Genomic DNA, 144,179 nt, shown 5'->3' with positions numbered 1-144,179 from the left:
TTTAAATGCTGTTGTCAAAACTCTTGAGAAGGCTGCTAATGATTTGTTTTTTATTGAACTAACTGTAAAAATATAGATGAATAGTGATTTTTAATATTCATAGTATTTTGCCACTGTTATTTCTAAGGCTATGTTATTTTTTTTATCATTACAGGGCAACTGATCAATGACGAAGGTAATCCAAATTTTGTTCCACCTGTCTACATGGGGTATCACGAGAATAAAATAAAAGGTGATGTCAGATATGCTACCAGCGTTATTATATTTATTAAATTAAATACAGAAAACTTACCACCACAGGGTATGGTTCAATATCCTAAATCTATACTTTAAAATATACTGGCTTAAATGTTGCCTGTGTTAGCCTAATTAAACGTTCTACTCCATATAATGTTAGGAATAACTGAATCTCAAATTAAAATGTTCATTGGTCTTTAAAAATCAAATCAATTTTATATATAATTGAGTTATGTTATAAATAATTAGGGGGTTGGATGGCTGAATGGTTAGCGTGCGCGCGCTGTATCATAAAGTCTGTCATTGAGTCGACTGGCGTGGTTTCGAATCCCCGGTTATACGTGACAAGGAGTAGGGTCGCCTGTCCAACCTCGTGGGTTTTCCCCGGGTCCTCCGGCTTCCTCCCACTACTAAAGACCCATACGCGCAAGCGAATTATTGAAATAAAATTAAACCATGTTAGTCCCGAAATGACCTAGTTTGTGTCGAGTGGACGTTAAACCCCATTTCTCTCTCTCTCTATAAATAATTAGTGAATATTGAACTTTAATTCTACTGATTTAAGCTTAACTTTTGTTTCAATATAGATGAGTCAATTATTGATCCACATTACCAATGTACCAAGATGATTGCTTCCCTTAGATTTGAAAATTAACAGCTGTATAAAGAATTGAGTAGACTGTAATTCTAGTTTAAAATACAAGAACTTTGAGCAACAATTGATACACAGTGAGAAGAAAATTTTGTTTCACATCGGTATTCCATCAAAGGCTATATTATTTGGTAACTGTCATTTTGTTCTTGTGCATTCCTTGAATGTAAAGTGATGTCTCTAACATCTGTATTGATGTGTATCCTGATGAAGCTGATGCTAAATCTTCAACATAAGGACTTAGCTTACATATTTAATATTTCTCACATATTTAATATTTCTCTTACGACATATTAAATCAAGGCTTACCCAAGTTGGCAGGAAAGGTTACTCGTTTGATTCAATGGCCACACAAAGACAGTCTTATAAAACACGAGCCCTCAGATTTTATTTAAAAAAAACATTGGCAGTTGTAATTCGATATAACAGTGGGCCGCAGTGCCGTTGTCGGAGCACAATTTTAGAGGTGCCTCGCGGATCTCAAAGTGTTGCTCATTAGCCCAGCTTTAGTAGGACGTTAACCCCCATTTCATTGCAGTTATTATTAAAACACTGATTGGGTATCTGCTGGTTGCCCTATGTTTATAGTGACTGCTTGTCCGTTGCTGAAAATTAAGTGGCTTTTTGAAATATAAGAGATCTTGTGTTCTACTAACATCACCATAATCGCATTCATGGTGGAATAAGGTAGCAAGAGATGCATAGAAGGTATCTCACGTAATATACTATTCAAAAAAAGTAGGGGATATTTGATTTTGGGGGCATAATACTAAAATATGCAAATGACTACGAAAAAAGTCACTATAGAACCTAACAGAAGAAACATTTCCAGTTACATGTGACGCCCAAACGCACCAATAGCTACCGCATGGAATGCAGGTGATGCTTGGGATCATCATGGGGGTCCAACCCAAGATTTGCACGACTCTGACTTTGAATGTTACAGTCATTGTGGCATTGAATTCCAGGGTGGAAACATCAGTTTAATTGTTTTAGTGACCAGAAAACAAATTTTGATATGCGTCGGCTTACCCAAAATGAAAGGTTACGTGCCCTTGGCATGCTACAGATCGGCACAACACAGGCGGTTGTGGCGCGGACGATGAATGTTTCTCAGTCTGTCATAAGCAGGCTATGGTCCAGATACCGTGATAAACAATCTGTACAGGACAGACCACGCTCAGGTCGACCAAGGGCGACAACTCAAGCCCAGGATCGATTTATCCGTACCTTGGCCTTGAGAAATCGTGTCATCACAGCAAATCAGATCAGCGCTCGTCTTCAAACAGACACTGGTGTGAGAGTGAGTGGCCAGACGATTCGGAATCGACTGCATAGGGGTCACCTTCGCGCCCGACGTCCTCGCGTGATCCCTTGTTTGAGAGATCATCACATTCAGGCAAGACGTCGTTGGTGTAGGGATCGTCAACACTGGGATAATCGACGCTGGAGCAATGTGATGTTTTCAGATGAGTCAAGGTTCACTGTTGATTTTTTGGACAGACGTAGGAGGGTGTGGCGTCGTCGAAACGAGCGCTTCCAAGACGTTAACGTCATCAGACATGATCGATTTGGGGGTGGTTCTGTTATGGTGTGGGGAGGCATCACTGTTGCTGAAAGAACGGCTTTACATGTTGTTGCAGGGCGTGTTACAGGCCAGTACTACCGGGACAACATCTTGGCAGTCCATGTTGTGCCGTTCGCACGACGTCATGGCCGCCGTTTCATCTTCCAGGATGACAACGCAAGATGTCACAGGGCCAGGATCGTTACAGGTTACCTCCAACAACAGAACATCACCACATTACCTTGGCCAGCACTGAGTCCCGACCTCTCCCCCATCGAGCATGTCTGGGACATGCTTGGACAGAGGTTACGTCAACGTCAACAACGTCCTGCCAATGTCCAAGAACTTGCTGCTGCGTTGCAACATGAATGGGACAATCTGGACCAAAATGACCTTAGACGTCTCATTAGGAGTATGCCACGTCGGATCAATGCTTGTTTGGCAAACAGAGGAGGATTTACCCGTTACTGACTTGGTTGTGATGCTGTGGTAACTTTGCTGTTTGACCCCGGGTATCATTTTACCCTTATAATGGTCAGTCTGTGCCTTACTTAGTCTAACGATCATTTGGAATAAATCGATGAATGTGAACTTCATTTCATTTTGTCATTTGTTTCTTCGTCAGTTTCATTAGGTGACTTTAATAACACTTAAAAATCAAATATCTCCTACTTTTTTTGAATAGTATAGAATTACGTACTGAAATATAGCTTACACCCCCCACTATTTATGGATCAATGGATTTATAACAAAAGCAAATGTCTTTGAATCATATGAAAATGACACACCTAGCAATATGTTTATAACACGATTTTAATATAAGTAATTCAATTCATAAATCCTTTGTGGTAAATTGTCTCTTCAAAAGAAATATTTCAAAGGTTTGGTTTGGGTATTGTTTATTATTGCAATCCGCCCGTATGACTGTTCATCAAAGGGTGACAAAACTCTTTAGACATTAAAGTCTTTATTAGTCTGATCTCACTATTCTTAGTAGTAAGCATACACCAAGGTATTTCGGTGAATCAGAAAATCCCCGAGAATACATAGGATAGTATCCTGAGCCAACTATTTCTTTGAATCGGAAAATCCCAGGGAATTACCATGTTTACTAATGCATCCTTGTCAATTAATGATTTGATTTCTTGCAAAGTGATTATATAAAAATTATCATAACAGTTTGTATAGTATCTTGAAAAATATCAGAGAAGACTATGGTGGCATTTTTATTCTGATATATGAAAGGTCACACATTGCTTGTGGAGTAGCGTACTACTTGCTGTCACGTGTCCCCGTAGAGTTAAACAGATTGAATTTATAATCCTTATAAGACATATAGAAATAGATTTCACTAAAAATAAAACACACTTATATGGATATACTACTTCTGAATTTATTAACATGCTACGTTTCGATACACATACAGATATCGTTTTCAAGCAAATAATGATAATCAACAATAAATGTAGTACAATATATAGGTAACAAGTGGAAACCATTTAACAGAATAATCAATACTATCAACAACGCATTATCAAGATCAAAGAAGTTATATAAATTAACATGATGAAAGAATAACACTAATAATACAAAAGGAAGAGATTAGAGGATAATTGACTACTAATAATACAAAAGGAAGAGATTAGAGGATAATTGACTACATGAAACCGTAACATCAAGACGCTAATTAACTATATGAAACCATAACTATAAGATGAGATGAAAGTCAGAGATAGAAACAATCATCACAAGTGAAACCTTAACTACAAGATGAAATAAAGGGGGGGGGGGTCATACACTTATGACCACAGACACTTCTCATCACTAACACACACTGATTAAGAATTAAATAAATCAACCCAAAGATTTGGGAGGAAATGTAATGAGTCTCTGTTTAATTTTGGCTTATGTTTTTGAATTTCCAAAGCCTCGCGAAGAACTCTGCTTTTCCGTGTTGATAGGTTTCTAGCTAGTATTTCTGTACTTTCCCATTTGATTTGGTGCTGTGGGTTTTGGTGGATATGTTCTGCTAGCGCTGATTTGTTTTGTTCTTGTTTTTTAACTGCTGTCTGGTGCTCTTTAGTTCTGATTGAAATTGGACGGGATGTTTCGCCCACATAGGCCACATTACACTCACAATTTATTTTTTATATGACTCCCTTTGGGTCCTCTTTTGGTTTTAGTATTCTACCATCAGCTTTTAACATAGTTTTAAGTGTGGTTCCGCTACTGAACACTACCTCTGCACCGATTTGCTCTGTTAAAATTCTTTTTATTTGGTGGCTAGCTGGTCCTATAAATGGGATGGAGATAAAAAGCGGGCTAGTTCTTCTGATTGCAGTGGGTGGTTTGCAGGTATGAGTCAGTGTTTTCTTCATGGTGGCATTAACTGTATTAGCAGGGTAGTTATTGAATTCTGTAAGGACATGGTTGATATGCTGTAATTCATTATCGAGGAGGTCTTCATCACATATTAATTTTGCGCGTCTCGTTAAGGTACTAATAATTCCTGTTTTTACTTTGGTTGGGTGATTTGAACTATTATGTATGTATTGGTCAGTGTGGGTTGGCTTGCGGTAAACAGTGGTTTTTAGGTAATCTGCGGAGTTGTTTACTAATACGTCAAGGAATGGTAATTGGTTGTCTTTTTCTAATTCTACTGTAAATTTCATTCGAGGGTGGATACTGTTGAGGTGTTCAAGAAGGTGTTGTGGATTCTGACCTAGTTCCAAAATGGCAAATACATCATCAACTTTTCTAATCCATGTTTTAGGTAGGATGGGTGAAGTCTTTAAGGCAGCTTCTTCGAAATGGGTCATATATACTTCTGTTATGAGAGGGCTTATGGGAGATCCCATGGGTAGTCCATGAACCTGTTCATAAATTTCTGATTGCCATGAGAAATATGAGGAATTGATACATTGCTCTGTAAGTTGAATGATACTGTCTATTTTGAGGTTTGTGGATAGTTCTTGGTAAATAGATTCTATTTTCTGCCTTAGCACTTGTATTGCTTCATCCCGTGGTATATTCGTAAACAAATCAACAACATCATAACTAACTAACTGACCATTCACATTATTTTGTTTAAGTCTATGACAGAATTCTGATGAATCTTTGATGTAGGAACTAGCACTAGTAGCAATTGGTGATAACAGTTTAGAAATATACTGTGCTGTATTATAGTACACTGATCCACGAGAACATGTTAACAGTCTAATTTTGATAGGGTCTTTGTGGATTTTAACTTGTACTCTAGCATAAGGTGGCGTTGGATGGGATATATTTAATTTCTCATAAAGTTGTTTATCTATTTCATTGTTGTCGCGAAGGGTTTTTAATGTAGATTTAAGATGTCTGTCTAGTTTGGCCGTAGGGTCCTTTTTTAGATGTTTGTAGGTTGAGCTGTCTGACAAGGTGTTGTTAACTAATTCATTCAGGTTACTGGTGTCTATTAGTACTGTGGCTGTACCTTTGTCAGCTGCTACTATCGATATGTCTTTATTTTCCTTTAATTCTTTGATTGCCCGGGTTTCCTCTTTGGTTAGGTTAGGTTTGGTTATAGCTGGTTTCTCTAGAATCTTTTTGATTTGGTGTCTGATGTAATTTATTTTACCATTCGGGGCTAGCTGCTGAAGACCTTTTTCTATATTCACGATGAACGTTTCTGTTGGTGGTTTGCTACTGGATGGTATAAATTTAAGTCCTTTCGATAGGAGGTGTATCGGATCATCTGTAAGGGTGTGGGATGAGAGGTTGATAACTGTTTTCTTTAGGTATTCTTTCTTGCTTTTATCTGAGGTTTTGGATTTACCCGCTTTACTGTCTTCTACTTGAAGATGGTTGAACTTCTTTGTTTGTCTCTGTTTAGTTTCTAATCTAATTTTTTCCGTTGCTTTCTGATTTAAATTTGTAAAATTAGTGTAATCCGATGGTTTTAAAGTATTTAATATAGTGTTTAACAATCTAGTCTCTGTAATTTTCAGTGAATGTTTTACTTTTCTATCGCTGACTTGCACATTTGAGTATCTGGTTGGCTTTAGAGGAATTAATTGGCGATTTAAGACGAAAAACCTTCGGTATTATGTTTTTATCACGACAGCGTAACAAAAAGATTAAACTAGACGATGATTTACACAATTTAGATTGCACACATTTAAGTTGGTTAATCACTTTTAACGTCTCATCTCCATAATGATGTTTAACATAATCCTTATAAGACATATATAAATAGATTTCACTAAAAATAAAACACACTTATATGGATATACTACTTCTGAATTTATTAACATGCTACGTTTCGATACACATACAGATATCGTTTTCAAGCAAATAATGATAATCAACAATAAATGTAGTACAATATATAGGTAACAAGTGGAAACCATTTAACAGAATAATCAATACTATCAACAACGCATTATCAAGATCAAAGAAGTTATATAAATTAACATGATGAAAGAATAACACTAATAATACAAAAGGAAGAGATTAGAGGATAATTGACTACTAATAATACAAAAGGAAGAGATTAGAGGATAATTGACTACATGAAACCGTAACATCAAGACGCTAATTAACTATATGAAACCATAACTATAAGATGAGATGAAAGTCAGAGATAGAAACAATCATCACAAGTGAAACCTTAACTACAAGATGAAATAAAGGGGGGGGGGTCATACACTTATGACCACAGACACTTCTCATCACTAACACACACTGATTAAGAATTAAATAAATCAACCCAAAGATTTGGGAGGAAATGTCCTGAGTCTCTGTTTAATTTTGGCTTATGTTTTTGAATTTCCAAAGCCTCGCGAAGAACTCTGCTTTTCCATGTTGATAGGTTTCTAGCTAGTATTTCTGTACTTTCCCATTTGATTTGGTGCTGTGGGTTTTGGTGGATATGTTCTGTAGCGCTGATTTGTTTTGTTCTTGTTTTTTAACTGCTGTCTGATGCTCTTTAGTTCTGATTGAAATTGGACGGGATGTTTCGCCCACATAGGCCACATTACACTCACAATTTATTTTGTATATGACTCCCTTTGGGTCCTCTTTTGGTTTTAGTATTCTACCATCAGCTTTTAACATAGTTTTAAGTGTGGTTCCGCTACTGAACACTACCTCTGCACCGATTTGCTCTGTTAAAATTCTTTTTATTTGGTGGCTAGCTGGTCCTATAAATGGGATGGAGATAAGAAGCGGGCTAGTTCTTCTGATTGCAGTGGGTGGTTTGCAGGTATGAGTCAGTGTTTTCTTCATGGTGGCATTAACTGTATTAGCAGGGTAGTTATTGAATTCTGTAAGGACATGGTTGATATGCTGTAATTCATTATCGAGGAGGTCTTCATCACATATTAATTTTGCGCGTCTCGTTAAGGTACTAATAATTCCTGTTTTTACTTTCGTTGGGTGATTTGAACTATTATGTATGTATTGGTCAGTGTGGGTTGGCTTGCGGTAAACAGTGGTTTTTAGGTAATCTGCGGAGTTGTTTACTAATACGTCCAGGTTTAACCGCTATGTGTCCTAATCACCAAACAAAATGAATGCCACGCAATTCTCGGACAGGCTGTAATCTGAAAAGTGTCTATCCTTCCCAAGAGCTATCCATCTCGTTGGAAGGGTTACAAATCTACTTGTTTCTGAGCTTACTTTCATTCCAGGGTCAAATATAATCACTTGAACCATAATAATATTCAACATATTCCATCAAATTCCGAGTGCCTCACACAGGTTTTTTTTCTGGATTACTTTTAGAGCTTTTTTCCCAACTTGTTGACCAGTTTTCCTTGAGAAAACCCCAACTTTCTCCCAATTGTCCATGAGAAAACTACATATTTTATCTTACTGCATTGACGGGAAGTGTTAAGCTGGACGTCTTTGAAAAGGGTTGATCGATAAATTTTCAAGGAAGCAATTGTTGTTTTTGTTTGTGAAATAGAGGACTCTAGCCGATGAGGCTACTTCCCCCCACCGAGAACCTCAGGCAACCAATTTGTTTGATGTACTACTATCGTAATAAAACATTACTATGTTAACCACATCCTGGTAGCTGAAGACTTACACCGGAAAGAAAAATGTCCCCGAGAAAATGTTTTTTCCGACAATCGATATTCGAGATGTCTTCTGATGCACAAATTATGCTGCACTGTATAAGAACTTGCATCCTTTGATCTGAATATTGTAGATGGAAAAGTATCATTTGCACTATTTCAAAGTAAACATGCATTTTCGTATATCATCCCGTAATTTGTGATTAATGACAATCACTTTGAAAATAATATGGGTTGAGGAACGGAAGATCTATGTTCGTCACGTGACTGGACAATTCCACCCCCGTCCCACCCTGACGATGATCCCTCCCGGAGCGGCGCGGCGCGGCGCGCTCTCTAAAAAAATCTCGGGCACAGTTTACTCTTCTATGTTTTCCGGTAGCTATTTAGTAACCCGGAGTTTGGTCCTCGTGTATGGTTTTGGACCAGGTGAGCGCTGATGAAATAAGTTCATTAACATGCAAGCGAGCGATCGCCTACGGTCAAAGAAAAATTTCTTTTCAGATTTTTTTAAACAATTTCTTCCAAATTTTTTTTTTTTTTCCAGTATTTTTCTATTTAAAATTATTTTCTACGGAATGTTTTTTTGTAAAACCAATTTCTCGGACCAGGCTTCGGGTTACCTATTTAGGGTTTTTTCCGGTATTTAGGGTGTTTTCCGGTATTTAGTGTTTTTCCGGTGTTTTCCGGTATTCAGTATAAAATGGTGTTTTCCGGTATATAGTATTGCCGCTGCTTTTTGAAATTTAGTGACTTTGTCTCCTACACATCTGCTTCCCACATGCAGAGTTCTGTTACATGCAAATCAGGCCCAACGCTTGAAGATAACAAGGGTCCAATCGGACCCCTAACTTAAACAACTCAACGTAGGGATTTTGCTAATGTATTTGCTGCCTAATACCATATTGCGTATGCCAGAGTATTCTCTCTTTTAGCAGCTGCATGTTACAAATACCAAAAATTAAATGATATCCAATGGTTTTTGTATCAAGCGTGAATTGCCATTTTAACCTCTTTATCACATAGTACACAAAGTAGCAATTTTGTGAGAATTATTAAATCTTTTCCAAATGTCAGTAAAATGTCAGTAAATCGTTTCCAAATGTCAGTAAAATGTTTTTGTAAAATAATTTAGTTGTTTTTCAGTTGTCAAACATGAAGGCAAATAAAAACTAAACCGCTGCCTTTTAATTCAAATATATCTGTACGTAAAAACTTTGAATTATAACTTGGGTCCATATGGACCCCTGATACCTGCTATGTGATTCTCATAACGTGAACCCACAAGGGTTAAGACAAAGTTTACTATTGCATTCGCGTCAGACGTCAATTAATGATAACGATTATCACAACCGCCTGTACCGTAATTATACATATAGATAAACATTATGTGACCCTCTAGATAAATAGATTGGTATACACTTTGGGTACGAGGAAATGTCTGCATTTTCTCGTCTCGTCAAATGGGAGCAAACCATAATAAGCAGTTGATTCGCATCTACTGGAGTGGTTAACAACAAGAAGAAGGAAACGTGTCAATACCCCCTTTCATGGAGCTGAACAACTGCGTTTGAACAAATCTGAATAAGCACTACCCATGCGACATACATACATCGTGTCTCAAATGTTCCGGTTTGGCTGCACATGTTCTGTCCCCATTCGTAGAAATATAAGTAATAACCGCCTAGGCTAGGTATTGACCTAATTTGATTTTGGAAGAAATGGCAAGTGTCTAAACGTGTATTTATACATTATGGAAATTCGAAAAATGTGATCAAAGTATTAGGAAAAATAAAAAACTCTATAGATCTTATAAATACTGGTAAGTAAATATACATCGTATGCAATATAACAAAATGCTGTTTTCCATACGATGGTTAATAAATCAAAATAAAAAATAAACGTGATAATAATTATGAATGCTTATATGTATACGATTACTTAACGTCGTTTTGAATAAATTGAAAATTAAATGAATGCCGATTCCCAACGCAGTAAATAGAAAGCGCCATATAAGCTACGCATATATCACGCCATGTCACATCAACAATTAATATACACTATGTACAGTTATAATAATCTTTGTAGGAAAACTGTATACAACTGCTAAATAATATTATGAAAGGAAACCTTTCAATCCAATACAATGGCGTTAAAATTCCCTTGAAAAGAACAGACGTTTTGGACCTGAAAAGGCGTTTACTAATCCTTAGTGACCAGACCGTTTCTAGTAAATAATAAAAGTGTTCTTGGAAAACCAATATTATTTTTCAAGTTACATATGAAAAAAGGGTGAATTTATCTGGTCTTCGTTATTCAGTAAGTTAGTTAGCTTATTTTGTTACGAAAAATATTTATTTTGTTTTATAGTTGATTATGGAATATATACCAATATAGTGATGACATATTTTCACAATTTTAGATCTTGTTTATAGATACAAGGGCATGCCTAACTACTTCACTGTTAATAATTTATACTTGTTTGTCGTTGAGGGGAGGGGGGAGCCCTTGAAAAAAATTTCTACCATCTTCAGTACCAATTAAGAGAGAGAGAGAGAAAAATGGGTTTAACATCCACTCGACACAAACTAGGTCATTTCGGCACTAACGTATGGGTTTAATTTTATTGCAATCATTCGCTTGCGCGTAGTGGTCTATAGCAGTGGGAGGAAACCGGAGGACCCGGAGAAAAACCACGAGGTTGGACAGGCGACCGTATTCCTTGTCACGTACAACCGGGAAATTGAAACCACGCCAGTTTACTCAATGACACACTTTTATGATACAGCACGCAAACGCTAACCATTCAGCCACCCCCAGTACCAAATGGGACTTAGAAGAAAGTCTTGACTTTACGACGGTGAGAGAAAAAGAGAAATGTGTTTTAAAGTCCACTTGACACAAACTAGGTCATTTCGGGACTAACAAATCTTTTTCAATAATTCGCTTGTGTATAGGGTTCTTTAGCAGTGAGAGGACACATTAAGACCAGGAGAAAATCGGCGAGGTTGGACTAGCAAGCAGACATTCGAAACCACGCAATTCAGGCTTATGATTTAATGCGCACTCGTCACACCATTAGACCATCCAACCTCAGGGAATAACCGTATGGTTTCATGTTGCCATCTTTGGCCCACATCTGGCATGGCATGATGTTCGTGTGTGGGACATATTTGGGCCAGGCAATTGTGCCACCTCTGGCCCACATGTAGCATGCCATATCTTTGCCAAAACCTGCCAACTGTTGGGCAGATCTGGGCCAAACAAGGCGAGTGTCTGCATTAGCGGCTGTGGGTCCTATCTGGCCCACGTCCGGCTGAGATATGCCAGTTTTGGTCAAATTGTGGTATGCCATATCCGGTCCAAACATTTTGCCAGATGTTGACATAAATACACCGAAATCGGTGCTGTATAATGGTCATGGCTATTCAATGGTGCTTACTATCTGAGTATTTACCGAAACTTGCAGCGACACAGGGGATACGCGATGGTAGCGGCATGGCCTGTTAGGCTGGGTCACTGTGGCGTCATCCTATGCATAACCTACATCAGGGTAACGTGTGCCCGTGTGAGATAGACCTAAGACTTGTTATCTATGCAACTCGAGAGGTTCGATCCGGGGTGTGGAAGCTACGTGGTATACACCAATGTGCTTTACTGCAATTTTTCACTAGGAAAAATGTATTTTGTTTAATGGTAATAACTGGACAATAGTAAGATTGATTAAGGATCAGCGGATTATCCAACTTGGCCAGTAGACCTATTATGACAGACGAGTATATGTCATTATTATGTTATACACATTAGACACTACATTAGATCAATAACAAGGGTGTAACTAAGTTAACATTGTTAATGTACATGTTATCTAAAGGATCTTGGTTACAACACAAAGAAACCAGTTTTACCGCTTTAAAGACCGACGAATAAGAATGCGTTATAACTAGACAAACAAAAAGTATACCTCTGGCGTGCACAACAACAAAATGGTTGTGAAATACTTAATCCACCCAGTTTAAAAGTCAGACTGGTAACCGGTTTATTTCATTTGGTGAAGAGTAAAACCCAAGAAAAAAAATGTCAACGCATTATAAGTGAGAAATGCTTCTATTATCGAGTGCATAAATTCCATCTGCTCTGTTAATTTTCTCTGAATAATTTGAAGTGTATAGCGCTAATTGGCACCATATAGACATTGTGTTAATCTTAGATAACAACACGCACAAAAATACAATTAATACAGATACTTGGATTAATGGATTATGTAAGATTTAATGATCAGCCACAGAGAGTAAGACGCTAACTTACATACTACTATTCAAGTTGTCGATCATGGTTTCTCCCTGAGGCCACGCATTCATACCAAAAACCATAAGTCGCGAACCTTTACAAAGGATCAAACAACGCATCTCATCGACGTACTTTTCAATTTTCACATGGACGTATTATGTCGTGGCCCCTATCTGTTCGGTCATATTTGTTTGTGGACACTCTACACGTCACACTCCATATCCGATTTTCATGAAACTTGTGTCAATATCTCTGCTTCCTTCGATAGTGGCGCATATGGGACTGTACGAGCAATCACGTTATTAGCTTGACAGTCTAGAAAACGCAGTTTTAAAACCATTTTAGATGGTTCAAATATATCACCGTAACATTATAATCATAGTTGAGTTCGAATTTCTATTTCGTGAGAATGAGAACGACACTTTCTATAAAACAGTCGCTCTCATGTACGCAGATAGTGGACAAGTATGTGATACGTATAACAAAGTTGTCGACACTGTATGGTCACAGTTTGTCTGACTCATATGACGCTTAACATACATACTGCTTTTTCAAGTACAAATGTGAAAGCTGCAATAGTTTAAGCAACCACAGTTTATTCAGAACGCCGCAAATCATCCCAGAAGCAAGGGTATATTTCTATACACGAACTGTGTTATGTGAGAAAGAATGAAGTTTCAAGATTATGTGCACAATATTGAAACGGATTCGCCCCCAATAAATGTATATAACTGTATACTTGTAACATCACAATGCTCGTGTATGTCCATACGCCCATATTTAAGTGTGTGCGTATTATATCGTCACCCATATCTGTCGGTTCATCTGTGAATAATTGGGTTTTTTTATAGAGCCACCCCCTGTATGAGTAAAGACGCACAAATGGTGTGCCATCTATTAAATAGTCTAATAAATGGTAGCTATCGGTGTAACGGACAACACAATTTCATCAAGAACAAAGTAATTTTCTTGAAAACTGTTTCTGGTTTCCTATTCCATTTCTTTCTTGAGAGACAAGTTGGCAATTGATATAACTATAATAGTTGTAATTCTAGCATGTATTTGTATTTTGTGAAATATATCAATACCTATTACATTGACTCGAGGTTAAATGTGTGATTTGACAGATATTTATGGGACCTCGCCATTTTATTCCGGCATATAAATTTGGCTGGATAGTGTCTGTTAATGACATACAACTTGATAAACTATGTACTGAAACCAATTTTGGCAAGACGGGTGTGTGTGTGTGTGTGCTTCCAACGATTATCGGTCAGTTTCAGGCAATGAAATTCCGTATCAGAAAAACTGCCAAGCCAAGCAATAATTCCACCAAATTATTTTGTTAAATAATGCAATGGTACTTTTCTGCGAAATCTATTTTCAGGTAATACGTATGTAGTATGAAACCATACACACTCCTATTCTTCCTGCTGTATTCAGGTGAGTTTTTATAGGATTGACAGTCCAGTTATAAAGATACACAATGGAAACCAATTTTAACAATAGTTTATATTTGAAAAGATATAGTTCCCTCCTTTGTCAAATTTGGGGTTGGATGGCTGAATGGTTAGCGGTGTGCGCGATATATCATAAAGTCTGTCATTGAGTCAATTGGCGTGGTTTCGAATCCCTGGTTGTACGTGACAAGGAGTAGGGTCGCCTGTTCAACCTCGTGGGTTTCTCCCACTGCTAAAGAATCCTACAGGCAAGCGAATTATTGAAATAAAATTAAACCATATGTTAGTCCCGAAATGACCTAGTTTGCGTCTAGTGGACGTTAAACCCCATTTCTCTCCTCTCTCCCCCTTTGTCAAATATTCTAGTTGGTAATACAATGAAACAAGATATATACTAGTTAATTAGAGAGAAACAAGCCATGTGTCACATTATGGATGGACGTCCCATATTGATTTTCAGTGACCTTCCGTTCCGGAGTTGTCGAAATGACTTCGATCATCGATTTGCTGGAAGTGACAAATTCCTGAGCTGATTGTGCTTTCTTGATTTTATGACAACAAAACAAAATTATTGTTACATCTGACAAAATAGTCGGTGATATTATGTAATCATTTATTGTACTTTTATATCTTATAGATTATGGAGGACAAGGATTTGAATGGTTTAAACCTGGTAATAACGAATATACCAGTTTGAGTGGTTGTAACATTGAACTGATATGGAATTTACTGATAAAAGACCACACAACTACAATAACTAAGGTAAAGCAGCGTAATACGAATAACGCTGCTTGTCCATTAATAATGTATTTAATAGCCATACGCATTTTAACATATTCAGTATTGTTGTATATACCAGGGTGGAATTTCACGACGAAATACAGTATATTTTCTTTTGTTTTGTTTGTAGGGTTTACTTGACAGCCGAGCCAGAGCATACCATTTATACTCTCGTATCCTAGTGGGTTAGCTGCTAAGTGACGTATCTTAATGCACATGAATGGGATGTATTAAACATTCAAATCAATCAATGATTCAGTCAAAATGTTTATGAAACACGTATTCACTTAATCTAGGATGTCATTATATTTATTCCAGGTTGAAAAACCAGGATATGGGTTAAATGATGACAAGAGATACGTAATAAACACTAAAGAAACCGAACAAGGACAAGATCTATCTATGATCATCCCGCATGTCACAGTACCGGACTCTGGTGTATATAGGTGTACGGTTGATAATATACCGAGGCATAAAGATATAAACGTTACTGTTACGGGTAAGCATACTTCTATTACTCTTATCGGAAAGTCGTGACAGTTATCAGCTACTATGAGAATTTACTTTGTTTATTATTTAACAGATTTCAAATGGAATTCTGATAAAAAGTCCATAGAAGTTCAAGAAGGGGAGGATATTAACCTAGAATGGAAGTATGTAACCCAGGCTATATTCAAACATATTTTAGTATATAGAATACCGTTTGAAGAAAATTCCAGAAAAGTAAGTACAATGTAATCAGTTTATTTTAAAACCTATTCTGGAAACATCATACACATGTTTACTTCCAAATCAAATGTTTCAAACTGTTTTGGATTATGAAATTTAATCACACCATCGCACTAGTCCAGATATAAACAGTGATAGCAACGACAGTAGTTGGCGACATGTAATAATGAACTTGTTTAATTTATAGTTCTGTTTTTCGTGTTCATTAAGTATATAATTCTCAAATAAATATCAAATTGTGGTCAAGGGATATTACCTTTTTATTTGATATTGTGTAATAGGGTCAAGTCTACATTTACATGTGTTGTAGTCGATATTAGTGACAGTGGTATTTAAATATTCTGTATCTTGTTTATTCAGCAATGTATTGGGAATTTGACAGCAGATCATATCGACAACCAAGGGGAGAGACATGTTGGCAGGACATACGTAACGTTAAATAAAATTAAAGATGGCTACAGTGCGATATTAACACTTCTTAACGTAACTGAAGACGATGTAAAATATAATTACTTTATAGAGTTGGTATACAGTGATACTTGTTCGATGATAAGAGGACCAACTTTGTTGAATAAGGGTAATTTGGTTATTATTTAATTCACAGGCAAACATTTAAAGGAAATAACTAAAGGATACTGTTCGGTGTCGGTCTGTTGGGGGTCTTGAGTGGCAGACATCATTAACGTTGGCACTAAAGTTTTATTGTATACATGTGTAGCCTACATTGCAGACCGTTGGTAACACACGACCGAATTATTTTTTTTTACATTATAATATGTTGATGCTCATTCCATATGGCGATAATCGATATATTAAAAATATATTTTCATTTATATTATAGCTTCCAAAGTATACAGTGAAACACCAGTTATCAAAGTTCGACGTCATGAAGATATCAATTTTGTATGGAATTACGAGTATATATCTCCTGTGGTTAAAGTATTATTCACCCGTAGAACTCACGAAAATAAGGTATGATTTTTAATATTAGCAATGGTGTTCAAAAGATTAGCAGAGCTATTTAAAGTTAGATCACGATTAATGAATTTGTAGTTGGCAACGAATGTTATTTTTCCTTACGATTTCCATTGTTTTAATGGAACAAGCTTTTTACATGAGAGATAGAGAGAGTTTACCCCCACTCGACACAAACTATGTCATTTCGGGACTAATATATGGTTCAATTGTATTTCAATAATTCGCTTGCGCGTAGGAGTCTTTAGCAGTGGGGGGAAATCGGAGAAAACCCACGAGGTTGGACAGTCGACCCTACTCCTTGTCACGTACAACCGTGGAATCGAAACCAAGCCAGTTGACTCAATGACAGACCTTATGATACAGCGCGCACGTGCTAACCATTCGGCCATCCATCCCCGCTTTTTTACATAAGAAGTTTTACATTGTGGTATTTTCAAATTATGATATCTAAGACTGCTATTTGTTTCGGGTTGTATTTTCATCAGAATATCGGACAAATACAGGAGACTATATTACGATTTTATAAAATTAGACGAGTTTTTGTCTTTGACAGTGGTTCTCGTAAACACATTAACCCACATCAGCACCAACCGGGATAAATTACAAAATTTTATTATTTGTTTGTTTGGCAGGCTTATGGCTTTGGTTTCTCTGTCGAAATTTGACGCGGATGCAATTGTTCATAAAAGGTTTATCATTGGGTCTAATTGTTTCATTAGTAGGGTAGTCCACAACCTGAAATATGTGTGCTAATGAATCTGAAACTATTTGTCAGCATGGTGCATCTCTAATGACAAATACGCGAATGAAAACAAGACACTTGCTAAGCAGCACGGAGAAAATATTCGCTCAAAATAGATATTCATGTGGCAATATTCACATATTCATTCGCCTATTTATGAATGAAGTCACGAAACAAATATATTCTTTACGCGTGGTGAGTTCAGCAGTTTGGGACAGAACATTAACTGAATGAAGTATATTTTGCGTAGTCTTGGCTATAAGTCTTGGAAGGGCAGGCCTGGACCAAGGTTAAGGGGGTAAAGGCGCCAGCTTCAACCAGGTGTATGGGGGGCTTCCCCATAATTATTAGAAAAACAGACTACCGGAAATGTTGTCCTGGCAGTATTTCAGGCACTGATCCTCGGGATGAATATATCTCGACGAGCCCCCCCCCCACCCTAAAGCGCCAAAGCAGCGAGCCTGTACGGAGGGTATGGGTGTACCTCGCCCAGAAAATTTTGAAAACTAAGAATTCAGGCACCATTTGTCGAGATAAATAGAGCTGACCAGATACCTGTCGCCTGATCACTAGTTTAACTAAGCCAGAAGGGGGAGAGGGACCAGCACGACTTTTAGGGCAAATCCCCCCCCCCTCCTTGCCGGGTATACAGTTTAAGTTCACATCGTAAGTGCAGACATTGATGGTACTTTAGCGGCAAATTTGTTGAAAATCATAACATATTATTATTGTTCCTTTACAATTTTCTATTATGTGATTTTTGCTCCTAATCCTCTATTCTCTTTAGCGAACCAAGTAATAACATTACCAGAACGTTACCCTAAAAAAATACTTCGAAATCGCCATATTCAAGTTTGTAAATCAAGTTACCAAACGCCGCGCAAAAACAATATGCTTAAATGAACACCATCTTATTGTCCGAGTCTCTCAACATGTCTGCTTCACTCTATGGAAAGATATTACTACTAGTAATGACTTATGTCCGATTCAACAACATCTGAAGCGAACACATGATTATATACTATTCAAAAAAAGTAGGGGATATTTGATTTTTAAGTGTTATTAAAGTCACCTAATGAAACTGACGAAGAAACAAATGACAAAATGAAATGAAGTTCACATTCATCGATTTATTCCAAATGATCGTTAGACTAAGTAAGGCACAGACTGACCATTATAAGGGTAAAATGATACCCGGGGTCAAACAGCAAAGTTACCACAGCATCACAACCAAGTCAGTAACGGGTAAATCCTCCTCTGTTTGCCAAACAAGCATTGATCCGACGTGGCATACTCCTAATGAGACGTCTAAGGTCATTTTGGTCCAGATTGTCCCATTCCTGTTGCAACGCAGCAGCAAGTTCTTGGACATTGGCAGGACGTTGTTGACGTTGACGTAACCTATGTCCAAGCATGTCCCAGACATGCTCGATGGGGGAGAGGTCGGGACTCAGTGCTGGCCAAGGTTATGTTCTGTTGTTGGAGGTAACCTGTAACGATCCTGGCCCTGTGACATCTTGCGTTGTCATCCTGGAAGATGAAACGGCGGCCATGACGTCGTGCGAACTGCACAACATGGACTGCCAAGATGTTGTCCCGGTAGTACTGGCCTGTAACACGCCCTGCAACAACATGTAAAGCCGTTCTTTCAGCAACAGTGATGCCTCCCCACACCATAACAGAACCACCCCCAAATCGATCATGTCTGATGACGTTAACGTCTTGGAAGCGCTCGTTTCGACGACGCCAAACCCTCCTACGTCTGTCCAAAAAATCAACAGTGAACCTTGACTCATCTGAAAACATCACATTGCTCCAGCGTCGATTATCCCAGTGTTGACGATCCCTACACCAACGACGTCTTGCCTGAATGTGATGATCTCTCAAACAAGGGATCACGCGAGGACGTCGGGCGCGAAGGTGACCCCTATGCAGTCGATTCCGAATCGTCTGGCCACTCACTCTCACACCAGTGTCTGTTTGAAGACGAGCGCTGATCTGATTTGCTGTGATGACACGATTTCTCAAGGCCAAGGTACGGATAAATCGATCCTGGGCTTGAGTTGTCGCCCTTGGTCGACCTGAGCGTGGTCTGTCCTGTACAGATTGTGTATCACGGTATCTGGACCATAGCCTGCTTATGCCAGACTGAGAAACAGTCATCGTCCGCGCCACAACCGCCTGTGTTGTGCCGATCTGTAGCATGCCAAGGGCACGTAACCTTTCATTTTGGTTAAGCCGACGCATAACAAAATTTGTTTTCTGGTCACTAAAACAATTAAACTGATGTTTCCACCCTGGAATTCAATGCCACAATGACTGTAACATTCAAAGTCAGAGTCGTGCAAATCTTGGGTTGGACCCCCATGATGATCCCAAGCATCACCTGCATTCCATGCGGTAGCTATTGGTGCGTTTGGGCGTCACATGTAACTGGAAATGTTTCTTCTGTTAGGTTCTATAGTGACTTTTTTCGTAGTCATTTGCATATTTTAGTATTATGCCCCCAAAATCAAATATCCCCTACTTTTTTTGAATAGTATATTTGGCATCAATGCCATCACCATAACAAGTCGTAACGCTATGAGGTATTCCATTGTATTACTTACAAAATATTTCTTTGGAGATTTGGGGTTCGTTTTATGGTTTTGCCGGCCAAGTAAGGCGCATGAAATTTGTGGTTCCCAGCATTCTGAATAGTTGCATTGTTTATATGTTACAGATTGATAAGATAGGATATTGGCACGAAGGCGAGTTTGAATCAACTATGGCAGATGGTGAAAGTAGACTGATATTTAACAAAACGGAACGAAATATTACCAATGGTTCTGGAGGACAGATTACTTTAACGTTACGTGATGCAGCAAGGGAAGACTTTAATTATTTCTATATATGTCGTATTATCTTTCATGATAAAGAAGAAAGTTCTTGGAATATCCTACTGGAAGGTAATTCACACTTTTTGAGATATATCGTATACACTGCTACTACAAATGGATGTGGTTCAATTAGCAGGAACAACATATACCATTAAGAAATGAGTTCGTAAAGTTTCCATTTGCAACATGAACAGTCTTATACAATATTATATTTCATGCACCCGTGATTTAGACGAAAGACGACTTCGGTAACAATTTGTATTAGTACAATGATCAAATATTAAAAATTATATATGTCTATTTTTTTATTAGTTTCAAAATTTACAAATATTGTAAAATCATATATTGATTTGATAAAAATTGTTTTTAATTGACAAATATTTTAATGTCTGTCTCTCTATATAACTATTTTGAAATTGTTTAAATGTTACAAGATGAGTCTCTTGACTTAGTTCGATAAAAAACATTTTCTTTATAAACTCAGAAATTAGCACCATCCCTCCAAATAATTTAAAAAAACTAATATTTGTGATAAAATTATGTTTCGGTAATCAATACCTTCAGAGGTGATTAAATCCCTCATTCCCACACAGTCATAGACTTGCATATTGTAGAGCCCGGCTGATTTCTAACCAAACCCATAGTGCTATAAACCTACTATAAAGAAAAAGAAATGCTTTTTTATGACCCTCAAAGTTTTGGGGTATGGGTTCAACGCGTCGAGAATATTCAATTTGATTCACTCGCTCTTAAAAATATAATAAATACAATTACCGATAAGCGTTTACACAGCTTGACTGTACTGAGTTTCCATAAGGAAAGGGCAATGAAGTAAGTTTGACCTGTAAAATGTGGTCGAACGCTTCGTTAAAATATACCCAAATTCAGGAATGGTCCTAATTTTAATTCGGGAATGAATTATCCAAACTATTGTTGATAAGATCCATCTATCATTACTATATTATTGAATTATTGTATTTCTGCCCGCAGTTGGTTTGTTTCGTTAATTTTCAGTGTTTTAAGTAAAACACCGTTCTATTCATCTCGACGACCAAGTCTGAAATACTGCCTGACAGCTTGTCTTTGAGGTAGAATGTACAAACTTTTTCATGATGGCCATGTGCTGACCGGTTTAAAAAAAATATTTCATCCACCAAATAAAATTGAAAACCAAAAGATTTCACCATAACTAATTTTAAAAGTTAATTTTGAAATATAGGAAAAATTAGGGAAATATTCTCTTCAAAAAAATAAATGTATAGCCAATTTTTCATCAATTTTTAATTTAAACAGGATCGTTGTTTCTATAAATCTTACTTGTTGTTAATGTCATTACGTAATGATGTAAGAAATTCATTATTGATTTGTAATGTAGGGTCATGATCACTAATTACGACTGGTCATACTTTTTGCCGAAATTTATTTTCGCTTGATTGCGCCAAGGCACAGTCATGAGTTTAACAACTTCGCAAGCTTTTCGCATGAAATCCAAATCTATCTAAGCCTTTAAAACGCCTACGTGAAACCAGATTAGAGCTGCTGTTTTGAAATACGCCGAAACCGTCAAATCCGACTTCAATGGGTTAATACACACCATGTATGGCCACGTCAATTCTGGAGAAAAGCTTGGTTCAGCGACGAGTGGCGGATCCTTTTGCAATGAGGTGATGGCAGAGCAAGGGTGTATCGACGACGAAATGTCACCATGCGTTTCATTTTTGAAGTGTATATTTTATATAAGGCAGGGACTTTATACCGGGTCTGTTAGTCACATTTGCGGGAAATAAGTCTGCTTCTAATTGTGTTATATTCTTTAAACTTGGTTGAGTACAATGATGCCCATTTTCTGCTTAGACTAAGCAAGGCTATGCAGAAATAGCGATCGAATTGATCAATGGTTTGTTTAGGACACGATCAATAGCTGAGAGTTATCGGTATAATAGTTTAAAATAGGTATTGAAAAGCGGATATATTAAATATTTCAGTCAAGTTACTTCATTCTGAACGTTTGAAAAATAGTGTAGTCTCGATTATCCATTTGTAAATTAAATTATTAAATGGCCACCATGTTGCATTGCGTTTAAAATCACAGCCATCCGATATCCCAGAGAGTTGATTATGGACTTTCAGGTGAATAAATGTCTAATTCATATATAACTTGAAATCAAAATATAGAACTGTAATGGACAGGTTTAGCTCATAATGAATTATCCAGGGGAAGTTGTGGAACTTTTTAGTTTAATTATATCACTACCTTGACTAATTTCAAAATCAATTTATTTCGTCCAGAATTTGGAGCTCCAATTGGATGTGAATTTAACTTGGCTGTTAGTTCCATTAGATCGGTACCCTGAGTAACTTTGATGCTGAGCAATGTCTGCTGAGACTAAGTAGAGAGAGAGAGAAATGGGGTTTAACGTTCCACTCGACACAAACTAGGTCATTTCGGGACTAACATATGGTTTAACTTTATTTACATAATTCGCTTGCGCGTAGGGGTCTTTAGCAGTGGGAGGAAACCGGAGGCCCCGGAGAAAACCCACGAGACTAGGTAGAGACGTTAACTTGATTGAAGGTGGGGTAGAATGACCAAAATTAGTGTAGGTGTTTAGGCCTTGAGATAGTACATTTTCTAGTAAAGCCGGTGGAGCACAATGACCCTGCTTTTAATTGAGGTAGAATGTACAATCTTTGTGTATATGTTCATTATGTGAATGTTTTAAATGATTAATACTTACCGTGATAAGCACATTGACAACTCGACGTTTTGGGGCGCGATAACTTTAACTTTATTTCAAAGAGAGTAATGACATGTGGGGTATAGTTTAGCTACACTATTTTATCGTTGATTAATAGTTTGGATGTTCGATGGTTTAAATTATGCAATTGATTAATGTATTATTAGGACCGCTGTTTTTTAATTTATTTATATTGGGTCTTTTTATGCTTTGTATATATTATCATTACTATTTATTGCTAACATTTAGTCTTGGTGGTGGTGTCGTGTCATTTGATTAGTGGAAACATGACGTTACATTTAAAAACGAAAGGAGAATCTGCAGTAGTACCATACGGCTCTATTAGAAACCTTGACCGAAGTACATAATGTTACCACTTTATGTCATATTGAAGCAGGACAAATAAATGCGACAAATCAGTGTTATTTTTTCCATTTCAGAACAAGAGGATGCTTCATTGTCCACCGGGGAAGTTGCTGCTATAGCTGTGACTGTTGTAGTAGCAGTAGTAATACTGGTAATAACAATAGTAATAGTATTGTCCAGACGAAATGGTGAGCTTTTTGTATATTATTCGGCATTACAGAAGTCGGGTTTTATTAATATAGAAAAAAAACAATAGTTCATATAGTATGCAGTTCGTATCTAGCTGGTTGCTAATACAAATAACTTTAATGGAAGTTGTATGTTTAGGTCTACTTGCCACTATCACAAATTACGTTTAATAATGTGTCACGATGTATTGAGAGCTAGCATACATAAATACAGCATTCTAAAATCTAAGAATATATAAACAATTCAGCTGGTCGTTTAGAAAATGTTTAGATTGAGTAGTATTTGGAGTTATGACATTCCTCTATTTAAATTGTATCTTTTCGTTATCATTTATGTAATTCCATTGAAGGTAATTATAAAAGTTTGAACTGTAGTCATTATAATACGTAGAGTGGAGCACCTCACATATTGTATTTTATTATATCAATAAATCGCTTTAGCAGAGCAAATAAACCGGAAAACACGGAGAAAGGCCAAAGGTTGGATAGGTGATCCTACACCTTGTAAAGTACAGGCGGGAAATAGAAAACAAGGCCACGATCCACTCGATGCTAGGCAGAACAAGAATTCAGCTGTTCTGTAATACTAAGCCAAAAGATGCCGCTCCTAAACGTATGGTCAATAATATAGAAAACTAGACAGAAAAAAAACGAAATTAATTTTTTTAATGTTATTGATGTGTAGACAGTGTCACGCGTGATGACTTTGGTCTGTCTTTCACGTAGACTATACATGTTACGAAGAGTTGCGAATCGAAATCCGTGGTGATTTGGCAAAGAAATCATAAAGATCGTAAAGTTTACGATAATTTGGGTGTGAAAAATATGCCGGATGTCACGGTATAGGGTTCTACGAAATGAATGAATCATCTATACGAATTAAAACGATTCAATTACGAATGAGTTAGGAATAGGTCGAATTGCTTACAAATATGCAAAATTCAGTTGCGAATACACTATGCTCTCGAAGCATGATGCCGATAAAGCTATGAAAAGTTTACCATATTTGGCACTATTCATCAAAGAATCGAATAGGAAGTTGTTACGGACGATAAGAAGGAGCTACGCCTGGTTTCGAAACCGTGGCCAAACTACTAGGAACTGTACGAATGTGTAGGAACTAAATACGAATCACTCAAGAACTCCAAGAACTGTCTACGATATATCTACGAATCGGATAAAGTTTCGATTCCGGGCGATTCATGACATTCGTAGCCCATGTGAAAGGGGGGCATATGATAAGCTGACAATGTACTTGTCGAGGCGTGTAATCAACTTTTGACAGAGCCAACTCTTGTTGAAACCCCTGCCTTTAGAATAACTAAATGTCAGTCTCAAAATATAGAGGCACATGATATTTTAACCTCTATTGTTTTTATACTCGTCGAGTTAAATATCTTTGATAATATATTTTGTAAGGGGATGGGGCAGCTCTCTGGGCTTCTTGGTATGATTGTTGAGATTTCTTTTTTTACAAATTTTAAGAACAGAATATTGCATCCTAATTTATTACAAATATTGTCTTAAATTTTCAGAATTGGTCAGACGAAAAATACAAACTTTCACAGGGGGAAACACTCATAAGACAAATCAGGTAATAAATCTAGTAGCTCCTTTAAGATTCTGGTTAGTATGGTAATAGATATGTTGTATTTTCAGCAGGCTCGACACTATTCATCCATAATCTCATTCCACATTCATAGCCCGGTAGATCGTCATAAAGATGGATTGAAAAAGTGTTCATGGAGCTAATTTTAGTTGAAATCAAAAAACGTGAAAATTCTAAATCTTTTATGTCGATTAGTCAAAGACATATTAAACGTTTGCTTTTACTGAACAATAAAACGGATTTCAATTCCGTATATTCCCATTGAAAATTATATCATAGCGAGTATTCAGGTTCAAAAGGCAAATGGCAGAATTATGGTAATCGCACTACCCCAGTCTTTAAAACATACATACCCCAAGGATTGTTTTGGCAATTCGTCACCACCAACCAATAACTATTGCTCTGTAGTAATTAATCTGCCAAACATATTTCCTTTTACTTTATTCGCGTTATAAACCATTTGGTTTGCTATATATATTTCAAAATGCACGCTATGATACGTGATATTTTTTTTAAAATAGATGATTGTGTACGAAATACAGACGATAACGAAACCGCAGTGGACTGTTTATGTCTTACAATTTTTCACCGCCCAAATTTTAGTTGTTCAATTGTGCTTTATAATAATATACAGATCATATGAATGTTTCCTTGGCGTATTTGGAATCGTTGTATTATCATTGGCTGTTGATAAAACAGAAATCTGTAAAATATAAAACAGGGAAGCTCAACCGAGAGAAAATGGATTACAAACATTTCTGATATCAATCTTGTGCAGTTTAGCAACTATTTAAACGCGCCCACAGTGAGCTGTCGGTGTGTGAGGTGATCACCAGACCAAAGTTAAAGAAATTGTTGTTTGCAACCTAATTATTTTCACGTCATATATTTTAACTACAGTGGTATATAATAATATATGTGTTGGAATATTTACAGGCGGAGTCGATTCTACTTCAAGAAAATAACAGAAGATCCGAATATGAAGCTACAGTAGACGGAGTACAGCAACGGTTACCATAAAGTTAAATGCTTCAAAAAGTTCAGATGAATAGTTTAATGTTTATTATTTATATGTTTTTAATTTTATTTACTAATATGTGATATATTAATCCCATTTCGTTTCTTTTTATGTATTATTACCTAATGTAGGGCGACCCATGATCAGAAAAGTATGTTCTTTTACGATATGCCGACGCACATGTAAAATGCATGTTTAACTGATTATGAAAAGATCGACGTCCATGAATTGTTGGACGATTAGCCTAATAGTGGTTTCATTTCTTTATATCCGCAGACAGGTCTGTTTATATGGGAGAGAGAAAGAGTTCTAATAATTTAATACCCTTAATTTTAGTCACACAGATACATAAAATTTAGAACATTTTAGAACAAGTTTAGCTTGATACTTCAAGTAATTTTGAAATTATTGTAACATAATCAGATCATCTAATAACTGTGGATTGGACTTCTTTAATTCAGCAAGACGGTAACAAACATTACACTACACTACATGTATAACAACCAATACACATTATAATATTGTAATCTTTACGGCCATCGTCTTAATTCACGTCTGCCTCCATGGTTCTGTGTTGAGCTACTCAACTCAACTAACTAAACTGACTTCATCAGAAACCTATACCAATTTATAGGTGAGGTATGAAGTTACATATTATTAATATGGAATAAAAATAATTATGATGACAGCTGAATACTAATAAATAAATAAATGAAAGGTCGGCGGGTTCTCCGACATGACCATTTCAATATGGCAGTAGCTTATCTTAACAATAATCATATCGATGTTAGAAACAGCGGTTAGGTCAAAAGGACAGCAGAGATTTCACCCTTTGTTACATTATTGACATTTTTTTTTTCATTTTTCTGGGCGCACCGGTTTAGACCAATCCACCTCGGAAAAATGTCTACAAAATCTTTCTTTAATAGTCGGAATTTTTGGAAAATATTTTGGATCGAGAGGTTTCATAAGGCAACACTTCCATGAAAAAAACTTAAGAGCCAAATAATCGTAGCGCGAATCGTGATAGTGAGAACCTAGAATATTAGCGTTAATCAAGTCGTTATGAATAATAAAACAAATAAAAGTCCGTACATATTTACAATATTTTTAAAAAAAAAAATAAACTTACATGAATCTTAATTTGAATTGAAACCTCCGGAGATGTTTAGAAACCTATGGCTATTAATAATGTCAAGATTGACAAGAATTTATTGCCATGTATTTCTATATAGTTCGGGGATATTTCTATCCCCATTTTAGCATTTTCTGTAAAAAAAACCTTTCACATTTATGTTTATGCAGTGTTTCGTTTCGTAACTTGGTTAAAATAAGTTCAAATAATTACAAGATGTTTGATTTAGATTGATCATTATATAACTGTGATCGAAGATAGTATTAAAATGAGGATATGCCCATAGTGTGTTAATTTCCTTTTTTGAATAATTTATTAATTGTTAATAAAATCCTGTTTACATATTTGTATCTTTTTTTCCGATAAATTATTTGTGTTTTTTATATGTTCATTAGAGTATTGAATAAAATCAAATCCGAACTACTTTTTGTTTTTCGATTTCCTATTTCTACTTTTAATTTTTTATTTTGAAAAATAATTTTTAATTTTGTAGAATAATTTTTAATTTTGTAGAATAATTTTAATTTTTAATTTTGTAGAATAATTTTTAATTTTGTAGAATAATTTTTAGTTTTGTAAATTAATTTGTAATTTTAAACTTTTATAATTTTGAACTTATAATTAATTTTATATTTTGTATTTTAATTTCCATTTTGTAAAATAATTTATAATTTTGTTTTTTGATTCCTTGATCATCATCGTGTCATGTTGCTCGCCTGTGCGACGTAGCCTTGAGATGCCTCTCCGCTATACGCCCGAGATTTAGGGACGGTTTTTAAACTTTCATGATAAAAATAATTTTTAATTTTGTAGAATAATTTTTAATTTTGTAGAATAATTTTTAGTTTTGTAAATTAATTTGTAATTTTAAACTTTTATAATTTTGAACTTATAATTAATTTTATATTTTGTATTTTAATTTCCATTTTGTAAAATAATTTATAATTTTGTTTCTTGATTCCTTGATCATCATCGTGTCATGTTGCTCGCCTGTGTGACGTAGCCTTGATATGCCTCTCCGCTATACGCCCGAGATTTAGGGACGGTTTTTAAACTTTCATGATAAAAATAAAAGCAATAGATAAATTATTTGTCTTTGTTTATATAATCATTAAAGTATTATTAAAATTAAATCCGTATGATGGTTTATTAAAACAAAATCTGTATGATGATTAAATTATAATTTTTAAACTTTCATGATAAAAATAAAAGCAATAGAGTTGAGGGAATGGTGGATTTGGATTGCCCTTGAACCTTGGTAAACATGTTTGTATGTCTCCCGCAACTGCTCGAGAATGAATGGGTAAACTGCATGTTGTACAAATTATTTGTATCTTTTTTTTTCCGATAAATTATTTGTCTTTGTTTATATAATCATTAAAGTATTATTAAAATCAAATCCGTATGATGATTTATTAAAACAAAATCTGTATGATGATTAAATTATAATTTTTATACTTTCATGATAAAAATAAAACCAATAGAGTTGAGGGAATGGTGGATTTGGATTCCCCTTGAACCTTGGTAAACATGTTTGTAGGTCTCTCGAAACTGCTCGACCATGTGTGGGTAGACTGAATGTTGTAAAAATTATCCTTAGTCGGAGTACATAACAAAATATACAACTGACTAAAGGGTTTTTAGTGGGGTAAGGGTTACTTCGGTCTGGACAGGGTTACACGCCAATAAAGAGTGTGACAATTAGCATGATGGTTAACTACACAACAGTATCCCCTGTATATCAAAGACCGCTTTTACACTCAAGTACACCACATGATATAATTGGTTGAATGATTTCACAAAGTAAACCGATGCTCGGTGCTGCTAAAACTGTGGGTATAGACCACGGGTTATCTTTACGGCCTAATGTTTGGGTTAGCCACCAAGGCAGGAATACCACCAAGTTTTATGATGCAATCATCGATGTGCAAGTGCCACTGATTCCTGTTACCCCTATAGTTGCGCACACCAACCAAATGGATATTGAACTTAATGAGGAATCAGAATAAAAATGATCCTCGCGGTGACTTATTCCCCCTTATAAATCCGGAGTTTGACTGTATGGCATGTTTTACTGCCCCTTTAATAAGCTTTGAAATAAACTAAATGACATGCACGGTATAAAGCTATTTGTGTTTCCATTGACTATGTTTTGGGAGCGAAATGCGAGGCTCTTCTTCAAGAGATAACACAGCTGTCAAATTCGTAGAATCCGTCTGTCGGACATTGAGCGAACATATGGTGTCGGTGAAAGGTGCCCGAACATCAACGAATACTCACTATGTGTTAAAGGTAATCATAAGGATATGATATGATCAGCCAGTAAGGGGAATGATCAGATCCCTTTGTCTCAATAAACTCACCATAATGGATTGAAATGTGTAATCCACATTTTACAAAGACAGAAGGAGAACAGGAGAAATCAATATGATTAATCCCCACATTGGCCCAATGCTACACGTCGAATTAGAAAATAATCTGTTGGAAATTGATTCAAGATTGACCATTTCAAAAGTGATCACCGCTATTACTGTCCATATTGTGAATTATGATAAAGTATACATTATTTAATATGCTCAAGTATACTGTGTATAACGCCCTGTGAATACACATACCATAACTCTCGTGTTGTAACATAATTTTTCAATAGCGTTCAGTTTAAAAATTAATACGAATCTGTAATTCCTAAATAATTAAATGTGAATTAACAACAAGCTATCAAAATCGAACCCATTCAAGATCTTGTAATCCTCAAATTTCATCTGAATCGGAAGGGTCTCTGAGGGGTCTATAAACTTTGTATATATTTCATATTTTGCGTAAAAGTAAGAAGTGGGGGGTCATATCTTAGTACCAACATATAATTACTGAGTAGACCCATCGAAATACAAATTGCATTCTGAATGGTTTGGTTGAAACAATTTAGTTATATAGATCGGCAAGTTGAGTTCTTTCTCGAACGCAGAGAGAGAGAGGTGGGGAGAGAGAGTCTGGATGTACCATACATTGTCAAATATCTTGTGTTAAAAACATCACAGACCGAAATCCTGTGGCATGTAGTACCACACAGGGCCTACGGGGATCTGGGAGGAATTTTTTTAATTTCATTTTTACAATAATTCGTTTATTTTTCGATGTAAATTATCTTGTAGAACCTTTGTGGTTAAATCAACACAGAATAAAATATCTTGTAGACTATACTGCCCCCTTTCCCCACATCTTAGAAGATGACAGGATAAACTATTACTGTTTAAGGAAAATACAGAGAAAACTCACCCAACTTTAAATAAAAATAAAAGATTCCAATACTAAAGGAATCCAATGACAGATAGGTGATATCCTTCCAGATTCCTGATGACGATAAATCTAACCGATTTGGACTGAGGCTATCAATAAGCTGAGAGTCATTAACGATCTCAATACAGATTGTCTAGAAAAAGTAAGCATACATCTCCTTGTGTATGAATTATTAGGTAGTTTTGATCTGGTTTCTAGAAACATGTGCTGAGTTATGTGTATTCAAATTTATAATTTGTTCCCACATTTTATAGAGAGGTAAAAAGAAACATTTATACGGTCTCAAAAACCATTTCATTTTAGCCACTAGCATCCTCTGACGGGGCGCTATTGTCTCCAACAAATAAATACGCAATTTGAGCTATGTAAAAGGAAATGAGGAATAAAATGGTTTGGATTATTACGTAATTAATTTAAGCTGGTTGGTGACATTCTAGACAGTGCGCCCTAGGCTAATATATCTGTATTGAATACAAATGTGCTAGCCTATATCACACTGGTGTCAATTATCTAGATATAAATATTGTTCTCGAGACTCGACAAAGCTGTTATTGGACGGGTAATTCCCCCCCCCCCCCAAAAAAAAAAAAAAATAAAAAATCAAGTTTATCATTTACATGGAAAACATGTTGTTTTGAAAAATATTATTGTTTATAATGTATTCATGAAAGATTCAAAGTGTTGTTTCTATTCTTTTACAATTTTTTAATCCCTTTATTGATGATTTTCGGTTAATCTAATCGGTCAAAAAGCTCAAAGGGTTATATAGGTAACCTACATTAAAATTATTAGAACATGAGACTGATAAACAAAGGTTTGTCATTTTGTTTGACAATTATCATTTTAAGGTTTCCGGTTTCCACTTCAGTTTGCAACGATCCCAACAATAGCTTTAAACAACGGGCTTTTCTAGGGACTGATAGCATGTCGTACAGTACTAAGCCCAAAAACAATAACACTTTCACAATTTCAATCTTCCAGGTACCACAGAAAATATTCTAAAAGAGAGCATCAAACTGGGGTTTGGCACCAATGAAAGATACCATCATAGCTATAGTGAAGGCCCCTGGGCCCAGCTACCAATTAGATCCATAAACCCGTGCACGTTCGCCATCTTACGGTTTCCCACACAAAATCCATTTTAGTACCCAGAGCAACTCCTTTGGGTGAAATGTTATCTTGAACGCTACCCTGCAAAAATCAATGTGTCTTTATTTAAGGAAACAGAATCGAATAGGTCTACTATATATTGATCTCATTCTCCTACCCAGGCTGGACCAAGCTTGCTATGTGGCTTCTGTGACAAGTTTCTCGGGAAACACTTATCTGCAATATCAGTCTAGGTGGAAACGGGCGTTAACCTTACCCCCATCGGAGGGTAAAGGTACAGCAAGAAGGAAAGACCACTGGATGTGGATGTCCCCGAAATATTGCAGGGTACATTGCCTAAACTAACTTCCGAAATAGCAAAGAATATTTGTTTTTTCATAATAGTCGTCTTTGATTAAAACCAGTATATCGTCCATTGAAGTCCAGAAACGATGTCCGTATCTTCGGGACACAAGAGGAGGGAACTGCGACTCTATTTCCTGTACCAAGATGTCGGTGTCGCCACGGCACATACTGCCTGTAAGCCGCTTGTCGTTATCTGCGATTAACACCTTCGTCCATACCTATTGCTAAGACATTGGATCGGTACACATTGACAAGATCCAAAACTCTTTACTCTAAGCAATATTGTTCAAACTACTGAAAACATTAAATTAACTATTATTAAAATCTATTTGCAGTAAACCAGCTAATTTAAAAAGGAGTGAGATAAGTGGTTTATATTGTTTGTTTTTACCAGGTCTATGACATTAGTCTTCCTTGATGAAACCTTTGGAAGGATATTATGACATAATGAAATACAATTCTCTAGTCTGTTACCGCAACATAACTTTTCAGTATCTGTAGGCGTGTCTCCACATCTGTCACAGGAACACTAATCTGGCACGGTTGAGGTTGGATTTAGTGATTGATATAACTGTTGATTCGCTAGTTCTTCCGAAATATCAAAGAAAATTGCGGGCACTTTTCCAGCAACGAACAGCATGTCCCCTACATCCATTTACTTCTAGCTCATTTATCATTATCTAAAGCATGCAAATTGTTATTGCAATTATCCCCAAGCTCATATACTGTAAATATTTTATATAATTATTACCAGAAATGATAATATATATTTATTTTATTTCTTATCCAATAAATTATAAGATAATGAATTTTGTTATCAGGCGAAGCGAGTGGTAATCAATTTGCTCGAGACGAAGTTGCCTAGGCTAAGGTACCGGTAAGATTAACAATGACGACGGATATTCCAATAATTTACTGCGCAATTCGTCCCCGATTTTGAAGCTATGAGAGTATATGTAAATCATTGTAATGAATATAAACTTACCGGGAAAAATGGAATCATTGTGTGGGATGAATCGTAGCAGTTTATTCCTTCTAAAACTGTCAGTCATCTATCATAGCGGGAAGAGAGATGTCAGCCGTGTAGGTGACGTTTTACGCATGCGCTACAACTGGATTATTCCTTTTCCGGTTTGTAGAATGTTTTACCAGTTTCATTATTAGTGAAATTTGTGAGAACGCCACTGGCCTACCTGAATGTTTCCAATGTTTTTTGGGTTTTTTTTTAAATAGGCTTGTTAAGGTGATATATATAGTACCAATAAATTGGAGTATTTTATAATAGTATAATTTGTTGATCAGATTTGAGCATTTAATTTATTTACAGAAAGATTCGGTCTACCCTTTAACCTTTTCTAGAATTGTGACATGTTGAGGAAAGGCTTATTTTCGACCATTGTTTTTAAAACATTCACGCTTGGCATCCATCCTAGCTGGAAACGGCACCTCACGATCAGTGTTGTTGCTCCTAAATTTTGGAAGGATTTATCTCTGAAAATTAGAAACTGTGAAACTTTGATTACTTTCAAATCACAGCGAAAGACTTGGGAATCCTATCAGAATAATACTTCTGTTCCCTCTGTTTTTATTGCGCTTTTAGCATGCTTTTGGGTGGATTTGGCGGTCTAGAAACGTACACTATTATTATCATATAAATTTTATATTCTATTTTCATTTCGTGATTCATTAATATATTTATAACCGTCATTGTAGACGTCGTAAACACGTGAATGGAATGTTTTTACAAACATAACAATACAGTCATTCTGACATTCACACACGTGATAATTGTATTCAATAGTGCATAGTGGCTATTTATATTATGTTTATTTACATTGATCATAGAGGAAGCTATTTAATATGGACGATTTCCCGTGACAGTAAAACATATCATCAAATAATATTTGCGTATTAATTTTAATGAAATGGTACACAGTTTATTGTAAGGGATATAGAAGGGCAACGCAGTGAGTTTTTGGGTTTTGTTTTTTAATAATTGGCTGTCGTTGTTCAGCCTCAGTTGATAATATAATATTATGTCAATAATTGCACGGGGAGTTGGGTTGGGTGGACATATGCATCATAAACATAAAGTAAGTCATTGAGTCAAGTGACGTGGTTTTGATTAATCGCTTGTATGTGACGAGTAGTTTTGCCTGTCCAACCTTGTTGGTGTTATCCGAGCCCAACTGCTACGCGCAAGCGAATAATTGAAATAAAATTGAACCATGGTATTCCCGAAATGACATAGTGGGTGTCGAGTTGACGTTAAACTATGTCACGGTGGCTAAGTGGGTGAGACGCGGTATCGCTAGCTTTTGGGTCGGGTGTTCGAAGCCTACATTTTCCGACGTGGTTTCCCGTTGTCAGTGTTGGAGGATGGAGGGTCTGAAAAGGACAGCTTTCTAGTCGTTCAGATGGGACGAATAAACCGAGATCCCGTGTATACATTGGCATGTACGTAAAAGATTCATTGGCAGTTTGAATTCGATATAAGAGAAGCAATAGTGCCGCAACCCGTTCAAATTTCCCTCATAGCACACTATATGGCGTATACCCGTCTTCATTATCCCAGTCCTAGCAGAACAGTAGGACGTTAAACCCCAATTTATTTCATTTCTATTCTGCTGTGTTATTATAAAAAGCTTTCAGTGTGTTAATCTATATGCCCAATTTTACACAGCGCCCACCAGTCCCCTGTCCTGCACCACTGACAAGGGGAAACCACGGTGAAATATCCCGATGAACTTTCTCGGACGACACCGGGAGGGAACACGAATGAAATGGTGTTTCATGGCTGGTGAACACGGACCACGCCATACTAGACAAAATGTGAACGACGATCAATGCGAGAGGGACATAAACAATTTCACCCATTATATTGTGCTGTAGTTTGTTTGTGTCGGCATGATCCCACCGGTCAAATCATAAACGTGTATGAGGAGAATTTTATAAAATTTCCAAGTAAACCCCAAGACCTCACGGCAAACCCAACTTTATCTTGCCCGAGGACCCTACCCTGCTAACATTCCTTCTTTGTAACCATCCGTATAATAGAAGCATACTCACAAATTTTAGATCATGACTCAGATAATAGTGCCTGGAAAACGATGCGACTATAATATCGTTCTTTTTGTTTTAATCTTTGGGAGAAATATGGCCCAAGATGATGGATATTCCCAACATTGTCAACCTCAGACAAAAAAAGGTGTATGCGGAAAATGTCCGATGAAATAACCGCTAGTGATGTATGAAAAATTATTAGGCAAGGATGTAATTGCAGCATACTGCATATGCGCCTCGACATATAAAGTGTCCACTAGATATAATAATAATAATAATGTACATTTATATAGCGCTTAATCCATCCATGAGCATGCTCTAAGCGCTGTAAGTTAAGAGCTTCTGTGGATAATACATCGTGAACATATGCGTCTTAAGTCTAGATCGAAATTGAGCAACTGTTTCTGAACACTTTATTTTGTCAGGTAAGTCATTCCATAGTCGTGGACCATATACACTGAAGGCTTTATCACCAAAAGATTTTAATTTAGTTGAAGGTACAACAAGTGATAGATTATTCTGTGAACGGAGTGGTCGGTTTGGTACATAAGACTGCATAAGATCTGTGATATAGGATGGAGCTGAATATGCTGAGACTTGTAGTCCAGTGTTAAGATTTTAAAGATATGTACATAAGATATGTACAACATGTTCATAAACTTGATTATGTATGATGTATCAATAATCGAGTTTTGTTATAATCTTTGCTGAACAGTACCTTATGGCCTCTGGAGCCTTGTTAGTGTTTGATACGACTGTATATTATATGAAACTGAACAATTATGTTTCAACTGCAATTGGAAAAAGACTGCTTCGATAATTGAAATCCATTCCGAGTTGCAAATCGGTCACTTGTATTATAAATTTATTTTTTAATTGCGATGTTATTTCGACATGACAACTAAGATAATATAACCAACCAATCACTATTATATACATGTAAAGGGCAGATCCAAAGTGGAGGTGGGGGGGGGGGTACCGAAGAGCACCTATGATATACGACGGACGTTCCCCTTAGACGAATGTCTGCATTCATTTTGTAAGTAATGCCTGTCCAAGCTCGTGGATTTTCGTCGGCCCCCGCTTTCCACCCGCTGCTAAAGACACCTACGCACAGTTTACTTGTTAAAATAAGATTGAACCATATGTTAGTCCCGAAATGATAGGGACATACCCTTCGTGCGTCCTGAGTGTCGTATAAAGTCGACTAAATTGATTCCTGTAATAATGAATTGTGCGATGCGTTGCTACCCACGAGAGGGAAATCGTAGTATTTGTGAGTCTCTGCAACGCATTACTCCAGCGACTGGGTCTCCCGGGTCAGACCAATCTGACCAATCGGTGTTAGGCGTTTTAGTTCTAAAGAATGTAGGTTTACCCAATGCCATTACTTCACTGTTTGTTTCATTTTCACACAGGGCGACGGCTTGGGCCATTCAGGTTAGACTAGTATTTTTACCCCTCGTCGAGCCCTGTGATAGCCCCTCCCCCCCCCCTAGTCCACCGGGCAGTAACCAGGGGGATGACTAGGGATGGATCATAAAACATATTTCCAGACACAAACTTCATCACATTTCCTGATAAATTGTTTTAAAAGAGACACAATTATATAGAGAATTGTAATTGTATATGTCATCTTTATATAACCCGGTTGCAGCGGACTTGTCATAAAACTCCCATTTCATTCATTCATTTGTTCTTATGTTCAGCCCCGTCCCAAAGTTATAGATCAACCCCTGTAATGGTTACATATATATCAATTTCATATATATGCATGTCTAATAGGACATAAAAGAGAATTCATTTGAAACGGATATAATTCATTGTATAGCATAATGCCATGACCCGAAATCACATTCACTAATAAAAACCAACAAAGAAACCGAAACATTACTCACACAATTTGACATAAATCGGTAATGAAATCTCCGGGAATGTGTTTTGCTATCAATACTTTTGAGGTATAGTATTAAAATCGACGTCCCCGGGAATTTGTAAATTACATGTCACAACATGAAGTATTGAAAGTAAATGAATAGCTGTTGGCACACATCCAATAAATGAACACATTAAACATCAAAGATTGGAAAACCGGACTTCACAATGTAACTTTTGAAATTCATTCAAATTGTTTGTACTAAGATATTTGCTGACATTTATTGTATAAATTTTATTTATGTTGTTATTAGCAGTTGCAAAACAAGGTTTACCACACAAGCGATTAACAGAAGGGTTAAAATATAGCATTATTATTAAATTATGATATACACACCCGCGCACCAACACATTTGTTGCGGGCGATAGGGGGTTATATCAGTAAAACCGTAAAGCTCGACTACTTTGATTCAACGCTCAACGCTGGTTTAATAACATTTTAACGTATTAAAGTGCTTTCGGTCGTTTTGGTGAGATGCTCACAAATAATTCTTTTGTATAGGGATGGACATAGTACAACAATTTATACGGTACATGTTTACATAGTAACATTGCGGTTTTAATTGTTTATAGTCACAATAGTACAGAGGTAACTAAACGAAAACATGTATACACGTGTGTAAATCTGTTGTATATGGGTATAATTTAGGAGCAATGAGTGGGAAATAATCTCGGGATAGATAAAGATAATTAATCGGCCACTTTTACTTATTGACTATTAAGTCTAGGAACATATTTTTAATAAAATGGTTTTCCATTATTTTTCTTTCTGTTAATATGCCATCGACTTTCATTTTATAAAACGGGACAATTTTGAAAGTTATTTGTAGGTGTAGTGCACATTTAAATGTGTGTCTATTTACAAAAAAAGGCCAATTTACAATGTTACCATATAAACAGGACAATCGATCTGAAAAGTTTGTGTGATTTAAATTTGATGATGGCTGAATGAACTCAGTTTTAAATATAGAGGCGGCAGATGAAGGCCCATATAATTGGTCTTCAATGGCGTGAAAATTGCCGAGGCTACCCGGTCACCATCTTTAGAACGGTATGTGTAAATATGAGCATAATTTGCATATTGAGGCCATGATTTGTGACAAACTGCTTAATGTTCTATTTTATAAAATACGAACTATTATTTAGATTCTGTGAACTTTTTGACCCAGCTGGTTTTGATAATATATGATATTGACGTTTCAACTCTGTATATACTTCTGTTAAGGCACGAACTGGCTAGGATCTAATTAAACATGTAATTCGTCACATATATCATTTACAAACTATGTACAAGCTCCACATGACTTCACAGGAATGCGCACTGGTCAGTAAGCATGCCATGATGTGATAAATTGAAAATTGCATGTATGATCATGAGTCATATCTATTTTCCCTGTTGTCGGAGTCTATATAACCAGGAGTTTGGAGACAGAGAGGCGAGGACTAGAGACGGTGTATGGACTCATCCGAATTCAGCCGCTGTCGTGGCAGGATGACGGAATGCTTGTCTTAATGTACCATGTTAATGTTATCGTTTATATTCCCCATGTAGTTTAGTTCCTGTTGTATTTATATAGCTGTTTTATATACGTGATGTAAATAAATGATATATTTACTAAACTTATATCTGTTATCACTAAAATAGTGTTACATATTCTCTAAAGAAAGACTAGGACACGTGAAACGGGAATCTTTCTTTTCATTTTGTGCAACATAGAAATCGATCTTGGGGGTAGATATGACCAACGGCGTTGTCCTAAAAAAAGGACTGCCATCTATATAAAGGATACATTCAGCAATATCAACCAAATGGCGTAAAGACACATACATCTGGAAAAAACGCATTGGTACTTCAGAGTCCCGGGACCCATATAGGTGTACAAACTGCCTGACGGGACTGATACATCCCACCGAAATCAATATTTGCAAATATTACCCAACTTCTATATAAACTGTATTAAAGGTTTTCGATTTGGATCAAGTTTTGTGAAAAGAATTCACAATAATTTTACTTACTTTGAACTTTATCTGTTTCTTCAAACATGCAAAGATTTCCTTACAAAAACATTACGTGTTTGACAATAAAATGCCACTCTACAAATATCTTTACAATATGACTACACTTCTTCAACCTGACCTTAGACCTACCTAAAACTGACATATAATAAAATACTGACCATAACACACATATGCATTGCAACATTGTATTCACTATATCATGGGACATGAGAGTCACTTCGGACCTGAAAATCTTTAAAATCCCAAAATTTCGGAATTCTAAAAATATCTACATTTCCTTATTTATTCAGTATTTATACTCCAACACACAAATATGTTTTTGTCCGTTATAAATGTGCATCTTGATAAACATATTCTCTATATAATATAATAATGCAGTTATGTTGCGTGGAACTACTGTCTGTCCCAGGTAATACTAAGACTCAAAAATTGCTTGCTATTTCTTTAAATTTTAATTAAAATGGCCAAAACTTCGTGAAATACCTTGAATGGTCACCCCATTAATTTCTTTCTTGAGAACTAAGTTCAGGTCAAGTTGTATAGCCTTTCTGCTTTGTAAAATCGAAGTTTGTTGACATCTTACTACTGGAAACAGCCATGTTTGACCTAGTTATTTAAACGAGCCTAAGTGGACAAGGGGGGGGGGGCTGGGATTGCTTTAAGTCGTTTTACCCTACTTGGTGGTTGTTTTGGTCCAGTAGAATATAACTCTTTTCAAAGAGTTATTTACTGAATCCCAGACCACGGTTGTTTGTCCCACTAACTTGAATATTTAATTGCCCTCCGTCCGAAGGTTGTAATTTTGTTGATATCGATATAAGCTACATGCTAATTTTAACCCGCTACCGTACTGACATGTGATGGAATTGTGGAAGGAGCCTGCAAGACATGCTCAAACGTAACTCGGTCTGCAATGTACATTGGTTATGGCGGTTTGCATTATTCAGTGGCTTAAAATTTGCCTTTAGAACTGTTGGAAATTTTAAACTTGAGCTAAGACTGGCATGACGGTGATCAACTAATTTTCTATATAGCGCAATTCCTAATGAAACCGTCAACAAAAATAATACTACTATTATAAAAGATCATTTAGACAGTTATTAAATCAATAACATGACATATGTGACTGTTATCTAAATATTAAGATAAAGAGCTCATAGTTTAAATATTATAGTTTAAAAATAGATAATGATAAAGGAATATATTGACACTTCAGTCAAATTACATAATTCTGAGCGAAGCAATAAATGTTGGGAGTTTTGATAAGAAAAACGCAGTCTCGATTTCCAATGCTACCATTTTTACGATAATAAATATATTTTCGATTATCCATTTCACTCCATTAAAAATCACGACCATCCGATGCTTTATAGAGTTGATTATATAGGCCTACTGGTCATGAGAATAAATGTCTAATTAATAATTTAAATAACATTTAGGGCCTAAAGGAAGAGATGCAATAGGCAAATGTGCCTCTTACATAATTCATCTTTAAAAGAAATTCACTTACATACGAGCCATTACTGTGTAGATTGTGGATGGTCGCTAACTGGTCAGGTCAAATGTATCTAATTTTAGTAAACAGTTTTTAACCGTCCTTAATTTGCGAACCGGCTTTGTAGAGCCCCGTACAGAGAATTTACGTGTATATTTTTTCTTAAACTGTTCATTGGTTTATAATTCACTGTAGTATGTTTCTCAAATAACTACAGTAATATAATTGCTTGACACATTCCTTGACATATCGCGTATTTTTTATCTTGAAATTGTGCATAACAATATTCCATTAGTTTGTTTTTGTTATCTTTTCTACAATAAATCGGAAACAAATCTGTTGTGCCTCAATCTAAAAGTCTATATTTAAAGGAATACCGGTATGTGAAACTATCGTAAATCCAAAATTTTTTAAGATATTTTACAAATATTTTACACTTTATCCCAAAGGTTACTATTCCAATCCGATTAAAATACAGATCTATATTTCGTTTCGGTTTTTATACTTTCGATGGCCTACACTACTTGAGGATCTGACAAGCTATAGTGGAAGTTCACGTCGGGGGTCAACAGCGCGACTTTTGATATTATGACATCAGACATTGATTAATCAATCAGCGTTAACGTTTCTAGTGGATTACCCACAGTTCCGTGCATTAAAAGCCCAACAACTCGCCGTAACGACCGTTTCCATGGCTAATCCCTCACATCATCCAGAACACATCAATAATAACAACTCTGTGAGATTCTAGAGTAGTAAAGACAATTAAAACGAAATTTTGAACTATAAAAACGAAACAAAATAGATTCAGTCTTGCTCTGCTTATTTACAACAGCAGCTAAATTTTAACCCCTGAAAGTGTTCCGAAAAGGTAAAAAAAAAATGATCGTTTCTCTCAATCAGAGCTATAAAGTCTCAGAAAACAAAATTCGAAATCATTTTACCCGACATATTTATTAAAATTTAAATAAGGGCTAATAATAAAATAAAATAAAACCAAGTACGAACAATCCTAACCTATTCTTTTAATGACGGTTTAACTATTCATAACAAAACACAACACAAGGTATATCTGGATAAAATAAAATAATACCAAGTACGAACAATCCAAACCATAAGACAGAATTCGAAGTCCTAAAAACGTTATAGACAAAATAGTGTATTCAAGCAAAATAGTGTATTTAATAACGACGGTTCGTAACACATACAGGTCACGTTTTCAAGTTAATGATAAATATCCGTTCGTTCGTTCGTTTCTAGAGTTTCACGTCCACTTCCACCTAAGGTGATATCGTAGACAAGATAAATATCCACCTAGTCAGCCTATTTATACATATTTTAGCTTACACCAACTTAATTTATAATCAGACGAAACCATTAAAATAATTAGAAGCCCTACAATAACAATAACTAATACAAACACTAATATTGACTGACCCTTTAGTAAGATAATCACAGATAATCAGTGCTAAAGATCAAAGATCAGCCTTAATAGGGTTTCACCATATAACATCTTAATCAGATCAAGGACGAACCTTTTACACCAATTTACTTTATTTCTGAGAGTTCGCATGGTTCTGACATTTGCCGACTTTTCAAAATAGCTTTAATCTTTAAGTCACTCAAAATTATCCAATGAGAATTTTTGTGCGAAATAAGCAAGGTGGAAACAGAAAAAAAAACCATATCAATCTGAACAAAAACAATATTGTTCCAAACAAGCTTCAAAGTGTGAAAACCTAATAAGTATTATTGTCGCGAAACAAACGGGCGAATTCTCCTTCACTAGACATGTCTAACCGAATGCACCAAATTTGTTGAAGTACCTGTCTACCATAATGCGAAATGCAAGTGCCCCATTTAACGCACGCGTAGTCGAAATGTTTATGTTCTGGGAAAGTGACAATGTCGAAATATATGAAATTTACAAGAGAATACTGGATTTTATCGGACTTCTAGTCATTTATTCTAAGGGAAGAAATCAAAGGGATGACAATCCCAGGTATGTCACAAAGTTTTCGAGTCTGAGTATCACCTGGAACAGTCAGTAAGAACATATTCATATATTTTGTACTAAGGGTCCGGTTAACCTTATGAAACGTATAGCATGTCATGTAGGAGTATACATACGTTTTCACAGCTTCGATACCCATTTGGAGAATTATAATACAGAATTATAATATCCTCTTTTGAAGCTTCTTGGTTGTTGTGGTGAGGTGGAAATTAGTTGCTTCTGACTGTCGATCATTATATCGTGAAAAATATTAATCAACTAGTATATTACTGAACTAGTAAAATAATGTTTGTGTCAGATAATTTCATAACTAACGGGTAACAGAAATGAAATGAGATGAAAAGGGATTATCATACTACAGTGACAATAAAGATGACCATCTGTCAAGCAGTGTGCCGTGAGTATGAACCGCGGCGTTGATCTTCGTTAAATTACACTGTTACAGTTGGCAAGGGTTATTTGATGTGCACGCCGATTGTAAGATATTTCGGAATATGCAATTTGATTGCACATTTTAATAGTTATTATTTTTTTATTTTTAAGTTACATGGTCTTTTTTGTTTTTCATTTGAATAGCATCTCTGGTATCATGAAAAGTGACAGTGGTTGTTATCTTATGCTGTTTTGCCTAATTGTACTAAAGGGTAATTAATTTCATCAAGCAATACATAATTCTACCTTCTGTGTAAAATCATAATTAACCAACAGATCTAAATATATATTTCACACATCATTAACAATAGATTTTATATATATTTCACACAGATAAGTTTTTAATTTTATATTATATATCGGGCATAGCGCCAAGTTTAGAATAGGTGCCACTAATTTATTTGTTTACTTTATGTGCAGATTCTGTGTCACAGAAGATTATCCCAGAACATCCTGGCCAAGCTGTAGTAGTGGGCTGTAATGCTAGGTTGGTCTGGAATTTAAACGGACATAATTATAAAACATCAATTTTCAAGGTTAGTTCCTTCTCATAGTAGTTACAGCAAATAGAGAGAGAGAGAAACGGGGTTTAACGTCCACACGACACAAACCAGGTCATTTCTCCTTGTCACGTACAAGTTACAGCAAATAAACAAATCAAATGTCATTTACTGGAAGATCGATGTATGACCTTTCTTATTTTCAAACTAATCTTCAAACCAATCTGTCAGGATTAACTAATCGAAAGTGTTTTACAGATAGAACAAAAAATAGCCTCGGGTTGTCCATATCTCGCCTATTTCTAGGCCGAACTTCCTCCGGTTTCGATTTTTGGATTCTTTTAACAAATAACATGAGGGTCCTGGCTGAGGGTTTTCGAAGACAAATTAAGGATTTTTGCTACATTGGGGGATTTGGTGGAAATTTATTTTACCGAAACAAGTATACAAGTATGTACTTCCTTGTGTTCTATATATAATTTGTGTCATTTAATATGGAATGGAATGTATTTTAATTGTTTACAGAAATCACAACAGTTATACAATGACAGAAAATACTACATCGACAGAAGCCAGGATGATAAAGTGATATTAATTATAAAAAATGTAACTTTGGACGATGGAGGTATTTATAGATGTCAAATAGATTCAACAGATGATGACGAAAATATTCATCTTACTATTACAGGTATGGATTAAGCTTTAGCAAAAACGCATACTTGTCTGGTAAATTACCTATTTAATGCGCATTAACATATTTCAGAATATCATGAACATGAAATACATTGTCCTGCAAAAATACATCTTTAAAAACGTTTCCTAACCTTCCTTATTACGCAACGAGTAGTTTTGTTTATAAATAATATGCCCTTTACAGTACATAGGACACAGATTCAGAAAATAGGGTCGATACTTCTCTCTATGATAGTTTAAAAATAGATAATTATTCTGCGCACAGAATAGTGTAGTCATCGGATGTCATTGCTACCATTGATGCGATAATATACAAAGTCTCGATAGTCTGTTATTAAATTAATTTATTAAATGGTGATCGTGTTTCAATCCATTAAACATCATGACTTTCTGATGATCTAGATTATGGACTTGTCATATAAATTATTAATAAAACGTTTGAGACAAAAGTAAAAATCAGGTTCAAGTTCACAAAGCATTCTCAGACTTAAGTTAATAGTAAGTGCAGGGGAACTGCACCACACAAAATTTACACAAAAACAAATACACGGACAAGACATCATACTTCGGAAAACACAGACAAACAATTAAAAAAAGTGAATGGATCACTGTTTATGAGAAATTTCTTTGATCCAGAAACCCAAACATTCGCTCATAGTTTTCTTATTGGTGTATTTGATACATTAACCAGTTCGACGCGGATGACGAGATATCTCGCAGAAAATTACGTTGCCGACACGCGGTAACGAGATAACTCGCGAAATTAACATATGAAAACACGCCCCTGAAAACATTTCATTCTGATTGGCCCGAATAACTTGATTGACTTTAGCGTGTTCCCACTTTGTCTAGTGTTGTTATTACGGGGTTATGGAGTGCATAGATGGCGATAATTGTCGTTTATTGTGGGTTATTTTTAGCAGTCAGCTGACCGCTCGGAATAAACAATAGCGGCGCCCAGAAGAAAACGAGCCCTTACGGAAAACGAAATACAATACATGTTTGCAACGTCAGGTTCCTCTTCTTCTGATTCCGACGACAGTATTGATGACAATGTGGATGATAATTCGAGTGGAAGTGAGTTTAAATTGGGTGAAATTGGCGACAGTTCAAGTACCGATAGTGATTTTGACATTCACAACACTGACGTGCCTGAAAATAACAATTCGTTGAATTTGAATGCTGTGAATGGAAGGTCTAAAGCAAAACGGAATCGAAATTATGTCAATTATGCTTTCTACAATTAGTGGTGCTTTTTATTTGAATACAATACCATAAATAGCCAAATTTTGACAATTAATGTAAAAGGGGCAATTTTTCCAAAAATAATCCCGCGTGGGGTGTCTGGGCATGACAAAACAAAAAAATCCAGCGTCGAACTTGTTAAAACAACAAAAGTTGTATAAAGGGCTATATTTTAATTAAAATAGGGCGAGCAATTTCGAGTAAATTATTAACTTAAGTCTGAGAATGACTTGTGAACTCAGGGCCTGCAATAGGCAGATCCAGCACATACTTTCTGAAAGGATGGAAATCTACTCAAAATTCTATACAAAATGGCAGAGGACAGCATAATCTCTCAGTTAAAACAACTTTTTTTTTGCAAAACCAAAATAGATTTCCAGTGGCAAAATGGTATTCAAACCAAGCCTGTCGATGTTGGTGATACTGTAACTATTATATGGAAATATGCTAGTAAAATTAAAGCTCACAATATTTCCATATATAGGCAAAACGGCATAAAGGTAGGTAATCTTATTATTTTCACTTTAAATATCGACATCTTTCTGAAAACATTTTAAAGCCCTGATTCAAGTCTTAAATGTTAACCATTCAGAACTGCTATACACGGGATGATATGACTTAATTATTGTGTCCGCTTGCAATCCAATAAGATTATGGTTTTACAGCAAGAGCTTGTTGTTGGGGAACCAAACACGACAGACACAAAAGGCAAGAGAATAACGGTTTACCAAACCAATGATATCGATGGGACCCATACAGTAAATTTTACTGTTCAAGATATAACAATTGGTGATCTGAAGTACATGTACATCATCAAGTTACAATTCGTCCATGCCTGCTTTAAATATGAAGATTCCGTAAAACTAAAGGAAAGTAAGTTGAACTTCATAAGTATTGTTGTCGTTGTCTTTAACATCACATGACTACCACACCTGCGGTTGTCATCCAGATTGTTGCCATGGTATCTAACATTCCATTCTTCTCGGAACTTTTATGTTAATACATTGTAAACTGAACATGATTGCAAACACAATTTAATTTAACAAATAATTGTAATGTTGAATGTTGTTTGAGATAATGAAGTGTCTCTCCTAGCAACTAAATGTGGATCCCAATTGTATTACAAGATATTTAGAGAGGGGCGTACATTACATTAATGCTGCATACACGTTTTATGTCGCAGAACAAGAAGTAAACATATACAGTCCAACAAAAATTATTGAAGCTCTTCCCCAGGATGATGTTCATATTGTATGGTATTATGAGTATATGTATCCTGTAATAAAAATAGTATTCACCCGGCATAAAACAACAAATCGGGTAGGTCTATAACTGTTCCTATTTTCTCGTACGTCAAAAGCAATTTGTCTGCCGATTTGAACATATTCTGGTGTGTGAATTTGTATCCGGTAGAGTTCGATCGAGGTTGGGTTTAAATGAGATTCTTCGATTGTTAGCTAGGTTATTACCCTTGATTTAGTAAACATGCGTCAAAATGAACCCTGCCATGCATCATTATTTTCATAACCCGTAAATGATTTCTAAATGTAAGATGCAAAACATGCCCCTCTTGATTTCATCATTTCGTTTATGTTCAGCTACTTTTGTTTTTACCTTTTACGCGGATTGAGGTTTTACTGTTTAATTTCAATATGCCCTGTACACGTGTGATCGATACTATGTTTCTGTTTAACAGATTGACACAGTGGGATATTGGGCTGATGGAAAGTTTGAGCCTAAAATATCGCATACTAAACTTAAACTAACATTTAATAAAACAGAAGTAAATATTACCGATGGTGTGCAAGGGAAGGTTACTCTAACTATACTTAATGCAACAACAGATGAGTTCGGTTATGCCTATGTGTGTCAAATGACATTTCCTGATAAACGACGAAGCTCGTGGAATATATTCCTTAAAGGTAAGTGACGCCTTATATTTGCGAATTCAATATAACAGAAAGACCTGCTTGATATTTCATTGGCTATTTAGTTTTGTTAAGATTAACCATGGATCTTGTAATGCATGTATTTAGGTTCATGGATAGGCTAACACCGACATTGTGTTTGATAAAACTGAAAACATTCACCGAAGATGACGGTGTATTGGGATCTGTCAGCAAATCAAGCAGGTCGATTGTCCAGTATTGACATCATGAAAAATGAAATATCACACATAACAAAAGTGTGCATAATACTCAAAACGTTTTACAGGTTAGGCGTATGTAATTATTGAGTTTTCAGAAGTAGAAAAATAAGAAAACTAGTGGAAAACATCAATATTACTCTTTAGTGTATTAATGTAACGCAGTTACGGAAGTTTTGGCGATTGGCGGTAAGATAAAACATACAAAGACAAATGAGCAAAACAATGTACCCGTCTTAGTAAAGAACGTGTCGTAGCGGAAAAATGCAACCTTTATAAAAAATGCTGCTTGATTCACTTCATAATTATAGAAACAAATAACCCATACCCGCCGAATAGTTGTAGTTCGGTCCACTGTCCTTTACGCAAATATATATATGTACAAAGTCTGTGACCCCTCCGTCAGATGTAGATGAAACTTAACATTAAACTTACATTATGGGAGATTCGATAACGAGTTGGCAGTTCTTACTATAATAGTTAATGTAAAGGCAATTTGCTGAAAATTTCATTCAAATTGATCCACTGTGAACCGAGCACAAAGCGATCGAATTTCCGCCTAGCCTTAATCATCATTACTAAAGTCAGTACGATAAACAGCATAGTCTAGATTATCCATTTAATCGTTAAATCGCGAAGGAACGTTATGCAGTAAATCGGCTCACAATCCACTAAAGATCGCAGGCTAGCGATGTCATCTGGAGTTGATTATGGTCTGGATAGGTTAATTAATGTCTAATTAATAATTTAGATAACATTTCAGGCCTAAAGAAAGACCTGGAATAGACAGATTTAGCTCTTGCATAATGTATGTTTAATATTTCGGCATCAAAAGACGTTGTTACGCTGCACATCGGACCTCACCTTCCGGAGTCACGCCCCTGCCTACTTTGTGTTAAGCATCAACAGATCTTGGATGAGTCCGATTTTGGTGCTCACCCGAATATCGTGGAGTTATGCTCCCTGCAAAATGTGAAATATGCACGTGTGCATCTGAACTTATTTTCTGGAGTTATGCCCCCTTTCGGAAAGCCTATATTTTTCTATGGTGAGTTCTTTGGTTATGATACATGCCTTTTACAGAAAGTGTGAAATATTTACAAACTTTGTGAATCCTCTTGAACTCACAATTTGTATCCGATTTAGATGAATTGAAGGAGATAAATATTTCGGATGAATGTGGTGTGCATCGGGCCTTCTGTTCCCCATGTATGGCCCCTTTTCGCAAAACAAAGACTATTTTTAACTTTTATTTTTTAAATTTGGTTTGGTGCATTGGGTCGACCATGAGCGGACGAACCCTATCGATAATTAATCAGCTATCCGTATCAACTTTGCGTAAGACATAGAGGCAACTGCTTTTAACATATATTTTCAAATCTGAAGAATTGGGTTCATAAGAGGGCCCCATCGATTTTCAACGTTCCGTAACCTTACGTTCCGGGTTTATTCCCCTTTGCAGAAAATATTCTATATGCGATAGTGACTACCGACTATCGATATTTATAGATCCGAAGTTGCCCCCTTTAACTGAAACCTTTTAAATGCGATATTTGTTTCAGTTTTTAACATATTTTGTTCGAATTGTCCCTGTTCTCTGTTGATATATTGCAATATGTTGGCATGACAACCGCGTGTAAAATTTTACAAAAAAAAGGCATATCATGATTATACTTCTCTCAAAAAATGATGGATATCACTTGACAGAATTAATATTTAAACCTGTGTAAATAAAATACTTTAATAGTTCCGAAGACAAATCCTACATATTTAAAACACAATACAGATAAACACGTTCCTGGTTTAAATTCATCGGTGTTTATTGTCCATTTCACCATTCTTGAATTATCAACCAGAAAAACTAAACAAGATAATATTTATTTTAAAAAAAAAAATAAATCACCTCGACAGTAAAATTTCTACATTTAATAATTCAAACGTTTATTTCTGTATAGTCTGAACGATTAACATTATCACCCCAAATACCCCAAAATGCCTGTCTTTGCTTAGTGAACAGTTGCATTTTCTAGAATACCTTCATCCATATCATTGCTGAAGTACATCAACAAGTTATTATTATTATAATGGTAATAACCAAACTGTTCTGAGAGATATCAATTATGGATTCATCTTGGAATACTGATACAATAACCACGAAGTAGTATAATCTTCAATATAATCTGATATAGCATGAGTTGTCTGGGGTTTATCCCCGATTGAGTCAAAGGTGCGTACGTGTCGAAATGTCACTAGGTTCAGATAATCAACAGGTTTATAAATCCGAATCAACACGTGTACTCTTTAAATTAGATTTAATTGATTAGAGTAATTATTTTTTCAGTATGTTGTACGTTGAGGCGTGTATTGCTTCTTGATTCCATTTCAGAAAAGTCAAATGTTTCATTAGATCCTGCTGTAGTGGCTGGTATAACTGTTGCTGTTTTATTTATTGCAGTATTAGTGATAGGAGTAATACTACTAATATTGGTCAAAAGTAAGCATTTTCGTTTAATTCTCTGAACTTAAGGGACCGATTTAAGAGAAACATCTCTACACAACTGCTTTAGAATGACCTTTTATTGCGTTTAATCACATGACGTAACATGTTAAACGTACACTGTCAGTAGAATTTATTAAAACAGAGCAAATATTAATACCTCGCTTTTTAATTTCAGAAATAATTATTAAATAAAAATGAAATGAAATGGGGTTTAACGTCCTACTGTTCTGCTCCTATACAGGGCTAATGAAGACGGGCATACGCCATACAGTGTGCTATGAGGGAAATTTTGCCCGGGCAGCGGCACTATCGCCTACTCTTATATCGAATTCCAACTGCCAAGGGATATTTTACGTGCATTCCAGTGTATACACGGGACCTCGGTTTTTCGTCTCATCCGAAAGACTAGACAGCTGTCCTTGTCAGGCCCTCCGTCCTGCATCACTGACAAGGGGAAACCACGCCGGAAAATCTGGATGAGCTTTCTCGGCCAATGCAGGGATCGAACACCCGACGTCCAGGCTAGCGAGCCAGCGTCTTACCCACTTAGCCACGTGATCCCCTTATTAAATAACAAAATCTGGACTTTACTAAATAGCCTACTAAAAAAGTCCGAAAAAAAAATAATTGAAAAATACCCAAAAACATTTTTAATTCTAAAATCCGAAAACAGGTTTTCCTAATAACCACTGGATACCGAAAAAATAACACTAATTACCCTAAAAAACCTAGGCCACACATTAAAATTGTTCGGTGGGTCATGGCTGCGGCTAGGCCATGTATAACAATTGTTGGAAACTCTTTGACTCGCATGAAAATGATGGACAGTCTAGGTGGGTAATGGGTCACGTTAGGCCACCCCTAAATATTGTTGGACACTTTAGGCTGGTCATGAATCACACTGTAGGTGAGTCATTGGGATCACTCTAGGTGGGTCATTTTTTTCAGGCGACAATTTCTCCCGTTTATACAATTGATCACAGTAAGCGTTCTTAGGTGGCATTTGGTCGTTTAGTATTTGGTTTTCAGCTATCAATATGCCACGTTTCAAGTAACAAAGGAAGGGAGATGAAAGTATGAGCAGACTGAGGGTGTGTGCCCCAGTCCACCACTGATGGTCTGTGTGGGCCATTGTGTCATATTCCACTACTGATAGCCTATTGCAGAGGTGGGCAAATGTTTTAGGTGAGGGCCAAACACAAAGTTTTGAAACAATTGTTTTAGGTGAAGGTCAAAACACAAAGTTTTGAAACAAATCGAACAATATTCGTAAAATGAAAGTAGGCCCAAGTCAAGTGACGTCATTAGGGTTGGGTCAATAATGACATTTTATTCGAATTTTTTTAAAATACAGGGTGTTTTCTATGGCCAAATAGACTGTTTCACTGGTTCGGATGTCTGTCAATGGTCGGATTGGAATTTTATTAGTAATATTATGGGCATAGGATGTTAAGTCAGATTCATATTTATGTGTCAATTTTGTGAGTAATCGCCGCCATCTTGGATTTCTTCCACAGTGGCTGCTCGAAAATACATTTCCTCTCTAGATTTGAACTCGGTGATCAAGGAAACATGAGATTAGACATATTTAGCTGATAGATTGTATATCGTATTAATATCTCCAAGTTTTATTCAAATTTTTGTATATTGATCGTCATTTTGGAAGAAAATGGCCACCATCTTGGATTATCAGATCTAACTTTTCTCAGTAAATTTGAACTTTGCGAATCCTAAAACATATGAAATGATATTTTAGGCGATTTCCTACCAAATATATACAACCTTCCAAGAAAATCGGGATTTTGGCGTCGTTTTGGCGGTCATTTTAGAAAATGTGACTTTTCAACACAAATATCACAGATTCGTTTATTTCAGTCTATTTTGCGATAGAAAACACCCAGTGTTTTAACAATTAGAAAAAAGTCATTATTGCCCTACGTCATTGAGTAAACTATAAATAGACCTACAAAGATTATTGATCCTACAGACAGTAACGTCTGTTTATTGTTTGGGCCAACAAAAAGCAATTTCGATTTTTTATTTCATTTAAAGAGAGGGTCTGGACGGACGACAAGGTCTCGCGGGCCGTAGTTTACCCACCACTGATGGCCTGTGTGTCCCAGTCCACCAATAATTTGCCAGTGTGTCGTCGCTTCCAGGCAAAATTAGACAATAACTAATTTGATGTAAGTCCTGAGGCCAAAGTTGATAGGGTAACTTTTAAAGTCCATATTTCCACAACTGGCTCCTATATCAACGCGGAAACGGCTATATATTATTCCCTTTGTTTTTACTGCTCTATAAGATTTTGACACTTTCATGATCTCTAATACTAGGTTTCCCCTATCACGATTCGTGCCGCGATTGAAATTGTGGTTTTAATCGCGGAGTAATCGTGGTGGTCCTATCAGATCTTATCATATATTGAGATCAGTATTAGCAATCGGGTTTATCGCATCAACTTTCACTCGGGGATTACCAGAGTTAAAGTTGCAACTAACACTAGTAGTAATCTACACACCTAAGTAATAGCGAACCGATGTTGAAAGTAAAGACATTACTAATAAAGGCACACGAAAGGAAATCTGCCATTCCCCAGACTGGAAGTAGGTCTTTAATATGTGCACGTTTGGATGAAACCAAAGTTTGTGTTTATTACAGTGAATATGCAGTCCTGGCCCATTGTTTGTTTTTGTTCTGCATGGCCTTTTACCAGGAGGAGACTGAAAAATATTTGATGAACTTTAAGGCTGCTCCTACTTTCGTCCCCTCTTCTTTGTTACTTTTGAACGTGGCATATCGACGATTGGTTGATTCCTGAACACCGTACTTAAAAATCAAAAGCCGACGAAGAATGCTGACTGTTTGCATTATAAGAAAGTGCTATGCGGAATGATGTAAACGGGATAAATTGTCGTTCGACCTAGAGTGCCCAAAGATTTTTGTAAGTAGCCTACTCATGACCCACCTACATTACCCCACAAGTCTTATGCGGGATCGATTGTGATCCATGACCAACCTAGGGCGTCCTAATATATTATGCGTGGCCTAGCGAGACCTAACCCACTTTGGAGTGTCCACAATTTCCATGCGTGACCTAGAGCTGCCCACAATGGTTATGCGTGGCCCAGTCCGAGTCATGACTCACCTAACAAGTTGTATATGTGGCCTATGGTAAGTAGTGTTGTTTTTCCGGTATTTAGGGTTTTCGAGATTTTTCGGTAATTGGAATCAAAAAGTTATTTCGGAGTTTTGTTCATTAATTATTTTCGGAGTTTTTCTGTATGTAGTACGGCTGCAAAAATTCCATCCTGTTTTAAGACAATTCGAAATTTCAAACTACTGAGTCTGTATAATATATTTGTGTTTACTTACAGCAAAAACTAGCCCACGTCATCCGTGTGGTACAAGGAGAGACCCCCCAGGTAGGCTGATAATAACTGATAAAATCTTACAGGTCAGATACTCATGTATATTGTAGAGCTTGATCAGTTGACATGGTTCTAATGAATGAATTCAAGAAAACAGCTTCACAATGAAATGTTATGTTGGAGAATGAACATAGTGAAGCAAAATTTAAAAATTCTAAAACTTTTAAATGTACACTAATTTGTTCCTTAGGTGCTGATCGCTCTATTTATCATTTATTAAAATATGTGCATACAAAGTCAGTTGTGTTTGAAACGCATTGCAACAATATACGAATTGTGAGTGGTTGAAAATATAACAAAAACATATTAACTTTAAAGGCATTGTTATTTTAGGAATGAATAAGTGAAACTTTTATTAAATATTTTACCCATTGCATTTAATAAGGGGAGAGAGAGAGAAATGGGGTTTAACGTCCACTCGACACAAACTAGGTCATTTCGGGACTAACATATGGTTTTTAAATTTTATTTCAATAATTCGCCTGCGCGTAGGGGTCTTTAGCAGTGGGAGCATTTAATAAGGAGATGTTTCTATATTTACATGAGTTGGTAGCACAACCTATCTTATAAATAGGATCAATTACAGCGTTGCTCCAGCTCTCTAGAAATAGACTACTAATTAACCCCTGGGTGCCAGCTCTCTAGAAAACGACTATCAATTAACCCTTGTGTGGACACGTCGCACTAAAAACCTTGCCGGCAACAAGGGGTAATCTAGACCCCAGACATACATGGGTTTTTGGATGCATAGTGTTATTCATATACGACCAAACTACAGCTTCATACTGAATAATAATTAATCAGAGTAAAAATAAATATTTGGGGTATTGACAGTGAAGATATGAATTATAGGGTATTTTTGAAACCATGAAAATCTACAAATAACCTAATCGTCTTTTGACGGGGTTGATAGAGTACTTAGGTTTCCTTTCAGATCTAGATTACAAGAATGATCAAGACAATATCATCAGTAAGAAAGATTCCAAATGCAAAGCTCGCACCGAGCGCAGAACAGATTAGGCACTTAATTGTAACCAGTAACATGTTTAATGTTATACCCTTCGTTTCTTGTTAAATGCCGAATGTTGCCACGGCCTAACTTCCGTTCTATTTGCAGCATTATACTCGACGTTAAGTAGCTGATTATGTTTAAAATCCTTGCCACACAATTTTGAACCAGTTCCCCCGAAACACCCCTTGTATCCGCCCAAGGGTTATATAAAATACATAACTATGAAAGACAGTCTTACGACGTCTTGGTATACATTATATAAACTCTATAATGGTATTAAAAGTTATTAGTTGGTATCAACTACTATTACATACATTTTAAAATTAGTTAAACAGAGATTGCTACGGTTTATCAGCATCCTGTCAATGCTATCGATAACCATTTGATATTTTTTCTTGCTTCGGTTCATCTATTTTGTCTACCCCCTTTCTTACTTTCTTCTACATAAGCAGCGAATATACTTAGTTAACTTAAGTATATTCATATGATGTACGCAGACATCAAAACTAATACAAGGTAGTACACGATTAATCCGTTTGGCACAACAGAACGTTGGGATATCCCATCTAAAAGACATATGAACAGAAATATGTTAGCGCTGAAATGATAAATTTCCAGCATACAATACGTCAATGGGGTACCCGGAACATATAATTGCAATATCCTGGAATGCTTAAAACAAGCCTTTCATTTTCCGTTTACACGACAGAACTTTCGCATCGCTCATTAAGCGAGTGAAATCAAATATTTAAGTTTTATATGCTATTCATTCTATTCAGCGCTGAAATGATAAATTTCCAGCATACAATACGTCAATGGGGTACCCGGAACATATAATTGCAATATCCTGGAATGCTTAAAACAAGCTTTTCATTTTCCGTTTACACGACAGAACTTTCGCGTCGCTCATTAAGCGAGTGGAATCAAATATTTAAGTTTTATATGCTATTCATTCTTTTCAGAAATTGGTCGAGAGTATGAACGATTTCAGTATGACGATATTGCGGACTTTGAAGGTACAGTAAATATTAACCGTTATAGTAAATATTCACAAAGGCGAGTGTTGATAACCGTTATCAATACAAATCAAAGTATAACACAATTATGTCAAGTACATGCCATGCGATATCGGGGTTTTCCAGAATAAATAAGCATACCCTTCCGTACACATACCTCTGGACACGTGAATAGGATGTCATAGGTTGAAGCTGCTTGATAAAAGCTAACATACAGGTAATGGCCACCCATAAAATGACAAGCAAAATTGTTAAAAACAAGAGGTACATGTGAATAATATGAATTGCCCATCTAATCCTAGACCCATTGATAAATATAATCGTAAAGGTAGCATTAACTCCATAATTTATCTCTAAAATTAACCCATATTCAACTATGAAACATTTACCGTGAGGCAAAAGCTTATTCACCGGATGTTGCTAATTAAAGCCTGGTCTATTATAACCTTTAGTCTTTCCTTTCTTGGCAGATATGGATCTACTATATGAACATGTACAATTTAATGAAATTAAAGAAATTGAAGGTAACGTCATTAATGAATATTATATAAAACATGAATGGTTTGACAATATGATATATAAGTTGAACGTTACTTCTTTAATTAATATTTTATAAATCATTGAATTGTTTACAAGTTTTGATCTAAAATATTGTAATATTATCAGTGTACAACACACACCATATATGACATAGCCAAAACAACAGAGATGAAACCTTAATTCCATGACAATTAGTCTGTCCGTAGACGAGGGGTTCAAAAGTCCCATATAAATAGTGATCACACGCCTAAACAAGATTCGACTGTGAAATGTGAATGTTCTTTTGAATACTGAACATAATGAAAATTTCAAGTGAAAGATTTTAGTGTTTTAGTAATTATTCAATTAAACGTGAAAACAATATATTAACCAAAACGACACCTTTTTAAAAGTACTAAACGTGTTTGAGATTAAAATAAGAAAATTATATAGATTGTCATCAATGCTCATATGTTTTGCTTTGGGTCGATAATTTGAAAAGGAATCAATTTAATTCTAATGAATGGATATTATATGAATTTGCATTCTTGTATATCTAACTATAGTGGCCCTAGCGCATAACTTGTTAGATTATTGCAATGTAATTGGCTGGCAATTTTGTGAAACACAATAATTGGTTAACAATGAATGTATCTCAATGTATTGGCGGTTCTCTCTTTTACAAAATTGTGTTAATATTAAATTGGTCAGTCATATTTACAACCACTTGTTAAGAAAACCTGCATTCCAGACCGCATTTCTGCTTATCGACAAAGACAAGAACCACAACATGTCTTGGTTGGTATAGTAAAGGTCTGAGATACATCTGATCAAAGGACACCCTTAAATTAACCATGTCTAGTCTGTTATTTAAAAGTAATGAATACATTCTCTAGATTGAGACAAATTAGTATTCATGCAAATGTCGTACTATATAGTTAAGATTAGCACCCCTTTTGATATCTATTTGTTACAGAACAAAACGTCAAATACTAGTAACTGTACATAATGAAGCCAATGGAGGTATAGTAATATTTGTTGATAAACTTTCGTGGGTCAGTGTACACAACATTAATTCTGACACAGAGACATTATGATATAATGTGTTGAAAGTGTGACCAAAACTTGATTAATCAAAATGCTTATTGCTACTTAACCTAAGCGGACAATTGTCATCATCTCACTTAATTAGAACTAAAGTTATCATGTTCCAAAGCATCAACCGATCAAATTGCTTATCTCTACTTACCATAAGCAGAAAATGCTCATCTTCGCACGGCATTGACCTCATAAACACCTACACCAAGTTTGGACTTTTTAGCTCTATTAGGAGAGTTATTGTGTTTGAACATTTTAGCTCAATTAGAAGGAGAGTTATTGTGTTCCAAAGTCTCGGCCAATCAAATTGCTTATCGCTCAGCTTACCCTGAGCAGAAAATGTTCATTATCGCACTTAGTCAAGGTATTGATGTAATGAAACTATACACCGAGTGTCATCACTCTCACTTAATTAGAACTAAAGTTATCGTGTCCAAAAGCATCAACCAATAAAATTGCTTATCTCTGCTTACCCTAGGCAGAAAATGCTCATCTTCTAACTCCATCCAGGCATTGGCCTAATAAACACCTCCACCAAGTTTGAACATTCTAGGTCAATTAGCAGGAGAGTTATTGTGTCCCAAAAAGTGTGACGGACAGACAGACAGACGGACGAACCCATTTTAATAGTCACCTGCTTTCTTCGAAAGGCGGGGGACAAATATTACGTAATGCAAATCACTTAATCAATTTGTATAGTTGTACAATGTGTTTGCGTGGCCAAATATTTAACCCGTACCTTCTAGATTATACGATCTTTCATTGGTTTCTGACGAAAACATGTGTACACTACCTCTCTTTGCTAAAGAACCATAATCGAAATATTTAAATAAAATTGTACCATATTATGTTCGTCCCGAAATGATCTATGCGCTATGTTTGGATGCGAGGCGAAGTGACTGAACTAAAACTCCATCTGATTTGGCAGGCACCACCACAAGTAATACCAAAGCCATTAACGGCATCACCGGAGATTCTAGTAGGTCGATCAAAGATAATATTAATACTCATGTAAACACATTAACACAGATAAAAGCCATGTTGCATGCCATGTGTTGCTCATATTATGGAAGATGAAAGGGTGGTGAAGAAAAGTCGTCTTGGTATTCCTCACGAATTGGTTATTAGTTTTATGGTTTTCATTCTTTACAGAATGCAGCAGTTTACTAAATTATGATGAAGAGACCGAAGAAACAGCAGGTAGGGTTATAGTAGATCAGTCACTGGTTTATATAATATACAGAGGTAGAAAGAAACAATGTAAGACTGTAATTATTCATATTTTAACAGTTGAGTCTTTTATTCTACTTATTCATAATACATATGTATTTCAGGTGTGGCACGCTCTAACATTAAGCATGATCAGAAAATTGAGCTATGTAAATGGAATATAGATTATCTTAAAGTAATCATCCGAGAAAATCTGTCAATATTGATAGAACATCTTTACGAAGTAGCTGTTATAAACGAGGTAGACATGGAAGATATTGACGTTGCCGTAATGGGAAGCAAACAGAATGGCGCAGAAAAACTGATAGCAATTTTACAACAACGTGGCCAAAACAGTTTACCACAAATAATATCAGTATTAGAAACATGCAATCTCCCTTATGATGTTGAAAAACTAAATAAAGGTATATTTTTCTAAATTTTTCCTAAATTCGAGGGAATGAAGACAGGAAACTTTGGACTTCGGAAAGATCGTGGAGTTCAGGAAAAAATATTATTCTTGCGCCAACTAGGGGACATCTGTAAAATTCGTGTTGCTATTTATAATTATAAGGTGCGATCGTTTTGCACACCCTCGTTCATATTGAGAACCAACTAAACGAACCTGGTTATGTTTTAATTACTCTAATTAGTAGTATCAGTTATACATATACTTAATGTATAATATATTTATTTGTTTTCAGGCAACATCACAAGATCGACTGAGACAACATCACGAGATTACGCATCCTATAAACAAAAAGATATAATAATTGATCAGTAAGTTGTTTGTTCAACCTCTTTTAGGTGACGTAACACTAAAAAGTTAATTGGTGAATTGGAGTAAACCTTTCTGAAAAAAGAACAAAACTGTCCATTCTTGTGCGAAATATAAATAACATTAGTTATAAAATAAAAAAAAATGAATGTACTAAATTTTAGATAAACAGCCACTTGTTGAAACAATACATGTACTTCAGTTACTGAAATAGTCTGTAATATCTCCTACTAGAACACCAGATTTCTTATTTTAGGTTTTCACAAACGCCACACTTTTCTATTGTGCTTTATTTGATCATGAATTAAATAATTGGCATTTCGGGGAACAATATTTTACATTTCTTATTGATCTTAATTATAATGATTATATTCGACCTAGGTTTCAATGTAATTTAATAACGTTGCTGATATTTATATGTTAACTTCCTTTGTTTTTCCTTCAACAACGGGGAAATTACTCCAGATTGAAGCTGACAAATACAGCCCAAGTGAAATTCAACTATTTCTCCTTCACATTCTATGTGTTGTGCAAATCAGACGAAACAAAGAAGCGACGTTAAATTAGGTTGTGGTTCGTTATTCGCGAATAACGAACAACGACCTCATTAGCTATATAATAACGATGCTTGTAAAGGGAATACGCCAGGTGCGGGTTTTTATGAGCCTAATGGATTAATAACACAAAGGTCTTAGGGAAATAGATTCTAAAAATAACGAACAGCGAACTAGTTTGTTGTTCGTTTATTAGGAGATAAACGCCTCCTCTTTCACATTTAGAGGGGTGTTATTGTCCAATATACAACTGGCGGTAGTTTTTACTTTGATGTCCATAGCAGTTATATCTCATAACAACCTGTCATGACATCATCACATCAACCGCTGATGACGTCATGACAGGTTGATATTTCATATCAACCGCTAATGACGTCATCTCAGGTCAATATATTCGCCTCATATCAACCGCGGATGACGTAGATGATCGAAATAATACAAAAAAAACCCACAGAAATAATTTTTTATTCTTTTGACAATTAAAATTTGTTATGGTATGTTATCTATTCCATCGTCAATATGTTGGCTAAAAAGGATTGATTATTCGTCTGACTTCGTATTACTATCCATTTTGTTTTTGCTTTCAATTCAAAATGGCGATGTATCGAACAATTATCCAATCGTTGTTGCCTTTTAATGGAAGAGCCCATTAAATTTAAGGGTGAAATGGCGTTGTATATGTCGGATATAAACCTACTCTCCCTCGGATTGATATGGTAGAGAACGCTTGCTTTCAATTCAAAATGGCGATGTATAAACAAAAACATGCACTTAATTACACGTGATTACATCGGTAATTTTCGCTATTTGGCGGAAACTATCGAACAATTATCCAATCGTTGTTGCCTTTTAATGGAAGAGCCCATTAAATTTAAGGGTGAAATGACGTTGTATATGTCGGATATAAACCTACTCTCCCTCGGATTGATATGGTAGAGAACGCTTGGGCTTCGCCCGCGCGTTCTCTACCATATCAACCTCGGATAGGTTAATATCCTTTACATCCCACTTCTACTCGTTGCCACTGCCAACCTTTGATAAAACTGTCCTGTTTAATTGCAATACATGCTTAAAAGTATCCGTGTATCAGAAATGTACAGAAAGAGTACTGATCATTTCTGATACACGGATACTTTTATACCGTTTTAGATATCTATCAAGCAACAAGTAGCGGACGTTTGGTCCGACCCAGATCGCAATTGATAACGAGGCTCTAACCAATGTACATGAAACAACTAGTCAAATTCATAGTAACAAAACAAAATGGGGGGAACTACATGGCAGTTCAAAAACATATACAATGACATTAAATTAACATAACAACATATTACAAAAATCAATTATTATACATACCAATTGGCATCTATTTCATAATTTGGTTTGATTTATATTAATATGCAAAATATATAAATTAGAATATTGAATAATTATTTTAATTAATTGTGATGATAGAAGGCGCAGTTCTCTTGCTGGACACTTCACAGGCATTGGAAATAAGCAGGATGAAAAAAAAAGCCTAGAAAGTCATAAACTTTATTACAAATAAATTTCAACGGAAGAACCATCCGCCGATGCATACTTTCACCAGGAATGACCCACGTTTCGCATTTCCTTTACACTACATTTAATAATATCGCAGTCCTCTACGCCATAGATATTGTTTTAACGATCTGGTCTAAACAAACACGTGATTGTATCATAGCAAGACGCACGTGTAAATACTACTCAGGTCGTCTCTCAACTGCGAAATCATTCTACCATGAAATGTAACGTGAGGCTCAGAAAGGGATAAATAATGAAAGAACAGAAAGTATTTGTCACTTTTCGGTTGAAACGACTCGATAATAAATACTATTTTTCACATTTTGCTTCACAATACTCGATAGAAATGTGATGTAAGTAACTTATTAGCACCTTTCTACGGTGTATCGGTGTATATCAGGACAGTTTTGGTCGGGAGCCGCCTCGGCTCCGCCTCGGCTGGGCCCCTCGACCAAAACTGTCCTGATATTCACCGATACACCTCGGAAAGTGTGCTAATAACTACTACATACATAGACATGTCCTGCGATCATTAGGAACCAAGACGCGTTAGCGTCGCGGGTTCCAATGCAAAATCTCAGGACATGTCTATTGGACAATAACACCCCTCTAAATGCGAAACAGGAGGTGTTTATCGACATTGTAACATGCTATTTTTTAGAAGTTTAAAAGAACTCATTTTATTGTGTAAGCTTCAAAATTCGTCTCACTGCAAATCGGTTTTAGTGACGTAAAAACCAAAGAAATCAATTTTGACGTAATGAAAACGTCATGACGTAGCGGGGTGCCTGGCTGCTCATGTTAGATTTGGCTCGCTTATCGTCTAGTAGCCGTATGAGTATAGACACACAAAAAAACCCTAAAATTTTCACTTCATTTTTTTAGAAGTAATTTTTTGAAACAAAATTTATGTTTTTGTAATAGAACTTTGAATATTTTGTTGTTTGTAGTTGTTACCTGACAAGGGGGGTGGCGTTTCAAGTTCATCTTCGGACATATCTCCAAATATTTCATCTAATGTACCGAGATCAAAATTGAGTGTCTCCATTGTGGTTATCTCCATTAAAGTAGTACGCATAATATTAATACGCAGTGATTTTGCTAATTTAGAGGGTTGTTATTGTCCAATAGACAGTGTCTAATCGACCAATCAAAACGAAAGATTCACCCTTAAGTATGTTACAATCACTATTTGTTGAATTAGTAATATAATAAAGGTGCTTTTATAGGGGGTACGCCGGGAGTGGTGTTTTTATGAGCCTAATTGGTTTATAACACATCAGATTCTTGGGAAATAGATTTTAACAAGCTGTCTTTCTACTTAAATAACGAGCTGTTTAATATTGTTGAATAACAAACAATGAGCTATGTTGTTGTTCGTTATTCTCCCGATGTGGAATCTGGTGAACAACGAACCGCAAACTGGCTCGTTGTTTGTTTTTCGCTGATAACGAACAAAGAACCACAAGCTAATTTCACGTCAGTAAACAAAACTCGGTGCCTATTGGATTGTTTTGATACCCTAGGCTGTTGTTTACAGCGAAATGCAGAACGTTAAAGATAGGCCTATATTTTTCCGCTCAACATAATAAAACGATATAGGCCTCAGAGATTTGATGACACTACTATAGGCTTTAGAGGTTTAAAGCGAGAATTTCATATTTTCTAAGAAAATCAAAACATAATTATTTCTATGTCTTTTGCTCAAAAGGTTGTCAACTCACTATTATACGATCATAGATATCATTCTCACACTTAAAAAGCATTCACCCCAGAAATAATAAAACAATTACCTCCCTTGTTTTTTCTATCCCCCCCCAATGGAAATAGCTATCTTCAAACGTTTGAATTTGAAGTTGAAAATGATATCTTTTCCAATTTCTCAACTGGCAAAAGTGAATTATAGGATTAATAGGATTGTTCTTTAACAAGGTAGTACTGTTTATAGATACCATCTATTTAAGGCTTTATTTTAATACATTTTAAAAATGTAACTTAAAAGTATGAAAGCTTTAAGTCTGAAACGAAGCAGCTGCTATTGTAATGCATTGGATACCTGGCGGCCAACATTGATTTGAATATCGGGTAAATTGTTTCAAACGTTTGTATTTTAATAGAGATCCTCACTAAAAAACCGAAACCATTTTACCCTAGAAGTGCATTTGGGATTAACGTCGGTTAAACTATTCAATATCGATGCCTCGAGATCGTAATCTCACCACAAACAATAAAAAGACATACCACAATCATGTGATAAATAAACATGTAAACTGACTACCAAAATATGTATAACTTATAACGAATACACAAGTAACAAACTCGACAATCTTAAAATGGAAGATAGCATGTCTTGTTATTTCCATGAATTTCATACTCGACAGTCAATTTTCATTGCATTAGCTATGATACGCTCGTGTGCAATTATGAGACAAAGATTCATCTCCTAGCGCCCATGTCAGATCGATACAATGTTGCTACCGAATGTATAAAACATTCACTATTTGTTCTAAGTATATTAATTTCTTACTCATCTTAATCCACCTAGCATGAAGGCAAAAGAAAGAGGCCCAATGACTGGTGAGGATCGGACACGGATGGAGAAAGTTAAATTGAAACTCATTGACGGGATCAGTGATCCCCAGCCTATATGTGACTACCTGGCCGATGAAGGTATACTTTTACCTGAAGATAAGCATATGGTCGACATGGTAGACTCGCCAATAAAGAAAACCATCAAGCTGTTAAACCTCCTAATTAAAGAATATAAAGGCAGTTTTCCAGTCTTTGTGAAAGGTTTGAAAGAAACACATCATTCTGGTTTGGCCAAACTTTTAGAAGGTAGGTTTTATTTATTATTAAGTGTTGACTAAATTTAATAAGTCATACATTCAAATGTATGCGAGGCTTTAGTACATCGAGTTGAATTCCGATACGACTCGACTGGAGCCGTGTTCATTTGTTGATATATAGTTAGTCGATTTGTTATTGTTATCATTAGGTAGAGTGGTCCAAGCTCAACAGATTTTACAACAATAGACAATAATGCGGGCTTATTTTAGCATTATATAAGACTTACCATAAAAACGTCATTCCTCAACAATCGAAGTCTGGCCACATTTGATTTTAAGATATAGAACCATTTTGGCTCGTTTGAAAATTTGGTTGAAAATAGGTTCAGAGCACACTTTCAAGGCAGTTAACTCTTTGTGACAAAACGAGTTATGGATCGTGGTCCCGATAAATTTAGAATTACGTCCCTGGAATGAAAATTTCTTAATCACAGTCGGGAAACATCGTTTATTTCCTTGCCGCGAAGTAAAGGAATACACCCTATGAGACGATTGAATTTTCAACATCTGTACGCATGCACAAACGCTTATGGGTTTGTTTCACGATATGCCGACGTCTTCAAATGTCTTAATATTAACTACTTATAATGCTACAGTTGCAATTAAAATACACGTTTAGATGGATATCAAAAGACGAAGTTTGACATGACTTGTTTAATGATAGCCTAATATTCAAATGAAGGGTGGTTTCATCTCTGTAAACCCACCGACATCGGTCTGTCTATAATGGCATGTTAGAGACAAAGAGAGAGAGAGAGAGAGAGAGAGAGAGAGAGAGGGAGGTCTATAAATCGAATAATTCAACACTTTAATGTTAGTCCCATAGATACTTATATTGTGCAGTATGATGTTTGTTATGAAAAAAGAACAACTCGTCAGATAAAGTAGAGGAAAACATAATGACATGTAATACGGAGAGAGAGGGATAAAGACATGTGAGAGTATTAGTTCTTTAATCAAGTTCAGATGACAAGACTAGTTTCAGCTTCTATTAATACTTTTATTCTGCTTCTAACATATTACATGTGTGTACAAACATCGTAATGTTAAAGACACCCAGAACTAAACTACATTAGTTGGCCGTTGTCCGGTCTTAACTCCAGAGTTAACTATCAGACGTCGCCTAGCCTCCGACTGCTCTCATGTCCTGCCTGGACCTCTCTCCCCTATGCCGTTTCATTCCGGGGTTTTAAACCTTTCTATACACAAAGGAATCTCAATAGACCTCTGGCTATAATGTATCATGTTTCATATCAGTTAACGTTCAGTATAGTTTATCAGATAAAGAAGTAAGATAAGACATGCCATCAACAAGTTAAAATTACAAAATGACATAAGAAATTCTACCAAGATCTACAGGGGTCGGCAGGTGGATTTGATATTCAAATTACTTTCACATGTCAACTGGCAGGGAGCATAACGTGTCATTTTGTAAAATACCTTCCCTTTTTTTTCAATATAGTTATGAATTATATGAAATAACTTATTTTAAGACGGTTACGAAATTAAATATAAATGGAGTCGATAATAACTACCCTAATTAAAATATAAACAAAAATACGAAAAATGTAAATGGCAAAAGAATAAAACACTGGTTGAAACGTAATAAGATACTGGTTGAAAAGTTCATACATATATACTACAGTGTTCATACACGCGAGACATTGACATCACATAATTATGTCGCAGATAAATTTACTGTTCACACACACGAGTTCCTGGAATCGCATATAAAATGAAAAATATTTGAATTTGCACACACGCGAGTTATTTGAATCAATAATAATTATAACAAAAAAAAAACCACTGTAAAACTATAATGTTCTAATGTTCGCACACAATCACTAATAATCGCGAAATACAATCCTTGAAGCCAACTGTAGGGAGATACAAATTGCACACACGCGAGTTATTTGAATCAATAATAATTATAACAAAAAAAAAACACTGTAAAACTATAATGTTCTAATGTTCGCACACAATCTCTAATAATCGCGAAATACAATCCTTGAAGCCAACTGTAGGGAGATACAAATTCATTTTTTTTTCTTCTTCCTTCATTCCGTCGTCTTCTTGTATAAGTTTCCCGTAATGGCAAGGAGTCAGTGTCTTCTTGTAATCTTATCTTTTCCATACCGCCTGGCCGGAACGGTGCGTTATGACATGTGCTATGAGGAGTATTATAACTGTCACCCGCCCAAGTTTTATCATCTGTTTATCATATCATGGAGTGCACTTAATTAATAGTTAATCAAATTAGCAAGTGGAACAGACTTAAATTAGCTATCTAACGATATTTACATTATTATTTACATGGATAGAATTGAAATTAGGATGTCATATTGTTTTGTTTTTTTTTTCTGAGCACATTTTACCAATCTTCAATAAGATATTTTGAAAGAACTTATCAAAATTAATTACGGTTTATCTCTAAAATTTTTAAACACAACACAAAACAAGACAATACGTTCGCTCTGAATTCTGAGCACGACCCTCTCCTGGGGTTAAACCAATCCCACCTGACTGGGGTTTCACATAAAAACTTTTCCCGTAATATAGCGGGACATTCCAATTTCATAGTATTGAGGTATCACAAAATAAAAAAATCTCTCCCGTACATATCGGGTCCTCCCATTAATATCTGGGCTATCACAACTAAAAATCTCCCGTAAATATCGGGGCATCCCATTAACATTTGGGGTAATATAAACGTATGGACAAAACAAAAAAACCAAAAAACTTTAGAGATAAACGCGTTAATACTTTGTGAATGTTATTGGGTTAAATTTCAAATTACGATACTGTTAACCCAATTCTAGTTAAACAATCACAGAACATTTTACTTTTCGATATTAACCTATTACTACTACTTTTAAATACCAAAATATGTGTTCAAAAACAAACAATTATAATTCATAATCTTTTAAAAACAACATGACTCATTGTAAAACAAACAATATGTATACAATTTTGTTTTAGTCATTTTCCTACAAATAGTTAAGGACTGTTCCACTACTAGCATGAACGGCAATATATTAAATCTAGTAACTACACCATGATATTTAATAAAGCGTGATGATAAACTGCTGATTTCCCAGTTAAATTATAATACATTATAGCACAATGTCATTATTAACCGGCCATGGTAGGATTAGAAAAAGACTTACCCGTGTAGACTAATATCTGTCTGGAGTTAACTACCAGACGTCGCCTAGCCTCCGACTGCTCCCATGTCCTGCATGGACCTCGCTCCCCTATGCCGTTTCATTCCGGGGTTTTAAACCTTTCTACACACAAAGGAATCTCAATAGGCATCTGGCTATAATGTATCATGTTTCATATCAGTTAACGTTCAGTATAGTTTATCAGACAAAGACGTAAGATAAGACATGCCATCAACAAGTTAAAATTACAAAATGACATAAGAAATTCTACCAAGATCTACAGGGGTCGGCAGGTGGATTTGATATTCAACTTACTTTCACATGTCAACTGGCAGGGAGCATAACGTGTCATTTTGTAACAGACATCTATAAATTTAATAATTTAACACTTTGTTTTTTGTCCCGTTTTTTTTACCTGCCAAATGTTTTTGTTTATTTTCATTATTAGCCTTCATACGAATCATTTCTTTTCTAGTCTTCCTAAGTCGATTTTTTTAACTGGGCGATTGATTTTCTTTTTACGCTTTGACAATCGCCGCCAATACCTATTTTCCTACATAAGTCATTCAAGGTCGCATCGGTTGTATAACCACTAAATAAAAGTAAATCTCAAAGTATTGTAATCAGTTTGTCTTGCCACGCTCATTAGTTTGAAAGTTAGAAAAGAAACGAAGCTATTACAGCTAGCTCTGTACAAAAATCGCCAAAATCAATAATTAACTCAACGAGTGCAATCGAAATTTTGTTCACGTTCGCTGTAAAATAACCACGAAAGTCGAAGAGCGTAATAGGTGTATTTTTTACTGGGTTTTATATACTAATACATGTTTGTTTAAAAGCTATGTGTGCTGTATATTTGCTGCGATCTCCCCCGTACGCTGGATTAACCTTTGCTCACTCCAGAAAATGTCCTCGATGGTGCAGTCAGACTGTTTACCGTGTAAGTTGTTATAAGAACAAATCATTGAGCCGTTAACTACTCTACATTAGGTCCATCGAGGTCTACTTTGATTGGCATTAAAATTTAGTAATTGAACATATTAACACAAGGTACAATTTTATGGATACACAATTACCGTGTTTAATACTAATCGACGTTTCGAGGAGGATACTCTCGTCTTTATCAAGTTGGCAATTATGCCACAAAATAGCACTAAAGCTACTAGTTTTTGAAAGTTGCGAAGAAATATAATGCAAATAACAATGGCGCAAATACAAAAACGAATTTTTAAAAAATGAACTGAGAAAAATATATTTTGCTTCTATGTAGGAACATTCGTCTAGATTTATTTGATTTGTAAAAATTGATATTTTTGCTTTTCAAAAGGCCTCCCTTCACCTTTAAAAGTAATTTTGACAAAATTGGGTATTTCTCGACAACGAATGATGTTAGAAATCATTTTTGACATCACTATGATCGTATTGATTCAATCTATATGTCCATCGGAATTAAATACCATGATTTTAAGCGAATAATAAATATAACTCACTACAACAAAATACTTGTTTTGGAGGCTAAAAAAACAATTTTTGCCAAAATGACACTCTTCTCGGCAACTGCTCATATATTACATATATACTAATTATGACATACATTTGCTTCGTATGGATTAATGTTACAGGCATATTTTAAAATACGAAAAGCGTGAATGGGTTGTAAACAGTCCATTTTTACACCTTTTTTCACCTTTAAATCGAAATGGCGTAAATGCAAAACCGAAATAAAAAAAAGAGTCGGAAATTGGTTGCGCCTGTAATAGGGGCATTCATCTTGATCCCTCAGATTTGTAAAAAAAAAATAATATTTGCTTGCGAAACGACGTTCCGAACTGTCAAAATCGTAGTTTTTTGACAAAATTACATCACTTCCGGTGCAGATAGAAAAATTTATAGACAACAAAAAAAATAATAAATTTGGGTTCACCAAGCATATGAACTGTGTTTTATACAAATCAAACAATAAATAATTAATCGAGGACCGAAAAACTGAATTAGCCAATGGTGGCTAGCGCATTTTTTGCTGAAGTCCGAAGACCTTTTAATCCTGTGCAAAATACCACCAAGCAATATTCAGAAATAAAAAGTTTTTTTGTAAAAATTTTAACTTTTCAAAAATTTGACACCTAATAATATCTGCGAAGATTCGTCGCAAATCAAAAATCAAAAGTCGTTTCCAGCTATGTCAAAATGCATCACATGTTAAAATCGGATGACTATAGTTAATATTACGGCAATATTTCAAAAAACGACAATTAGTTTCTGAGATACAATCAAATTGGAAAAGAATTAATAATAAGAATAACCCGAACAAAACCAATAGTGTTTCACACAAGCGACGCAGTGTGAAGCCCTAATAATCACAAACACAATCAATATATGACCCATCGGGGTCATGGAGAGTGCGAACCTTATTGTGTCTCACCTGGGTCCCATTCTAAGTGGTTGTGAAACATTATGACTTATGACTTATGGATTGTTCGTACTTGGTTTTATTTTATTTGAACGGTTTTTAAAATCGAATAAAAATTGTGACCTCTAGAGGGTAAAAAATATTATTTGTAACCCTAGTCTTTGGGATATAAACATACATTTCAAGTTTCATCAAAATTGGATAAAAATTATGACCCCTAGAGGGTCAACAACCTTGGTATTACATACTTATACAGTTATTTGCAAACAAGGACCGGCCATTATTATGTCGAGCAGCTTCGGTCCAATTTTCACGCAATTCGATCTCAACAATTATTAGGGTGTATCGGTGATATAGCGAAAAGTTTTTAACATCGGATAGCAATTGTGACTATCGGTCTAAACCAAAATCTACTCTCAAAACTTCAAGCTGCCAGAATCACACATTAAACCCATATTGAAGGAACTACACTGGTTACCAATTCACTCCCGAATTGATTACAAACTTCTTTGTATTGTTTATAGATGTCTTCATGGTTCCAGTCCTGCATATCTATCAGAGCTAATAAACCATTACGTACCATCCCGTAACTTAAGATCACAAGATATGTGCTTATTACGCATTCCAAAGTACAATCTACAAACTTTCGGTTCTAGAACATTCCAGTACAGTGCACCCTTTTTGTGGAATTCCTTACCTCATCATCTTAAAACAGCTCCATCACTTGAATCTTTTAAAACAAAATTAAAAACACATCTATTTACCACTGCGTTATAGTTGGAGTGGATCAGGATTTGTGTGTAAATAGTGTCCATAGAGTATATATTACGCGCCTAGAGCATGCATTTGTGGATGAATTGGCGCTTTACAAATATACATTATTATTATTATTATCTACAAGCTTAAAACGCGATTTTATCCTACAATTAGAGGCTATAGTCCTTGATGCCAAACATCGAAAGGAACCGCGATCGTTGGGATATAAAGAGAGGAGAGAGAAATGGGGTTTAACGTCCACTCGACACAAACTAGGTCATTTCGGGACTAACATATGGTTTAATTTTATTTCAATAATTCGCTTGCGCGTAGGGGTCTTTAGCAGTGGGAGGAAACCGGAGGACCCGGAGAAAACCCACGAGGTTGGACAGGCGACCCCACTCCTTGTCACGTACAACCGGGGATTCGAAACCACGCCAGTCTGTTGGGATATAAACCTATATTTTAAGTTTCATTACAATCATATAAACCTTCTGAAATCTGACCAAAACTGACAGACTAAATGGCCGCCCCTTGTACTCAAATAGCGTAAAAATATGGTATATCAATGTTGTGGACCCTATAGAGGTCGTAATTTTCTTTTGATTTTGATGAAACTTGAAATGTAAATTTATAACCCAAAGATCTTGGTTCCTTTCGATATTCGCGCATGTTTGAAGGTAACTTCCTGAATTATGACCCCTGATTGTACGCAACATCGCGTTTTTACCTTGAGGTACCTCTAGATGTCACAATTATTACCCGATTTAAAAAAAACCGTATATCAATGTTGTGGACCCTAAAGAGGTCGTAATTTCCTTCTGATTTTGATGAAACTTGAAATGTAAGTTTATAACCCAAAGATCTTGGTTCCTTTCGATATTCGCGCATATCGGATCGTAACTTCCTGAATTATGGCTCTTGATTGAACAAAAAATCACGTTTTTAGATTGTGGTCCCTGTAGAGGTCACAATTTTTATCTGATTTAAAAACAAATGTGGGAATATATCTCCATTGCACACTAAGATCTTGGATTATTTTGATAATCGCGGATACCCGAACTTAACTTCCTGAATTATGGCCCCTGATTGTTCGAAAAATGGCATTTTTAGCTTGCGGATTCTCTAGAACTCACAATTATTTTTTTTCCGATTTTATAAACCGTTTAAACATTTCACCATAATAAAGGTTGAATTCGAATTTCGGGAAAATCGAAATGAAACTGCCCAACAAAATGGCCGCTCTTTGTGCGCAAATTGTGTAAAAATACGAAGGTTGTCGACCCCCTAGAGGTCACAATATTTATCCGATTTTGATGAAACTTAAAATCATATCTTTATATCCCAAAGATCTCAGTCCCTTTTGATATTTGCGCATTTCAGACCATAACTTTATGGATTATTGCCCCCGATTGTACAAAAAATCCCGTTTGTTTTTAGCTTGTTCTCTACCCATCTCTTGCAAAATGTGGGCGTATCCTGCATGACAGCTGCTGGTTACAATATTTGCGTGCAAGGAGGGCCAATTTGTCAGCCAGTTTTGGTCAGATTTTCACCGAATTGGAATTCGACCGTCCTTAGATTATTAAGCTATTATAATTGAACGGTTTTTGAAATCAGATAAAAATTGTGACTTCTAGAGGGACCATAAGCTAAAAACATGATTTTGCGTACTTCATAATTCAGTTGCGGCCCGATTTACGCGAATATCACAAGATATAGGCGATCTTTGGAATTTAAACAAACATCAAAATCGGATAACACTTCTATAAACGTAATTTATCGTACAGACAGGGGTCATAATGCATCGAAAGGAACCGAAATAGATAAACCTGTATTTCAAGATGTAATAAAAGGCTAAATGCCAATGTTTTATTCCCCCTTAAATGAATTAGTAACACACCCCGACTACCATCCATGTAAAAATACAATGGTAGTGAAGATATGATATCCAATAAGAAACACTTAAAATAAAATCCCACACCCCACGATAAAAATAAAATATTTAAAATACACTGTCCAGTTCATAAGGAGAAACAAAAGGTCGTTCAAATAACGAAAAGGCAATGGGATAACTCTTGAATTTACACGATCAGACTGTTTACCGATTCATAAACGAATTTGATGGCTTTAATTTTTTGTCTTTGGTAAAAATGATTTACTGAAAACTACTTCATCGAAATTTGAGTTGTAACAATGGATGAAAGAATCTAATCATAATGGTGGCTGTGGATTTGAATACAATATATCAAAGGGTGGATAAGAACGACATCGACATTCGTTTACCTGCTAAAACTGTAGAATTTCCCTTTAATCATAAACTTGAACCAGTCTTCCCCGTTAAAGAAAAACAAACCCCGATCCTGACTAGTTACCGTTGCAGTAATCTCATGATTAGACGTTTTATCTTGTTTCGGTTGAAGTAAGGGTTCACGATCAGCATGTTCAACAACCCTGAACATAGATAAAATTCCAGGGTCTGCAATACCAACATCAGGCTCCGGACCAATATCATCATTTTCCTCTTTCAGACTTTTAACAATAAATGCTTCTAAAGCCCTATTTGCCTTTTCTGTTCTGGGTAGATGCGTTAATAGGTGTCTTCTCCAATTATATTCATTAGAAAGTACATCAACACAATCCCCGATAGAACACTTATAAGCCATCTCACGTTTAAAGGGAACTCCTCTACCTGTAGAAGAATGAAACGTGGTTTCATGCAGCCTTAAATCTCTCCCATAACTGAACGATGGGCTACATTCACTACATGTATAATTAGGAACAGGCTGCGGTCTATACTTTTCCTGTCTTCTAGGGCTAAACTTCCTTTTTCTGTCCATCTTCCGCTGCAATATGAGTAATGATAATTAATATAGAAACCGACAAATAGATTAAATCTTAAAACGAGCAGGAGGGTGAATAACCCTTGTCCTTGTTCGCTTTACAGCTTCATCAGCATTATACATATTGGGATTCCCAGTTTTGTCACCTTCATCTTCAAAAGACTCAACTTCAATATGCTCTCTAGAATTAACCAATTTCAATTTGTCATGGTGAATAACGTAACGCACCCCCGTAGAATCAATGACAACCTCATACAACATATCAGCAATCCTTGTTAACACAGTGCAGGGACCGTTCCAAAACTTCATTAGTTTAGGAGAGAGCCCTGGCACTTTTCGAGGAATATATAACCAAACTTTATCTCCTATTGAGAACTGATTTTGTGTACAGTGCTGATCATATCGTTTCTTAGAACATAAAGCGGATTTCATCAAATTTTTCCTGGCATATTCATAAACAATATCAAATTTACGAATTCAACAGGTGTAAACAAATCACCAGGGGGTCTTCCGGCTATAATATTTAGAGGCAAGCTAACCTCCCGTCCTAGCATCAATTTATTTGTTGTGTAACGAGTGTTGTCATGTGCTGTATACAGAATATGCCACAAAATAGCAATCAAATACAATTAAAACTTGTGGGCATTTACAACTACATCTACACTAAACCTAATGGTGTTAATATATTGATTGTTATAATACCCCCACCCCTTTGTTTAATCCCCACAAGAGTTTCCACAGTATAGGTTTAGTTGCAAATGGTCCCCTAATCAAAGGCGTTAAGTTTTAATTGTATTTGATTGCTATTTTGTGGCATATTCTGTATATATTTGCCTACTATTCACATACCCGTATCATTTGCTTGATAAAGAGTATTCTCGTCGAAACGTCGCTTAGTATTAGGTGCGAGGTTGTTTTATTTAAACTTTGTATTTGTTTTAGATGGTCTAGAAAATGAAAACCTTGTACAAACTATAAAGGAAGATATCAACCAATCAGAGTTAATCACTGAAGAAAAAATGATAACTTTTAAATCTGTTGAAGTTAAACTTGTAGATCAAAGTGAGTACAGATATAACTATTACTGGGAAGTAGTGATGGTGGGTTTCACCGGCGCCACGTTACTATTGATCTGACGTTACTACCCAAAAACAATGAAAACGTTAAACAGATTTCCACATTTGCATTGCCCACGTGTTTTAAAATGGACGCAGAATTAGCCAATAAATTCAGCAGTATCAGTTCCATTTATACAACGAAGTCTCTACATGATGAAACCACTTCCGTTATCAACAACATATATTTAAATTGGATTACAGAAATAATCACTTCGATTGTCGTTTGCATAACAGAAAATTGATTAACATTTGAACATAATTAACCTTTTATAAATCCTTATTAAAATGCGAAAAACCTTAAAAAGTGATACTGACAAAATTGTTTATTACTCGTATTGATTCATACTATTTGTCCATTGGAATAAAATATCATAATTTTATACGAATAATGAGTATATCTTTTTGAGGCTAAAAATAGTTTTATGAAATCGTAAATGACATTAGACATTACATGGTGAAAATTTTATGAAAATCGAATAAAAATTGACACTTTTATGGAACAAGAACATTATAAAAACGACTTTGTACATCATTCTATTTGTTGATTGGAATCAGATACTTTAATTATAAACAAATAACAAATACGACTGAGTTGAATAAAATAAATGTCTTGAAACCTAAAAATACAGCTTTTGTCCAAATGACGCCATTTCCGGTGACAGTAAATCTTTTAAATTAGTTTGACCTAGTCATAATTGTCATTAGGCATGAAATAGTGGGGAAAATCCGTCAATAATTGACTATTTTACGAGCAAAATAACGTGAAGAGTGACTCGTGCAAAATTGCCTATTTCTCAGCAACTGCTCATATTACAACCAATTTGGACTCACATTGTCATCGTATGCACTAAAGCTACTAGTTTTTGAAAGTTGCGAAGAAATATAATGCATTGTAAACAGCTGATTTTTACAGCTGTTTTCACCTTTAAATAACAATGGCGCAAATACAAAAACGAATTTTTAAAAAATGAACTGAGAAAAATATATTTTGCTTCTATGTAGGAACATTCGTCTAGATTTATTTGATTTGTAAAAATTGATATTTTTGCTTTTCAAAAGGCCTTCCTTCACTTCCAATGCCGACAGAAATCTTTATTGGCAGAAAAAGTTGAGAATTTGCACCACCGAGCATATGAGCTTTTTTTAAAATACAAATCAGACAATAAATAATTAACGTAGAACCCATAAACTGAAATTAAAATGCGAAAAACCTTTAAAAGTAATTTTGACAAAATTGGGTATTTCTCGACAACGAATGATGTTAGAAATCATTTTTGACATCACTATGATCGTTTTGATTCAATCTATATGTCCATCGGAATTAAATACCATGATTTTAAGCGAATAATAAATATAACTCACTACAACAAAATACTTGTTTTGGAGGCTAAAAAAACAATTTTTGCCAAAATGACACTCTTCTCGGCAACTGCTCATATATTACATATATACTAATTATGACATACATTTGCTTCGTATGGATTAATGTTACAGACATATTTTAAAATACGAAAAGCGTGAATGGGTTGTAAACAGTCCATTTTTACACCTTTTTTCACCTTTAAATCGAAATGGCGTAAATGCAAAACCGAAATAAAAAAAAAGAGTCGGAAATTGGTTGCGCCTGTAATAGGGGCATTCATCTTGATCCCTCAGATTTGTAAAAAAAAATAATATTTGCTTGCGAAACGATGTTCCGAACTGCCAAAATCGTAGTTTTTTGACAAAATTACATCACTTCCGGTGCAGACAGAAAAATTTATAGACAACAAAAAAAATAATAAATTTGGGTTCACCAAGCATATGAATTGTGTTTTATACAAATCAAACAATAAATAATTAATCGAGGACCGAAAAACTGAATTAGCCAATGGTGGCTAGCGCATTTTTTGCTGAAGTCCGAAGACCCTTTAATCCTGTGCAAAATACCACCAAGCAATATTCAGAAATAAAAAGTTTTTTTGTAAAAATTTTAACTTTTCAAAAATTTGACACCTAATAATATCTGCGAAGATTCGTCGCAAATCAAAAATCAAAAGTCGTTTCCAGCTATGTCAAAATGCATCACATGTTAAAATCGGACGACTATAGTTAATATTACGGCAATATTTCAAAAAACGACAACTTCGGTGATTTAGGACATTTCGCATTGTCGCAGAACGCCCGAAATAGCTTTACTCTCTAAGTCACACCACTTTGCCAGTGAAACCGAAGACATCGTATCGATCCGACAATTAGTTTCTGAGATACAATCAAATTGGAAAAGAATTAATAATAAGAATAACCCGAACAAAACCAATAGTGTTTCACACAAGCGACGCAGTGTGAAGCCCTAATAATCACAAACACAATCAATATATGTCTCACCTGGGTCCCATTCTAAGTGGGTGTGAAACATTATGACTTATGACTTATGGATTGTTCGTACTTGGTTTTATTTTATTTGAACGGTTTTTAAAATCGAATAAAAATTGTGACCTCTAGAGGGTAAAAAATATTATTTGTAACCCTAGTCTTTGGGATATAAACATACATTTCAAGTTTCATCAAAATTGGATAAAAATTATGACCCCTAGAGGGTCAACAACCTTGGTATTACATACTTATACAGTTATTTGCAAACAAGGACCGGCCATTATTATGTCGAGCAGCTTCGGTCCAATTTTCACGCAATTCGATCTCAACAATTATTAGGGTGTATCGGTGATATAGCGAAAAGTTTTTAACATCGGATAGCAATTGTGACTATCGGTCTAAACCAAAATCTACTCTCAAAACTTCAAGCTGCCAGAATCACACATTAAACCCATATTGAAGGAACTACACTGGTTACCAATTCACTCCCGAATTGATTACAAACTTCTTTGTATTGTTTATAGATGTCTTCATGGTTCCATTCCTGCATATCTATCAGAGCTAATAAACCATTACGTACCATCCCGTAACTTAAGATCACAAGATATGTGCTTATTACGCATTCCAAAGTACAATCTACAAACTATTTACCACTGCGTTATAGTTGGAGTGGATCAGGATTTGTGTGTAAATAGTGTCCATAGAGTATATATTACGCGCCTAGAGCATGCATTTGTGGATGAATTGGCGCTTTACAAATATACATTATTATTATTATTATCTACAAGCTTAAAACGCGATTTTATCCTACAATTAGGGGCTATAGTCCATGATGCCAAACATCGAAAGGAACCGCGATCGTTGAGATATAAAGAGAGGAGAGAGAAATGGGGTTTAACGTCCACTCGACACAAACTAGGTCATTTCGGGACTAACATATGGTTTAATTTTATTTCAATAATTCGCTTGCGCGTAGGGGTCTTTAGCAGTGGGAGGAAACCGGAGGACCCGGAGAAAACCCACGAGGTTGGACAGGCGACCCCACTCCTTGTCACGTACAACCGGGGATTCGAAACCACGCCAGTCTGTTGGGATATAAACCTATATTTTAAGTTTCATTACAATCATATAAACCTTCTGAAATCTGACCAAAACTGACAGACTAAATGGCCGCCCCTTGTACTCAAATAGCGTAAAAATATGGTATATCAATGTTGTGGACCCTATAGAGGTCGTAATTTTCTTTTGATTTTGATGAAACTTGAAATGTAAATTTATAACCCAAAGATCTTGGTTCCTTTCGATATTCGCGCATGTTTGAAGGTAACTTCCTGAATTATGACCCCTGATTGTACGCAACATCGCGTTTTTACCTTGAGATACCTCTAGATGTCACAATTATTACCCGATTTAAAAAAAAAACGTATATCAATGTTGTGGACCCTATAGAGGTCGTAATTTTCTTCTGATTTTGATGAAACTTGAAATGTAAGTTTATAACCCAAAGATCTTGGTTTCTTTCGATATTCGCGCATATCGGATCGTAACTTCCTGAATTATGGCTCTTGATTGAACCAAAAATCACGTTTTTAGATAGTGGTCCCTGTAGAGGTCACAATTTTTATCTGATTTAAAAACAAATGTGGGAATATATCACCATTGCACACTAAGATCTTGGATTATTTTGATAATCGCGGATACCCGAACTTAACTTCCTGGATTATGGCCCCTGATTGTTCGAAAAATGGCATTTTTAGCTTGCGGATTCTCTAGAACTCACAATTATTTTTTTTCCGATTTTATAAACCGTTTAAACATTTCACCATTCCACCATAATAAAGGTTGAATTCGAATTTCGGGAAAATCGAAATGAAACTGCCCAACAAAATGGCCGCTCTTTGTACGCAAATTGTGTAAAAATACGAAGGTTGTCGACCCCCTAGAGGTCACAATATTTATCCGATTCTGATGAAACTTAAAATCATATCTTTATATCCCAAAGATCTCAGTCCCTTTTGATATTTGCGCATTTCAGACCATAACTTTATGGATTATTGCCCTCGATTGTACAAAAAATCCCGTTTGTTTTTAGCTTGTTCTCTATCCATCTCTTGCAAAATGTGGGCGTATCCTGCATGGCAGCTGCTGGTTACAATATTTGCGTGCAAGGAGGGCCAATTTGTCAGCCAGTTTTGGTCAGATTTTCACCGAATTGGAATTCGACCGTCCTTAGATTATTACGCTATTATAATTGAACGGTTTTTGAAATCAGATAAAAATTGTGACTTCTAGAGGGACCATAAGCTAAAAACATGATTTTGCGTACTTCATAATTCAGTTGCGGTCCGATATATGCGAATATCACAAGATATACGCGATCTTTGGATTTTAAACAACATCAAAATCGGATAACACTTCTATAAACGTAATTTATCGTACAGCCAGGGGTCATAATGCATCGAAAGGAACCGAAATAGATAAACCTGTATTTCAAGATGTAATAAAAGGCTAAATGCCAATGTTTTATTCCCCCTTAAATGAATTAGTAACACATCCCGACTACCATCCATGTAAAAATACAATGGTAGTGAAGATATGATATCCAATAAGAAACACTTAAAATAAAATCCCACACCCCACGATAAAAATAAAATATTTAAAATACACTGTCCAGTTCATAAGGAGAAACAAAAGGTCGTTCAAATAACGAAAAGGCAATGGGATAACTCTTGAATTTCCACGATCAGACTGTTTACCGATTCATAAACGAATTTGATGGCTTTAAATTTTTGTCTTTGGTAAAAATGATTTACTGAAAACTACTTCATCGAAATTTGAGTTGTAACAATGGATGAAAGAATCTAATCATAATGGTGGCTGTGGATTTGAATGTCATTAAATCTATAATTCTAACAACCAATACAACGGACAATAACATGACATTGTTACCCGCAAACACTGAAGAAAAGACAATTTTTATACTCTTCCAATAACTTTACTCCGAGCGGTCATGAATAAAATATATCAAAGGGTGGATAAGAACGACATCGACATTTGTTTACCTGCTAAAACTGTAGAATTTCCCTTTAATCATAAACTTGAACCAGTCTTCCCCGTTAAAGAAAAACAACCCCCGATCCTGATGATGGGTTAGTTGTATTTTACGTCCGCTTCCACCGAGGTGATATCGCAGACTAACTAAACTTGCTTTATATATGTGTTACTGTGACAAAAAATGTTAATGGTAATTATCAATGTGAAACACCCTGATAATAATTAAAAGAATGTCAACTGTTACAAATTACATTATGTAACCTAAACAACATGCATGTGGGGCTATTTTGATATACAAATAATACAGATATTATTTAAATTAAACTTTGATTTACACAAATTAGATAGTTTGAAAGTAAATTACCTCCCCTGATACTTAACGCTTAAATTAAAGAAAATCTTACAGCAGTCATAGAAATACTCAGTAAAATAAAGGCACGGACAGTTTAACATAAAGGCAAGGTATGCACGTTAAAGAATAATAGTTGCCCTATAAATAAATATAACAGGCATGTGTTAAAGTTATTTGGCCTTTAAGTAAATGTAACAAAATCAATGCCCCCTCCCACCATTCATTGAATTAGCAGTAAGAAATAAATGTTAAGAGCAATGTAAGATTTGTCACACTACCCACCCGTTCGAAAGGCGATCGTTCTCGATCGAGCTTTAATCACAATAATAAAACGAACTATTAATGTACAAAACATTCGAACATTCTCATTACAAAAACATCTTATAACTTTCAAAGTCAAGTTAAAATGTTCAAAATCCCTCATTTAATCACATAAACTCAAACATATAAAACACATAATAAACTTAAATGTATGCATCACTGGCAAGATGTCCCCGAGCACTGAACACTTGTCTAAACAAATGGTCCGCCAACACGATACTCGATATTTTGTTCCATAGGCGAAGTGTTCCCGAGCACCGAACACTTATAACAAAATGAACTACTAATATAACACATAACATTATATGAATGTTTTCTTCACACGTCTTAATAAACAAAATAAACCGCGAAGTTAATTCAAAATACGATTACTAGAGTTACGAATCGTTCTTCCTCAATCTAAGTTCTTCATCTTCTTCTATAGGTGATGGTTCAGGTTTGTCTTTTGGCCAATAGAGAGAATGGAGAGTTGTGGTGTAACTCGTAACTTTACCTCCTTTGTCAAAATGTGCAACCTCTTTACCCCATCGAGGAATCAATTTATAAACTCTTTCGCCTTCCGATGAAGCTAAACTAGTTACCGTTGCAGTAATCTCATGATTAGACGTTTTATCTTGTTTCGGTTGAAGTAAGGGTTCACGATCAGCATGTTCAACAACCCTTAACATAGATAACATTCCAGGGTCTGCAATACCAACATCAGGCTCCGGACCAATATCATCATTTTCCTCTTTCAGACTTTTAACAATAAATGCTTCTAAAGCCCTGTTTGCCTTTTCTGTTCTGGGTAGATGCGTTAATAGGTGTCTTCTCCAATTATATTCATTAGAAAGTACATCAACACAATCCCCGATAGAACACTTATAAGCCATCTCACGTTTAAAGGGAACTCCTCTACCTGTAGAAGAATGAAACGTGGTTTCATGCAGCCTTAAATCTCTCCCATAACTGAACGATGCGCTACATTCACTACATGTATAATTAGGAACAGGCTGCGGTCTATACTTTTCCTGTCTTCTATGGCTAAACTTCCTTTTTCTGTCCATCTTCCGCTGCAATATGAGTAATGATAATTAATATAGAAACCGACAAATAGATTAAATCTTAAAACGAGCAGGAGGGTGAATAACCCTTGTCCTTGTTCGCTTTACAGCTTCATCAGCATTATACATATTGGGATTCCCAGTTTTGTCACCTTCATCTTCAAAAGACTCAACTTCAATATGCTCTCTAGAATTAACCAATTTCAATTTGTCATGGTGAATAACGTAACGCACCCCCGTAGAATCAATGACAACCTCATACAACATATCAGCAATCCTTGTTAACACAGTGCAGGGACCGTTCCAAAACTTCATTAGTTTAGGAGAGAGCCCTGGCACTTTTCGAGGAATATATAACCAAACTTTATCTCCTATTGAGAACTGATTTTGTGTACAGAACATAAAGCGGATTTCATCAAATTTTTCCTGGCATATTCATAAACAATATCAAATTTACGAATAATATTGTTTACGAATTCAACAGGTGTAAACAAATCACCAGGGGGTCTTCCGGCTATAATATTTAGAGGCAAGCTAACCTCTCGTCCTAGCATCAATTTATTTGGTGTGTAACGAGTGTTGTCATGTGCTGTAGCACGATAGGCAAATCATACCACGTCTAAATACGAATCCCAGTCCGTGTGATTAGTATTAACATAATGACTCAACATATTTTGTATAGTGCGATTGTACCGTTCGATCTGTCCATCCGAAGCTGGATGGTACGGTGTAGTTCTCGTTTAAGTGACACCTAATAAAGCACACAAATGACGAAATAATTCCGATTCAAACTGTGCGCCTTGGTCGGAATGAATACTTCCCGGAACCCCAAATCGCCAGATCATAGTAAGCAAAGCATTTGCTACAGTTTCAGCTCGCATATCAGAAATGCCTATGGCTTCAACCCACTTTGTAAAATAATCTTGTGTTACAACAATATATCTATTTCCAAAATCAGTTTCAGGAAGTGGACCCTTTATATCTACAGCTATACGTTCCATTGGGAAACCACTAACAGATGGTTTTAACGGGGCTTTACCACGTATTACAGAATTCTTTCTTCGAGCACAAGACTCGTAAGAACGAACCCACTGTCGAACACTATCTCTCATGCCTGGCCAATAAAATAATTGACTTAGTTTAGAGTATGTTTTCTCTTTCCCAAGATGTCCATCAGAAGGAATATCATGGACAAGATGCATTAATTCATCCGTTTTATTAATGGGCACAATAACTTTGTATAGTTCCTCGTCCCCTAACGATACCCATTTTCTTGTCAAAATACCATCCTTAATAACCAGTAACCGCCACTGTGACCATAGAGCCTTTAAATGAGGGTGTTCACCAGAGATTTCATTCCACGATGGTCTCTCATGATTGATCCACCCTATTATCTTACTTAAAACAGGATCCTCTCTCTGCGAATTGCCCATATGATTCATATCTGGAATAATATGAAGGAAATAAACATATTTCTCATTATCACTTATACCATTGTTATCAAAACAATGACAAGTTTGACAATGCTTTCTTGACAGAGAATCAGCATTCTGGTGTAATTTACCAGGACGATGAATAACATTAAAATCGTATGTAGCTAGAACTTCAAGCCAACGAGTAAGTTGCCCACTTGGATTCTTAAAATTCATAATCCACCGAAGGCTGGAGTGATCTGTCCTTACAATAAAATGACGACCATACAGATAAGGTCTAAAATATTGCAAGAAATACACTACCGCGAACAACTCTTTTCTTGTTGTACAATAATTCCGTTGAGAACGGTTCAAAACTTTACTGGCATAAGCAATAACCTTTTATTTCCCATCATCATCTATCTGACTTAATACACTACCAATCCCAGTTTCACTTGCATCGGTATCCAATAAGAATTCCTTTTCCATGTCTGGATGAACCAGAACGGGTGCAGCTGTCAAAGAATCCTTCAAAGCATTAAAAGCCTTTTCGCATTCATCAGTCCATGGAAACTTAGCCCTCTTATCAGTCAGTCTATACAATGGTTCGGAGATTTTCGCAAAATCCTGGACAAATCTCCGATAGTAACTGCATAGACCCAAAAAGCTCCTATCCTCTGTAACACAGGACGGCGTCCTCCAATCTTTGACACAGGAAGCCTTATTTGGATCAGTTTTCAATCCATCACAGCCAACAACATATCCCAAATAAGCTACTTCCTTAGCAAACAATTGACATTTTTTAGGTTTTAGTTTTAACCCAGCACCTATTAACCGTTGTACAATTTCCTCCAATCTTAACAAATGTTCCTCAAAATTTGAGGCGATTACGATTATATCATCTAAGTAGATGAGACAAGTCCTCCAATGAAGACCAGAGAGAACACGCTCCATCAGTCGCTCAAAGGTGGCGGGACTATTACTAAGTCCCATTGGCATGACTTTGAACTGATATACTCCTCACGGTGTTGTATAAGCCGTTTTAGCTTTATCTTTTGGGTCAAGTTTGACTTGCCAGAATCCGCTCTGCAGATCAAGACAAGAAAACCACTTAGCACCATTTAAACAATCTAAAGTCTCATCTATCCGTGGTAATGGATAGGCATCCTTAATTGTTATTGCATTTATCTTCCTGAAGGCAATACAGAATCTAGTTGTACCATCTTTTTTCCCAACAAGCACAACTGGAGAAGCCCAAGGCCCATAACTCTCTTCAATTAAATCACGTCTGGACATCTCAACTAAATGTTTTCTGATTTCCTCTCTGGAGGAAAACGGCAATCTCCTCAAAGGTTGACGGACTGGTCTTGCTGAACCAGTGTCAATTGAATGATGAATTAAATCTGTTCGACCTAAATCATCATCTGATTTTGAAAATACATCCTTATTTCGTATCAATACTCTAAGCGCTTCCTCATACTGTTCCACTGATAGATCCTTGCAGGTTTGTAGAAGGTCTCTAATCTGATCATTATTACCATCTTTACACGAGACTGTTGTATCCTCATGAATCTGAGATGCAGTTTCAATAAGGCCAATAGTGTCATGCTTCTTCATTAATTTTTCTTCAGAATATGGGTTTACGACTCTAACGAACACAGTACCATCTTCGGTTGGTCTCACCAAAGTTCTCCCAACAATAGGATTATCAAAGTGTGACTTCAGTCCCTCTACTATCCCCTCAACAGGAATAATTCCCTGGCCTGAAGAATTCACTTTAGCAGTGATTATACTATCCTCCCCAGTAGCATCAAACAGTCCTCTGTCATACGTACCCGAAAAACCCCAATTCCCCCTTTAAGTCTACAAAGTAAAACGTTACCGTTATGATACAACTCCCTCCTAGCTGGATCAATGATAATGTCTTTCTCCATCAAAAAGTCCAGCCCCAAAACAACATCTGTGGAAAGTTTTAAAACAATACATTTGATTTGCATATTTGTCCCTCCTATAGTTACAGAAAATATCCCTTTACCTCGTACATCCATGACAGAACCATCAGCCTGTTTTACTGTATAACTGGTATTGGCTAACGTGGGTCTATTTTTAAGTTTATTGTAGAATTCAGTTGATATCATAGAAATACTGGCCCCAGTATCAACCAAAATATCCGTCGGTACTCCCTCAACAAAACTTTCCAGAAATAATCCATTCGAATTTGGAGTCATCATTCCGACACTCCGTTCAGCGCCACTTCTACTATCCTGGGAAATCCCAGTCCCCGACTGTGGGGTTCCTTGAAAAGAGCTTCTATTAGAACATGATGATGCATAATGTCCCTTCTCTAAGCAAAGCCAACACGTAATAGCAGCCAACACGTAATAGCAGCAAGAGGCGGCTTATTCCTTGAGTCCGTGTTCAGTTTAGACGAAAGATTGGTTATCATATCTGTCATTGCCATAATTTCATCCTTCAGCATTTTTATTTCAGCTGAATGATCGATATCCTTCCTATCAGCCTTTGTCTGCTCTGAATCCTCCTTTCTCCTAACCTCCTTTTTGTCTTTCTGAACGTCACTTCGAACTGCTTTAGCGGAAGTCACAGAATAGGCCGATTCCTGGAAACTCTTTCTATTCTTATCAGTTCGCTCCATAGCTTCTATAGCTACAACATGATGAAGAGCACTATTCGGATCTGCTGGTTTAGCTTGGCTGACCAACATTCTCATCTGTATATTATTTAAATTCTCCAAGAAATGATCCAAGGCTAAAATTTCCCTGATTTCTACGGTGGCCTGGGGATAAGCAAGGCTCACCATTCTTCTTATAGCTTGAGCAAACTCGGGAAGAGATTCTGTATTACACCTAGTTCTTCCACGGAGCTCAGTTTTGTATACCTGTGTTAGCTGAGGAGGGGCGAATCTTTGCCTGAGTGCATCAACCATCAACTGATAATTCCCAATGACATGTGGACCCAAAGTACCCAGTAATTCTTGGGCAGATCCGACCAAACTAACCGCTAAAAATTCTGCCTTTTCTTTATCTGTCCAACCATTAACCCTAGCTGTTACCTCGAACTGTATAAGGTAATCACTAAGCCTAGATTTACCGTCAAATTTATTAGGGGTAGATATAGGCTTTCTATACATACCAGTTGGATTAGTATCAAAATTAACATTTCTGTCCTGGTCATCCTGATCATTGTGTGTAACTCTTCTTTGTACATTACAATGATAAGGCGTTCTTTCAGTGACAGCAGACACTGGTGTTGATGTGGCTCGATTGGATAGACCTATCGAACTTGGGACTTTAGATCTCGATCTCGAAGAAATGCATGGAACTGTTGAAGCATTCAGACATTCCTCTGTATTTCTCACAGTAGATGGGGTATGCTGGTTCCCCACATCTTGTCTCCTTTGTCGTAAGTATGTCGAAGAAGGTGAGACATCCAGTCTACTCTCCTTCATTCTAATCATCTCCTCCAATCTACAGAGATCCTCATCAGTGGAGCACTGTAATGCACTTACGGCAGACTCAAGACTCCCTTTGGTCATTGAGGCTGATTGTGACCCGTGTCCAAAGAGACGATTTCTAGCTTCCATAATTTTAATTATTATCTACAATTTAGCAAGATAATCCCACTCCAGCCACCAAATAAAAATATATATATCTATTTCTTTAGTGTTACCCACAAACACTGAAGAAAAGACAATTTTTATACTTTTCCAATAACTTTATTCCGAGCGGTCATGAATAAATATATCAAAGGGTGGATAAGAACTACATCGACATTCGTTTACCTGCTAAAACGGTAGAATTTCCCTTTAATCATAAACTTGAACCAGTCTTCCCCGTTAAAGAAAAACAACCCCCGATACTGATTAAACTTGCTCTATATATGTGTTACTGTGACAAAAAATGTTAATGGTAATTATCAATGTGAAACACTCTGATAATAATTAAAACAAGCCAACAGTGAGGCTGATGTCCCCCGCCGAAATCCAAAAATAAATAGATGACACATATTTATTAATCGCACATTTATTTTTTTCAAAAGTATCGAGCAATCAAACTATACACTAAGTTTCAGCACTCTCCATCAGATAGAATCAAAGTTATCTTGTCCCAAAGCATCGACTAATGTAAATCATTGAACTCAGCCATGACATGACAGCAGAGAATATTCATTATCGAACTAAGTCAAGGTATTGATGTAATAAAGCTATACACCAAGTGTCCTCACTCTCACTTAATTCGAACTAAAGTTATCGTGTCCCAAAGCATCAACCAATCAAATTGCTTATCCCTGCTTACCCTAAGCAGAAAATTCTCATCTTCAATCTCCATCAAGGCATTCACCTATCAGACACCTACGCCAAGTGTGAACATTCTAACTCAACTAGAATGAGAGTTATTGTGTTCCAAAATCTTGACCAATCAAATTGCTTATCTCTGCTTAACCTAAGCACATAATGCTCATGTTCGAACTCCATCAAGACATTGACCTAATTAACACCTACACCAAGTTTGAACATTCTACCTCAATTAGAAGGGGAGTTATTGTGTTCCAAAGTCTCGGCCAATCAAATTGCTTATCGCTCTGCTTACCCTAAGCAGAAAATGCTCATTATCGAACTTAGTCAAGGTATTGATGTAATGAAGCTATACACCAAGTTTCATCACTCTCACTTAATTAGAACTAAAGTTATCGTGTCCCAAAGCATCAACCAATCAAATTGCTTATCTCTGCTTACACTAAGCAGAAAATGCTCATCTTTGAACTCCATCAAGGCATTGACCTAATAAACACCTACACCAAGTTTGAACATTCTGGCTCAGTTTGAGAGAGTTATTGTGTCCCAAAAAGTGTGACGGACGGACAGACACACCGATTTTAATAGTCCCCTGCTTTCTTCGAAAGGCGGGGGACAAAAATACAAATATTATATAATAAAGAAGTTAAATAACATTTGCAGGAAAACGGAATATGAAAATCGATTCCCTCCTTCCACTACTTATTTATGAGGGCTATCCAGTTATATATCAGCTAAATTGCGATAAAATAATATTTTATATCAATAACTATTATAGCTTGTGCCATCGTGTATTCTATGCCGTTGATTGTGTGTCAACCGAATAATTATTATCTAGTTTATATGCTAAAAACTGTATCACCAAAGGGGGATAATTTAGATAACAAGGTATTACTGTAATGAAACTATACACCAAGTTTCATCAATCTCACTTAATTAGAACTAAAGTTATCGTGTCCCAAAGCATCAACCAATCAAATTGCTTATCTCTGCTTACCCTAAGCGGAAAATGCTCATCTTCGAACTCCATCAAGGCATTGACCTAATCAACACATACACCAAGTTTGAACATTCTAGCTCAATTAGGAAGAGAGTTGTCGTGCCCCAAAGTATCAACCAATCAAATTGCTTATCTCTGCTTACCCTAAGCGGAAAATGCTCATCTTCGAACTCCATCAAGGCATTGACCTAATAAACACATACACCAAGTTTGAACATTCTAGCTCAATTAAAAGTTATCGTGTCCCAAAGCATCAACCAATCAAATTGCTTATCTCTGCTTACCCTAAGCGGAAAATGCTCATCTTCGAACTCCATCAAGGCATTGACCTAATCAACACATACACCAAGTTTGAACATTCTAGCCCAATTAGGAAGAGAGTTATCGTGTCCCAAAGCATCAACCAATCAAATTGCTTATCTCTGCTTACCCTAAGCGGAAAATGCTCATCTTCGAACTCCATCAAGGCATGCATGTGGGGCTATTTTGATATACAAATAATACAGATATTATTTAAATTAAACTTTGATTTACACAAATTAGATAGTTTGAAAGTAAATTACCTCCCCTGATACTTAACGCTTAAATTAAAGAAAATCTTACAGCAGTCATAGAAATACTCAGTAAAATAAAGGCACGGACAGTTTAACATAAAGGCAAGGTATGCACGTTAAAGAATAATAGTTGCCCTATAAATAAATATAAAAGGGATGTGTTAAAGTTATTTGGCCTTTAAGTAAATGTAACAAAATCAATGCCCCCTCCCACCATTCATTGAATTAGCAGTAAGAAATATATGTTAAGAGCAATGTAAGATTTGTCACAACATATCATAACAGATTGTAGTCTACTTTCACGTCTACTTCCATTGTCACATGCCCTTTGTTCTGTCCAGTGATCTCCTTGTATATCCGTCTGTCTTATGTTTCTACCTGAGATCATTTATACCGGTCAAGGTGTTATCAACAACCTTATTAGTATTTAAGGGCAAGGTAAAGTGAGACCATTTTGTCACTACACCTGAAATGGGGGGGTTCTCAAAAGGGATTTACACCAGCTTTAATGCAAAAATGTTGGTATCTACATGTGCCTGAGATGATACAGAACAATAAAAAATGGATGGAAATCCAAAATAATGACTTTGAAATAAAATATTTACCAAATAATGAAGCAAATTCCTAAGTCAGGACTGCGCAGCTACAAGCTTTATAAAAAAGAACACAGGAAAATTAAACTGGCTAAAAGTTGCTCAGATAATCAAACTCCAACCATCAAGACTTGAAATCTGAAAAAAAATATCAAAACTTAGTTATAGGACCTCAAAGTTTTCAAATATTTTGTAAACAAAGGGCCATTTTGTTTCATGCACTACTTTCACTGCAGATGTATGGTGTACCACTAGTGGCACAGTGGACAGCAATATTGCCCCTATGATATGAGGTACACATTGTACAAATAGCCTTCATATTCCGGATATGACATCTAATTACAATAATAGCAGCCTTTTTGCAGGAATTTTTCATGACTTGAATACAGGGCTATAATACAATGTATGTATGTCTGCTACAGAGAGAGAGAGAGAGGTTTAATGTCTTCTGGATACAAACTAGATCATTTCGGGACTAACACATGGTTCAAATTCATTTCAATAATACGCTAGTGTGTAGGGGTCTTTAGCAGTGGAAGGACATGGAGAAAACCCACGAGGCTTGACAGGCGACCCTACTGCCTGTCACAGACAAGTGGACAACTGAAACTACGCCACTGGACTCAATGACAGACCTTGTGATCAAATGTACATTCGTTAAATGTGCACAATTTGTTATACCCACCTGTCATTATATTAAAGTCGACAAATCCTAAATCACATTTCAGTTCCTGGCCTATATTTCTGAAAAATAAATAATGTAAAGTTATATTTTTCAATTCATTTTCTAAATCCAGCACATACACAAATTCTCAACAACATGTACATGTGTAAAACATTCAGCATTATTTGCAAACTTTCCAATGGGAAGTGATATCAGATGTTCTAGTTAATTAGATGCTGACATACATGAATCACATCCATTCACATATGTACAAAGTTTCTGTCTTCTAGAAGGCCTACATAGATTTGTAAACTTGCCAACAGGGTTTGTGTAATATTAATAGTGATATTTTGGGCATACCCTGCCCATGCACAACACTTGTCACTCTGCAAAAGTGTAACTTAACTGTCTAGATAGGAAATGTTTTTGATTGGCATGTATTTAATGGTTGCTTTTGGTATGCTAGATTTAAAAAAAGACAGCTACCATTGTAGATACATTAACCATATTCACATATTTTATTTGACTGGGATGTTTCATGTTTTTGAGGGGTTTTTTTTAATCATAAATGCCACATAATTTTTAATACTGCTTTAAATTCCATAGAAATCATAGTTTTCCTTGTTTATCTGTCAAATTACACAAGTCTCTAACTCAATATCATCCAAAGTCTTCCACCTTGAAAATACAAATTATTTGTCAGTTTAAATCAACATTGATGTTGTGATCTTACCGGGAAAAGATGGGCTTCTGATATCCGATATTTAAGATAAAATAATCATTTTACCATTGGTACACGTATCGTGTACCATAATGCGTTTCAGGACCATTTGTAATAAGGTACTCGAAAAACGAGGCTAGACATATTCCACAAGTCATGATAAGCGGTGATGCCATATTCTTATCTGGAGAGTATGCACAATAAATAGTATTATTGTAGACTGGAATAACCAGACGCCAGAGATTGTCATTCAATTGAGACTTCTGACATATTTCGCCGAACATAATTGAATTGAAATTTGAGTAAAAACGGAAACGATTGAATGTAAATCACTTACATTATTATATGCGTTGCTACCCATTTGTGTCAATTTCTAGGTCTCAAATATTAGCGATTTACCTCCTTTAACTTTAAAGCAACAGGGCCACCATAATCTGCGTAGATTATCTTGTCCAATTCTGTAAAATAAGAATAAAAAGTACAAGGTATATCAGTGAAAAGTTTATATGAAACAAATCCTAAATAAACGACACATATTTATAATAGTATAATTATTATATAATAATTTTAAAAATGAAAACATCAACAAACCATGTCTTAAATAAAGCAAGACACAAAAAATAATTTAATAATATACAGGCCTAGGCTAAAACTTGATAATTTTAACCATAAAATTTATCACTAGAAGAAATTGAAAATATCCAACAATTAATTTTCAAGTTAATAATAATGGATTTTGGCAAGGTTTTAATTTCAAAAAGCCCAAATGATTAGGCAAATAAATTGAAGACTGTCGTCTGTGGCATGTGCTACCTGTGGCGTTCCGTAGTCCCAAACAAAATACAGGATAAGCAATTAAAAACTATTTTTTTTCCAAATTGATACCACCCAACATAAGTTGCAATGCAAGAATTCAGTGTGTACTTACCAACATGAAAATAAAATTTATTCAACGAATTTGAGATCACTTGACGACGAATCCACATGTACCGAGATTGGCTATCCGATCACAAATGATATCGATGCTACATAATGCCACAGTACCTTTCAAATTTTCTCCTTACAAAACATTTCTCTCAAATATTCACGAAATAAAGTTTTTGCCAAATTTCTTTATTGTTGACATTTGGAGGCCGAATGACACCTTCTAGAAGTTCTGCGGCGAATGGCAATAGTCCGGCAAAGCCAATTTAAATTCCATAAGTTACACTTCACCAACAAGTTGTAATACAAGCAACATATTCTTACTGATATGTGTCAAATAGTATGCCACATAATATGACACTTATTACAGCAAATTATAAACTTGAGCCAAAATCTCATTGAACGCGGAGTAATGCCTGTAAAGGGTGGAGGTCGTTTGAGCTACAAATTGTATATAACAGGTGATCACAAAGAAACTGCAACGGTTAGGGTTTTTAAAAATATACTGAGCGCCATGGAAAACGCACCACTTAGTTTTTCGTATAACAAAATGATCCTGTAAAAATATCTTATTTATTTTGCTTCTTATTGTGAACAATATTCAAATGGGAACACATCAATAACAACACATTTGTACACTTATGGATGTTTAATCTGTAATCAACGCTTCAAAGTCAGAGGGGTCAAAACCAAAAGTACGACACAGATGTCAGTAGCGCGTGTGTCCTCCACGGGCTCTTACGCACGCTGTGCAGCGACGTCGCATGGAATTAACCAATGTTTGAAAGAAAGGCCTGGGGCAAATTGTTCCATTCTTGGACAAGAGCAGCTTCTAAAGCAGCGATGGTCTCCGATACAGACGGCGTCCAATCTCATCCCAGACATGTTTTATTGGTGCCATCAGCGTGATAAAGATGAAAGCGACTCTCATCACTGAAGAGCACACTTTGCCAGTCTACTCTTCTCCATGTCTGGTGTCCTTGAGCCCATATCAAACGCCGCTGACGGTGATGATTCCTGAGGATAGCTCCAACATACGGTCGTCGTGCACGGAGTCCTACTTCTCTTAGACGACGTCTTACGGTGTTGGCACTTACTGGTCCTTGTCTTCCGACGACTGCTGCACCTGTTCGAGTCGCTGGGCGGAATCTGTCGCGCAGATGAGCGACCCGGATGTAGCGGTCTTGAGCCTGGGTTGTAACGCGTTGTGGACCAGGACGTTGACGGTCACGTGTTGATCCAGTAACTCGAACACGTTCCACCAACCTTACAATAGTGGACTGATGACAATTGAAGTGTTTGGCAATATCACGTGTAGACATGCCAGCCCTGGACATTACCATGGCTTCATTCCTTTGATTTTCAGTAAGTCTCGGCATCTCTAGCTCGATTCCTTCACACGTCCAACAACAAATTACGACAGATTGACGTTTCACAGTTCATGTACTGCACATTAAGTTGAAAACATGCTTTTAAAGGGCATCTCGTGCAATTTTTTTTTGCACACTGGCCGATATTTTTTTGCGTTTGGGAGCATTGTGTGAAACAATAGTTCATAGTATTGTATAATATTATACATTCAAAACCACCTAGTAATAAAATATTTGGGAAAAAAAGTGATGCGTTTTCCATGACGCTCAGTATATATAGGTATGTAAATAATTGATTTCTCTCGATTTGTATTCCGTCAGTTGGTTCGATCAACCTGGTGATTTTTCGTGCTTCAGTGATATGTCAACAGAGGGTCACTGGAGAAGAAGGGCGAGACGAAATAACAAAATGGCTAAAGCACATGTGAGTATGTACCTAACGTAATGAAATACGCATTACCTTAATAGAGAGAGGTTAATTGAAAAAGCGAGTCTCGACGGTTGTTGTACACACCATGGGACAATAGTTGAATGTGATAAGTAACGTCAGAAAGTTCAAATAATTCTTGTAGGCGTAACCGCGTTTGTTGGACATTTTGCGATATTTTCACCATAAATTTACGCCTCAGTGATCACAAGATCTGTTTAAAGACTTTTGTATTCAAGGGCCACTGTTCTGGTTTTTGAAATAAATTTTTCATCTTTTCAGGTGTTGTGACAAAATGGTGTCACTTTACCTTGCCCTTAAAGCCATTTATAAGTTATAATACACAGATATTAGTATTGCAGACCTACCCTTTCCATCACCTGCAATGGTGTGGTAAAGTTGGTGGATTAAACCTGCTTAGTTCGGGGAAATAGATTTCTTGATAACACAAGACAGGGTTTTAAGTTGGCCCTAAAAATATAACAGTTGCCATTATCCATATATCTGTAACCAATAGTTTTATTAGTTATACATCCTACAATTTTACCTTACAGTATTTAAATTACATATATATAATCATATATCAAAAACGCATGAAACTCACAGTTCACTTTCACAATCATCTTTTAAAAGAAAGTTAAACTAAGTAGCTTACCCATTTGTGGAAAAGAGCTGGTGTTGACCTTCACTATTCTGTAACCTGTGGTCATGATGCATTAGTTTTATCCCAGCTACACCTACGAATAACCAACCAGGACAAAGAATCTCAGATCACCTGATAAACAACATTTTCAGAAAGAGACCACCTTCATAACTGAAAGACTCCAACGAGTTATCCTTTCAACTACCCAAAAATATTAAAACTAAACCCATATAAGAACTAAGACATTTCAAACACTAAAATAAAATAAACCATAATCCGGACAATATAATTCCCGACCCTTACAATAGAAAATCCACCAACAGAAACATTTACACTAATTTATATTAGCTCACAACCAAAACTATAAACTCACTTATTAAAAACTTCAAATAACAAAGACACTGGCCTGAACATTCATTACCAACATCAGTTGAAAGAGTCATAAAAAAAACCTGTTACATACTTCCCCCACCGCTAAAATGACGTCCCGTCATTTACTTACCAGTAATTAACGACAACAAAGCCGTACTAACCTCCGGAGCCATTTTGCTGAAAGAACCTGAAAGATGTAATGAATGAATATAATTAGCTTTCTCATACCAATCTGACGGATTGTTAATTTGAGCCATAACGAAATCGCCACTCCGCATCCATTGAGGTTGCTTACATACTCTGTGAGGTCTTGTTTCAATCGATTCATCTGCTGGTAGAGGACTTGGATTATTATCTACGATGTCACCTGAAACATGAACTTCAACTGATTTTACCTCAGTATTTTCATCAATTATAGATGCCTCATTAGATGCCCCATGAAATATCTCGGTATTATGATCCCCCTCAACAATATTCTCGATTATTTCATGGTCACCTTCCCCTCCCGTAAGAATAGCCTCCGGGCAATTCTCATTTACAGGACTGGCTTCTACATAATTAAATTCTTCCTCAGAACTTGAATCCGATTCAACACATTCTTCCGCAACTACTTTAGGCTCAATTACTATTTGTCGCTTTTTCGGTTTTGGTATCGGAAAATACACTGGTTCAACGCTATTGATTGATAACAAATTATGTCTATGTAAAGTACGCGATCGTCCACGCCCAGACCCTGGTCTGACCACAAATACAGGAATTTCCAAATTAGGTTGATCCTCAACAATGTAAACATCAGGTTCCCATCGATCAGCTAATTTGTGTTTTCCTTGAAACGCTAAAGTACGCACTAATACACGATGACCAATATCAAGACGAAAACCTTTAACTTTCCGATCATAATTTGTCTTCTGCTTTTCTTTACACTTCCCCGATGATGAAATCCCTAATTCATAAGAACGTTGTAACCGTTCCTTTAACGCTTTCACATACGAATGTAATGACACATTAGACACATCTCGACTCACTCCAAACGCTAAATCTATTGGAAGACGAGGGTGGCGTCCAAACATTAAATAGAAAGGGGAAAACCCGTTGGTTTCATGTCGCGTGCAGTTATATGCATGTACAAGAGGGGCTACTTTTCCAATCACTTTTCTTCTCCGGTGTAAGTGTACCCAACATATTCAAAAGTGTCCGATTAAACCTTTCACATTGCTCATTACCCATCGGGTGATAGTCATGCCTACTAAACTACATAATTCTTTTATAATTTTACTCCCAAAATTAGCTTTTTGATCAGAATGTATCCTACTTGGTAAACCCTAATGAACTATAAAATTATTGAAAAATACTTCTGCCGTTGTACCAGCCGTCATATTCCTTGTGGGTATTGCTTGAGCATATTTTGTGAACAGATCTGTAATAACCAAAATATACTGATAATTACCCTTAGATGGTTCTTATGTCAGAAAATCCATTGCAACAACTTCAAGGGGTGAGTAGTTTCTATATTCACCAAAGGAGCTCGAATATTTGTGGGAGATTTTCGTCTCAAACAGCGTTCACAATTCTTGATCCAAAGTTCAACATCACCTGCCATACCAGGCCAATAAAATCTTTCCCTCATCAATATCATGGTTCTATTTTTACCCATGTGACCAAGGTCATCGTGCAGAGCCTGAAATGCTAATTTTCTATAATGACATGGAAGTACGAGTTGTTCAATTATTTCACCTTCATGTTCCACAGATCGGTATAAAACTCCCTGCTTTAGTGTTAAGTGATCTAGGCGACGGCATCATACTTGAACATCTTTGTTTAACTCCTTGTCAAATGGCTTTATTCCCGACCTTAAATATTTAAGAATAGATAATATAGAGGTATCTTTCGCTTGCTCCTTTCTCCAATCACGCGGTGTCATGCCATTTAAACCTAAGTTTACCCCCGGCACTGATTCTGGTGATATACTTAAACATTCGGCATAATTACTTGGCTGAATAGAATTACAAATTACATGTACCTGTTCTTTTGAAATATATTCCGATTCTTTTGGTAATCTTGACAATAAATCGGCGTCCAAATTATTTTTCCCGGGTCTATATTTTATTTCGAAGTCATATGCAGAAATAGCGGCGAGCCATCTATGACCTGTTGCGTCTAATTTAGCGGAAGTCAAAATATAGGTCAATGGATTATTATCGGTATACACAACAAACCTGTTCCCATACAAATAATCATGAAACTTTTCTGTAACGGCCCATTTTAAACCTAAAAATTCCAATTTATGAGCAGAATAATTTTGTTCCGATTTATTCACACTTCTGCGTGCGTAAGCGACAACTTTTAATAAATCATCTCGTTTCTGATAAAGAACTGCACCCAGACCAGTTTGACAAGCGTCAATATATACTATTAAAAAAAGTAGGGGATATTTGATTTTTAAGTGTTATTAAAGTCACCTAATGAAACTGACGAAGAAACAAATGACAAAATGAAATGAAGTTCACATTCATCGATTTATTCCAAATGATCGTTAGACTAAGTAAGGCACAGACTGACCATTACAAGGGTAAAATGATACCCGGGGTCAAACAGCAAAGTTACCACAGCATCACAACCAAGTCAGTAACGGGTAAATCCTCCTCTGTTTGCCAAACAAGCATTGATCCGACGTGGCATACTCCTAATGAGACGTCTAAGGTCATTTTGGTCCAGATTGTCCCATTCCTGTTGCAACGCAGCAGCAAGTTCTTGGACATTGGCAGGACGTTGTTGACGTTGACGTAACCTCTGTCCAAGCATGTCCCAGACATGCTCGATGGGGGAGAGGTCGGGACTCAGTGCTGGCCAAGGTAATGTGGTGATGTTCTGTTGTTGGAGGTAACCTGTAACGATCCTGGCCCTGTGACATCTTGCGTTGTCATCCTGGAAGATGAAACGGCGGCCATGACGTCGTGCGAACGGCACAACATGGACTGCCAAGATGTTGTCCCGGTAGTACTGGCCTGTAACACGCCCTGCAACAACATGTAAAGCCGTTCTTCCAGCAACAGTGATGCCTCCCCACACCATAACAGAACCACCCCCAAATCGATCATATCTGATGACGTTAACGTCTTGGAAGCGCTCGTTTCGACGACGCCACACCCTCCTACGTCTGTCCAAAAAATCAACAGTGAACCTTGACTCATCTGAAAACATCACATTGCTCCAGCATCGATTATCCCAGTGTCGACGATCCCTACACCAACGACGTCTTGCCTGAATGTGATGATCTCTCAAACAAGGGATCACGCGAGGACGTCGGGCGCGAAGGTGACCCCTATGCAGTCGATTCCGAATCGTCTGGCCACTCACTCTCACACCAGTGTCTGTTTGAAGACGAGCGCTGATCTGATTTGCTGTGATGACACGATTTCTTGGTCGACCTGAGCGTGGTCTGTTCTGTACAGATTGTGTATCACGGTATCTGGACCATAGGCTGCTTATGACAGACTGAGAAACATTCATCGTCCGCGCCACAACCGCCTGTGTTGTGCCGATCTGTAGCATGCCAAGGGCACGTAACCTTTCATTTTGGGTAAGCCGACGCATATCAAAATTTGTTTTCTGGTCACTAAAACAATTAAACTGATGTTTCCACCCTGGAATTCAATGCCACAATGACTGTAACATTCAAAGTCAGAGTCGTGCAAATCTTGGGTTGGACCCCCATGATGATCCCAAGCATCACCTGCATTCCATGCGGTAGCTATTGGTGCGTTTGGGCGTCACATGTAACTGGAAATGTTTCTTCTGTTAGGTTCTATAGTGACTTTTTTCGTAGTCATTTGCATATTTTAGTATTATGCCCCCAAAATCAAATATCCCCTACTTTTTTTGAATAGTATATAAAACGAACGGTAACGTATAGTCACAGCTTGTAAGAATATGAAGACTACACAAACGATCCTTTAATTCACAGAATGCATTTTCCTGCTCAATATCCCACTTCCACTTGACGGAAACATTATTTCTCTTACCAGTTTTTGGCATTAAAAAAGATAAAGGTTTTGATATCTTCGAAAAGTCTTTCACGAAGCGACGATAATAACCAGCAAATCAAAGGAAGTTTCTTACCTCGATATAATTCAAAGGGCGTGGCCACTTTTTGATCACCTCAATTTTCTCTGGATCCGGTTCAATACCTGTTTCGGAGATAACATGTCCGACATAGTTTACACGCCGTTTAAAGAAACTACACTTATCAGGTGCTAATTTTAAATTACATTGACGTAAACGCCCTAAAACCATGGTTAAGCGTTGTAGATGCTTCTCGCATGAATCTGCAAAAATAATCAAATCATCAATGTACACTACACATATCGTCAAATGAAAATCTCCTAAGCAATCTTCTAAAAGTCTTTGAAACGTCGAAGGAGAATTACAAATACCAAAAGGAAGTCTGTTGTACTCATAAAAACCAAGCGAACCAATTGTGAAAGCGGTACGCTCCTTCTGTTCTTCGGCAACTTCTACTTGATAATATCCGGACTTCATATCTAACTTTGAATAAAACTTGTTACCTGCTAGATGATCCAATAATTCATCAATTCTTGGAAGAGCGTACGAGTCTTTGATCGTTCTATTATTCAATTGTCTGAAATCGGTGCACATGCGTAATTTACCGTTCTTTCTACGACAAAGTACCACGTTTGATGCCTATGGACTATGTGAGTTTCTTATAACACCACATGCTAGCAACTGCTTTAAATGGTCTTTTACTTCAGTAAACATCGATGGGGGTATACGGCGGTGCCGTTGCTTAAACGGTTGTTCATCTACAAGTTCAATTCTATGTTGTACTCTGGATGTATGTCCTAAGTCCAGATCATTATGCGCGAAAATATCAAAACTCAATAATAAATTCTTACCTTGAATTATTTCTTTCTCGGTTAAATCGCTTCGGTCGATTTCTACTGTATTTAAGATCGAGGCATTGGATCTATCTGAAGTAACTTCCTTATCTTCAATATTTACCGGCTGTAGTTCACATACAATAGCTTTGGGTGAAATAACAATGGTATTTGTAGACACATTTGAAAGGTTAACTGAAATTAGATCTGAATTATTGTAATCATACATCATTATAGCGGGAGAAACATCTAAATGTTGACAGGTGTGTACCATCACAGACACCTTCGGGTATCGTAACTTCTTATCAACATAACATGGTAACGTTATACGAGAATTTGGACGAACTAGTCTCCTATTAACCGAGGCACCCTTCAATATTCCTAAACTGAAATCTCGTTTGGCTAATTCTTTTTCTGATAAATCCATACTACGTAAAGATAAATACCAGGAAGTAGTTAATTTCGCTTTCTAGAGAAAAGATTTCCCATGTTCATCTTTACATTGTTTCATCAGAAGTGTCAATACATGTGTTCCAAGTAAAACCGGAACCAATGAATTATATCTACTCACCGGAACTACTAATAAAATACAAGTTATTATTTCATCTGTCAATTCTGGAATCTATAAATCTGCTTCATTATATCCTTTATACGGCAGTGGTTTACCATCAGCACATTCTATATCCAACATAGTTTTAAGTGGTTGTAAAGGTAAATGCTTTAATTTAAAATTATAGTAGACACAGTTGATCCAGTGTCTACAAGTGAAGTACAACAATGTCCCTCAACTTTAACCTTTGCTTCATTAGGGTCACCAACTACAAAATTCGATTTCAACGTCGCTCGGGGAAGTCTCTGCGTGGAGTACCCTAGGGCGCTTCCCTTGGCCCGAGGTTGTGAACGTTTAAAGGACGGTTCTGGTTAAATGCTGCTCTGCAACCCAACCGAATATGACCATACTGACCACAAGCCCAACACCTAGGTCCAGGTCCTTGACCACTACGCCGGTCATCCCGGTTATAACTACCAAAATTATTTGACATCTCACCTCTTGAATCATTTCCTCGTGACGGCCATCGTGGAACTGCAGGTCGGTCAACTTTATAGGCTAACTGTGAAACTTGATCCTTAAACCCACTAACTTGTGAAGAAATACTGTGAACAATCCCTTTAAGTTCCTGAAATTCAGAATTATGTTAAAAGGATTTGGCTTCGAAGTAGTAGCACTCACAGGTAAATTTAGCTGGTTAAAATCATGCTCTATACGACGAAGTTCAACGCGTAGTTTATCAAAATTTGTCGATTTATCATATTTGTGAGCAGACAGATCACGTAAGTGTGGCAACAATCCACGCCAAAATACGTTCCTTAATGTTTCGCCGGATTCTTTAGAATCTGGACAACCATCTCGAGTTACTCTTGCGAATAGATCTTCTAATCTGCATGCCTAATCTGTAACCGTTTCAGATGGAGATTGTTTAGCACTGTAAGAGATTCCTATTAAAGATTCAGCTTCCTCGCATGTACCGTAAACACTATGCAATTTTGCCAAAACAGTTTTAACATCAACCTGAGGTCCTAACCGCATTATAACCTTACCCGCATCTCCTTTAAGGGATCGGCGAATAGCCAATAGTATTACATGGTTATCCCCCCCACCCCTTTTCTTTATGAGCAATATAAACCTTAAAAATCTTTTCATACAGTTTTATGAAATATTGGGATTGTTATCAAATATATATCATCACTGTTTCTAATACCGTTGCAAAACATTTATCCATTTTCTGTTTAGTTGTGTCTGATAATTGAGATAAGGTAAGGATTTTATGACGATAACTTGACTATATTAAAGTAAGATTATTATCACATAAATTCAACTGTTAAAGGACAACATTCTATTATTCACATTTCAAATGTAGACTTGATCCATGTTGAACTTGCATTGCACTTTCTTGGCTATTCAAATACGGGTACTGATAAATATCTGAAACAGACTTACCAAATCCGGCGCGTATATTCGTATATTGGGTTTGTTGGGAAATAATCTCTCATAGTGAAGGGGGCTGTCTTATTTAATACATTTCCTGAATAAAATTATTTCCACTGTGGTATTTTTTGTTCAGACATGACCTGTTGGATTCTTTTATCTTTTTGCCATATTGGACATTCACGGGAATAAGCAAAATGCGTTCCCTTACAATTTATACAACAAAACTCAGCCTGGCAGGTAGCGTTCTCGTGGCAGGTGTCTTTATCCCTGCAGACAATCTTGTTGTGTCCTAAGTTTTGGCACTTGTAGCAATGAAGAGGGTTGGATATATAAGAACCCACAGGCATGTTTAAATAACCTGCCTTAAGTGTCTTTGGTAGGTAAGGAGGATTGAATGTGAGGATGTAGGTGCTTGCTGGCATCACATTATCTCCTCAACGAACACTAATTCGTTGTACACCCTGCTGCCGTCAAGGTCCCGGCAACTTATTACGCCTATAGCTGCAAAGCTATGGGGTCCCTCTTTTAGAACATTCTGTTTAAAACTCATTATATCGTTTTTTTATGCGTTTATTACTTTCGTTATTCGTTACCAGTACAACTACAAGTCATTGCACACATTCTATGATTCTACCGAAATTACACGTTTACACGTTGATACGTTGGTAAGTTGAAATAAAATCTAATGCAGAATAAATTGAATGATGAACGTTGAATGAATGTTGAATGTAATGTTTTTTCTACAAATAAACAAAATACATACGTGAAAATTATGCATACATTACATGTAGGCTACAGAATTATTCTTAAAACGGATTACAAGTACAAATATATATTTGTTTTGTATCACTATTATATGTACTTCCGACTTGCAAGACAACTGAGGGGTTTACAACATGTTTATGAACCGTTAATAAGTGAACACGTTAGTACGTTGAAAAAGTACATAATGAAAGCACATAGCTTCATAAAATACAATCAGGCTAACAGCCTTGACCCTAGGTTAAGACAGGAAATGCATATCTAAAACATTGACTTGGATATAACAGCAACAAAATAATGGACTCGGATCTATACAAACGAAATTTCGCCCTAACAACGCCCTTAGTTATTAGAAATGGGGACACAGACGACGGTAAAATCATTATTTGTGACATAGAATTTTGACATACCATTTTTTTTTTTTTGCTTTGTTTAGTCTTTTTTTAATGAAATTACAATTTTGAAGTAAGAGGTATTGGTAGGTATATCTGCTGGGTTATTGTATATTGGTGTCACAATAAGACATTTTCTTTACAAATCATTTCAGACCAGCAATTTCCAGATGCGAAATTGCTAGCTGAACACGATTTTTGAAAAAGGATTTATCTATGACGTCATTTTCGTTTGGGGTTTGGCTGATTTCAAAAATGGCCACCAAAATTTGAAGAAAAATGAATTTCCAGATAGGATGAGTGATTATCACGCAATGTATGGCTTGTAATATACTATTCAAAAAAAGTAGGGGATATTTGATTTTTAAGTGTTATTAAAGTCACCTAATGAAACTGACGAAGAAACAAATGACAAAATGAAATGAAGTTCACATTCATCGATTTATTCCAAATGATCGTTAGACTAAGTAAGGCACAGACTGACCATTATAAGGGTAAAATGATACCCGGGGTCAAACAGCAAAGTTACCACAGCATCACAACCAAGTCAGTAACGGGTAAATCCTCCTCTGTTTGCCAAACAAGCATTGATCCGACGTGGCATACTCCTAATGAGACGTCTAAGGTCATTTTGGTCCAGATTGTCCCATTCCTGTTGCAACGCAGCAGCAAGTTCTTGGACATTGGCAGGACGTTGTTGACGTTGACGTAACCTCTGTCCAAGCATGTTCCAGACATGCTCGATGGGGGAGAGGTCGGGACTCAGTGCTGGCCAAGGTAATGTGGTGATGTTCTGTTGTTGGAGGTAACCTGTAACGATCCTGGCCCTGTGACATCTTGCGTTGTCATCCTGGAAGATGAAACGGCGGCCATGACGTCGTGCGAACGGCACAACATGGACTGCCAAGATGTTGTCCCGGTAGTACTGGCCTGTAACACGCCCTGCAACAACATGTAAAGCCGTTCTTCCAGCAACAGTGATGCCTCCCCACACCATAACAGAACCACCCCCAAATCGATCATGTCTGATGACGTTAACGTCTTGGAAGCGCTCGTTTCGACGACGCCACACCCTCCTACGTCTGTCCAAAAAATCAACAGTGAACCTTGACTCATCTGAAAACATCACATTGCTCCAGCGTCGATTATCCCAGTGTTGACGATCCCTACACCAACGACGTCTTGCCTGAATGTGATGATCTCTCAAACAAGGGATCACGCGAGGACGTCGGGCGCGAAGGTGACCCCTATGCAGTCGATTCCGAATCGTCTGGCCACTCACTCTCACACCAGTGTATGTTTGAAGACGAGCGCTGATCTGATTTGCTGTGATGACACGATTTCTCAAGGCCAAGGTACGGATAAATCGATCCTGGGCTTGAGTTGTCGCCCTTGGTCGACCTGAGCGTGGTCTGTCCTGTACAGATTGTGTATCACGGTATCTGGACCATAGCCTGCTTATGACAGACTGAGAAACATTCATCGTCCGCGCCACAACCGCCTGTGTTGTGCCGATCTGTAGCATGCCAAGGGCACGTAACCTTTCATTTTGGGTAAGCCGACGCATATCAAAATTTGTTTTCTGGTCACTAAAACAATTAAACTGATGTTTCCACCCTGGAATTCAATGCCACAATGACTGTAACATTCAAAGTCAGAGTCGTGCAAATCTTGGGTTGGACCCCCATGATGATCCCAAGCATCACCTGCATTCCATGCGGTAGCTATTGGTGCGTTTGGGCGTCACATGTAACTGGAAATGTTTCTTCTGTTAGGTTCTATAGTGACTTTTTTCGTAGTCATTTGCATATTTTAGTATTATGCCCCCAAAATCAAATATCCCCTACTTTTTTTGAATAGTATATATAAGGTTTTTGTTGTAATTGAACTGAAAAATAATCTCTGAAACTGGTTTCCCCAAATCCAAGATGGCGGAAATTCAAAATGGCGGCCAAAATATACCCAAAATGGCCGATTGATCAGATTAAAGTCATTTCACTGTTTGATTTGGTTTGTAATATATAATTCAAAGGGTTTACATTGTCACTGAACTTAAAATTAATCTAAAAAAAAGTGTCCAAAATCCAAGATGGCGGAAATTCAAAATTTCAACCAACATTTATCTAAAATGGCGGATTTGTCAGATAAAAGTCATTTCACTCTTTGATATGGTTTGTAATATCTAATATAAAGAGATTTCAAAGTCATTGAACTTAAAATCAAACTAAAAAAAGAGTTTCCAAAATCTAAGATGGCGGAAATTCGAAATGACGGCCAGAATTTGCCAATAATGATCAAATTTTAGGATAATCGTGAATTTTCTGTTTGATATGCCTTGTAATATGTCCTCATGGTATATTCAGTTGTAAATAATTTAAGTTCTCCTATTCGTTCAGAAATGGTAATATGATCCGTTTTTTCATCGGAAGACTCTGTGTCCAGTAACATTTGTGGTAGAATCTAGATGTGGTATCGACAGGTAATTTTCGTCAGTGACGTATTTCACAACAATTTCTACATGTAAGAACAACACATTAGAAAAGAGGAAATCGTGGGGGATGACTTTTGGGATACCTATACTAGTCGTAAATGCGTTTCAAATTATTTTCGTGATGATTAGTTTTAAACTTAGAACTTGGTGTGCAATACATTAGAGACGAAAATGATCTGTGGATACCATATTTAGACTATACCACAAAAGTTGCCGGACTTTGATGATTCTCCCTTTTTTTCTGAAACAATCATCTACAATTATCAAATTCAGTGACTCTGAAAACTTAATAGAGGTCATATTACAAGCCATATCAAACAGAAAATTGACGATTATCCTAAAATTTGATCATTATTGGCAAATTCTGGCCGCCATTTTGAATTTCCGCCATCTTAGATTTTGAAAACTCTTTTTTTTTTTAGATTGATTTTTATTTCAATGACTTTGAAAACTCTTCATATTACATATTACAAACCATATCAAAGAGTGAAATGACTTTTATCTGACAAATCGGCCGTTTTAGATAAATGTTGGTTGCCATTTTGAATTTCCGCCATCTTGGATTTTGGAAACTATTTTTTTTATTTAGATTAATTTTAAGTTCAGTGACAATGTAAACCCTTTAAATTATATATTACAAACCAAATCAAACAGTGAAATGACTTTAATCTGAGCAATCGGCCATTTCGGGTATATTTTGGCCGCCATTTTGGATTTGGGGAAACTAGTTTTAGAGATTATTTTTCAGTTCAATTACAACAAAAACCTTATCTTCTATACTAATATTTGTGACTGTCGTTTGTCTGTCTGTCTGTTCGGCGTTGGCGGCTACACTATGTCTGCCCCGAGTCTGAAATTTGGGGTATAGTGGTAGCTCGGACCGGGGAGTAACATAGGCCAGGTGGCGTTAGTCTACCACTTCCGGTTTCGGAGTTATGACCCCCGAGAGAAGCCGGTCTGTTCGGGGTTGGCGGCTACACTAGGTCTGTCCCGAGTCTGAAATTTAGGTATAGGGGTAGCTCGGACCGGGGAGTAACATAGGCCAGGTGGCGTTAGTCTACCACTTCCGGTTTCGGAGTTATGACCCCCGAGCGAAGTCTGTTCGGGGTTGGCGGCTACATCTGCTCTGAGTCTGAAATTTGGGGTATAGGGGTAGCTCGGACCGGGGAGTAACATAGGCCAGGTGGCGTTAGTCTACCACTTCCGGTTTCGGAGTTATGACCCCCGAGCGAAGCCGGTCTGTTCGGGGTTGGCGGCTACACTAGGTCTCCCCCGAGTCTGAAATTTGGGGTATAGGGGTAGCTCGGACCGGGGAGTAACATAGGCCAAGTGGCGTTAGTCTACCACTTCCTGTTTCGGAGTTATGACCCCCGAGCGAAGTCTGTCTGTTCGGGGTTGGCGGCTACACTAGGTCTGCCCCGAGTCTGAAATTTGGGGTATAGTGGTAACTCGGACCGGGGAGTAACATAGGCCAGGTGGCGTTAGTGTACCACTTCCGGTTTCGGAGTTATGACCCCCGAGCGAATCCGGTCTGTTCGGGGTTGGCGGCTACACTAGGTCTGTCCCGATATTGAAATTTGGGGAATAGGGGTAGCTCGGACCGGGGAGTAACATAGGCCAGGTGGCGTTAGTCTACCACTTCCGGTTTCGGAGTTATGACCCCCGAGCAAAGTCTGTTCGGGGTTGGCGGCTTCATCTGCCCCGAGTGTGAAATTTGGGGTATAGGGGTAGCTCGGACCGGGGAGTAACATAGGCCAGGTGGCGTTAGTCTACCACTTCCGGTTTCGGAGTTATGACCCCCGAGCGAAGCCGGTCTGTTCGGGGTTGGCGGCTACACTATGTCTGCCCCGAGTCTGAAATTTGGGGTATAATGGTAGCTCGGACCGGGGAGCAACATAGGCCAGGTGGCGTTAGTCTACCACTTCCGGTTTCGGAGTTATGACCCCCGAGCGAAGCCGGTCTGTTCGGGGTTGGCGGCTACACTAGGTCTCCCCCGAGTCTGAGATTTGGGGTATAGGGGTAGCTCGGACCGGGGAGTAACATAGGCCAGGTGGCGTTAGTCTACCACTTCCGGTTTTGGAGTTATGACCCCCGAGCGAAGTCTATCTGTTCGGGGTTGGCGGCTACACTAGGTCTGCCCCGAGTCTAAAATTTGGGGTATAGTGGTAGCTCGGACCGGGGAGTAACATAGGCCAGGTGGCGTTAGTCTACCACTTCCGGAGCGAAGCCGGGTATCCTGCTAGTATTTGATATATTACAAGCCATACATTGCGTGATAATCACCCATCCTATCTGGAAATTCATTTTTCTTCAAAGTTTGGCGGCTATTTTTGAAATCAGGCAAACCCCAAACGAAAATGACGTCATAGATAAATCTTTTTTCAAAAATCATGTTCAGCTAGCAATTTCGCATCTGGAAATTGCTGGCCTAAAATGATTTGTAAAAAAAAAATGTCCTATTGTGACACCCCTAGTTATATGTATATCAATGAATAGGCGGCCATTTTGGAAAAGATGGCCGTAACGACCACCAGGGGGAGCTGCTGAGATGGATCCACATCCCAAAATAATCAGTAGGGTTGATGCCATCTATGTGCCAAGTTTCATGCTTTTAACCCAAAGTGCACGTTTGTTTTTTTGCTTAACCGCCCCACTATAAGTGGTAACAATGTCAGGGTTTTTGTTTCATACTGAAAGGTAGAATTGGGGTGGTGACAAGGACAATGGTGTACAGTAGTACAGATGGGACGAAAAGCGAGTGGTAATTTCATTCAGAGAAGACCCTACCGCATGAATTGTATATTTTCAAAGTGATTGACATGAATATTATGTTGATGAGAAGTAAAACACTCCTACTTTGTATTTCAGAGTGTCCCAATGACGAAAGAAAGGAAGAAATAATTGAAGAGCCTAAAGATTTTATAATCAAGCAGTATGTATATATTACGTTGTTATTTAATGTAACTTTACCAGAATTAATGAGGGGTTATGCAGGAGGTACACTTAAATTCCCAACTGTAACTGTTGTAATGTGTATTAAACATATTCATTAAATTATTTTCGACAAAAACTTTCAATGTGTTAATTCAGTGCATTGAACAAAAATGTGGAATATCTCCAATCCTGACATTCGGTTTTAGCAGATCTAAATTTACGATAGATCTATTGGGCCCTAATTTGAGGGGTTTCCAATATTAAATAACTGTTGAATCTTCTATTTTGGCCAAAATTAATCTGTATTTGCTTTGCTGCTCTTGATTTTTGATTTATTAATAGCCTGTTACAGTTATTTTAAGGACCTACATAGACGGAGAGAAATAAAAAACTACCGAGAACAAATTGCAAAAGAATTTCTTTGACTGGAATCTAGTAAAGGGGTGTCTAAACGACTCCCAACTCAAAATTGTCCGTTGAAACCCTGTAGCGTTTTTCATAATTAGCATAAATCCAAGATGGCCGCCAATTGGACTTTCTGGCCTCCATATCTTGGAAACGGCTCGTTTTAGAGCAATAAATGTATTATCATTAGATACAAAAGTGATATCAACGAATCGGAAAATAAAATTATCACAACACCAGCAGGTCATGGTGTGACGCCCTAACGTCACAATGACGTCATGACGTCACACTGCCGTTATTTTGACGTCAAAACACTGCTTTGATACTGAATAAGCTGGTTTGACGTGAGTTCTGATGTATTAGGGAACTCAGAATAAGCGGGCTGTGACCTAGTTTGTTTTTGTGACACTGACTGACTGGACTGGAATCCAGTCTGGGTTTTCCCCAGATATTTGAAACTTTTATGACAAAAGTCGTATTTCGCCATGGATACGTGCATAATGTGCGGCAATAACCTAAATAATTGTGGGGATGTTGTCAAGCTCTTGTTATTGGCCTGGAATCCAGTCTGGGGTTTCCCCAGATATTTGAAACTTTTTGTTTGCTAATTTTGTGAAAAGAGTTGTATTTCGCCATGGATACGTGCATAATGGGGGCAATAACCTAAATAATAGTGGTGATGTTGTTAAGCTCTGGTGATTGGCTTGCAATCCAGTCTGGGTTTTCCCCAGACATTTGAAACTTTTTTTGCTAATTTTGTGAAAAGAGCCGTATTTCGCCATGGACACGTGCATAATTTGAGAGTTGAGCGTGAAGGCTGCTCCTCTGTATCTCTCTCTTGTTCTTTTAGTTTCTAATTTTAATCAGTGTCCAAATCTAATGTGATTTTACTTGTGGATACATCAAGATATGGTGATCAAATAGTTATAAGTACTTTTTAAAAAAAATGGAATATTGTAGCTTTATAAGTGTAAATCTAAGATTTTTTTTGATATTAAATAGTGGCTAATGAAGCATGACATTGACTGTATCAACAATCAGTGAACTGTTTGTGTTCGTAAGTGTGATTTGATAATGACAAACAGAGTGAGATCCTCTCATCTCATTCAGTATACAAAATCTCAACTACTGCAACTTAAAGACAGGGTCCCACGGATAAGTATATTTTAATGAACAAACCAACTCGAAGGAAAACAAAATATCGTCACATCAAGTGCCTTATTACGAACCGTAATGATTCAGTTGTTACTTCAGTTATTAATCCTAAAAACCTAATTAAAATCAAAACTATTAATAAGTATAGAAATGATTCAGCCAATACAAAAATGTGCTTATTAAACTGTCGATCGGTTATGAATAAAACACAAGATATAAACACATTCATCTGTGATAACGATTTGGACCTATTAGCTTTAACTGAAACGTGGCTCTCGGATAGTTCTGATTCATCCATTTGTGAATTGGTACCAACCGGGTTTTCAATAATTAATGTTCCTTGACGCAAAAGGGGCCGGGATGTTGCTTTAATCCATAAATCATCTATTTCTTTAAGTCATTATCTGGAGATAAATTTGACAGCTTTGAATACCTTGATTCCAATGTATCCATATCAAATAATTTAATTCGGTGCATTATTATTTATCGTGCTCCATCAAAATCTGAACAAATATTTTTTGATGATTTTTTTAATTTCTTGGAAAAGATTAGTGGTACGAATGAATTATTAATTCTTGGAGATTTCAATTTCCATGTGAACAGCTCATTAAGCACGTCTGCTAATCAGTTTAAAGACCTGTTAAATAACCAGTCGTTTAAACAACATGTGCAAGTACCAACTCATAATCGCGGGCACACACTAGACCTAGTGATAACAAGAGAGGACAGTTCACTTGTGTTAGATGATGTTGACTTTTTTGATGAACTAATTTCTGATCATTTCCCAGTGAAATTTAAATTATCAGTCCAAAAACCGGACTTTGAAACCAAATCAATAACTTACATGAAACTCAAGAATGTAACGTCCGATCAGGTTGTGAATGAACTTGATAACACCGAATTTTTTTAATATTCATCTTCTCAGTGATGTTAACGCTAAAGCCCATAGCTATTTTACAATACTTCACTAAACTCTTGACAACCTTGCCCCGTTACAAACAAAGACAATCAGACTTCGTCCAAATTCGGCCTGGTTTAACAATGATATCCTTGAAGCAAAGAAACTCCGAAATAAAGCAGAACGTAAGTGGCGCGAAACAAATCTCACAAGACATGAACAGATATTTAAATGTAAAAAGAATACAGTTAATCATTTAATACGCAAGGCTAAAAAGTCCTACTACTCGGATAAAATAGAGACTGGTCAAAACAAACAGAAAGAGTTATTCAGAGTAACAAGTATACTTCTTGATCCAAACTATGGCGCCACTAAGCTTCCAGAAACTGTGCCTGTACAGGAACTCCTAGATAAATTATCTGCTTACTTTTCTCAGAAGATTGTCAAGATTCGTGAAGGATTGGTTACTGAGATCAGCGGACATGTCTATCATAAGAATTTGTCTTCTGTAGTCCCAACTCTCTCTCATTTCCAACACGTGTCTGTGTCCGAAATGGCTAAAGTTATGAACCAGTCTTCCTTAAAATCATGTTCACTTGACCCCCTCCCGACAATATTATTAAAAGAATGCCTACCAACCATTGTACCTATTATGCCTGACATTATAAACACTTGTATTTGTGAAAACACCGTTCCTGACGATTTCAAAACCTCAATCATATTCCCACTAACTAAGAAATTCAACTTGGATCAGAATCTGGAGAAAAATTACAGACCAGTATCTAACCTGAGTTTCCTATCTAAAACCTTAGATAGCAAGCCAACTCACATCCGATATCAGTGACAATAATCTAATGGAAGAGTTTCAGAGTGCTTACAGGAAGTTTCATAGCACCGAGACAGCTATTGTTCGGGTACACAATGATATCAACATGAGTTTAGATCGCCGTGAATGTGTGCTTCTAGTTCTCTTAGATTTATCCGCGGCTTTTGACACTGTAGACCACAATATTTTGCTTCACAGGCTACAGTCTGATTTTGGTGTTACTGAAAACGCTCTGAGTCTGTTACGCTCTTATATTACTAACCGCTCACAAAGTGTTGTAGTAAACGGAATATCTTCTAGCCTTTCTGTTCTGGCTTCCGGTGTACCACAAGGTTCCGTCCTCGGACCGATCTTGTTTAGTCTATACACTAAACCACTTGGCCTCATAGTAAGACATCATGGATTATTATTTCATCTATATGCGGATGATACACAGTTGTACATTTCGGTTAAACCTATCAAAAGTGACATCGACATTTCCAAGCTGAGTATTGAAACTTGTATCTGGATGAACAACTATTTTTTTAAACTTAATGCAGAGAAGACTGAGTATTTGGTTATTGGGTCGTCTTTAAACAGGAAAAAGTTTAACTTCGATCTGTCAATACAAGCAGGAAATAGCTGCATTGCCCCTTCTCAATCAGCCCGAAATATTGGTGTAATTTTGAACTCAAATTTTTCTTTGGAAAATCACATAAACAATATTTGCAAAATAAGTTATTTTAATTTAAGAAACATAGCTAAAATGCGTAAATATCTGTCAGTAGCTGCCACAAAAACACTAATAAATTCATTAGTTACTTCGCGTATTGATACTTTTAATTCTGTCCTGTACGGTGCACCCCTCAAACATCTTGAAAAATTGCAAAAATTACAAAACTCAGCTGCTCGCCTTATTTCTGGAGCAGTATATAGGGATCATATTACACCTATTCTATATAAACTACACTCGCTTCCTATTATTTTTATAATTGAATATAAGATTTTATTATTAGTTTTTAAATGTATAAATAACATGGCACCTATTTATCTTAGTAATCTTTTAGGTTTTTATGAACCTCGTCGACAATTACGGTCTTCCGGTGACAATCTGCTACTTATTGAGAAAAAGCTAATCTCGTCAGTTTCGGCGAGAAGGCTTTTGAGGTAGCTGCCCCCAAACTATGGAATAAACTTCCTCATTGAGAACTTTTGTGGAAATGGCGCTATATAAACGCGTATAAATAATAATAATAATAATAATAACCTAAATAATGGTGGGGATGTTGTCAAGCTCACCACAAAGGGATCGAATGTAATCAATCAGGCTGCTCAGCTTCACCAGTTGGACATTTCGGTCACACCTAATGCTCAAATGCTCATGTGCATGTACAGTGCATATAGAATTTCACTCACCAGATTGGATTCCAGTCCAGTCAGTCAGTGTTACAAAAACAAACTAGTTCTCAGCTCGCTTATTCTTAGTTCTCTAAGACACCAGAACTCACGTCGAACCCGCTTATTCGGTATCAAAGCAGTTAGTCCGTCCGTAAAACTTCAATATTGCGAGTGAATCTGGAAATTGTCTATAAAGCTTTTTTTTAGGATTGATTTTAGTAGCCTATGGTGTCCTCTTTCAGAATCTGCCGGGTGAACTCCGGTCACCTTTGAGCGTTTTGCGAAATTCAAGATGGCGTCCAAGACGGTCGCCATTTCAAATAATCCACCATAACTCCCATAGTATTTATTCTAGGACGATAATTTTTGGGTCTAAACGTATGTTACTTTGGTCAAGGAATACACTGAAATCATTCATTATGTTGTAGGTGATTAGATGATAGTAAAATCTAAAATGCCAGACAATGTGGCCCTTTAACTCGTTAGCGGCGGCTGAGGGCCATTATTTTACCAAACCAAACTATATCTAGAGACAAACTACATATTTCTGGATAAAGGAGCATATGAGTGATGTGAAAACATCACATACATGCCTATTAGGGGCTCTAGGGCCACATGGGCCGGTCCTGAAAGGGGGGGGGGTGCACAAGCTGTTTTGTGAACATTTAAACAAACAAATTCTACCCACAAAACACGAAAATAACCCCCACAAAACTAGGCAATATCCAGTTTAATCCTTTGGTCGTATTTCTGGCTGCAACCTAAGACAGTACAAGCACAAAATACTGTACATTCTAAGCTATCCGTAGTGCATCTACAAGCAAGCGTACTGCATGAGGTGTCATTCTTGTATGCGCATCTGATGAGACACATGACAGACCCGGGAGCAAGTTGGCCGGTTGTAGTGTTATCAATTTAGTATCATTCACCCAGCAATATTGCTTGTTGATAAGCTCTTTTTACGTTCCCTGTAAATGCATTATTCATTGAGCAAGACTACCATGTTTGAGTGGGGATGATGACTTTTAGATGTCCATACCCACCAGCGTGTTTCAGGCATCGATTTTGCTAGAACTCTGTCCATAACAAGCTGCCATAAAAACAGTGGCCTGTGTAAGCACCGATTGACCAGTAGCGGATTATCAGTGAGGCTGATGAGGCTGCAGCCTCAGGCCCAAAGATTTTGTAAAAAATGTTAGGGGGGTGGTGGGTTAAGGCCCAACGGGAATCAACATAGGCCCTGACCCGAAATTAATTAGGCCCACGCCATTTTAAATAGGCCCTATTTAAAAACTAAATAGGCCCTCCAGCAACTGCCGCCTCGCCTCAGGCCTTGGTGGAGCGTAATCCGCCACTGACCGATTCTACTACTCCGACGACTAAGAGAGAGAAAACAATGAAGCTCTCACCCACCACTTCCAAAGCTGTAGCAGCATGTAACCGTGTCATATCGAGTAAGAATATGGGCTGACAAGATTCCAGTGATAATTGACATGTCAACGGTTGTTTCTTCTTTGATTGGTGATTCCAGTGTCAACGGTTATTTCTTCTTTGATTGGTGATTCCATTGTGACGTGATTCTTGTCAGCTTGTTATGGACAGAGCTCTTGCAAAACGACGCCTGAAACACGCTGGAGGGTATAGGCATCTGAAACTGGAAATATATCGTCATCATCCACACTTAAACCATGTAGTCTTGCTCTAACAAATGATGCATTCGTATGGAAAGTAAAACATGTCACCACCATGCTATTGTGTGGCATTTACTGGAAGATCGCAATCCACGGGAACTTGATCCAGAACTGTATTGTTGGGTTAAGGAGACTAAATTGAGAACATTACAGTCGGTCAAATTGCTCATCAAATGCGGATGCACGAGTGACCCCACCAAATAGTACGCTTGCTTGTAGCTGCACTAAGGGTGGCTTAGAATGTATAGTATTTTGCATCTGTGCTGTCGCAGGTTGCAACCAGACACACGACTAAAGGATTAAACTGAATATTACCTAGTTTTGTGGGGGTATTTGTTTTTATAAAAAATCAAAACACAGATTGTGCCCTTCTTTTCAGGGCCGTCCCATGTGGCCGTGGACCCCTTGTTAGCCATGTATGTAGTGTTATCGTATCAATCATATGCTCCTATGCCCATAAATATATAGTTTGGTTCGGTGAAATAATTATTGTTCAAACCGCCGCTATCGAGTTAAAGGGCCATATTGTCTGGCATTTTGCATTTTACTCTCATCTAATCACCCCACAACATAATGGATGATTTCGATGTATTCCTTGGCCCCAAAAACATACGATTAGACACCAAAATTATCACCCTAGACAAAATAGTATGGGGGTTATAGATGATTATTTGAAATGACGGCCGTCTTGGAGGCCATCTTGAATTCTCAAAACGCTCAAAGGTGACCCAGGTTCAACCGGCAGATTCTTAAAGAGAACACCATAGGCTACTAAAATCAATCATAAAAAAATATGTGTGTACAACTTCCAGGTTCAGCCATAGTTCTGCCGGACTAAGTGTTTTGACGTCAAAATAGCGTCAGTGTGACGTCATAATGCCATCATGACGTCACACCATGTCCTGCTGGCGTCGTGATTACCTTTTTTTCCGATTCGTTGGTATCACTTTTGTATCTAATGATATACATTTACATGCTCTAAAACGAGCCGTTTCCAAGATATGGAGGACAGAAAATCCAATTGGCGGCCATCTTGGATTTATGCTAATTATGAAAAACGCTACAGGGTTTCAGCGGACAATTTTGAGTTGGGAGTCCTTAAGACATCCCTTTACTAGATTCCAGTGAAAGAAATTCTTTTGCAATTTGTTCTCGGTACATGACAAACAGAAATTATATCTCTCCGTCTAACAGTTTGGTGGGGTGGAATGGGGGTTGAGTGGGACAAAAATGAGGCAGTGTGAAGTTAAATCTGTTTCGTTATTGGCGAATAGCGATTAACGAAACAGAACGCATGTTGTTATGCGGGGTTCGGCAATAATGAATAACGAGTCAGGATGTTTTCAGTCCGTAGGATGAAGGCGGCGGGGGGTAATCCGATCTGTGAATTTTCCTTGACCAGTTTTTTTTTGCGTAGATTCCGAATCTGTGTCGTGATCAGGCGTCGGAGGGGGCGTTTTCAAGATATGGGTCCAATGTCTACAATTGGGGGGGGGGGGTGTAATTATGTTGCATAAACAATGATCATGTTATATATTAATGAAACATCCATTTCTAGGACTGTCCATCTCTAAATAAGTGTATATGATGCCAACTGTTTTGATTTGTGTGGAGGTGGGTGGAGGTTACGTGTGTGGAAGAGTGGGCGGGGGCGGGAAATGAGTTATCGTTGATGTAAATGATGATTTCCTTATTCATAAGTTCTACTTTTCGAGTTGCATTTTGGCTTGTATAGCGTGTTGGCGCCTTCTTACTGACATCAATAAATACAAAAATATGACTACGTCGAAAGTCGACAAGACGATATACAAGCCAAAATGCAAGTCGAAAAGTCGCTAATAGCGTGGTGTGTTAATTTCCTAATTTCTACTTTTCGCGTTGCATTTTGGCTTGTATATCGTGTTAGCGCCTTCTTACTGACGTCAATAAATACAAAAATATGACTAAGTCTAAAGTCGACAAGACGGTATACAAGCCAAAATGCAAGTCGAAAAGTAGAAATTAGGAAAAAACGAGGGGCGCTATTATCGCTGTGTGTTATTTCTTAATTTCCTATTTTCGAGTTGATTTTGGCTTGTATACCGTTTTGTCGCCTCACATTTTGTCGTAACTTCTACTTTTCGACTTTTCGACGTTCGTGTTTTGAAGAGGCGAAAAGTAGAAATTATGAATGGTAGTTATAAGCTTCCATATTTTTCCACCCAGAAACCTTTTTTCTAACATCATCTACTGATGTAAGTCACATTTCGCGATATTTTCTACCTTTGCCCGTTTCATTATCGATCACCACCCAGACTCCGAATCTACGCAAAAACATTGGTCTAGAAAAACCTTGGTCACATCAACTCACAGCTTGGGTGGCGATTCAGCACTTCAGCCACCGGAATAATTAGCCAGAAACGAATAATGAATAAAGAACCACGAATTAACTTCACACTACCGGAAAATGACAGCTTGTTTAGATATTAACTGCCGAGGATTATGTTAAAGGAAATGACTGCACAGCATCCGGAGTCCACATTTACTATGTAATGTAATGTGATTTTTTCAGCTACATTTACCAAACTACAACGAACAGCGAATATGCTTTGAAACGAAATGACCTCTTTGAACACGACAACGAAATTTGTCGATTTTTAATAAACATGGCTTTTGGCTTTAAGTTTAATGGTTAAAAACGGTAATCAACTTTCATGATTGTCACTGAATACAGATAGACATAAATGCAGCTACGTTTGTTTTGATTAATTTTGTAAAATGTAAGTAGTAGGCCTATAAGAGATGAATCACATAATGTATCTACACATAGACTGGTAATTAAAACTGTATCCAGGCTTCATTTTGAGTTTCGCCTCTCTACTAAATAGACGGTAGTCCTACATATTAGACTATAACAATCGTTTATCATTTTGGGTATTTAGGTGAGCCGTTTCGAATACCCCCACAATAAATAGATAATAATGGAATTCTTGAAATAGTGGCTTAGATGGATGATAACGCATAGGCTTTGACATTGATTTATTGATTAAAACGCGCGTGTTTCTTTTCAAGAAATGAAATTTATTATTTGCTGATTTGTTGACATGTACATAAAAGGTGACCAAGTTCGACTGATTTGAACACAAATCGTTAAATTACTTTTGATCCTTTAAATTTATTTTTTAGATTGGAGACACATATTGCATCTGGGAACATCAATGAAGTAGAGACATTACTAAAACAAATACAACCTGCTGATATGAGCAAATTAAACTGTGAATTTATTAAATTGACTAATAAGGCAATAGTTGGGGGAAATTTACCACTATTGCAATGTTTATTTACTAACTGTCTATTGTTACAATCTGATATTAATCTTAGTTTGGAATTTTTAACAAGCGCTATAAAATCTGATTTTGTTGAAGGTATCAAGTATCTGTATTCTCATGGATTAAGTTTACAATTTCGACATGAGGGTAATCTATGGAGTGCTTTAACCAATGGACTGGACGTGGATGGTTATACTCCTTTAACGTATGCTATAGCAGCTGTACGATATCGTGGTGATAATATCGATACATGTATAAAACTAATCTCATTACTAATTGAACATGGAGTTGATATTAATGGAATGGACGGGAATGGTGATACTCCTTTAACACTTGCTATACAATATCATCGTCATAATATCGACACATGTATAAAACTAGTATCATTACTAATCGATCGTGGAGCTAATATTAATGGAAATGCCAGGGGTGGCAATACTCCTTTAATATATGCTATAAAATATCATATTGGTAATATCGATAGAGATATAAAACTAATTTCACTCCTAATCAAACATAGAGCTAATATTAATTTAATGGACAATATTGGTTATACTCCTTTAACTTACGCCATACGATACCATGGTGATAATATCGATACATGTATAAAACTAATATCATTACTAATCGAACATGGAGCCGATATTAATAGAGTTAACAAGTTAGGTGATACTCCTTTAACACTTGCTATACAATATCATGGTGATAATATCGATACATGTATAAAACTAATATCATTACTAATTGAACATGGAGTTGATATTAATCGAAAGGACAGGGATGGTAATACTCCTTTAATATGTGCTATAACATATCATATTGGTAATATCGATCCATGTATTAAACTAATTTCACTCCTAATCGAACATAGAGCTGATATTAATGAAATGGACAAGAATGGTTATACTCCTTTAACGTATGCTATAGCAGCTGTACAATATCATCGTCATAATATCGATACATGTATAAAACTAATATCATTACTAATCGAACATGGAGCCGATATCAATAGAGTTAACAAGTTAGGTTATACTCCTTTAACACTTGCTATACAATATCATGGTGATAATATCGATACATGTATAAAACTAATTTCACTCCTAATCGAACATAGAGCTGATATTAATGAAATGGACAAGAATGGTTATACTCCTTTAACGTATGCTATAACATATCATGGTGATAATATAGACACATGTATAAAACTAATATCATTACTAATTGAACATGGAGTTGATATTAATGGAAAGGACAGGGGTGGTGATACTCCTTTAACACTTGCTATACAATATCATCGTCATAATATCGATACATGTATAAAACTGATATCATTACTTATTGAACATGGAGTTGATATTAATGGAATGGACGGGGATGGTGATACTCCTTTAACACTTGCTATGGGAGCTGTACGATATCGTGGTGATAATATCGATACATGTATAAAACTAATATCATTACTTATTGAACATGGAGTTGATATTAATGGAATGGACGGGGGTGGTGATACTCCTTTAACACTTGCTATACAATATCATCGTCATAATATCGATACATGTATAAAACTGATATCATTACTTATTGAACATGGAGTTGATATTAATAGAATGGACGGGGGTGGTGATACTCCTTTAACACTTGCTATACAATATCATCGTCATAATATCGATACATGTATAAAACTGATATCATTACTAATCAAACATGGAACTGATATTAATGGAATTAACAAATTCGGTGATACTCCTTTATCACTTGCTGTTAAATGTCATCATCATAATATCGACACATGTATAAAACTTGTATCATTACTAATCGAACAAGGAGCATGTGTAAAACAAAAGGTTAAATCGGGTATTACACCATTAATGATAGCGGCGCAATACGCTATTCACACAAATATCGTTAAACTTGTATTGGGAGATAAAGATAACGTTAATAGTATTGATGATGATGGTCTATCAGCATGTAGATATTGTTTTAAACGGGGCTACTCATATTTTACAAAAAGAGATTATAGGACTACCCTTAACATCTTCAAACTTTTAGTTGAGTCTGGTGCTGACATGGTTAGTAATGGAGTTAAATTACTTCATGATATTCTTACACTCGGTAATTTACACATCTTTGAGTATTATATTGGATTAAAGTCACCATTTGCTGATGTATCTGATCAAACAAATGAAACTTTTTTGCATCTACTGGCCAAAGTGAAATATAACTTTACATTTGATCAATTCAACTGGCTTTTTTATTATGGTGCTGATATAAATCGCAGAGATTCCAAAACGAACACTCCGGCTATTATTGCCGGGTATTTGCTCAATAACAGATATTTAGAGTTTTTAATCAAACAAGGTCGTATGTGTGATGTTAATATACAGAACAAAGTAGGACAAACTGCTTTACACGCTGCTGTTGTTAGATGTTCGCAATTAAACAGCCAATTTCAAGAAGCCAAAGTTGCCGAGTTCAAGAAGAGTGTCAGCATCGAAAACCCAAGAAAGGAATTCAAAAACCAAGCCTCGAAACTTACTGGTGAATTGAAGCAAACGCTTAAAATGAACTACAGTGCATTTAAAGAGTGTGTAGATGTCTTGAACAATTTCAAAGTTGATGTCAATATTCAGGACTCGAATGGAAAAACAGCGCTAATGTTAGCTGCTACTAGCAATAACATATATATGGTAAAGACACTATTGGACACAGGAGCAAATCTTCATATACTGGATAATAAACATGGATCATCAGCCTTACAATTACTTTGTGTTGGTTGCGGTAGGGAATGTTTGAGAATGTTCATAGCTAAGGGTGGTCACACATTGATAGATTTAGCAGGGACAGATGGAAACACGCTGATTCAGAGAGCTTTATTATTTCATATCTGTTGTAACCCCCATAAAACCATTGAAGGTATCTGTTGTTTAGTCGCAGAAAATTGTTGTCTTCAAAAGTTAAAGTCCACTGCAACTAGTTACTACAGTGATCTAACGTTAGATATGTTAGATAGTGAAGAGAGGCACAAACTTAGACAATTACTTTATCGAAGCGGGGCACCAGTAGCAGAAATTGTTTCCACCATCAATTTCGAAATGGAGGATGCCGGTGCGACTGCTCAATGTCTTTCTCCAAACAGGGACAAATTCAGTTTGTTCTGTTTCAATTTATCTTTAAAGGGCAAATGTGTCAGAATTATTAGGCAACATATTGGACTTGATGTAAGTAAAAGGGTTGAACAGTTAGACATCCCCCTGGAGCTAAAACCCGACATCCTTCTCGTTGATCGTATACCTAAATGCTATTCCCGTGATAATTATATTGATGGCAGTAATGATATGTTTCATTCTGAAGATGAAGATGGTAATATTTATCATGATCAAAACAATTGCAATAGAGAGACGAGAGGTGGTCATACAAAACTCCAAGTTTGTCACGGTATCGTGGATATAAATGATGATGATATTTATAACTATGAATACTATAAAATGGATAAGAAGTTAGAAGATCTTGTTATTGAGGACGAAGAAGAATTGAATGGGCCATCAAAATCATCATCATCAGAAGAAAAAGAAGACAAAAACGATGATGATGATGATGATGATGATGATGATACTGAGGCGAGGATGACGGAAATACATGATGAAGATAATGATGTGGAGAGGGGTAATATAGGATATCGATAATATACTCAAAACCATTACTGATCTCTGTATTTACGAGACATGATAACGCATAAGAAGAACGAATTTAGTAATTGGTACCGTATTACAAAGAACCATTACTTCAATTCAGAACATACAAAACAATGTCACTGCCTCTATTATAGTTAAACAATTGCAACTGTCAGTTAGACTGCAACAAAACAAATCGGTCATTTTTTTTATTATTAAAAGCGGGAGCTGTGGTGGTTCTATGAGTAAGACGTTTGCTCGCTAATCTGGGGATCTTGGGTTCGCTCCGGGTGTTGGGTGATACAGGAAAGTAGGACGTTCAACGCAATTTCATTCAATTTGCCTACCTGGTTGTACCGTAAACTGATTAATTCGCAATTGCAAACTGATGCTTTTCCACTCACACTTTACCATCATTTGTTTGCTATTAATCGGTATCGTTTTTTAGTCTACATAGTTAGTATTATATGTATAATTCATTTATCAGCACCATTTTGTCATAAATAATTAATTATATCCGCGTGATCATGCTTTCAGTTATTAGCACCCCGTTGTGATAATTGGTTTATCAGCACCGTGTTGTAATTAATGGTTTATCAACTCCACGTTGTAATAAATGGTTTATCATCATCATGTTCTAATTAATAGTTTATTAGCTCCATGTTGTAATTAATGGTTTATCAGCACCATGTTATTATTAATGGTTTATCATCACCATGTTATTATTAATGGTTTATCACCGTGTTATAATTAATGGTGTATCAACACCATGCTATTATTCATGGTTTATCATCACCATGTTATCATTAATGGTTTATCACCATGTTGTAATTAATGGTGTATTAACACCATGATATTATTCATGGTTTATCATCACCATGTTGTCATTAATGGTGTATCATCACCATGTTATTATTAATGGTTTATCAGCACCATGTTGTAATAAATGGTTTGTTAGCACCGTGTTGTAATAAATGGTTTATCAGCACTGAGTTGTAATTACTGGTTTGTCAGCACCGTGTTGTAACAATTGTTTATCAGCGCCGGCTTAAGTCATTATCACCTTTGTTATTGCCATTAATTGTATAATAGCTTCGTAATATCGGTAATGGTTTATCAGCTCCATGTTGTAATTAATGGTCTATCCTCGCCGAGTTGTTTCATTATTACCCTTTTTATTGACATTAATTGTTGTTCAGCTCTATGTTGTCATTATTACTTATTTTATCAGCACCATGTTGTAAATAATGGTTTATCAGCTCCATGTTGTAAATATTGGTTTATCAGCTCCATGTTGTCATTATTATTTTTTTATTGACATTAATTGTATATAAGCTCCGTATTATAATCTCCGTATAGATATGGATCTATGTTCAATGATTAAAAAAATACAATTGCCAATTGTATCCTGCATGTGTACTTGTTTACATATGAATATAAGTGGCTTTATAATAGGTGCATCGCGAGCACCTACTAATACCTCATACACATGTTCAGATAGAAAGCACAAATTTAAAAGATGGGCTCGCATTCGATACAGATCTGAAGTAGCGAGTTTTGTTGATGTCAGTTCACAGAACGATTATTGTACCTCTATAATAATTTGTAATGCATGATCAAACTAAAACGTGACGAAGTATGCGTCTGGTGATGTTGCTGTGTGTGACGAACTTGTAATTGTCGAAATTTGTTTATACATAGATCTTAATGTCTATTATTTTGTAATCGGGTACGGACATGACAATATGTGGTGCAATTCATATGTTTTATATGTATATATTAATTTCTATGTGGTGTCATTCATATATATTGTATGTATATATTAATTACTATGTGTTGCCATTCATATATATAGTATGTATATTATTATATTAATCACCATGCGTTGCCATTCATATATACGTTGTATGCATATATTAATTACTATGTATTATTAACTAGTTGCCATGTATATGTTGTTTTTTTGTTTTTGTAGTTATCATTTATATGTTTGTGATTGTATACCCAAATGCCCATTTCACTCTATATCTGTAAAGTCGTACTAGCTCATTTCGGGACTAACACACTGTTCAATTTTATTTCAATGGTAGGGATCCTGAGGTTGGACATGTGACTCTACTCCTTGTCACGTTCTAGCGGGAAATCAAAACCTTGGGGTTTCATGCTTTAGCTATGTGGATCCATTCGCTTTATTTGATATTTATTGTTATTTGCTTGTAGTACCTGTGTTGGTTGTCATGTCCGCAGGTTATTCGTTTTTTGGGGTTTTTTTTGTATGTGTGTAGTGCGGTACTCCTGTACTTACTGTTCATTTCCTTAAACAAAACTGAATCGCTGTAATAATTGTTGTATTATCTCCATTTTTATGTATGCGTAATGTGTTATACGACCCTTAAGTTTTTGTACTTAGCCAAAATGCTCGCTGTATTGAACTATAGGCCATATAAACATTAATTTATGATTTCAAATGTTTTTAAATGTTCAACAGTTTGCATATTTTCTAAGAAAGTCAAAACATAATTATTCAATATCTATTACTTAATTGTCACATCACTCCTATGCAATCACAGAAATCATTCTAGCGCTTAAAAATTGAAATTGTATCATTTCTTTTCACTTCCACATAATGGAAGAGAGAGTTGATTGCTTTGTCAATGTTCGTGGTTAAACAGATAAGCATAATGATGCTTGCTTGAGTGAGATATTTCAACCCTGCACCCATGATAATAACACCGTAAATTCAACGTTGGATTTAAAACGAAAATGATATTTTGCCAATTTCTCAACTGAAAAATAGGATTTAGGATTTTATATTCTTTAAGAAGTAATGTATTTAAGGCTTTATTTTACGCATTTTTTAACATAGGACATATTCTTTAAGGTGGTAGCCGTGTATTTTAAGGTTTTATTTTAACATACTTTAAACATAATATGCTTATGACTTAAGAAAATGCAATCGCCACTTTAATATGTTTTAACTCTTGGCGTCACGTTATCCATTTGTAGCTAAAGGATTATAACCAAATATTTTGTAGATAAAGAACTATAACCAAATATTTTGTAGAAAAAGAACTATAACCAACTTTTTTGTTTGTTGTAGCATTGATAGTATGGGTTATTTAATAAAAGGGAGCTTCCCATATGGTCGCAAATAATGAAGTATTATATACATGGGGCCTTGTTTACATTGCGAAACTGCATGAAGGTGGCTTTCAGTGGATGCGGATCATAAGTCCGGATTGCAAGAGTTAAAAGTTCAAATGAACTAGTTGTAATCTACGTATTGGGTGCCACGACGACTAAGTGGGTAAGACGCCGGCTCGCTAACCTGGCAGGGACAGTCGCCTAGTCGTTCGGATGGGACATAAAACCGAGGTCCCATGTGTAGATTGGCTTAAAAGATCCCTGTGCAGTTGGATTAGATATAAGAGCTGACCATAATGCCACTGCCCGGCAAAATTATCCACATAGCACACTAAATGGGTATGTCCATCTTCATAAGCGCAGTCCTAAGTAATGATTCATCATATTTGAAAGTAAAGTCATCACTAAAGGCACACGAAAAATAACCTGCCTTTCCGCAAGTCAGAAGTAGATCTTTTATACTTGCACATGTGAAATGAAACCGAGAGAGAGAGAAATTGGGTTTAACATCCACTTGACACAAACTAGGTCATTCCGGGACTAACATATGGTTCAATTTTATCTCCATAATTCGCTTGTGCATAGGGGTCTTTAGCAATTGGAGGAAACCGGAGGACCCGGAGAAAACCGACGAGGTTGGACAGGTGACCCTACTCCTTGTCACGTACAACCGGGGAATCGAAACCCCAGTTGACACTATGACAGACTTTATGATACAGCGCGCACGTGCTAACCAATCAGCCCCCCCCCCCTCCCCCTGAAAAATTGTTTCTTGGTTGACGATTGGTTGTATGCTGAACACCAAAAACTAAAGCTTACAACCTGCATTGGGGTATTGTGTAACTAGTTCATAAAGAAAATACCGTGATGAATGGTGTAAACAGAAGAAAGTTCCGTCTAAAAAAATGTTTAACTCATGCCCAACCTAGAGTAGCGCACAAATTTTTGGAGTTGTCTAGCGTGACCCATGACCCACCTACAGTGTCCCACTGACCCATCTACATAAGAGGCCTATCAAATCTACAGTGTCCAAGTGCTTGCAAGATCCTGAGATCATTGCCAGCGACCATCAATGAAATTGTTTATAAATTTTTTATAAGGTTTTCAACATTCGGATATGGGAAGATCTAAAGCAGACTTAACAGCCGATTCTGCTTGATCCATCCCTTTGATATCCATGTGACTGGAGATCCAGAAAAGGACCACAGGATAGTAGACCGTGTTTTTATTTATTGCTTGTAAACAGGAAAATTAAACAGAACAGATTATGTGTTTTAAATCTAATGGGGACTGAATGAACAGCAAAGCCGGACGAATGGCCAGGGACGCTGTAAATATGAACGCACCAGGTGGAAGACGCACGGAAAGAGTTTTGGATGGAGTGAAGGTAGTCCAAGCTACCAGATCACCATCTTTAGAACCATATGTGTAAATAAATACCATATTGAGATCGCAACTCACGAAAGATAGATTGAAACACCATGGAACTAGTATCTTTCGTTTATTTTTGAGTAAGACTGAATCGCCCATCAGCCCTAAAGGGGTATTCGCAATACTGTCAATGCTGATACACCATCCTCAGACATGTTGGTTTTGGAATTTTAGAATGTTTCTACGGGCTTCTACCCATCATTAACATGTTTGGGGATTGGTCAGTAATGGGATATCTGTTAAACTATCATTAGTTTAGGGAGATATTCACCACAATATCTGTTATACCATCTTTAGTTTAGGGAGATATTCGCCCCAATGTCTGTTATACCATCGTTCTTTCCCGTGACATTCACTCCATGTTTGTTATACGATAATTCGTTGAGGGAGATATTCACCCGAATATCTCTTATACCACAATTCGGTGAGGGAGATACCCCCCCCCCCCAATGTCTGTTTTGAAATGGGCTTTTACGTCATTCTAAACGAGGCTTATGTGATACAAGTTGTGTTTTGATTAAAAAGAAAAAAGCAATTTATATGGTCAGGTGTTATATTTAAAATAATCATGTGAGGTTATAAGCAATAGATGTATGATGACAATTATGTTAAAATGGTGATATTCATGTGTAATTAAAGCTCGACGATTCAATAACTATGTTATACTTTGTTTATTGAACACATCTAGTATTTTTCTGTTAATAAAACTTTAGTTAAAACTTTTAATAAAACCCGGGTTATCATGTTGCAAATATAAAATATTATCTGTGGTAAACGTGATGATGCCGCATTTGCATTTGTTGCTAACATATCAAATTGCTCTCTGCGTAATCCACCCTAAATATGTACTCAGATTGATTATTCTACATTTAATAAAGAACACAAAGTCCACCAACGCTCTACACTCCCCACCCTCCGGCTTGGACTCAGGAGGATTTAAATAGTCATATTATTTTGATTGGCCAGCAACAAAAGACAGCCAGCGGTACACATCGATGAAATTTCAGTTCAGCATATCTGTGTAAATACTTTCACAATATTATTGCAAGGCATTCATGAAGTTACGGTGGCTCAGTGTTCGATCCCTGCATTGGTCGAGTAGGGTATCGGAATTTTCCAGCCTGGTTCCTCCTGTCAGTGTTGCAGGACGGATGGCGTGGCAAGGGAATATAAGAGTAGACAAAAGTAGGTAATATATGTCCGGCCACAATGTTTCTCATAGCACAATGTATGGCGTATGCCCATCTTCATTTACCCAGTCGGAGAAAAACAGTAGGACGTCAATCTCCATTTCAGTTTATTTTCATTTGCAAAGCAATGCTATTGCGTTAAAATCACGCAGCGAGTCTTTAATTTAGATTCAAATAAATATTTGCGCAAAATTTTACGTTTATTTATTTTGTATTGATAATTGGGATCCATGCAACCTTGCTGTCAATATGTACCTTCCTTGTTTCAGCTATTCAGATCAACACATTGCAAATCAAGTTCAATATCCCCTATAGATAAAAGCATACCAACACTCTACTAACAACAGTAAAACATAGGTTCTAATATCCCCTATCACTTATAGATATAAGTTTACTGACACCCCACTAACTATAGTAAGACATACCCACGAAGACAATGTGGAAATAATTAAAAATGCAGGTGCCCATTCGACAAAATACTAATTAAAACAAACCGTTAGTAGAATGGATTAAGCAGGCGCAATAGATTGTCCTGCAATTTTAACGGTTCGCGTATTTCACCGACATATTTAATTAGAAATTTTAATGTTTTATACAAAAAAATGTAAAATGGGCTAAGGAAGAGGAATTGAACATAAATGATTAGAAATTACAATACAAATTTTAGAAATTGAATGTAAATCATTGTCGTATATTTAAAGATTCCAAAACATAGCGCTATAATGTCTTCTTCCTAACACGGTATATGGAATGTCTCGCTATAACACGGTACATACAATGTCTCGCTATAACACGGTACATACAATGCCTGGACAAAAACGTTTGAATACCAGTAATATTATAATTTTAAGTCAAGAATATTAATTGCAAGGCTACACTGAAAGAGTACATTTTATTCTCCATAGTTGGATACTACCAGGACAATATATTGGAATACTATCATACAAGGATGTCGGAGGGTTAACGAATATAAAATTGAAGGGCATATATCTCTTGTTGATATAAATAATCTCTAATTACTGACATACAATCCTCGCCAATCAACAGCAGGTATGTTTATCAATGTGTGGCTGCGTTATGATTCTACACGCGGCATTGATTGATTCTGTCATATATGTAATGTCACAGTTAGAACAACACAAACTAATTCCTGGTAATACAGCTAATTAGAGACAGTTCAGTACAATATCGTAATTTATGTTTAAACGAATTCCTGGTAAAACAGCTGATTAGAGACGGTTGGATACAATACAGCAATTCTTTAATTTATGTTTGAACTAGTTCCTGGTAACACAGCTGATTAGAGACAGTTGAGTATATTAGAGACGGTTGAGTATAATATAGTAACTTATGTTTAAATTAATTACTGGCCATACAGCTAATTAGAGACGGTTGAATATAGTAAATCATTAACAGATGATATCTAATAATGAAATGTATGTTTCTACAAGTAGGCCCATCCATCTTACAATCGAAGTTGGCATTGTATATTATAGTTTATAACAGTGTTAGTATTATTCCATGGTTTCAATGCTGCTGGAATTACTAAGAAAACCTCTATTGAAACTCGTGGTAATAATTGTTACAGTATTGGGTCTTTATGGTAGTTTCTTGACAACACTAGTTTAAACTTCATACAATACTTTTTATTCTTCTTTAAACATAATTATGTACATACTTGTTCTACAATACTTGTCTTAACAGGTTTTTCGTCTGGTAGCGGTCTTGTTCCCAGCTCGGCTCTCTGACCTGGATTATCCCCAAGACGTTTTATCTGATCTTATATATTATGGGTCGGATCGATGTCCAGCCTTGAATTCCGGGTATCACACACACGCACCGTGGCCTGATTAGTCAGTATTCGGTCTGGGGTGGGTTAATGTCCCGAACGGACAGCTAGCTGTTGACAAATCCGCTACGGACAGGCGTTATATTTCAGATTACATTTCGGCCGGAGGTGGCAGCTGATCATTATATAATAATAACAGGTTAAGCTTCCAGTACAGATTGCTTTATCATACAAAGACCTTGCGTAACTCAGGTCAGTTGTGATGATTTATGACTTCACTAACGACTTCCGCATGGCTGTTAGTCGTGCCAAGCTAGTGCCAGTGTTCGACCATCTGTTATCGTCTGATAGGATTGCTAATTGATTTCATGTATGGAGGGTGTTAAGTGATATTTCCGCAATTGTGTAACATAATTTGGTGAGTTTATACTCCGGTTCCCGACAACTTTTAATACACTGAACCATGACACCTATATTGTCAACATTGAGAAAGGATTACGTCAACTCGCTCCAGGTGGTAAAGTCGATTACCTAAGGCACCAAATAACTGAAATACTAGCAAAGGCATCTACCAAGAGCAGACGACCAATGTGTCCCGCCAAGAAAGGAAAGCCCTCAATGACCTAAAAGACGACAGATCTATCACAATTGTTTCCGCCGACAAGGGAAAAGCAACAGTCATCATGAATACTCACGAGTACCTCACAACGGTCAACGGTTTACTGCAAGATCCAGCAACATATAGAAGAATCCGCAAAGACCCAACAAACGCGCACAAGGACAGCCATGAAAACTTGCTTAAAAAACTAAAAGAAGACAAACAGATCTCTGAAGCTCTCTATTACAAGCTCAGACCAAACCACCCTCGACCACCTTATGCCAGGGCTACTAAAAAAATCCATAAAAACCCCATGAAAGCCCATCTGCTGGTGTGTTCTCGAGATTCAGTCTTCTACAACACAGCCCAATATTTATCAAAACTACTTTCCTCACTTGGCACAACTGCATCGTCCTTCATCAAAGATTCAGGTGAATTCTGTGAGATACTGCAGAATATTCAAAACCCCGGGAGGATGGTCTCATATGATGTTGTAGATTTGTTTACAAATGTACCAAGGGAAGAGCCCCTGAAGATTCTACGCAAGCGCATAGAAAGTTTAGAAAACCCACTAGAGACTTCCCTATCAACAGACAACATCATACTCTTGTTGAAACAATGCATCAATTCAACATATTTCTCCTGGGGTGACGATTTTTACGAACAGACCAATGGATTACCCATGGGAAGCCCCCTCTCCCCTTTAATTTCAGAAATATTTTTAACTGATTTAGAAGAGAAGGCGCTTCAAACATCCACCCATGGGAAGCCCCCTCTCCCCTTTAATTTCAGAAATATTTTTAACTGATTTAGAAGAGAAGGCGCTTCAAACATCCACCGTAACCCCAACATGCTTCTTTAGGCAAGTGGATGATACCTTTGTTATTATCAATCAACAAGATGATCCAGAAACACTGTTACAACACCTCAACAGGCAACACCCACGTATAAAATTCACAATGGAAACCGAAAATGATAACCAACTACCCTTCCTCGATGTTTGTGTATCTAAAACCAACAACTCGATCCGTACCAGTGTCTATAGGAAACCAACCCATACCGACCAATACATTCACTTCAAATCTAATCACCCGAATAGCGTCAAATCGGCCACAATTTCAACTCTGGTGAACCGTGCGAAAAAGATATGTGATCCTGAGAGCCTCTCCAAGGAAATTGATCATCTCAAACATGTCTTCACAAATTTCAACGGCTATCCAGGGAAGTTTGTGACAAACGCCATCACCAAGACCCTGTCGGCGAGTGCAGCTAAACCAAAAAACCCGACTGCCCCAGTCAGAATCTTCCTTCCTTTCAACGGCAAAGTCTCCTACCAAATCAAACGGCTACTAATGCAACAACCAGAAATAGATGTAACTTTCACAAAAAGCTACAGCACTAAAGATATATTAAGAGCCAATGGTAAACAAAATCCTACACAACCACCACAACCAAAGGGATGTGTTTATCAAATAGTATGCAATTGTGGGATTGCATACATCGGGGAGACAAAGCGACCATTAAATAAAAGGATAGATGACCACAAGTCGAAAGCAGCAATCAACAACTCAGCTGTAGCTGAACATTTGAACTCCAACCCTCGCCACAGAGTCCAATGGTCCAACGTAAAACCACTATGCAAGAATATAAGCAACAAGAGAGCGCGCCGATTACATGAAGCCATTCAAATACGACGACACAAACCAACGATGAACAGAGATCAAGGATTGTTCCTCCCCAGGGCGTATGATATTCTTATCATATAATCAAGGCTAAGCATAATTCTACTTTTTTCTTTTTTATCATATCAATATTCCAGTAATAACTTTAAGTTTGTAATAACCATCATAATATGCAAAAATGACAACTAATAATTCCCAACTATTTTTGCTTTTCAGGCATTTTTGCTTTTCAGGCCTGCGGTTATTGTAATTTAATGCACTCAATATTTCTAACCCTGCTTTTCTACATCACTATAACATTTTAAATCGTCAGCCTTCAGGGGACTATTGATCATTTGTGCAGTCATTGTTCTAAGGGTTTTTCGTATATCAGTGTAATCACTCGCATCAACATCCACATATCAATTATTTTGGTCATAACACCAATCAAATCTCATCTTCGTGGGATGTTGTCATTATCAAAACCTCATCAAATCGTTGTAAATACTCCACAACAATCTATTCTTTTATCATTTGTATTTATTTCAGTGAAAGGGGTCGTTGATAACATTTCATCAATTTTCATTTTCTTGCAACGTTTGTATTATTAAAACCCACTAATCATTGTGTAAACTCCACAACAACTTATCCATTAATCAATTAGTCAATGTTTTAGGTTAATTGGTATTATTACTTATTAGCGTACAATTAAATCAGATTACCATTAGGTACACGTAATTAAGTTACATCCCTGGTTTGTCAGCATTAACTTAGCATTGTTGTGTACATGTATATATTGTCCTGTCATATTTTCATTTTTATCATAGCTTGATAATGACTAGAGAAGCCTAGTCGAAACGTCGCTCAGTAAAAAGCAGTAATTGTATTCCATAGAATTGTGACCTGTATAACTTTTAATATTCCTACTGGTCAGAATAAATATTAATTAATTAATTCAGCCGTACTTTATTAGGATAAATCTGTGGTATGTCAAATATGGGTTGACCAGTATGGGGGGGGGGGGGGGATCTAACGAAACCTTAAGTGATATATCGTATTAATAATGATCTAAATATGATAGTGTCTTGATTTATTGACTTGATTTATTTTCTTTGCCACATAGAGAGTCAATCAAATTAGTTCTTGAAGTCGATGTATCGTTAAGTCGGTCATGTTTTCTCGTTAAATCGATCATAACATCTCGTTAGGTCGATAATTATATTTTGTTTTGTACACGATATAATACAATTCAACAGATTTAAGTCTGTAATAATTCCCTATTGATTAACAAAAAGTTTAGATCCTAATGCTGGTAAAAGTTATCATCATGTTTCTTACCTCAGTTGTATCTCTAAACCTTAAATTGTGAACCACGTTAGTCTAATAAACCGACGTATGACACCGTAGACAACACTAGCCTACTAAACCGACATATGCCACTGTAGACCACGCTAGTCACTAAACCGACATATGACACTGTAGACCACGCTAGTCGACTAAACCGACTTATGCCACTGTAGACAACACTAGCCTACTAAACCCACATATGACACTGTAGCCCATGCTAGTCTACTAATCACTGTGGACAAAACTAGCCTACTAAACCTACATGTTATGACACTGCAATGTGGACCAAACTAGTCTACTAAACCGACATTTGACACAGTAGACCACGCTAGTCTACTTATAATCCAGTCAATCTGGGGTTAAACCCAAAACAAATTTCAACGGAATTAATTTCACTGGGATGCAATCCGGTATAGACCCATAAACAACACCCCAAAAATGTTCCAAAATATCTTTGGTGGAAATGGATAAAATTGCGTAATATATTATAGTTAGCATAATTTCATGTTTAGAAAAGTGACTTATGCTGTAACTTGGCAATCAAATGTTCAAATTTGGTGGAAATTGTGCCTAAACCCATGTTTTGTGGCAAGGCAGGGAAGCAAAAAAAAAACACATTTAGAACATAATCACATTATTACATATTGCACAATATGCAAATTATCAGTCGCCATTAGTAAAAAACTTATTTTTCCTCCTATATCTGTAACTCTTAGACTTAGCTCCATGGAACCAGTACCTATGCTCATAATTTAAGGGTCATGGGTGACGAAAAACACTAAGAGAACAGTACAGTTATACTGCATACTATAGAATATGCAAATTAGACGTATCGGCCATGACTGAAAAGCATACGTTTAGTCCAAACTTATTTGCAATAACCTGAAAAATCAGCGCATTTCTTACTCTTGGATAATAGTTCTGATTTGGGGAAAAATAGTATAATATGTATCTACTTCTCGCTTCGCTGTGGGGAGCGCTGAATCGATCCACGTACTAAACCATATTGGAATTTGGTCACTTGGTTCGTGAAGAAGAATTCCGTGATTTCGTTTTTAATGGTGTTTTAGCAGTTTAGACATTGCGTTCTAGTCAGACACTGGAGATATAGGCATCGCGGCCTTTTCACTTGATTCGCGAGGAAGTGTTCGGTGATTTCGTTTTTAATGTTGTTCTAGCTGTTTAGACATTTCGTTCTAATGTCAGACACTGGTGATATAGGCATTGTGGTCTTTTCACTTGATTCGTGTGGAAGAATTCGCTTATTTCGTTTTTAATTGTAGTTTAACGTGCTGGACAGGATCGATGAATCGATTCACCACAGTGAGTTAATCCATTCCGTTGTTTGAGAAATAGACTTTGACGGTATAAATTTCTTGATTTCTGTTTAGTATTTAGGGCAAATCAATCATTTGAGACATAAACGGCACAAAATCCATTGCGGTTTGATTGATAATAAAAAGTATCAAATTAAATCATGTTTATTGTTTGTTTCATGGCATTTGCTGCCGCGGCATCCAATTTCCGAACCCTGTCCTACTACACTACTAAACAGACATATGGCACTGTGGACAACACTAGTCTACTAAACTGACACTGTAGACCACACTAATCTACTAAACCGAAATATGATACTGTAGACCAATGTAGACCACACTAATCTATTAAAACGACATATGATACTGTAGACCACGCTAATCTACTAATCAGACATATGACACCATAGACCACACTAGCCTACTAATTCAATTGGCCATCCAAATCCCCTGATCATGTAATAGTTAGGTGATATATTATATAAATATGCAAACGAAATATTTATTTTCAGATAATGGCCGACATATTAAAGTTAATGAAATCATTTCTTGTGGTGTTAACGGTGATTCATTCAGGTATTTATTTCAATATTAATAATAAACTCGTATTATAGCCATCTATTTCAATATTAAACATACAATACACACTTTTTACAATTTTTTGAATTTTTGTTACAAAATGGTGTCTAAATATGCATTCTCAGCGATTCTGAGGAGTTTTTACCAATAACAAAATAGTTCAGAGAGCAATTTTTTAATCGAAAAAAACATTCAATAAAGTGTTTAATATATATCCACTCTGCCCGTTTCTTTTCCGTTTGTCTTCTTTTTGGACGGCCCATGACAGGTTTTAAAAAATGTCTTTTCCGATAAATTTCCTCAATTCCTAAACCATCTTCAAAACAGCAATTTTTTTACTTACTTGTAATAATAAGTACAAGATTCTTGGCTCAGCTTACTGTACTCCAAAAAATAGAGTTTTCGAGTCTTAAATTTTAGATTTAATTGCCTATATTCCACAGAGAGAGAGATATAAACTAGTCTTTAGAAATACCTTTATTTAGTATGGTAGCAAATCTATAGCAATGAAGGGATCCCCTGATATACAGATGAAATCCTTTAATTAGGTGATTTATCATCCAGTATACCAGATAAAAACAAAATCTCAGTTAATACCCAGCGTATCAGATATGCACACCTACATGATATACATATTATTATAATCCCTATGGAATAGTTTAATTATTTACTGTTATAATATGAATTATCACTTATTCCCTGTTAAATAAAAAATCGGTCACCGGGTGCAGCTGTACAACTTCAAGGGCCCTGGCCTCAAGTGCCTGGGACCAACTCTACACTTTCTGAAATGTCAATAAAAGCTCTGGAATGATTTCAATTTAAAAAAAATCTGCGCCCATGATCATATGTGTCTGATTTCGTTGGGTGTGAATCCGATCTGCTGTTTAATGCTCACTGATGATTAAAGGCAAATATGGATAATCGAAACGTTGTTAATTTTCGTGTAAGCAGTAACAATGACAATCGAGACTACAGTGATTTTAAAATAAAGTTTTCACGGCTTAGAATGAAGCATATTCCCTTTATTTTATCTAGTCTTTAACTATTATTTTAAGAACTGCCAGATCGTTATCATATCTTCCATAATGTGTATTTAAGATTATAATAAACATAATCGGCTACTCAGTTATTTTATTTAATGGTATTGCTCCGAATTCGTAGTATTCTAATCCACCTGTTCAGTGTGTGGCGCACATGACCTACACGTGGAATCAGGGATAAATTTGAATTAAATTGTTGTACTGATTTTACACTAGCTGTATATTATAATAATGGTGGTAGTATCACGTGTTGTATATTATAGTAATGGTGGTGATATCACGTGTTGTATATTATAGTAATGGTGGTAGTATCACGTGTTGTATATTATAGTATTGGTGGTATATCACGTGTTGTATATTATAGTAATGGTTGTAGTATCACTTGTTGTAAGGTATAAAAATGGTGGTGGGTATCATGTGTTATACATTGTAGTAATGGTGGTGGTATATTATAGTAATGGTATCTCGTGTTGTATATTATAGTAATGGTATCACGTGTTGTATATTATAGTAATGGTGGTGAGTATCACGTGTTGTATATTATAGTAATGGTGGTGGTATCACGTGTTGTATATTATATTTATGGTATCACGCCTTGTATATTATAGTAATGGTGGTAGTATCACGTGTAGTATATTATAGTATTGGTGGTATATCACGTGTTGTATATTATAGTAATGGTTGTAGTATCACTTGTTGTAAGGTATATTATAGTAATGGTGGTGGTATCACGTGTTGTATATTATAGTAATGGTGGTGGTATCACGTGTTGTATATTATAGTAATGGTATCACGTGTTGTATATTATAGTAGTGGTGGTGGATATCATGTGTTGTATATGATATTCTAATCATATTTTAATTGCATTATTCTAGTAATAGAAGCTACCTATGGATATTTTACGTATGGCTGCTATCAACCAGAGGGTTCACCATGTTCTCTTCATATTCTTACATGTCCTAAAAAGATGCGTATTTTGTTAGAATATATGGACTACTACTCAATTCCATCAATGACCACCTGCCCGCTACTACAAGATAAAGCTGAATGTAATACTCGTCCATGCTGTAAGAATACGTTTGGAGATCCAAATACCGGATCATTGAGTAAATAAGACCGTTTGGCTGTTTATAAAGCCTGTTCTCTTCAACAATCATGTTACATCAGTTCCCCTTACAAACATAATTCTGGTTATAATTATATAGCATATGAATATGATTGCAAAAAGGGTAAGTAGGCCGTCTAAGTTTCTGATTGTGTACTACTTATTTTTAGATGTGAATACTTTAATATTTTTCTTTTTCAACACATTGCGCAGATGAGTACACTTTGAGATGAAAATCCAAGGCTTCATTAAAAATGTGCCTGGTTATTAGCGTGGTTATTATCGTATCGATGGTACGCAAACTAAGTAGCGTGGTTATTATCGTATCGATGGTAAGCAAACTAAGTGGCGTAGTTATTATCGTATCGATGGTAAGTAATCTAAGTAGCGTGGTTATTTTCGGATCGATGGTAAGCAATCTAAGTAGCGTGGTTATTTTCGTATCGATGGTAAGCAATCTAAGTAGCGTGGTTATTTTCGTATCGATGGTAAGCAATCTAAGTAGCGTGGTTATTATTGTATTGATGGTAAGCAATCTACGTAGCGTGGTTATTATTGTAGTGATGGTTAACAATCTAAGTAGCTTGGTTTTTATCGTATCGATGGTAAGCAATCTAAGTAGCGTGGATATTAGTGACGGTAAACAATGTAAGTAGCGTGGTTATAATTGCAGTGGCGTGGTTATTATCGTATCGATGGTAAGCAATCTAAGTGGCGTAGTTATTTTCGTATCGATGGTAAGCAAACTAAGTGGCGTGGTTATTATCGTATCGATGGTAAGCAATCTAAGAGGCGTAGTTATTATCGTATCGATGGTAAGCAATCTAAGTGGCGTGGTTATTATCGTATTGATGGTAAGCAATCTAAGTAGCGTGGTTATTTTCGTATCGATGGTAAGCAATCTAAGTAGCGTGGTTATTATTGTATTGATGGTAAGCAATCTACGTAGCGTGGTTATTATTGTAGTGATGGTTAACAATCTAAGTAGCTTGGTTTTTATCGTATCGATGGTAAGCAATGTAAGTAGCGTGGATATTAGTGACGGTAAACAATGTAAGTAGCGTGGTTATAATTGCAGTGATGGTATGCAAACTAAGTAGCGTGGTTATTATTGTAGTGATGGACAGCATAATTGTATTAATGATAAGCAATCTAAGTAGGGAGGTTCACAAGTGCATGGTATGGATATTATTGTATGTAGTATTAACCCATCTGGCAGATGTTCAAATTTCCCACTTTGAGAACATGGTAATTTAGCATATTCATATTTTTATATTTTCCTTATTTTTATAACTTATTTTAATAGCATTTAGTAATTGAACTGGACATACATATTTTACAATTCTATGGAATTAATTTACTGTTTCGGCTAGGATTCTCTCGTTTTTATCATTAATAAACACTAAACATTAATACACAGAATTGGAGAAGTGGGGAGGGAGCGATGGGTTAACGAGTGCGTGTTGTATTAGAAGGTCTGTCATTGATTCAAGTGTAGCGATTTCGATTAAGCGCTTGTACGTGACAAGGAGTAGGGTTGTCTGTTCAACCCAAAGGATTTACTCCGGGCCTTCTGGTTTCCTGCAACTGACAAAAGTTCCGTACTCCCCAGCGAATTATTGACATGAAATAGAACATATTTTAGTCTCTCTCCCGTGTATGTGCGTTCAATAAAGTTACCTATACGTTATCTATATATACCATTGCCATCTTTAACAGATTCTCTGATCCACGACATCCTGACAACTGGTAGAATATCAGGTAAAGAGGTAATGCTATCCTATAATGGTCAAGATTCACCAGTTAAAGGTTTATCCTGTTCCTGTAATATAACTAATGTTGTGCTTATTGACATCAATTATATCTACTTGAGCAATGAATCGTGTAACAGAGTAATTGTGCCACGTGATGACCAATCTGGGGACACCTGTAAAGATGATGGTATATTTAGATTTAACAAACTTCTTTACAACAACAACAACAACTACCGATCTAGGATAGTGTTTAACAACATGACCTCCAATAAGGACGATGAAATATTAATGCACTACATGGGTATGTATTTTATATACTCTATAGACTTAGTTCATAGATTACTAACATATTGTCCATCCAAGGATGAGATATAAAATGGCGTACATCCTTTTGCAGAAGATTGCTGATACTTAATGATGCATTATGTAAGAGCTAAATCTTACTAATGCAGATCTTCCTTCAAATGATGGTATGAATCATTCACATGACAATCCCAAAATCAATTCTCCAAAACATGGGATGACTCTGATTTTCAAACGATTTGATAAAGGAGACTTTTTATCATGACTTTGTAACAACGGTAGCAGGGACGATCGAGTGTACACTGTTTGCTCAAAACAAACGCCGTGGCTCGGCGATCTTTTGCGATCATGGAGACATCTGGCGTTTCCATCACGCTTTTACCACGATTATGGCGCTCTGACACCATTTTCGACGCCGTCCCTGTCTTTCCCTCTCATATATATTGGTAAATGAGACAGAACTGGGAGTTGAACTTTTTACCATTTGTTATACATGTATTTTATAGGTATTTTAGGAAGAACTGTGACAGCGTCATGTGATTGTAATAAAGCAGGTGAGTTTATATTGTATTTATCTTGATACAGTTACTTTCAAGCACCTGTTTACTGTATTGGTAAGCGAATGTTATAATGGTGAAATGATGTAATCATTATTGCCATGATAAACTGGCAATAAACTGCATATGTCAGCAGTACAATATACGTATTTTATTTTTAAAATTTGCAATTTCCATTGCTCAACAATACCAATGTCACAGTGTTAAAATATATAATACACTTTTCAATAATACAAAATATAGTATAACAGTTATGTTGCACATAACACTTCTCTGTTCCGCTTAAAATTTATTGTTTAGACAGAAAATGAAACAATGACCACAATCAATAATTTCGAACGAATAGGCGACTGTTGGGCTTATAAACAATAAATTATTATACAACTTATGTTATAAAATGTGTTGAGAGGGCTTGGATGGCCGGATGGTTAGCGTGTGCGCTGTATCATAAGGTTTGTCATTGAGTCAACTGGCGTGGTTTCGCCTCTCCAACCTCGTGGGTATTTTCTGGGTCCTCAGGTTTCCTCCCATTGCTAAAAACCCCTACGCTCAAGCGACTTATTAAATTAAAATTGAACAATATGTTGGTCCCGAAATGACCTAGTTTGTATCGGGTGGACGTTAACCCCCTCTCTCTCTATCTCTCACTATCTCTCTCTCGCCAATGTAGTTTCACTCTATCGTTTATTGATAATTAAATATAGTTAATATCTGTACTATCTTAATAAATGAAACTTTATCTCTGACAACACATCATAATTCAGAGCTGCCTGTATGGACAAAACTGTGTCAAATAATGAATGTGCACTGTTGAATACGGATGTCATGTATTTAATGCATTTTGTGGGTAACATTATCAAATGCTGTGATAGGTCTAAGAGTATCAAATACAGTGACATGTCTAACAGTTTCAAATGCTGTGACACGTCTAAGAGTATCAAATACAGTGACATGCCTAACAGTATCAAATGATGTAACATGTCTAGCAGTATCAAATGATGAGACCGGTCTAACAATATCAAATGATGTGAGATGTCTAACAGTATCAAATGCTGTGACATTTCTAACAGTATTAAATGCTGTAACAGGTCTAATAGTATCAAATGCTGTGACAGGTCTAACAGTATCAAATGCCGTGTCAGGTCTAACAGTATCAATTTATGCTGAGACCTGTCTAACAGTATAAAATGCTGTGAAATGTCTAACAATTGGGTAAATGGCTGTGTATTATTACAGTGATGGATGGTGGTTGGAGTAATTGGTCTGAATACAGTGCTTGCTCTGTTTCATGTGGTGAAGGTATTTTTACCAGGAGACGGAAATGTGATAAACCTGCACCAGCTAATGGTGGAAGTAACTGTATTGGTAAAGCTACACAGAGCAGTGCGTGTAAACAACCAGAAGAGTGCCCCGGTTTGTAAATTTATCCCAGACTATACTTAAACTGTATATGTAGCCCGCATCCCCTCGCCGGCCAAAAAAAAATTAAAAAATAGATTCCGTCTATCAGAATATTCGGGCGGACGGGTAAAATGAAAAATACCACCATATAATACATCGACAGTTTTCGGGCATCGTATCTTCTTTTAATAATAAAACGTTTAAGACCAGAGTAGTATACATTATCTAGCGCCACTCTAATGTAGTCTCTCTGCTTTTGTCGGATAGCATCATTTGTTTCATCAGTGAAATTTTAAATAGTCTTGTGAATACAACGGCAACAACAATTGGTTCAGATAAATTATATAGGACCACATTCATGTTGCTGTGTCCCCAAGCTGAATCAGTAAGAAAACAAGTTTGCAGTCGTCTAATTGTCATCAATTGTCTGGGAGAGATATGCCCTACATGCCCCACGAGCTGTTCACCAGCTCTGTCGACTGCGGCTCTGAGATGTTTGTCAACTATGTCATTTATGTCCTCTCTTCCACAAAATTTGGAATTCGGGTGGGTATAGAGTGGGGCGTCGGATCCAAAGCCACAGAAATGAGACTATATTGAACTATTTTCTTTATTGCTTTATTCTCGGATAGGGAATGCAGGAAAACGCGTTACCCTTCATACATTGTCTGGAGAGACATGCTCCCATATATTCGCCGATGACGCGCTTAGCTGGCCGAGGCTAAGTTTTATTTTAGTTTTATTTTCGGCTATTTCGGCCCCCTTTCCCCCGATATCTGGAGAACCGGTGGTCACGGAATTTGATTTCGATTTCAAAGCTAAACTGAACTAATTTCTTGTTGCCTTTCTCAGGTATAATTTGTGGTGCGTTTTTGTTCAGTTGTTGTGTTATAGTTGTTGACTTATTGTAGTATAATTATTGACTTGTTGTGTTATAGTTGTTGACTTATTGGAGTATAATTGTTGACTTGTTGTGTTATAGTTCTTCACTTGTGTTATAGTTATTGACTTGTTTTGCTATATTTGTTGACTTATTGTATTATAATTATTGACGTGTTGTTGTATAGTTGTTTACATATTGTAGTATAGTTGTTGCCTTGTTGTAGTATAGTTGTTGCCTTGTTGTTGTATAGCTGTTGATTTGCTGCAGTATAGTTGTTGACTTGTTGTAGTATAGGTGTTAGCTTGTTGTAGTTTAATTGTTGGCTTTTTGTAGAATAATTGTTGGCTCCTTGTTGTTGTATAATTGTAAAAGTAACTGGACTATATTGCGCCAGACATATGGTGAAGGATATGGCGGGCCAGATTATATCACAAACAATTATGTACATGCATATAAAAACAAATAAGCAATAAATAGAACAATGCATATACATATTTTAAAATGATAAAAGTCTGGCATTTTGTAATATAGAACCGGTTGGGCAAATAAATGTTGAACGACTGACAACGCCAATACTTTTATCTATGTTCTTGAGATGCTTGCACTCTCACAGTGGTTACATTCTGGTTGAAAACCACACGGCAACACATAAAGAATTACACAAAACAAACCCACGCATATACTAATATCAATCAAATATATATTTTACAGTGGACTATGGACAGATATTAACGCGGATCGGATGTGGTTTTGTGGTAGTGATCATTCTTATATTTGTTATAATATGGTAAGAATTATATATACATTTGCTTGAAGTATGTCCGAGAAAGTTTCGGGATTTTCCGGCGTGGTTCCCCCTTGCCAGTGATGTTGAACGGAGGGCCTGGCTAGGGACAACGTATAGTCGTTCGGATGGGACGAAGACCCAAGGTCTCTTGTAAACATTGGCATGCACGTAAAGGATCCCTTGGCAGTTGGAATTTGATTTAGGATTAAGCCATAGTGCCACTGCCCTGGCACGATTTACCCCATAGCACACTTTATGACGTATGCCTGTCTTCATTACCCCAGTCGGAGCAGCAAAATAGGGCGTTAAACCCCATTTCATACCATTTCATTTCATTTTGCGTTAAGGTATTGCTATTTTGAAGCATTGCCAACATATTCCATTTTGCGGTAGCTCATGACGATCAATGAAAAATGTTGACAAATCTTCAGAATAGCAATAGCATAATGCAAACGTGCGCATTGGCGTGCATGTAAAAGTTACCTTGGCAGTTCCAATTCGATGTAAGAATAGGCCATAGCACCGTTGTTCGGGCAACATTTCCCACACGTTTTTGCGTATTTTCCAGGGCCGACGAAGGTCCAGGGGACGGCTAATCCCCGGAAGCTCTAGATCGTCAGAAACGCTTTCTGGCTAATGAAGTGAAATTTTATTTTATTACCATAAAAACACTGTCGATGGTGATTTCCAGCGATCAAGATTTTGGCAAGGGGGTCACAATTTTTATACGATTTTGGTAAAACTTCCAATAATGCATGTTTATAAGCGAAAGATCTCGACATTTTTAGCTCGTGGACCCTCTAGACCTCACAGTTTTACTTGATTGTCAAAATCGTTAAAAGGTATCCCCGTTACACCATAAATACGGCTAAGTTCAAATTTCGTGAAAATCTCGGCGAAAAAGTCAGACAAAATGGCCGCTACCGTTAAAGGCATGTAATACCCAGGTTGTGGGTCATCAAGATTTATCCCAAAGGTCTGGTTTCCTTTCGATATCGGTGCGTAACTTTCTTGATTATGACCCCTGATTATGCGAAATATCATGTTTTTAACTAGAGGACACTCGGGAGGTCGCCATTTTTATCTTATTTTGAAAACCGGTTAAATATATCTCCATTACGTCATAATTATTACCTGTGTCTGTTTTTATTAGAACAGTCGAAGCAGAACAGTAGATCATTAAACTCCATTTCATTTTTTTTGTTCGCTCTATTGGCCCGTATACGCTTCCGTAATACCCGAAGTAATGGTTCGATGTATCTTAGAGTCTATTTCATTGGACTGGCAGAAATATACACCTGGTCGTGATGGGCGCACCGTTATTTGAACAAATATTTTGATAAATTAATTGAGTTAATTTAATCATTTAGCGATTGGGAACATCACAAAACTAACACAGTTATATTGGACAACAATCACTGGCTTATTATACACAGGCACGGCGTTTCAATATAATAACAAATGCAAAAAAAAAATATAATAAACTAGTATACGTGTTTAACTCTAATACAATTCTGTTACTTTTGTTATTTATTTTATACACCCAGGTTACATAATACCAGTATTTAAAATACATATGTGACGTCACCCTTTGATGTTGGCGTACCATTATTTCAAATAATCGTACGGGCAACTTGCCAATAGTAATTTATTCATACCAGTGAGATATTGGACTAGTGTGACGTAAAAGCTCGTACGGAGTGTCAGTATTTTAAGATGTTTAATGGTCTCGAGCTTACGACATTGCGTAATATATTGTAAAAACATTCGGGCCTACGACCCTCATGTTGTTACAATATATTACTTAATGTCGTAAGCTCGAGACCATTAAACAATACATAGAGAGCGAGAGAAGGGGA

The 144,179-nt window shown here is 36.5% G+C and overlaps 2 protein-coding genes and 2 long non-coding RNA genes across 4 annotated transcripts; all 4 read left to right on the top strand.

The window, feature by feature from the left end:
- The first annotated feature begins 10,747 nt into the window (after window positions 1-10,747).
- Window positions 10,748-28,927, top strand: LOC130010392 (uncharacterized). Its single transcript, XM_050544812.2, has 11 exons — window positions 10,748-10,834; window positions 14,193-14,248; window positions 14,903-15,027; window positions 15,364-15,544; window positions 15,629-15,768; window positions 16,135-16,351; window positions 16,616-16,746; window positions 20,217-20,442; window positions 23,552-23,665; window positions 25,201-25,259; window positions 26,211-28,927. Exons 2-11 carry the CDS (start codon window positions 14,209-14,211, stop codon window positions 26,292-26,294), a joined length of 1,317 nt encoding a protein of 438 aa, XP_050400769.1. The 5' UTR covers window positions 10,748-10,834; window positions 14,193-14,208; the 3' UTR covers window positions 26,295-28,927.
- Window positions 28,928-34,032: 5,105 nt separating this feature from the next.
- On the top strand, window positions 34,033-44,319 carry LOC126819014 (uncharacterized). The gene is made up of 4 exons (XR_007679457.1): window positions 34,033-34,146; window positions 43,282-43,349; window positions 43,558-43,673; window positions 44,163-44,319. It is a non-coding gene; the product is annotated as an uncharacterized LOC126819014 (long non-coding RNA).
- Window positions 44,320-46,759: 2,440 nt separating this feature from the next.
- Window positions 46,760-55,683, top strand: LOC126819046 (uncharacterized). The gene is made up of 5 exons (XR_007679477.2): window positions 46,760-46,895; window positions 47,272-47,497; window positions 50,108-50,215; window positions 53,599-53,646; window positions 55,627-55,683. It is a non-coding gene; the product is annotated as an uncharacterized LOC126819046 (long non-coding RNA).
- Window positions 55,684-58,453: 2,770 nt separating this feature from the next.
- Window positions 58,454-122,680, top strand: LOC126831784 (putative ankyrin repeat protein RBE_0220). The gene is made up of 7 exons (XM_056099131.1): window positions 58,454-58,497; window positions 58,632-58,931; window positions 59,211-59,286; window positions 63,926-64,218; window positions 108,036-108,099; window positions 117,619-118,724; window positions 122,664-122,680. The coding sequence occupies exons 2-7, from the start codon at window positions 58,775-58,777 to the stop codon at window positions 122,678-122,680; spliced, it is 1,713 nt and encodes a 570-aa protein (XP_055955106.1). The 5' UTR covers window positions 58,454-58,497; window positions 58,632-58,774.
- Window positions 122,681-144,179: the final 21,499 nt, after the last annotated feature.

The sequence above is a fragment of the Patella vulgata genome, chromosome 1 (assembly GCF_932274485.2).
Source record: "Patella vulgata chromosome 1, xgPatVulg1.2, whole genome shotgun sequence".
Lineage (NCBI taxonomy): Eukaryota > Metazoa > Mollusca > Gastropoda > Patellidae > Patella > Patella vulgata.
The sequence above is the reverse complement of the archived record's forward strand: the minus strand, read 5'-3'. Positions and strand labels throughout refer to the sequence as shown.

Excerpts from the sequence above, each read along its gene's own strand:
- LOC130010392 (XM_050544812.2), top strand. The coding sequence starts at position 14,209 with ATGAAACCATACACACTCCTATTCTTCCTGCTGTATTCAG. Across the intron at positions 16,352-16,615 it reads ACCAACTTTGTTGAATAAGG|CTTCCAAAGTATACAGTGAA; the intron begins GTAATTTGGTTA and ends TTTATATTATAG. Across the intron at positions 23,666-25,200 it reads AGTATTGTCCAGACGAAATG|AATTGGTCAGACGAAAAATA; the intron begins GTGAGCTTTTTG and ends TTAAATTTTCAG.
- LOC126831784 (XM_056099131.1), top strand. The coding sequence starts at position 58,775 with ATGGAAGATATTGACGTTGCCGTAATGGGAAGCAAACAGAATGGCGCA. Across the intron at positions 64,219-108,035 it reads TTTGGCCAAACTTTTAGAAG|AGTGTCCCAATGACGAAAGA; the intron begins GTAGGTTTTATT and ends TTTGTATTTCAG. Across the intron at positions 108,100-117,618 it reads AAAGATTTTATAATCAAGCA|ATTGGAGACACATATTGCAT; the intron begins GTATGTATATAT and ends TTTATTTTTTAG.